This window comes from Dioscorea cayenensis, chromosome 8 (assembly GCF_009730915.1).
Source record: "Dioscorea cayenensis subsp. rotundata cultivar TDr96_F1 chromosome 8, TDr96_F1_v2_PseudoChromosome.rev07_lg8_w22 25.fasta, whole genome shotgun sequence".
NCBI classification, from domain to species: Eukaryota; Viridiplantae; Streptophyta; class Magnoliopsida; order Dioscoreales; family Dioscoreaceae; genus Dioscorea; species Dioscorea cayenensis.
The window spans coordinates 13,554,376-13,698,554 of NC_052478.1; the positions used below are offsets into that span (position 1 = coordinate 13,554,376).

Here is a 144,179-nt window from a genome sequence, read left to right on the forward strand (position 1 = left end):
TGTTTCTTTTATTCTTGCTTTCATTACATTTTATAAACAAAATCATTATTCCATCTTTTCTTAGTTAGATAGCAATCTTGGTAATTTTATTCCCTACTAAGACCCGTTAATGCCAGAGAGAGGAGACTTCGACCTTGCCCAGTGCTCCGTGTACGAAATATTTTTGTCGCCTTCTTTCTCTTGTCTTACGACCAACCACTCCACAATTTTTTAAACATTTCTCCGTCCTCGGTCTCACTTTTCTGCCTTTTCCTCCCACGATTGAAGGATTGGCTCAATCACAACTGCTTGCCCCGACTAATGCAACTCCCTGTGGATACGATACCCACTCACCTGGGATTTATTACTCTGACAAATCCGTGCACTTGCGGGTACACGCAAGGGGCGTTTTCAGTGACACACCATGAGTGTTAGACAAATCTAGGTTGGAGAGGGAGGAGAGGATGAGTCGAGAGGTAGCGGAACATCCACTTTTCAAGAGTTCTTTGTGGTCACAAGAGAGTGAAGTGCTAAGAGACGAGCTCCATTGGGGGTTAGTTGCGTGAGCAACAGAATGAAGTGTTGAAGTAATCCTTAGTGCTGAGGCTTAATTACGACTAGGGTTCTTTCGCCTGGACCAAAGGGTTAGATCTATATTAGGGAGTAGGGTTTATCACTTAGAGTCCCTAGATTTTCATGCAACCCCACACATTGTTAGTTGTTGAGAGTATCCCTTTCCGCTGGGGCATAGTGTGAGGGTTAGTCACGGTTGACCTTAGGTTTGGGACTATGTGTTTTAGGATTTCCACGACTCACTAAACATCAGTTAGGAGACATAGTGATTAGTCTTACACTTGAAACAATAGTCCTAGGGTGAGCAATGTCCGGGTGGCTTATTTTCTATCGATTACCTCTCATATCCCTATCGTGCTTTCCTTTCTTTTCTTTACTTTTATTTACATTGATATTGTTCACACCACACTTGAATCATCTTCACTATAGTTAAATAGTAATTCTTTTGTTTCTGAGCACTATTCCCTATGGATACGACTACCCACTTACCAGGGTACTTTATTACTTTGACAACCCGTGCATTTACAATACGTAGTCACAGGAGTGTGTGAAATTTTTGGTGCCGTTACCGGGGAATAGGCATTTTAGAAGCACTTTGCACTTTGCTATTTTGGCTATTCATCACTTATTCTATTTCACACTTTCTTATTCTCCCACCATTCTGATTTGTTTTTCTTTTGTTGGTAGCAGGACTAATGATCAACATAACTGAAATATTTGATACAATCACATAAATGGTTGGAGACATAGAACAGAAGATGCAACTGTTTGCACTACATTCCACTTCATGTTGTTGCATCCATGAGCAGCCTATAATCAACCATCCTTTATAAGAATCAGTTGTTGATCACATTGTTGAGATTCAGGATCAAAATTGTGAGCTAGCTTGTGTGCTTTATTAGTTTGAAAAATCTGCGCTGTCATCTCTGAACTATCACTTGGAAGAAATTTCGAAAAGGTTCATGCTCAGTTTGATTCTTCCCATCAATACCACTGATAAGCGCTTGTGTATTAGTAATATGATGTATTCTTTTCTTACTATAAGCATTACTTTTTTTAGATTATATCACTTATACATTGTATTTGTGTTCTTTTGTGCATGTAGGGTTGTGGGGACAAGTTTGAAAGAAAGAAGCAAAAGTAGATTGTGAATGCACTTTGTTGATGAAATCTTGAGGTGAACACAAGTGAAGACACAAGTTGTGCTCAAAGACATGTGTGTGTGTGTGCCGACCTCCATTGTGGTCAAGGGAATATGCAAATTGGAGGGGCACAAAGGCAGCCACACTCATGTGTTCGGATTTGTGCAATGATAGCAAGATTGTCATCAAATGTGCTTTAATTTGAAGATGCAACACGATCTACTCTACCATATGGAAGTATGCCCGTTCATGTTGCCTTGATGAAAAGTGTGGATTCGGGAGTATTTTTGTGGAGAACTGTAGCAAGTGTGGATGCCCGATTCCAGCCTATTTAAAGCCGCGACATCAGCCAGTTTGAGGATCCTTTTCCCTACCTTTTTCTCATCTTTTCTCCATCTTTGGAGGTGATCTTGGCTAGGGTTTGAAGAGGCTTTGGCAAGGTTTTTGGAGTAGTTCTACAGCCTTCAACACCACTTTCCCTCGCAAGATTTTTATTGGGGGAGCTTTTGTCGGCATCGATACAGCGAGGACCCTAGGCTTAACGAGGGAACTCTTGGAGAAAACGAGCCTGCTCCACAAGACCATCAATATGGACTACAAGGGGGTTTTACTTATGTATTGCATGCTTTTACTTTTGATTTCATTATTAATTGTATCTTACTCAATGGAGAGCTAAACCCCTACTGAGTACTTGGACTTGTAAACTCCAGGATGATATTGTTTATTTGACCTTTCTATTATGCTTCTTTAATTGATGTCTTTAATTGAGTTCTAATCTTGAATCCTTGTTGAATGGGTTTTCCCTTAGAGTCACACTAGTTTTGAGAGCCTACATTGGTAATCATTATGAATGCGTGACCCACCATGAGGGTTAGACAAAGCAAGATTGGAGAGGGGTGAGAGGGTGAGTCGAGAGGTAACAGAACGTCCCCTTTCCCCTCTTGTGTGATTTATCCTACCTCCACGTTCCAAGAGTTCTTTGCGGTCACAATAGAGTGAAGTGCTAAGAGACAAAATCCTCTTGGGCTTAGTTGCGCAAGCAACAGAGTGAAGCGTTGAAGTAATCCTTGCTATCTGGGGCTTAATTGTGACTAGGGGTCTTTCGTCTGGACCAAAGGGTTAGATCTATGTTAGGCAATTGGGTTTATCACTTGGAGTCCCTAGAGCTTTAAGCAACTTTGCACAGTGTCAAGTGTTGAGACTGAGCGATTTCTCCACCAGGGCATAGGTAGGTTAGTCACGGTTGACCTTAGGTTTGGGACCGTGTATTTTATGATTTCCATGATACGTTAAGCATCAGTTAGGAGACATAATAGTTGGTTGTGCACTTGAAGCAATAGTCCTAGGGGAGCAATCTCCGGGTGCCCCACTTTCTATCTATTGCCTTTCCTTTCATTTTTTATAGCGTCTCCCTTTCTTGTTCTTTTTATTTCTTTACATATTGATATTGTTCAAACCACTATCGATCCATCTTCACTTTCATTAAATAGCAATCCTTGTGTTTCTAATCTCTATTCCCTATGGATACCAATACCCACTCACTAGGGTATTATTACTTCGACAAACCCGTGCACTAGCGGTACACACGCATCGGCGTTTATCAAGTTTTTGGCACCGTTGCCAGGGAATAGGCGTTTTTGAAACACTTTGCACTTTGCTATTTTAGCTATTCACCATTTATTCTATTTCACATTTTCTTATTCTTCTTCCATCATTCTAATTTGTTTTTCTTTCTTTGGTTGCAGCTCCAGGTTATGACCAGAGGGAACCCTTCGATATTGGTTGAAGGAGATCCTGAACTTGAATAAACATTTCATAGAAGGGGAAAAGAACCTGTGCAAGAACAGTTAAATAAAGCTGAGGTAAAAGGTAAAAGGTTAGATAGTATGGCAGAATAGAATGAATAGCAGTGGACACTCTCAGATTATACCAGACCCGTAGTTTTGGGCACATAGTCTAGTATTGTGTGGCCACCGATTACGACTCAGAATTTTGAGCTAAAGCCAAGCCAATCTTCATCCAGATGTTAGCAGTCGGCACAGTTTAATGGTTTGGTCGATGAGGATCCAAACAATCACATTGAGAACTTCTTGGAAGTGTGCGACATACTCAAGATTAATGATGTTACGGATGATGCTATCAAGTTGAGAGCCTTCCCCTTTTCCTTGAAAGGAAGAGCAAATTAATGGCTACATTCATTAATTACAGCATCGATCACTATATGGGATTAGATGGTAGAGGCTTTTCTTGCCCTATATTTCCCTCCTGGAAAATCCGCAAAGCTTAGGAATGAAATATCATCTTTTGTGCAAATGGAATTGGAGTCTCTATTTGAGACATGTGATAGGTTCAAGGAAATCCTGCAGAAATGTCCTCAACATGAGTTTCCCGAGTGGATGATCATTCAGACTTTCTATAATAGTTTGAACCCAAGCACAAAGCAGTTACTTGATGCTGCAATAGGAGATACCTTAGGAAGGAAGACCCCCGATGAGGCCCGACATCTCGTTTAAGAAATGGCTATGAATAGTTATCAGTGGAACATAAGGGACAGAAAGAAAGTAGCCGGACTTCATGAGATTGATGCAGTTACCTCATTGGCGGCCCAGGTTGAATCATTGAGCGAGAAGTTAGATACTTCCTGTTGTCCTTTTTTATTGGATTTTTTAGCTAGAGCAATGATTTTTCGTATTTAGTGTTGATAATTTCTTTACTTGTAGAATGCTTCCCTTGTATGCTTTTGGTGAACCTAATTCCAAGCACATTCAATATTTCCTTCTTCTATGCTTCAATGTTTTATTTTTGCTTGAGGACAAGCAAAAGGTTAAGTGTGGGGGAGTTTGATAAGCGCTTGTGTATCAGTAATATGAAGTATTCTTTTCTTACTATGAGCATTAGTTTTCTTAGATTTTATTGTTTAAAGATGTGTATTTTGTTCTTTTGTGCATGTAGAGTTGTGGAGACAAGTTTGAAAGAAAAAAGCTAAAGTAGATTGTGAATGCACTTTGTTGATGAAATCTTGAAGTGAACACACGTGAAGATACAAGTTGTGCTCACAGACATGTGAGTGTGTGTGGACCTCCATTTTTTTCTAGGGAATATGTATATTGGAAGGGCATAAAGCCAGTCACACTCATATGTTCTGACTTGTGTAACGCTAGAAAGATTGTCGTCAAATGTGCTATTATTTTAAGATGCAACTCGATCTACCGCATATATGTGTGCCCGTTCATATTACCTCGATAAAAAGTGTGGATTAGGGAGTATTTTGGTGGAGTACCGTAGCATGTGTGGATGCCTGATGTGGATGCCAGATTCCAGCCTATTTAAAGCCGCGACGACCTCAGCCCATTTGAGGATCCTTTTCCCTATCTTTTTCTCATCTTTTCTCCATCTTTGGAGGCACTTGCGACTAGAGTTTGGAGTGGCTTTGGCAAGGTTTTTGGAGTGGTTCTACTTCCTTCAACACCGTGTTCCTTCTTAAGATATTTATTGGAGGAGCTTTCGTTGGCATCGATTCGGTGGGGGTGTGCCCTAGGCATGACGAGGGAACCCTCGCAGAAGATGAGGCTGCTCCACACGACCATCTATATGGACTACGAGGGGGTTTTACTTATAGATTGCATGCTTTTACTTTGGATTTCATTATTGATTGTATCTTGCTCCATGGAGAGCTAAACCCCTGGTGGATACTTGGACTTATAAACTCTAGGATGATATTGTTTCTTTGACCTTTCTATTATGTTTCATTAATTGATGTCTTTAATTGGGTTCTAATGTTGAATGTTTGTTGAATGGGTTTTCCCTTAGAGTGACACTAGGGTTGAGAGCCTACATTGGTAATCTTGATGAGTGAGTGACACACCATGAGGGTTAGACAAAGCAAGATTAGAGAAGCTCGAGAGGGTAAGTCGAGAGATAGCAGAACATCACCTTTCCTCTTCAGTGTGATTTATCCTATCTCCACATTCCAAGAGTTCTTTGATGTCACAACAGAGTGAAGTGCCAAGAGACGAACTCCGCTGGGGCTTAGTTACGCAAGCAACAGAGTGAAGTGTTGAAGTAATCCTTGGTATCTGGGGCTTAATTGTGACTAGGGGTCTTTCACCTTAACCAAAGGGTTAGATCTATGTTAGGGAATAGGGTTTATCACTTGGAGTCTCTAGAGCTTTAAGCAACTTTGCATAGTGCGAGATGTTTTGACTGGGCGATTTCTCCACAAGGGTATAGTGTAAGGTTAGTAACGGTTGACCTTATGTTTGGGACCGTGTATTTTAGGATTTCCACGACTTATTAAGCACCAGTTAGGTGACATAATAGTTAGTTTTGCACTTGAACCAATAGTCCTAGGGGGAGCAATGTCTGGGTGCCCCACTTTCTATCGATTGCCTTTCTTTTCATTTTTTATGGCATCTCCCTTTCTTGTTCATATTGATATTATTCACACCACTATCTCATGGAGGGATCAAAACACCCTGTTATTATAGCTTCGAACCTCTCCGCAGATCAAAAGGACAAGCTTGAAAGCATGCTGAAGAAGTATGAATCTACTATTGCTTGTAAGATTTTCGATATAAAAGGCAAAATAATTACAAGTCAGTAATTCAACCCAGAGAAGATTGACCCAAACATGAAGAAAGTTGTGAAGGCAGAGGAGGTGAAGCTGTTGGACACATGAATTATATGTCCCATCTCTGATAGTTGGGTGAGTCTCACTCAAGTAGTTTCGAAGAAAGGAGGAATGACAGTGGTTAGAAATGAAAGGAATGAGTTAATCCCAACCATAACGGTCAAAGGTTGGCTTGTATGCATTGATTACAGGAGGTTAAATGATGCAACTCGAAAGGATAATTTCCCGTTGCTATTTATTGATCAGACGTTAGAGTGATTGGCATGGCATCAATTTTATTATTTCCATGACGCTATGTCAAGATACTTTCAGATTCCTATTGCACCAGAAGACCAAGAGAACACAACATTTACTTGCCCTTATGGGACCTTTGCTTATATAAGAATGCCTTTCAGGTTGTGCAATGCCACGACCACATTCCTACGTTGTATGACCGCTATTTTTGATGATCTCTTAGAAGATATTATGGAGGCGTTCATGGATGATTTGTCAGTATTTGGAGATTCCTTCGACATTTGTTTAAGAAACTTGGAGAGAGTATTGGTGAGATGTAAGGAGACAAATCTTGTTCTTAATTGGGAAAGTGTCACTTTATGGTCCAGGAGGACATTGTCCTTGGTCACAAGATCTCCCAATTGGGGATGGAAGTGGATAAGGTAGAGATTGAAGTCATAGACAAACTTCCTCCACTAACAAATGTGAAAGGTGTTCGGAGTTTTTTGGGGCATATGCTGTTTTCTATAGGAGGTTCATGAAGGATTTTTTGAAAATCACTCAACCACTAACAAAACTCCTTGAAAAAGATGCGCTCTTTGATTCGGAGATGATTACTTGGTTGCTTTCAATTTGTTGAAAGAGAAATTAGTGCAAGCACCGATTTCAATCACACCAGTTGGAATGAACCATTTGAGCTCATGTGCAATGTGAGTGATTATACTATTAGAGCAGTTCTGGGGCAGAGGAAAGGTAAACAGTTCCAACCAATCTATTACACTAGCAAGACTCTCACGGGTCCTCAAGAGCACTACACTACTACAGAAAAAGAGTTGTTAGCAGTGGTGTTTGCCTTTTACAAGTTCAGACATACCTCATCTTATCTAGGGGTCATGGTATTTACAAATCAGTCGGCACTTAGTTATCTTATGAATAAGGCTGATGCTAAACCGAGGTAGACCCGATGGATTTTACTGCTGCAAGAGTTTGATATATAGATAAGAGAGGGGCTGAAAATGTGGTTGCAGACCATTTATCTCAATTAGAGGGTTGTGAAGGGCAAGAACCATCAAACAAGGAAATTAATGATTTCTTTCCCGAGGAGCGTCTGTGTTCAGTCCGGAGTTCGCCATCAAGTGACACTCCATGGTTTGTGGATTTTTTAAATTACTTATCGGAGAAAGTTCTTAAGCAGGGCCTCATCTTCCAACAAAAGAAGAAGTTTTCAGTGATTTAAAGAATTATTTCTGGGGTGATCCATTCTTGTTTCGCATTTGTACAAATCCTGTGGTCCAGAGATGTGTATCAACAAAAGAAGGTTAGGACATACTTGCACAATGTCACTCAAGACCGGTTGGGGTCATTATGCTTCAAGTAGAACGGCTGAAAAAGCCTTAGACGCTAGATTCTATTGGCTGACTTTGTTTTAAGACGCACATCAATTTGTTCTTCGATGCCATAGTTGTCAAAGAGCCAGAAATCTATCGTGATGGGATGAAATGCCTCAGAATCCAATGCAATTTTGTGAGGTGTTTGATGTGTGGGGTATTGATTTTATGGGACCTTTTCCAAAATCCAATTGTAATAAATATATTCTGGTGGTTGTTGATTATGTTTCCAAATGGTTAAGTGGAGGCTTAAGCTTTGCCTACTAATGATGCTGGAACAGTGGTTAATTTCTTCAAGAGGTTGTTCACTCGATTTGGGACCCCACGAATTATCATCAGTGATCGATTGACTCATTTTGGCAACACTTAACTTGAAAAAGTGTTGAAACGCTATGGAGTGCATCACTACCTTGCCACCCCTTACCACCCACAGACGAGTGGTCAAGTGGAAGTCACGAATAGAGAGCTTAAGAGAATCTTAACAAAGTTAGTGGAACAAGGAAAACGGGATTGGTCAAAATGCTTGGATGACACACTTTAGGCTCATGGAATGGCGGATAAAACTCTGATAGGGACTACACCCTATAACTTGGTGTATGGTAAGTCATGTCATTTGCCTGTGGAGCTTTAGCATAAAGCCTATTGGACTATCAAAGCAATGAACTTTGACTTGACCAAGGCGGAGAAACAAAAAATGCTTCATCTCGACGAGTTGGATGAATGGAGGTTAAAATCATATGAGAATGCAAGGATTTACGAGGAAAGAGTTCGAAAGTGGCATGACAAGCATATCAAGAATCCGAAAGAGTTCAAAGTAGGTTATAGTTTTATTATTCAACTCTCACTTATGGCTATTTGCGGGGAAGCTCAAGTCTAGATGGTTTGGGACATATACTGTAACTAAAGTATCACCCCATTGTACTGTTGAAATCACTTATCTAAAAAAGAGTACGTTGAAAGTGAACAGACACCAGCTAAAACCATACTTTGGTGGAGAGGTTAGTAATGATGACAAGGAACTGTTCTTTCTCCATGAGCTCAAGTGAGGTAAGAAGAGGTACATCAAGCTTATTGATGTTAAACAAGCATTTCTTGGGAGTCAACTCAAGTTTTTACTCTTTTTTAAGTTCTTAGATTTAGTTTTGCATGAATAAGAGCTTTAGTATTGGTGTCTTGATTTGTACATGCTATCGCTATGTTTTTCTCCTGGATTGTTGGTGTTTTAGTATGCTTATTTGTGATTGGCAAAATTCGAGTATGTTTTCCATGATTCTCTGGTCAGTCCTTCATAATATACGTAGGCTCTGTGTGTATCAACGTGTAGAAATTTTTTTTGTAGGGTCGATAATAATTTTCTAAGTCATTCAAAGAAGACACACGACCGTGTGGAATTTCCACACGGGAGTGTGTTTCTGTTCATAGCTCATCCCAAGAGGACACAGGGGCGTGTGAACGGCCTTGCGACGGTCACACACCCGTGGATAATTTCCACATGGGCGTGTGGATCTCTGCAAGGTTGTAAGACTCTATTCTTAAAAGACACAGGGGCATGTGAATGCCCTCGTGGATGACCCTTTGAACTACTCACGAGCATTGGTAATTTCCACACGCCCGTGTGAAACTCTACAGAGAGTTTTTCTCCATCCCGAGAGCACACAGGGAAGTGTGAGTGCCCCTATGAGCATCCACATGCCCGTGTGGAATTTCCACAAGGGCGTGTGGAATACTGAGTTGATTTCTCTGGTGGACAGAGAGCACACAAGGGCCTGTGGGCACCCGTGTGGGTCGGGCACACTTGCGTGGGGAATTTCGACACACCCGTGTGGATACATTCAGAGATAGTCAGAGGCTATCCCAAGAGCACATAGGGGCATGTATCTGCCACTGTGAGCCCTCCTGTAGGGTCACATGATCGTGGGTAATTTCCACATGCTCGTGTGGATGCACTGAACATAAAGAGATGTGATTTTTCTTTAAAAACCTACTCACATCTTTTCACTCTATAACTCCCAAACAGTCAAACATTATCTTTCTTCACTCTCCCCACCCCTCACCATCTATTTACAGAGGTTTTAGTGTACTTTTTGGCTGTATTCAAGGTTTATATTCTCATTTCGTGGGAAAGCCCTCTTTCCCTTTTTCTTCGCCAATCTTGATTTGTTCTGTTTAAACTGGTGAAAGTTGTTTTGATTTCATATTTAAATGGTGGGTACTTGCTTTGAGAGTGATTTTAAAATAAACTAATGATGTATTTGGGTAATTTTGCATTGTGCCCGTGCGGTTTTCACGCCCCATGAATCCAAATGGGCATGTGGAATTTCCACACGACTGTGTAGATTTCTGTAGTATCGATTTGTCAGTTTGTTTGATCGATTTCTTTTTCAATTCTTGCAGATATAGCCCCCAGATCAAAGAAAGTGGCCAGCAAGCACCCAAGAGATCCTTCCCATGAGCCAAAACACATGGAGTTTAACATACCCGAGCACTAGGCTCGGTTCGAAGCTCAAGTTCGGTCAGACACGATTCCCGGACTTGAGCGCACTTAGGGAGATTCATTTGGGGGATGATATGGCTGATGAGATGGAGTTACTTGCTATGGATAATTGCCGCAGATTACTTTCCATCCGAGAGCCGACCATTCGTATGTTGACATTAGAGGTGTTAGCATTGCTCGTGTTTAACCGATCATACAACAGTTTCAACAGTATAGACACTATTCAGTTTCGTTCATTCGGTCTGTACCATAGCATGAGCTTCACATAGTTTTTGATCCGGCTGGGATTATATAATGAGGCCTACACCGTTACTGAAGAGTATGACCAATTACCAACTGATTATCCTGGTAGTTTGACTCCTAAGAGAGCATGCAAAGCACTGTGTAGGCGGGGCCAGTACAAGCCGGCAGTGTCCAAGGCCACGTGCCTATCCCGGCCAGCTTACAGATACTTTCATGTCATTCTGAGCAGATCTGTGAATGGCCGTGGTGACAACACTGGAGTTCTGAGCAGACATGAGTTGTTATATTTGTACTCCATGGTGCCGAGAAAGCCGATTCACTTGGGACAGATTCTGGCCGAGTATTTGCAACATTCAGGCCCGTATATTATAGTGCCCTCCCCCCTCGACTTGGAGACGATGAGGTTTATGGGAATAATTCGATGATACAGAGAGGGAGTTTATGTGATGATCACGCCCCTCACTTGAGACAGCCGAGGGAGGGAATGACGCAGTAGAGAGATCTTAGCCTACGCAAGAGCCATAGCCCGAGTAGATGGAGACCGACGCACCCCCTGCAGCACAGGAGACACCACAAGTTCGGATATTTTCTCTGACTTGATCCCATGATCATCTTGAGAAGCTTGAGAGTGCTGTGGAGGTGCTACAAAGCGACTTAGATGAGGTTCGCGTGACACAGGCTGCAAACCATACAAAGGTGATGGCACGTCTCGACATCTTATAGCAGATTCTCAAGCGAGACATGACCTCTCCCTTTGTGATGAGACCCCGCATCCTTTGGCATCCCAGAACCACCAGTTGCATCAGCACCTCCACCTGCATTAGTTGATCCACCAGCAGCACCACCTACTTCACCACTAGCGGCAGCAGAGACAACAGATCCCGACATCGACGCTTGAGGCATCTTTTACTTTGCTTGTATTTTTTTATGTTTTCATATTTTATTTCTGCATCTTATTTTGGACTTGTATTACTCAGAAAGGATTTTCCTTCTGAGTTTATCCTTTATTTTTAGTTTTTCGAGTTGTATTTCATTTCTATAACTCTATAGACTCGAGTTTATTTTGTTTTTGTTGAGCTTCACTGAACCCCCTTGTGTATATGTGCAGATGGTCTTCTGAGTCTGGAATTTGAGGAATAGTCATGGGGACGGTTAATGTAGCATTCACATAGCCATGTGTGCTCCACAACCCATTGTAACTCAACTCTCAATGAAATTAGCTCCATCAAATGTATCATTAGGAGTTCAGAGGAGTATTGTTTCAATTGCCCCTCTCTACACATGTGTTGATTGCTTTATATTTTATTGTGATTACATGCGTACATTGAGGGCAATGTACATCTTAAGCGTGAGAGGGAGTTCAAATTACACATGTTTTACACTTATGCTTTCATTGTGCATGCTCATATAGCCAATGGCGGTTCACCTTAGTTGCAATAAATGTATTCTTATGTTTAGGAGAATTTTTAACATTGAATGTTCTCACGCTCTAGTTTTTACTTGAAGTTTTAGTAATTTTTGCCCGATTGACACTTGTTGCACTACTCTCTCATTAAACATTGTGGAAACTCAAGTTTGACATTTAAATGATTGTTTTAGTTTGTTTCTTGCTTTAATTATCTGAAAAAAATAAATAAATAAATAAATAAATAGTATGTTTGTTTTGTTTGTGCATTGGGAGTAGAAAGAGCTACCACTTATGAAGTATGAAGCTATTCTCATAAGTCGGATACTAGTTATGCCCTAATGAGAGAAATAGCTATCTCATGAGATGAGTGAAAGCTACTATCCCGGTAGAAAGAGCTACCACCTCGAAAGTTTGAAAGCCACTTAGGAAAGGCTACCTTAGAGGATGTGTGAAGCTACTACCTTCTCTTTCCTTTTTATACATTAATAAGTACCTCTCACTTAGAACTTTGAGAAATATACATTGGGTTGAGTTGAGTGAGTTAACACACACTACACAATATCGGGTTTGTTGTCCTTTTTTATTCGAGTTTTTAGCTACAACATTGATTTTTCATATTCGGTGTTGAAATTTTTCCTTACTAGTAGAATTCTTAGTTTGCATGCTCTTGGTGAACCTAAGGCCAAGCACTTCCAATTTTCTTTCTTGTATGGTGTAATGCTTTATTTTTGCTTGAGGACATACAGAAGTTTAAGTGTGGGGGTGTTTGATAAGTGCTTTTGTATTAGTAATACGAAGTATTCTTTTCTTATATTGAGCATTACTTTTCTCATATTTTACCACTTATTCTTCTGTATATGTGTTCTTTTGTGCATTTAGGTTTGTTTAGATAATTGTGGAAGAAAGGAACAAAAATTAGATCATGGATATAATTTTTGATGATGTTCTCGGATTGAATAAAAGTGAAAACACAAGTTGTTCTGAAAGACATTGTGTTCAAGATAATATACAAATTGGAGGGGCACAAAGGCAGTCACACTCATGTGTTCCGACTTATGCAATACTAACAAGATCTTCGTCAATGTGATTTCATTGAAGACCCAACATGATCTACTGCATTGATGTCTGCCCATTCATGTGGCCTTAATGAAAAGTGTGGATTCGGGAGTATTTTGGTGAAATACTATAGCAGTTACTGTAGGAAATCATTGTAGCAAAACACTGTAGTAGTTACTGTTCACAGCTCGTAGAAAGTCAACTTCGGGAAATTCACACGGCGTGTGAATATTCCACACACCCGTGTGGATGCCCGATTCCAGAACTTATAAAAGCCGCAATTTCAAACATTTTGGGGGATTCCTTTCCTATTCCCTTCCTAACTTTTCCCCATCTTTGGAGGCGCTCGCGACTAGCGTTTGGAGAGGCTTTGGCTAGTCATTGGAGTGGTTCTACGGCCTTCGACATCGAGTTCCTTCAGAAGATAGTTATTAGGGGAGCTTTCGTAGACTTCGATTCGGTGAGGTGTGCCCTAGACTTGACGAGGGAACCCTTGGAGAAGACGAGGCAACTCCACAAGGCCATCGATATGGATTACAAGAGGCTTTTATCTATGGATATCATGCTTTTTACTTTCGATTTCATTGTTGATTGTATCTTGCTCCATGTAGAGCTAAACTCATAATGGGTGCTTGGACTTGTAAACCTTAGGATGATTCTATTTCATTGACCTTTTATTATGTTACTTTAATTGATGTTTTAATTGAGTTCCAACGTTGAATTCTTGTTGCATTGATTTTCCCTTAGAGTAACACTAGGGTTGAGAATCTATTATGGTAATCTTTGTGGATGAGTGGCACACCATAAGGGTTAGACAAAGCTAGGTTTGAGAGGGTCGATAGGGTGAGTCGAGAGGTAGCGGAACTTCCCTTTCCCTTCCAATGTGATTTATCCTACCTCCACGTTCCAAGAGTTATTTTCGGTCACAATAGAGTGAAGTGCTAAGAGACGAACTCCACTGGGGCTTAGATGCACGAGCAACTGAGTGAAGTGTTGAAGTAATACTTAGTGCTGGGGCTTAATTGCGACTAGGGTCTTTCGCCATGACCAAAAGGTTAGATCTATATTATGGTATAGGGTTTATCACTTGTAGTCCCCATATCTTCATGCAACCCCACAAAGTGTGAGGCGTCAAGAGTATCCCTTTCCGCCGGGGCATAGTTTGGTGGTTAGTCATGGTTGACGTTAGGTTTGGGACCATGTGTTTTAGGAATTCCATGACTCATTAAACATCAGTTATTAGACATAGTGATTAGTATTACACTTGAAACAATAGTCTTAGGGTGAGCAATGTTTGGTTACCCTATTTTCTATCGATTGCCTCTCCTTATATCCCTATTGCGTTTTCCTTTCTTCTATTTACTTTTTTTACATTGATATTGTTCACACCACTCTTGAATCATCATCACTATAGTTAAATAGTAATTCTCGTGTTTCTGAGCAATATTCCCTGTGGATACGACTACCCACTCACAAGGGTACTTTATTACTTCGGCAACCCGTGTACTTGTGGTACGCACTCGCAAAGGGTGTGTCATCAAGCAATCAGATGGGGCATGTCCTCACCCACTCCCATTGCAACTCATTAGTGCCGCCACTCTATTTGAATCAACCTAATGCGCCAATGATGTGACTGCATCGATCTCATGAAGTGCGGTTACCATCTTTCTGTCTCATGTGTTCCACTAATAGCTGTTCATAGGCATTTCTTTAATGAGATGTCAGGCTTTTCCAGGGGTCTTACTTCCTATGGTACCTCCTACTGCAGCATCAAGTAACTACTTTGTGCTTGGGTTCAAACCATTGTAGGAAGTTTGAATGATCATCCACTCGGGGAACCCATGTTGAGGACATTTCCGCCGGAGATCCTTGAACCTTTCCCATGTCTAAAAATGAGACTCTAATTCTGTTTGCACAAAAGAAGATATCTCATCCCTTGGATTTAAAGATTTTTTGAGAGGGAAATATCTGGCAAGAAAAGCTTCTACCATCTTCTCCCATGTAGTGATCGATGCTATAGGTAATAAATATAGCCATTGCTTTGCACTCCCCTTTAAGTAAAATGGGAAGGCCCTGAACTTGATAGCATCATCCTTAACACAATTAATCGCACACTTCCAAGAAGTTCTCAATGTGATTTTCTGGATCCTTATCAAAAAACCATTAAACTGTACTAACTGCGGTAACATCTGGATGAAGCCTCGCTTGAGCTCAAAACTTTGAGCTATAATCGGTGGCCTCACAATGCTAGACTACGTGCTAAGAACTACAGGTCTTGTATAATCTGAGAGTGTCCTTTGCTGCTCATGTTGTTCTGCCAAATTATCAGACCCTTCACCTTCTATCTCAGCTTGATTTGACTGTTCTTGCACATGTTCTTTTCCCTTTCTAGAATTCTTCTTCCAATATCCGGATGGCCTTCAACCAATGTCGAAGGATTTCCTCGGGTCATAACCTGGAGCTGCAACCAAAGAAAAAAAACAAATCAGAACAATGGAAGAATAAGAAAGTGTGAAATAGAACAAGTGATGAATAGCTAAATAGCAAAGTGCAAAATGCTTCCAAAATGCCTATTCCCCGGTAACATACCCCTTGTGTGTGTGTCGCAAGTGCACGGATTGTCAAAGTAATAAAGTACCCCGGTGAGTGGGTAGTCGTATCCACAGGGAATAGTGCTCAGAAACACAAGAATTGCTATCTAACTATGGTGAAAATGATTTAAGAGTGGTGTGAACAATATCAATGCAAATAGAAATATAGAAAAAAAGAAAGAGACACAAGGGAATAGTGCTCAGAAACACAAGAATTGGTATCTAACTATGTCCTGCAAGTGCACGGGTTTGTTAAGCAATAAAATCCCAGGTGAATGGGTATCATATCCAAAGGGAGTAGGGAGTAAAAATACTTAAATTGTTTTTTTACCAAGTGAAGGTGAATAATGATTGTGTTGAGAAGATGTAATGTAAACAAGAATAAAAGGAGCAAAAAAGGAAAGCACAAGTAAGTGAGAGATAAGGCAATTGATATAAATGGGGTACTCGGATATTGATCCGCCTAGGACAATCGTTTCAAGTGCAAAACCGACTATTATTCCTCCCAACTAATGCATTAATGAGTCGTGGAAATCCTTCAATACACGATCCCAAATCTAAGGTCAACCGTGTGAATTTCTACACGCCCGTGTGAATTTCTAGAAGTTGATTTCCTGCGAGCTGTAAATAGTAACTGATATAGTGATTTTGCTACAATGATTTGCTGCACTAATCTGCTACAGTACTTCATTAAAATACTCCCGAATCCACACTTTTCATCAAAGCCACATTGATGGGCACACATCCATAAGGTAGATTCTGTCGTGTCTTCAACTAAACCACATTGACGAAGATCTTTCTAGCATTGCACAAGTCGAAATGCATGAGTGTGACTGCCTTTGTGCCCCTCCAATTTGCGTATTCGCTTGAGTACAATGGAGGTTTGCGTATTCAATCCAAGAACTTCATCATCAAATGCATCCATAATCTACTTTTTGTTCCTTTCTTCCATAATTGTTTCCACAAGCCTAAATTCACAAAAGAACACAAATACACATGCATAAGCGATAAAATCTGAGAAAAGTAATGCTCAATGTAAGAAAAGAATTCTTCTTATTACTTATACACAAGCACTTGTCACCCGGCAATGCCGCCAAAAACTTGACACATCCCTTGCGTGTGTGTACTGCAAGTGCACGGGTTGTCGAATTAATAAAGTACCCTTGTGAGTGAGTAGTCGTATTCACAGGGAGTAGTACTCAGAAGCACAAGTATTGCTATCTAACTATTGTGAAAATAATTGATGAGTTGTGTGAACAATATCAATGAAAATAAAAATAAAGAAAAGAAAAAAAGTGAATAGGAATAAGGAGAGGCAATCGATAGAAAATGGGGCATCCGGACATTGCTCACCCTAGGACTATTGTTTCAAGTGCAAGACTAATCATTATGCCTCCTAACTGATATTTAATGAGTCATGGAAATCGAAAAGGAATACTCGCGAAGCCTCACACTATGCAAGGTTGATTAAAACTCTAGGGACTCCAAGTAATAAACCCTATTCCCTAATATAGGTCTAACCCTTTGTTCTAGTTGAAAGACCCCTAGTCACAATTAAGCAACAACACTAAGGATTACTTCAACACTTCACTCTATTGCTTGCGCAACTAAACCGTAGTGGAGTTTGTCTCTTAGTACTTCACTCTATCATGACCGCAAAGAAATCTTGGAACGTGGAGGTAGGATAAATAACAACGGAAGAGAAAGGGGACGTTCTGCAATCTCTTGACTCACCCTCTTGACCCTCTCCAACCTTGCTTTGTCTAATTCTAATGTAGTGTCACTCATCCACAAGGATTACTAAGATCGATTTCAACCCTAGTGTCACTCTAAGGGAAAATCAATACAACAAGCATTCAAGGATGGAACTCAATTAAAACATAAATTAAAGAAGCATAATCAAGGTCAATGAAACAAAATCATCCTAGAGTTTACAAGTCCAAGCACCCACTAGGGGTTTAGCTCTTCATGGAGCAATACACAATCAACAATGAAATCAATAGTGAAAACGTGCAATCCATAAATAAAACCCCCTTATAGTCCGTATCGATGGTCTTGTGGAGCCGCCACATTTTCTCCAAAGGTTCCCTTGTAAAGCGTAGGGCACATCTCACCGAATCGATGACGACGAAAGCTCCCCCAATAACTCTCCTCCAAAGAAATGCGATGTTGAAGACCGTAGACCCGCTCCAAAAACCTCGGCAAAGCCTCTCCAAACCCTAACCATGAGAGCCTACAAAGATGAGAAAAAGATAGGGAAAAAGTGGGGAAAAGATTCTTCAAAACATCTCGAGTCGCGGTATTTATAGCGGCTGGAATCGAGCATCCACACAGGCGTGTGGAATTTCCACACGATTGTGTGGATTTGCAGACTTTGGTTTTTTCGCGTACTATAAACAGTAAACTGCTACAGTACTTCACCGGAATGCTCCCGAATCCACTCTTTTCATTGAGGCCACATAAATAGCCACACATTCATGCGATAGATCATGTCGCGTCTTTATTGAAACATATTGACGAAGATCTTTATAGCATTGCACAAGTCGGAACACATAAGTGTGACTGCTTTTGTGCCCCTCCACTTTGTGTATTCCGTTGAGCACAATGAAGGTCGGCACACACCCACATATCTTTGAGCATGACTCGTGTCTTCACATTTGTCTAATCTAAGAACTTCATCAACAATTGCCCGAAATCCAAAGAAACATGGTCCCAAACCTAAGGTCAACCATGACTAACTTTTACACTATGCCCTTATGTTGGATTGCATGAAGTTCTAGGGACTCCAAGTGATAAACCCTATTCTCTAATATAGATCTAACCCTTTGGTCCAGGCGAAAGATCCCTAGTCACATGGACTATAATAAAGCTTGCTCCAAAATGCCAAGATCGTATACAGCTGATCTTGGCAGAGAACATTCTTTTTGATACACTAGCAACACCAGAAGATGATACTAATGCTTCAAGTGTCGTACTCATGAGACTTTTGTATTCTTTACTTTTGTTTTCATTTCTAGTTTTCTTTATTTATCCTTTTGGACTTTAGTTATCTTTATATGTTGTTTTGATTATGCGAGTTGTACTTTACTTTGCTTCATTCATAAGAACTCGTGCATCTTTTCTAATTTTTGTTGAGCTTCACTGAAACCCTTGTATCCGTGTAGATGGCCTTGAGAGTGATGTTGATGATGTTGTTGTCATGGACCCGATCATGTGTCATTGTCACATGGTCGTATGAGCTTCACAACTCGATGAACACAACACCCATAAGTTAGACTTCACCAAACGATGAATGAGGAGTTTAGGGGGGGTATTATTTTAATTGCATCCACACGCTAATTGTTCTTCCATTGATTCTATTTTTATTGTGCTTTATATGCATACATTGAGGACTATGTACATCTTAAGTATTGGGGAGGGTTCACCTTATACATGACTTTTACTTGTGTTTTCATGAGCATGCTCTTGTTTCCAATGAAGGTTCACCTTAGGGTTAAGAGTTTAATTCTTAGTTTTTGGAGGTTGTAAACATTAGATTTTATCATGCTCTAATTTTCATCCAATTTTCTTGAATAATTTTTGTCCAATTTCTCTTTATGCACTTTTCTCATTCATTAGACCTATGAAGACTCTAGATCATTATTTTTGGGACGTTAGTGTGCTAGTTTCATTCTAAAAAAAATCAGAAAATAATAAAAAAAAACAATTGTGTGTTATTTGTACATAGGGGGTGGAAAGAGCGACCACCCATGATGTATGTAGCTACTCTCATAAGTCGGATATTTGTTATGCCCTAATGAGAGAAAGAGCTATCTCATGGGATGTGTGAAAACTACCATCCTTGGTAGAAAGCGCTACCACCTCAAAAGGGCGAAAGCCACTCAGGAAGCATCTTGGGAAAGGGCTACCTTAGAGGATTGTGTGAAGCTACTACCTATACTTGGTAGTGGATATAGTGTTGAAATGAGTTGAGTTTTTCACACACAAGCATTCGGACTCTATCACCTTCATTTTTGATTGGATAGTTTGCTTGAGCATTGATTGTTTTATCTAGTGTTTTATTTTCTTCATAACTTTAGAATTTTATTCTTGTACCGTCTTGGTGAACCTAAGGCCAAGCACTTCTTTTTTCTTTCCAAGAGTTTAATGTTTAATTTTGCTTGAGGACAAGCAAAGTCTTAAGTGTGGGGGAGTTTGATAAGTACTTGAGTAGACATATTTTTATATATGTTTTACATACATTGAGCATCATTTTTACAATGGTTTATGTCTGATATTGTATATTTGGTATTCTTTTGTGCAATTAGGTTGTGAATGCCTTGAAGAGTCAAAAGGAAGCAAAGATAGGCTATAAAGACACAATGTTGGGAGCTCTAGTTTAATTCAAAGACCAAAACGTGAGAGGAGTCATGAACGTGGAGATGTGTGCCAACTTCCAAGGAGATTCAAGCCAATTTACTAGTTGGAAAGGAACAAAGGCAGTCACATCTTCATGTTCCTTCTCTTTGTGAAGATTGCAAGACTTTTCTTCATTGACGCATCTTTAAAAAGACACAATCCTGAGCAAAAAGCAAAGAATTAAGAAGCCAAATAATGAAGAAGGCCCCAGGGCATACATTCCCCCATGAGAAGATTACGTACGGATGATGAAGAACAAAAAAACATAAGGTTGGCTTGGTTTTGGTTTGCTAAACTTGGATGTCGACTACCCCGGAACCTCTGTGGTGTAGCCCTAATCTAATACGGGTTCCTCCATCCAAAAGATACCCCTACAATGTCTTTGAGAACATGGAGTCTTGGTTAGGGTAATTCTAATACTTGCTTTCGGCTAAAATTACCATAACCTCACAAGGAGCTGTTAATACCCGGAAACTCCGGTGTATTGGAACAAAGAATCCCCCTTTAATCATCATAAGCCCTAATACAAACTAGCATCCCACCAAACAAGTATCATTCAAAATCAATTCTACCAAATCCATCCTTTGTATAACAAACAAAATAATGATAGATTAAACCAACCAACCACACATTCAATTAAAGCAAATGAACATCATCCATACAAAGTCTCCTCCCAAGGTTCACCAGGAGCCTAGTGGCCTTGGGAGTCTAGTTTGACATAGCAGAAGGAGAAAGCTCAAAATACATGTAAAGTATAGCAAGAATAATCCATGAACTCCCTCAAAATGTCAGCGAGAAGATGGTGATGAGAACTTGTCGGATCCATGCCATCGAGTTCCTTGATACTCTCTTTGACTCTCCCCTTCTTCTCTCCTTCAAATTCTCTCCAAAATGGCCACCTTTGATAAAGAATTCATCTAGGTTTGCTTGGGGGTGGATAGTGATGAAGCTCTCTCCAAAACCCTAAGAAAATGGTATAAATACATCGGGCAGATGTGCCAGCAACTATGTAGGCGAAAACGAGGCCGTACACACTTCATTAGTCTTCAAAATGGCAAAAACCCGAGTCTGTGTGGGCTATGTGAGGGTCGCACACAAGCGCGCACATGCTTCTGGCCATCTTGTGTTGCCTGGTGTGCGGGGTCGCACACCAAGCCGTACAAATCAATAGCTGGGCTGTGCGAGCACTGTGCGGCTTGCACAGTGGCCGCACAGTCAACTGGTTGGGCTGTGCACCCAGTGCACAGTCCGCACAGGGGCTGAACTAGCTTCTCTTGTGTGAGGCTTGTCTGGTTTGCGTCCGTAGCTCGTTTAAGTTTTGTTTCTTCATCATTCATCTCTAAAATGACTCAAATATGGTTCATCCTCGCAAATATGATCCTTTGATATCCTAAAATAAAATAAATACATCAAATGCGCAAAATGACATCGAAATAAAGCAATAGTTGCATGAGAGTGTACAAAGCTTGCAAGTAAAATACAGTATATTTAGGCACGTATCAAATACCCCCCACTTAAGCATTTGCTTGTCCCTAAGCAAATAGACATGAAGAACAAGATAGATTGATAAGTGACTAAATATGCCGCCTCAGGCTAGAAAGTTAGTGCATCATAGCAAAGGTAAAACTCAGAACACTAAGCAAGGACTACTCAAGATGTTTCATGCATTCAACGGCCATATTATGATGTATGTGTGAAACCTCCCTATTTCAAAACCCTAGTGGAGCCCGGCCTTGAAGTGGTAGAGATTTCCCTAGTAAACTCCAAAAAATCTCTCCTCTTTTGTTCAAACAACCACTAGTCATAATACTTTAATTTATTCTATATATATCTTTCTTTTTTGGACTAACATGAACTGCAAATCCACATTACTTGGAGCTTTGCACATTCACATATACACAATCATGCCTTTATAGCTTTTGGCTGGAGGCACACTCTGGGTACTAGCAAGAACCCCAAGTTACTTTGCTAGTAGAGCAGAGAAACACTGTCCCTCTTATTTGTCAAATTTACGACATTCCCCTTTTTTTTATAGTGTTGAGAAAAAAAAAACAAAAAAGAAAGTCCTTGAGAGTCTATTAGAAAAAATGTCTAACAGATCAAGGCACGAAACCACTCAAATGGGTTAGCAACTAAGAGGGTCATGAAATTTACTGCTTTTCCTCACCTAGGTGTCCAAGGTTCTACACAGGGGGTAAGTGCAAAGAATGCCAAGAATGATATGAAATTCTTAAGAGTGCAGGGTCATGAATAGCTTAGTGTCTATCATTGTTCGAAACTATAATACACTTACAATTAAACATGACATCCTTGGTTCAACAATCATGCAAAACATTTTAAATTTTCCCATTTAAGTTCATGAAAATTATAAACACTCATGAAAGCACACTCATCCCTCACTTAGAGTAGTACATTATCCCCAAGGTGGAGCAAAGGTCAGAGGAAGAAGACCAAGATATTGGCCAGGATTTTCGGAGGCATGGACACTGTTGTGTCCTGACCGTATCAAACTTGAAAATATCCTTCTACACAAAATTCTTGCTGGATCATCATTAGGCTGAAAACTTCGGGGGGTATAACACGAGCGTGTCCAAACCATGTCAAGCTTGATTACATAAACTCCTTTAGAATATCTTCTTGTTATCTTCCCGAATTCACTCCAAAATGTATTGAGCCCCCGATTTCTGCACATATAAAAAAATACCCATAATAGCACTGCTTATGTATAAAAGTAAACTTGAGAACAAGCAAAATGATGAATTTAGGGTGTGAAAACATGTATACAAAGTGCATTTATCAAATGCACTTGAATGAATGCATTTGATAAAATAGCCCAACACTTGAATTGTTTCTTTTTCTTGTCTTCAAGCAACCACTAAACACACAATAACAAAGGAGATGAATGCAAATTTTCCTATCTCAGGACAAAGGTGATGAAAGTTTTAAACAGAGGGGGAACACAGGTGTTAGTAAAGACATGAATGCACAAGAACTACTATACTCCCACTTCCAAAACCTAGTGTTTGTGTGTTTAAAAACCTACTCATGTTCCCCACAGTCAATTAGATTTACAAAAGACACTAAATTCTACGGGTAGTAGCTTCATACACCCTAGAGGTGCCTTTTCCCCTAATTGGTCGTCAAATGTACATTAGTGATGCCCGAAATTTGACTACTCAAGACTGGCTTTCACTCATCTAAGGTGATAGCTCTTTCTATCTTCTTTTTCACACAAGAAAACTTTAAAAGATCATTGGTAGGGCATTCCTAACCAGAATCCGACTTTCCAATATATATATATATATATATATTACACAAAATTACATGTTGAACCACAAGTAGGGTAAGGTGACAAGAGTTTTAGGTTAAGGGAGTAGAAGTGAGTCATCATTTCACTACAATGGTTACTAACACACACTTGACCCCTAAGTTTAAACATCACCCATTAACAATCATAGATCATCATGAACAATGCACTCATCACCCACACAAGCATGCAACCCTCCCCCACACTTGAAAATTACATTGTCCTCAATGTAAATAAACCATGCAATGAAATGATGAGAAAAGCAAGGAGAAGGGTGAAGCGACTACCCTGAATTGAGAAATGAATTGTGCCGCTATCAGATGGTGTTCCCCCAAAGCAATCACTAAGAGTGATGGTGCTACTCTCATTTGTTGCTAACTCCAAGCAACCACAAATTCCTTGAGATACAAATTGGAGATAGAGGAAGCAAAAATCAGTAATAACATAGATATGTAAAAACTGGAAAGGTAAACAAACCAAAATGTCAGTACCACAGGGGACGCCCCTGGCGGACTGAACTACAAGACAAATAAAAACAAGTTAAAATAACAACAAATACAAAAAGAAATAAAAGGATCGTTGAATCAGGAGGTGTTATCCGAAGTCTGATCATCAGCTAGTGGAGTGGAAGATGAGTCACAGTGGTTCGATACGTTACAGGCTCTATCCTAGCCACGAAAGACACGAAGGACCAGCCATAGTCAAAGAGGTAGAGGCCGAGACAGGAGCTGAGAAGAGAGGGCAGACAGCCGAGGGAATAACAACATCACTAGAAGGAGGGGGCATATAGAATCACATATACTGCAGGCTATGGAGGGAGATGGGTTTGTAGGCCCCAACAGTCTGCATGTGGTCGATGTCGCCCAAAAGTCTCATCCCTCAAAGAAGTCGGGTGATGAATGGTCCCGCAAAAATGTTGTGTCAGAGGCTTGATGATAGAAAGAATCGGCAACGACAAGACCCAAGTGATAGGGGGTGCGATCTACCATGCTTAGTAGGTACTTAAACTCAGCAGAGGAAATAAAATTTATGCCACGAATCCACCCCGTAATGGAGCCACCGAGCAAGGTATGAACAATCTGCAGGGCAAGTGACTTAAGCATGGTAGAATCGGTAAAGCTTGGTCGAAACAGGATCCCAAAATAGCTTAATCGTTTCCATCGAGTGCACTAACTCTCACCCAATGGTGATGAACAAATAAGGCTACGATATTCTTCCATCATCGTGTACTCTGGTGTATAAAGGCCCATGATTACTGCCATATATATGTAGCTCAACTGGTACTCACGTCCTCGGAGTTAGAACCAAATGGTCATAGGGTCATCCTAAACATCGTAACTAATGCCACGTTCGAAAGAGGCGAGGAACTCAAGCGTGAGATCACGATAAACGGGCTCCTCAATGGTCAACAATTTGTGCCAAGCGCCAACGTTCAACAACAGCTCGACCTTGGCTTGGAGTCTGGCAGTCTACAGTGCATCCCAATCAAGGGAACGTAGCGTGCCAAATGTGTGAGTCGAGAGACGAGTGTAGCGTTCTTGGTGGAGTGGAGAAGAAAATATAGGCCGGAAGATGATTTCGTTAGATGGATTGGCGATGGGCACCCTCGATGATGAACCAACACCTGCAGTCTTCCGCTTCTTTGGTATTGTATGCACAAAATTCATAAAACAAGTCAGTCCATCAAAAGACCAAGGAGGCTGGGCACAATCGTGTCCAGATGAGATGACACGATCGTGTCATACAAAGCAACGCTAGACCGAAAGGATGCCCGAGCCCACAAATGAGAAAGCAACCCTAGCAGGGATGGAACCCCACCATCATCTAGAACATGAGGAGAAGCCTTACTACCGTCGACGAGGAGATGATAAGAGTGCAGGGATTGAGAAAAGAATAGAAAAAAGAGCACATGAATGAAACCGGTGAAGATGTCTCATCCCCATCCCCCGCCTTGCTCCTTATAACGAGAAAGAAAAACTCGAACGACGCGCGGAATGGATAGGAATGGACGTGACATTTGAGGGGATGGGCGATAAAACATGACCGGAGACTTGACCGATCAAAGTAATTAAGGGGAAATGGGGCAAGATTGTGTTAGGAGTATGGTGAATGTGTCACACTTGGACACGATCGTGCCACTGAGTGTGCTGACCCCCCTAAAAATCACTGAAAATGAACAAAAATTCAACTCGGCACTGACACGCTCATGCAAGGAGCACAAAAAGCGTGTCACACCTGGACACGATCGTGTCAGCCTGTGTTTGCCCTGAAAAATTATTAAGACATGTGGCTAGTGAAATTCAGGGGCACAAGCACAAGCGTGTGCAGCTTGTGTCCATTTTGGAATTATACAGCATAGAGACTCTACCTCCCAAAATGCACAAGGTATACGGTCAGACAAAACCACATAGTAGCAAGAAAATCCAAACGAAGGGGTCTCAACAGAGATGAAAGTATGAGAGAAAGCGGATGACAAAATAATGAGAAACAACGATCCAAAAACAAAAGGAAAAATGAAAACAAACTAAAAACTGGAAACCACACAACTTGGGTTGCCTCCTAAGGAGCGCTTGTTTAACGTCACTAGCTTGACATACCTGCCATGTGTTTAAGGAGGTTTTAGAAATGAATATACCGTACCAAACCTAGATAGAATACCCTTATCATGAATAACATAATGCCTTAAACGATGCCCATTAACCTTGAAAGTCCCCTTCTCCGGGTGTGAGATCTCAACGGCACCATGGGGAAACGATTGTGTAACCATATAAGGCCCCGACCAGCAGGATTTAAGTTTTCACAGAAAGAGCTTCAATCTTGAGTTGAATAAAAGAACAGAATCTACTACATGAAATTGCTTATCTTCTCTGATCCGCTGATCATGAATTTATCTGATTTTCTCTTTATATAGCCTTGAGCTCTCATAGGCATTGAGTCAATGTTCATCAAGTTTAGATAGTTGATACTTCCTCTTATTCTGTGCATCGTCCATATTCAAATTAAAGAACTTAGTTGCCCAATATGGCCTATGCTCCAGTTCCACTAGTAGGTGGCATGCTTTTCCATAAACCAGCCGATACGGTGTGTGTCTCGTGGAGGTTTTATATGCCATTCAGTAGGCCCAAAGTGCATCATCTAACTGTTTGGACCAGTCACATCTATTGCAATGTGTAATCTTCTCCAGGATTCTCTTTAATTCACGATTGGTGACTTCAACCTGACCACTTGTTTGAGGGTAGTATGTGGTAGCAATCCAATGATGTACCCCAAATTTCTTCATTACCTTATCGAACTAGGCATTACAGAAATGGGTTCCTCTGTCACTTATGATAGCTCTGGGTGCACTGAATCAGGAAAAATATTTCTTCAAAAATTTCACAACCACCCAAGCATCGTTTGACGGGAGCGCCTGTGCTTCTACCCACTTGGAAACATAATCGACTGCTACCAATATAAAGTGGTTGCCAGTTGAGTTAGGGAAGGGTCCCATAAAATCGATTCCCCAAACATCAAATACCTCACACTGCTGAATAGGAGAGTGCCTCATTTCATCAAATTTAGACAAGTTCCTGCTTTGTTGACATCGATCACAGGTTCTGACGAAATTTTGGGCATCATCAAAAAGAGTTGGCCAAAAAAAATGGCTTCCAAGACCTTTCTAGCCGTGAGACTTGCACTGAAGTGGCCACCTACAGGTCTATCATGCCTCAGAATCTCCCATCCCTCAGCATGTGAAACACAACGTCGCATCACTTGATCAGCACATAACTTGTACAAGAAGGGTCCTCCCATAAATAATATTTAGCATCAGATAATAATTTTTTCTTATGCTGATAAGAAAATTGGAGGGGATGAATCTTCCTTCTAAGTAATTTGCAAGATCAGCATACCATGGGTTATCAGAATCTTGAGTAACATCTGAGTGGATCAAAAGCAGATGTTCATCTGGGAAGACATCTCTAATGCATTTGCGCTAACCATCATTATCCTCAGTATAAGAAAGATGCAAAAGGTGATCCTCCACCACATTCTCAGACCCTTTCTTGTCCCTAATTTCTATGTCAAACTCTTGCAGCAGGAGGATCCATCTGATCAGTCTGGGTTTCGCATTAGTCTTGGTGAGAAGGTATCTGATTGCAGAAAGATCGGTATACATAGTGACTTTAGACAAGACCAGGTATGATCTGAATTTGTTAAAGGCATAGACGATAGCGAGTAATTCCTTCTCTGTGGTGGTATAATTTCCTTGAGCTAATCACAGTGTCTTACTTGCATAATAAACTGGGTGGAATTGTTTACCATATCACTGTCCTAGCATAGCTCCTACTGCCTAGTCACTAGCATCACACATGAGTTCAAACTGGTGATCCCAATCATTAGATTTTACAACTAGGGTATTGAGTAATTTTTCCTTCAGAGTTTGATAGGCAATCAAGCAATCTTGATCAAAATTAAATAGTGTGTCCTTTTCCAAAAGCTTTAGCAAAGGATTTGATATTTTTGAGAAATCCTGAATGAACCTCTGATAAAACCCCACATGACAGAGGAAGATCCTTAGTAGATTTAGGAGAAGGAAGTTTTCCAATAACGTCGAGTTTGGCCTTGTCTACCTCAATCCCTTCGTGAGAGATCTTGTGCCCCAAGACAATTCCTTCTCTCACCATAAAGTGGCATTTCTCCTAGTTCAATACCAAATTTGTCTCCTCACACCTTGTAAGGACAAGCCTCAGGTTCTCCAAACACTCATCAAAAGAGTGCCCATAAACTGAGAAGTCATCCATAAATACTTCCATAAAGTCTTCAATAAATTCATTGAAAATTGACATAATACACCTCTAGAATGTTGCGGGAGCATTGCATAAACCAAACGGCATCCTTCTGTAGACAAAAGTACCAAAAGGATAATTGAATGTAGTTTTCTCTTGATCTTCGGGGGGACAAGAATCTTAAGGAAACCAGACATTCCATCAAGAAAATAATAATATTGGTGTCCAGCCAACCATTCCAACATCTGATCAATAAAAGATAAAGGGAAATGATCCTTGTGGGTGGCGTCATTCAACTTCTGATAATTAATGCAAACACGCCATCCCGTGACTGTATGGGTGGGGATCAACTCATTGTGGTTATTTGTAATTACTATTATCCCACCTTTCTTCAGAACAACTTGAGTAGGGCTCACCCAAGGACTATCCGAAATTGGGTAAATTATTATTGCATCCAAGAGTTTCTTCACCTCCTTTTTTACCACCTCCATCATATTCGGATTCAACCTCTGTTGAGGTTGAATCTTGGACTTGATATTATCTTCCATCAAGATCTTGTGTGTACAGAAAGAAGGGTTAATCCCCTTTATATCCGAAATACTCCAAGCAATGGCCCCCCTGTGCTCTTGTAACATTTCAACCAGTTTATCTTTTTGAGATGCATCAAGTGCAGAAGAGATGATAACAGGTGAAAATGGGTCCCCGTTCAAGAATGCATATTCCAGGTGAGCGGGGGAGTTCCTTAAGCTCCACCCCCACACTTGGTTTCTCTACTTGTTCAATGACTGTGCCATCTGATTCAATCCCTAATGAGGCTGTACTAATAGCAAACACATTCTAGTTGCAAGAATTTGTCAAAGAGCTATTTCCCCAACTAGCCTTGCCATCCGTGAACTCTACAAACAGTGGGTAGACTTCATATCGACTGGTGCGGGCAAATGCAAAACAACATCCCTCGCACTACTGATCTTGGCATGAACGAATTTGCCCCATTGTGCTGTCTGCTCACAAAAATTTGAAACCATTTTAGACAACTTATGGCGCGCACTAGAAGGATTATGGTAGTCAACTATATCACTAACATTTTGATATTCTCTAAGGGCATTTAAAAGATCCTCCATCCCGGATGACTGTAGAAATCAAAATATATAAAAAAAGATTAGTCTGAGCGGGAGAAAATTTAAAGCGCAAACCGGGAGAAAATTTAAAGCGCAAACCAACTAGAAGGGTTATAACTGTTACTACAAAATTGGAATGGTGAGAAAGATAAATACAAAAGTGGACACAATAAACAAACTAGAACACCAGATTATAAGCTTTCTTAATAGTTGCTAGTCCTCGGAAACAACGCCAAAAACTTGATGTGTTCTCCACAAGTGCACGGGTCGCACACAAGGAATATAGTGGTACCCCGTGAGGGGTACTCTATCCTCAAGGACTGGACTAAAAATACTCACTTAACACTGATCTCTAGTGATAAATGAATAGGTGATGAGATTAAGATAAATGAAAGAACAATTAAAAGATAAAAGGAAAAAAAGAATAGATGGGGATAAAAGGCAATTGGATTAAGTGTCAACAGAAGAGAACAATGCCCAGGATGTTCCCTCTGTACTCAGTAATGCTCACTCACTTTCAATGTTTACCAGGTACATTCTTGGGTTCTAGTGTGTGCTCAAAAGCAATGAAGCATCTATGATTCTCAAATACACCAAGTTTTACTTAGGTAACTATGGTTTCATGCACATCAAGTTTTGCAATCACACAATGCAATCACAACTATGGCAATCCACACACCAAGTTTTACCTAAGTAACTGTGCAAATCAAGCACATGAAGTTATGAAAACACAAGATTAAACACAAGAACCAAAAGAACTCCGTAAATCATGAAGAGTAAAATTGTTTAAGTATACAAAATACAAAGTTCCCACCCGGGGCACCATAGGCGGTTAGCCCCTCATGGGTCAGTACAACATGGAGGAGATAAGACTAGATCTAAAGAAAGAAGACATGACTCCCTTCTCCTTGAGATTTGCCTCCAATGTCAAGCTCCGTGTGCTAACACCACATCTCCTGTGCCTCCAACTTGCTCCTTTATGCCTTAGAAGGTGTGGATAAGCTTGATCTTCACTCTCATCGAAGTCCTCCAGGTGGAGAAGAAGATCCCCAAATAAAGATGAAGAGGAAACCCTAAAAACTAGAGTTATAAAGAGGGATTTCTGGCTCGACACAGTCTGCGCATGATCGCGTCCAGACCATGTAATGTCAGGATTAAGTTGAGTAAAAAGGAGTGTCTCTGCCTGGAAAGTTGCGTGAAAGGGACACAATCGTGTCCAGACCATGCAATGCTTTGACACGATCATGTCAGGGGCACCCAGCGCGTGTCAACAATTCTTCACTAAAATCACCCTTGGCATGGAATATTCAGAGGCATGGACACGGTCATGTCCTGACCGTGTCAAACTTGAAAATATCCTTCTACACAGAATTCTTGCTGGATCAACATTAGGCTGAGAACTTCGGAGGGTATGACACGAGCGTGTTTAGACCTTGTCAAGCTTGACTAAAAATAGGTCGTTTGCCCTATTCTTTGGAGACTTTTTGCGAGAACTTAGAGGGTAAAGTGGCTAGGGTTTTAGAGGAGGTCTTAAGCGATATTTGGGTCCGTTCTTCACCAACTTTGATCGATCTTCTCACTGTCATAGCATCGAGGAGCTTTCGGCAACCTAGCTTCGAAGGAGGATTCTTCAAGATGTTTAGCGACCCATCAAGACCATCATCATGAATTCAAGGGTGTTTTCTCTATGGTTTTTATTGCTATTCATTGTATTAATCATTGTTTTATAACTTGCCCCATGGAGGGCTAAACCTTAGTATGTATTTGCTTTAAGTTTGTATTAAATTCGAGTTGATTTGAGTTTTAATCTTCTGTTCCCATTGCTTGAATGTTTTATTGATCCTTGTGGTTGATTCTCCATGCATGATTTGTTACTTTGATGAGTGAGGTCTTCATTAGAGTTAAAACTCCAAGGTTAAAGAGGGTTGAGAGGGTGAGCCAGGAGATAGTAGAGTGCCCCCTTTTCCCCTCCGATGAGTGTTTCCTATCTCCGTATTCCCTAGACTCTATGCAACCATATTTGGTGTGAGGCATGAGATTGAGAGATTTCTCCGGCGGCACCTTGTAGGGGATTAGGGATCCTTCGGCGGGAAAATGTGTTGGATCCATCTTTAGGGATCAGTTTCACTCTTAGGTATCCCTAGAGCTTGTTGTTGTCATATGGGGTGTGAGGTGTTGAGATTGAGAGATTTCTCCACCAGGACCTTGTAGGGGACTAGTACCAATGGCTTGGAGGCAAGGGCCGATTGTTCTTGGATTATCTCAACTTATTAGAGTCCGTTTAGAAGCATTTAGCGAATCTTGAGCTTCATTTTAGATCCTAGTGGAGCATCGCTCAAGTACCACATCTTTATTGATTGAGATCTCATTTACTTTCTAACTTGCCCGTTTGCATGCCTATTAATATTCTTGCAATTAGTTCATCTCATCACATCTATTGATTTTGACTAGATAACTAAAATTGATTACTACTAATACTACTAATACTTCACAGGGGTAATTATTGCTTCGACACCCGTGTACTTGCGGTTCACATGCAATTCAGATACGTCTTAAAGGGCATTTAGCGATAAACAAAGGTCCATAAGGATAGTTGAAAGTTGTCTTCTCTTGGTCTTCTGGAGCTATGGGAATTTGGAAGTATCCAGAAAAACTGTCTAATAAATAATAGTACTCATGTCCAGCCAGTCTTTCAAGCATCTGATCAATGAATATTAGAGGGAAATGATCTTCACGAGTAGCATCATGAGCTTCTTGTAGTCAATGCAAACTCACCAACCTGTGACCTTTCTAATAGGGATAAGCTCATTCTTTTCATTGGTTACTACTGTCATGCCTCATTTTTTTTGGAACCACCTGGGTTGGACTAACCCACACACTGTAAATGATTGGGTATATTATGCCAGCATCTAGCAATTTGATGACTTTGGCCTTTACAACCTCTTTCATATTTGGATTTAACCTTCTTTGAGGTAGGCTGAGGGTTTGTGGTCATCTTCCATTAAGATCTTGTAAGTGTAGAATGATGGATTTATTCCTTTGATGTCTGAGATTTTCCATGCTATAGCCCTTTTGTGCTTCACCAATACTTTTAAAATTTCACTCTTCTGTTCTGCAGAAAGGTCAGAAGATATGATTATAGGTAGCCTTGAATTCATCTCCAGAAATGCATGTTCAAGGTGTGAGGGTAATTCTTTCAACTCTAATTCTGGTGGCTCTTTGATGGATGGCTTCAATTTGTTCATATTGTTATGGTGTATTCTTTTCAAATTCTTCCACTTCATCGATAGAGCTCTTGGGTTAAGATTCCCTTTGAATTTCATAAATAAATTCCTCAGATTCTAAAGGATTCCCGCTCAAACCAACTTGGTTAAGTTGTTCGTCATGGGTCTCAATTTGTGACAAATCGATGTCATTGACTTCTTTCATGAACGGAGAGAAAATTTCATTGTTACTGAGTTTTCTTTTTTTTCTGATCCACATTGCTTAACTCAAAGATTTCTTCATGATAAAAATACTACTTTTCCTATCAGTCTAAATAATGAGGAGCAGATTCTTCTGGGTAGTATTCCATTAATAAAATGATTTACAACAAAGTACCTGGCAAGAATTATGAAGATAAATCAACTAATATGCACAGTGCAAAAAGAATAAAAATTATAGAGAATAGATATTCACAAACAAAAATAACATGACTCAATCATTAAGCCAAAAGTTTTCCTAGTATTATCGGATGTTCCCCAGTAACGGCACCAAAAACTTGATGAGCTAGTGCACGACACGCTAAAAACCGAGCACGCGCCTCCCTTGCCACAAGTGCATAGGTCGTCTAGTAATAACCTCTCACGTAGGCACGAGAGAGTCGTATTCCCAAGGTTCCTCCATTTGGAAGATACCCCTATAATGTCTTTGGGAATAGGGAGTCTTGGTTAGGGTAATTCTAATGCTCGCTTTTGCCTAAAATTACCTTAACCTCATCGGCAGCTACCAACACCCGGAACCTCCGGTGTATTGGTACAATGAATCCCCCTTTAATCATCACAAGACCTAATACAAGCTAGCATCCTGCCAAACAAGTATCAATCAAAATTAATTCTACGGAATCCATCCTTTATAGACGACCAAGATAATGATAGATTAAAACCAACAACACAAGCCACACATCAATTAAAGCACTTCAATAAGAAATCAACACCAAAATGGCGTTTTAGCCCCAGTACTATAGCGGAATTGTAGCAGCCTGGAGCACGAAGATTTGAAGAAAAAGCTAAGTTTGGAATACCTCACGAGCAACCTCAAGGCCATAAAGATGACCGCATACTGTATACTGTATACGACCGTGAATAAAAAACTATGTACTATAGTAGGTTTACTGTAATTATTACTGTAGCAGTTTACTATAGCAGTCACCATAGCAACTTACTTGAAATTCTTCTGAGGATCCTCACGGCCCGTATACTGACCATGAACCAGCCTGCAAGCCATCCCGAGATCATCTTTAAAAGGGGACTTTAGGGCATCTTTAAGGAAAAAAGGAAGATTCTTGAAGCTCATCATCACCACCTTAGATTCTAAGAAGAAGAAGGTTTTAGAGGGCAAATCCGAGGGGGAGATCAATGAGGAGAGTGTGCTTTGGCGAGATACTCCTAGGGAATACTTGAAAGAGGTTGAAGATGACGAAGAAGCTTCTCCACGGGGTTCTCAAGCATCATTCAGCTTCTCATTCTTGAGGGAGTTGATGTTATTGTTTTTGGTTGTTTTTAAGGATTCTACTTTATTTATATTATTAGTATGCGCAACTAAACCACAAGGACACTGGATGTAGTTGAACCTTGGGGGTGAACTTGTATAGATTGGATGCTTTAGCTTGCTTTATTGCATTTGGTTTGTTTGTGATCCATGCTTGGTGCACTTTAATGCTTTAATATGCATGAGAAATGACAACACCCTTTTGCATGTGTACCGCAAGTGCACGGGTTTGTCAAAATAATAATACTCTGCTGAGTGGGTAGTCGTATCCATAGGGAATAGTGATAAAAAACACAAGGATTACTATTTAACTAAAGTGAAGATGGATCGATAGTGGTGTGAACAATATCAATGGAAATATAAATAAGAAAAGAAGAAGGAGGCGTAAGTAAAAGATAGGAGAGGCAATCGATAGAAAGTGGGGCACCCGGACATTGCTCCCCTAGGACTATTGGTTCAAGTTCAAAACCAATTATTATGTCTCCTAACTGATGCTTAATGAGTCGTGAAAATCTTAAAACACACAGTCCCAAACCTAATGTCAACCGTGACTAACCCTACACTATGCCCCGGTGGAGAAATCGCTCAGTCTCAATGCCTCACACTGTGTTAGGTTGCTTAAAGTTTTAGGGACTCCAAGTGATAAACCTTATTCCCTAATATAGATTTAACCCATTGGTGCAGGCGAAAGACCCCTAGCACTAACGAAACTTTAGCGCTTCACTCTATTACTTGCGGAACTAAGCCCCAGGGGAGTTACTCTCTTAGCATTTCACTCTATTGTGACCGCAAAAAACTCTTCGAACATGGAGGTAGGATAAATCACATCGGAGGGGAAGAGGACGTTCCGCTACCTCTCGATCCTCTCCAATCTCGCTTTGTCTAACCCTCATGGTGTGTCACTCACTCACAAGAATTACCAATGTAGGCTCTCAACCCAAGTGTCACTCTAAGAGAAAACCATTCAACAAGCATTCAAGATTGAAACTCAATTAAAAACATCAATTAGAGAAACATAATAGAAAGGTCAAAGAAATAATAACATCCTAGGGTTTATAACTGCAAATAGTCACTAGGGGTTTAACTCTCCATGGAGCAAGATACAATTAGCAATGAAATCAAAAGTAAAAACATGCAATCCATAAGTAAAACCCCCTTGGTATTCATGTCGATGGTTTTGTGGAGTAGCCTCGTATTCTTCAAAGGTTCCCTCATAATGCCTAGGGCACACCTCGCTGAATCGATGCCGACGAAAGCTCCCCCAATAACTATCTTCTGAAGGAACACGGTGTTGAAGCACGTAGAACCACTCCAAAAGCCTTCCCAAAGCCGCTCTTAACCCTAGCCGCGAGCGCCTCCAAAGATGAGGAGAAGATGAAAAGAAGGATCCCCAAATCGGCTGAAAAACTCAACTTTAAATAGCTGGAATCAGCCACCTACACGGGCGTGTGGAATTTCCACACGCTTGTGTGAATCTCGAGGAAATCGATTTTTCTACGGCCTGTGAACAGTAACTACTATAGTACACATCCATGAATAGTAAAGCCCAAGTCAGATCGAGAACTGAGTCAAAATACTCTTCATCGATTTTCCGCCAAAATGCTCAAGAATACTCATTCTTCATCGAGGCCACATGACCAGGCGCATATCCATGCGGTAGATTGTGTTGCTTCTTCAACAAAATCATATTTGACGACAATCTCGCTAAATTTGGATAAGTCAGAACACATGAGTGTGACTACCTTTGTGCCCGTCCAATTTGCATATTCACTCGAGCACAATGGAGGTTGGCACACACTCACATGTCTTTGAGCACAACTTGTGTCTTGACGTTTGTTCACTCCAAGATTTCATCAACAAAGTGCCTCCACAATCTACTTTGGCTACTTTCTTTCATTATTGTCTCCACAACCTTATATGAGCAAAAGTAACACAAATACACATGTATGAACGATAAAATATGAGAAAAGTAATGCTCAATGTAAGAAAAGAATACTTCATATTACTACTACACAAGCTATTATCAAACACCTCCACACTTAAGCTTTTGCTTGTCCTCAAGCAAAAATAAAACATTGAAGCATAAAAGAAGGAAATCTTGAAAGTGCTTGGCCTTAGATTCATCAAAAGTATGCAAAAAAAAGCATTCTACAAGTAAGGAAAATTTCAACACTAAATATGAAAAATCATTGCTCTAGCTAAAAACTCAAAAAAAAAAAGGATAACAAACCCGATATCGTGTAAGTGTGTGTAAACTTGATAAATGCTTGAGTAAACATGTTTTTATTTGTGTTTTACATACACTGAGCATCATTTAATATATGGTTTATTTCTTATTTCATGTATTGGGTGTTCTTTTGTGCAATTAGGTAAAAGGGAGCAAAGATAGGCTAGAAAGGCATTATGTTGAGAGCTCTTGTGTAATTCGATGACTAAGACACAAGAGGAGTTCATGGACGTGGGAATGTGTGCCAACTTCGAAGAAAATTCAAGTTAATTCACTAATGGAAGGGCACGAAGGCAGTCACATCCTCATGTTCCTCCTTTTTGTGAAGAATGCAAGACTTCTCAAAGACTTGTTGATGAAGAAAAGTCTTCTAGCCTACCACATGATCGTGTGTCCAATTATGTGGCCTCAAGAGGAAGAATATTTCAACCGCAATGGAGGAAAACACTGTGGCAAAATAATGTAACAGTAATGTACCGAAAATACTGTTCATGCATCGCATGGAAATTCCTATAGTCTATGCGGGCATGTGGAAAATCCACATGGGCGCATGGGGGCACGTGATAGTCGCGGGCTTGAGCTATAAATAGGCCATTTGCCCTATTTTTCGTGGACTTTTGGCGGAGCTTTGAGCGAGTACTTGGAGGAAATTCGGCTAGGGTTTGAGGAGGAGATCTTTGCCAATTTGGGGGGGAGTTCTTCACCAACTTTGATAGGTTCCTTCGCCGTAATAGCACTTGGGGAGCCATTGGTGACCTAGCTTTGGAGAGGAACCCTTCAAGATATGGAACTACCCATCAAGGCCAATCCGCACGAATTCGAGGGGGGTTTATCTATGGGTTGTATTTCTTTTCATTGTATTCATCATTGATTTGTAACTAGGCCCATGGAGGGCTAAACCCTAATAGGTATTTGGGCATGTGAACCCTAGGATCTATGATTTTGTATTGATTGACTCTATGTTCCTAGTCAATCCGAGTTGATTTGAGTTTTAACCTTGTGATTTCATTGTTTGCATGTGTTATTGATCTTTGTGATTGATTTACATTGCTTGCTCCAATACTTTGATGTGGCTCCATTAGAGTTAGAACTTCAAGGTTAAAGAGAGTTGAGAGGGTGAGCCATGAGGTAGTGGAGTGTTCCTTTTCCCCTCCGATTGAGTGTTTCCTATCTCCGTATTCCCTATTCTCTTTGCAACCATATTTGGAGTGAGGCATGAGATTGCTCGATTTCTCCACCGGAGCCTTGTAGGGGGTTAGGAATCCTTCACCGGGAAAAACGGTTGGATATACATTTAGGAATTGGTCTCACTCTTAGGTATCCCTAGAGTTTAGTGTGGTCATATGGGGTGTGAGGTGTTGAGATTGTTTGATTTCTCCCACGGAACCTTTTAGGGGACTAGTACCGGTTATTCTTGGATTACCTCTACTCAATAGACTTGGTTTAGGAGCATTTAGTGAACTTTGAGCCTTATGAGAGATCCTAGGGGAAGCATCGCCCGAATACCTCATCTTTAGTGATGGAGAACTCCTCTACTCCTTTTCTTGTCTATTCACTTATTTGTTAATTAATTCTTTCAATCAGTTCATTCCACCATATTCATTGAATCTGACTAGATAACTGAGAAGTGGTTAATACTAATACTTCTATTCCCTATGGATTCAACTACCCACTCACTGGGGTAATTATTACTTCGACACCCGTGCACTTGCGGTTTACATGCATATTCGGACGTATCAAGTTTTTGGCGCCGTTGCTGGGGAACGGGATATTCGGAACACTAGGACTTGGTTACTTTAGTCATTCACATTTTCATTTACTTTTCTACTTCATATTTCTCTCTTTTGCCATTCTTTTCATTCCATCTTTCTTTTCTTTTTCCTATCTCTATTGGGTGAACAGTAATTTTCTGGTTTCTTTTCCATTTCAGGATCATGTTCAACGAAGCATCAATTATGGGGCATTGAAGGATAGGATGGCATTCAATGAGAAGAAAATGGAACATTTTGTGGAAAAATTTTATTCGGGTAGGCAACATGATGAGACGCTGAGTTTAAGGATAGTTGAGCCACACATGATGAATGAGGAGTGTGGAATGCAATATCAAGGGGCTGCATTGTCAACATTGTTGGAATACTTTGAAAAATCTGCTTTTATGTCTTTTAGGAATGGGGCTGAAATTTAATCGAAGAAATTTCCCTCATCTTTTTCAATGGCATTCGCAACGGAATGTGTTGGGTGTGAATCAGAGTCAGATGAAGAAGATGAGGCCATAATTTGTGTTGAATCAATCTCGTCAATTGAAGTGTGTGGTTTTTTTAATCAAGTAGAAGATGAAGATAGTTTGGATATCCTTGGGGTAAACAAACTGGAACAAGAGATACTCGAGGAAGAGTTAGAAGATACTTCCAAGGAGTTTGAAGAAATTGAGAGGAAACAAGCCAATCGACTACGACCTTCAGTGGAGGAACCTCCCAAGTTAGAGCTAAAAGCACTACCGGAACACTTGGAGTATGCTTTTTTGGCTGAAGGATCAAAGTTGCCGGTAATCATTGCCTCAAATCTCTCTCCAGAAAAAAAAAAAGAGCAGTTGGTCGCTATGTTAAAGTTACACAAACAGCCATTGCTTGGAAAATTTCAGATATCAAGGGAGTTAACCCCTCTTTTTGCATCCACAAGATTTTAATGGAGGACAACTACAAAACTATGACTCAACCTCAACGAAGATTGAACCCAAACATGAAAGAGGTGGTCAAAGCAGAGGTGGTGAAGCTTCTTGATCTAGGGATTATTTACCCCATTTCGGATAGTGTTTGAGTGAGTCCAACGCAAGTAGTACCTAAAAAGGACGGCATTACAGTGGTGAAGAATGAGCAGAATGAGTTGATTCCGATGAGAACGATCACGGGATGGTGTGTTTGCATTGACTATCGGAGATTGAATGATGCCACAAGGAAGGATCATTTTCCATTGCCATTCATTGATCAAATGTTGGAGCGATTAGCTGGTCACAAATTCTATTGTCTTCAAGATGGAATGTCAGGGTATTTTCAAATCCCAATTGCCTCTGAAGATCAAGAGGAAACAACCTTTACTTGCCCATTCGGGACTTTTTTACATAGAAGAATGCCGTTTGGACTTTGCAATGCACCGGTTAAATTCCAAAGATGTATGACGGCCATTTTTTATGATTTATTAGAAGATATTATGGACCTAGGTTTTCATGGATGACGTTTCGATATTCTGGAATTCTTTTGAAGCATGCTTGAAGAATCTTGAGAATGTACTTACGCGGTGTGAAGAAACAAACTTGGTTCTAAATTGGGAGAAGTGTCACTTCATGGTCCAAGAGGGGATTGTCCTTGGTGATAAAATTTCTAGCCAAGGAATTGAGGTTGATCGGGCAAAAATCGAAACCATTGAAAAACTACCTCCTCCAACCAATGTCAAGGCAATTAGAAGCTTCTTGGGGCATGTAGGTTTCTATCGCCGATTTATTAAAGATTTCTATAAGATAGCTCAACCAATGACCAAGTTGTTGGAGAAAGACCCCAAGTTTGAGTTTGATAAAGAATGTTTGCTTGCTTTCAACTTGTTAAAAGAAAAACTAATACAAGCACCTATCGTCATCTCAGTGGATTGGAATCTTCCTTTTGAACTTATGTGTGATGCCAGTGATCATGCCGTGGGGGCTATTTTAGGGCAGAGAAAAGATAAACATTTTCAACCAATTTATTATGCAAGTAAGAGTTTGACAAGTGCCCAAGAGAATTACACTACTACTAAAAAGGAATTGTTGACCGTGGTGTTTGCATTTGACAAATTCAGATCGTACCTCATTCTTTCACAAGTGGTTGTCTTCACTGACCATTCGGCTTTACGCTACCTAATGAACAAGTCGGATGCAAGACCAAGGTTGATTCGTTGGGTGTTGCTACTGCAGGAATTTGATGTTCAAATTAGGGGAAAAAAGGGGGTAGAAAATGTGGCTGGAGATCATCTTTATCGCCTTGAGGGTTTAGAGGAAGAAGGGCCATGGACAACTGAAATTAATGATGCACTCTCTGAAGAACACTTGTATAGTATGTAGGAAATTTCAAAAGCTGACACTCCATGGTTCGCCGACTTTGCCAATTATCTTTCGGGAAGAGTTCTGCCTAGAGGGCTTTCTCTTCAACAAAAAAAGAAGTTCTTTGCTGACTTGAAGCATTTTTATTGGGAGGACCCCTATCTTTTCAGGATGTGTGCTGATCATATACTGCGAAGATGTGTCTCGGTGAGGAAGGATGGGATATTTTAGCTCATTGTCATTCTGGCCCGGTTGGGGGTCATTATGCTTCAGGTAGGACAGCTGAAAAATTTTTAGCAACGGGTTTTACTGGCTAACATTATTTCAAGACATGAGACAATTTGTGCAGAGTTGTGATAGTTGCCAACGAGTAGGAAATCTGTCTAGATGAGATAAAATGCCGCAAAACCCAATGCAATTCTGCGAGGTTTTTGATGTGTGGGGCATCAATTTCATGGGACCATTCCCTAGTTCTAATGGGAATCGATATATATTAGTCGCAGTGGACTAAGTATCTAAGTGGGTTGAGGCTCATGCTCTTTCTACAAATGATGCAAGAACAGTGGTCAAGTTCCTCAAAAGATTGTTGACTCGATTTGGGACTCCTAGGATTATCATAAGTGATCGAGGGACTCATTTTTGTAATGCCTAACTAGAGAAAATTCTAAAAAGATATGGTGTGAACCATCGCCTTGCTACTCCGTATCATCCACAAACAAGTGGGCAAGTAGAGGTGACGAATCGTGAATTGAAAAGAATTCTATTAAAATCGGTGGAACATAATCGAAAGGATTTGTCGGAACAGCTAGATGATACATTGTGGGCATATTGGACAGCATACAAAACTCCGGTTGGAACCATGCCATACAATTTGGTCTATGGAAAAGTGTGCCATCTACCAGTGGAACTTGAACACAAGGCATTTTGGGCAATTAAGACAATGAACTTCAGTCTTGCGCAGGCTGGCGACCAAAGAAAGCTTCAGTTGAATGAGTTAGATGAGTGGAGATTGAGAGCCTATGAAAATGCAAGAATCTACAAAGAAAGAATGCCTTTATGGCATGACAAACACATTAAATTGCACAGAGAATTCAAAGTAGGCGATCAAGTACTACTTTTTAACTCCTGTTTGAAGTTATTTCCAGGAAAATTAAGGTCAAGATGGTCATGGCCATACAAGATCACTCAAGTATTTCCACACGGCGCTGTCGAGATCACTTACTCGGAGAAAGGAACATTCAAGGTAAATGGGCACAGATTGAAACTCTACTTTGACGGGGTTGTGCAAACTGAACAGAAAGAGGTTTTTCATCTTATTGAGCCACCATGAGGTAAGCACAGGTACATCAAGCTAAGTGATGTTAAACAAGCGCTTTTTGGGAGGAAACCCAAGCTTTTAGTTAGTTTGTAGTCTTAGTTTTTCAGTTCTGTAGTAATAAATTCATGAATGTGGGTCTTGGTTAATATTTGTTAATTGTTGGTGTTCTCTTGGAATTTTTTTCGGTGATTTGAATCATTTTCTATGTTTGTGACATGGTTTGCGGTGAAATTAATGTTTAAAGTTGAAAAATTGGTGTTAATTTGGAGTTTTGGGCCCTTAGTGGACTGTCTGCAGAAATTTTGCAGTCCACGCGGTCATGTACAGTACCCACGTGGGGGTGTGAAAAATCCACACCCCCAATGTGCCTATATGAATATGAAGGGACAGTATTCATCATCTTCTATTTCAAAGAGCCCTTTCATCTTCCACCCCTTCACTCTTATAAAACCCAAGTTTTGATCTCTCACACCAATTGTTTTCAACTCCTTGGAAGATTCGACATGATTTTCCAGAGTTTTCAACGAGTTTTCTTCTCCGATTTGTTCCGGTAAGCCTTCACTCCCCTCCACCATTTCCATGTTCTTCAAGACCATTTTCATGGAGCTTTCATGGTATTTTAATGCTATTTCTCCTAAGGAATCATGCTAGACACTTCTTGAATGTTTGAAATGGATTTATACGGGGTAGGAGGCCGACTCTGGCCAAGTCGTTGGAGTCGGGCGACAACGCGGGCGCGTGGCCCCCTTGGTTGAGAGCCGCCCCAGCCACGCGACCGCGTGGCTGGGGTGCGCAGGCGCGTGGCCTGGAAGACCGCACGCTCGGGCCAACCCTCGCCCGCGCGGGCGTGTGGCAGCGTTAGCACGCAGCCCATGCGCCTGTGCTGCTTGCCCACGCGCGTGGTGCCCTGTTTACACTGTATTCATGCTGAACTGATATTTTTAAATGTTTTCTTCGCAGATATGGCACCGCGGACCAAGAGAATAGCTCGGAAATGTCCTCACCATGATAGGGAGCCAACCCCACCACCAGAAGTCGAATTTCCATGACAGGGACTTATTTATGTACAAAGAGAAAGAAAAAGAAATGGTAGTAGCTTCACACATCCTTTAAAGTAGCCCTTTCCGAAGCTGCCACTAAGGTGGCTTTCACACTTTCAACGTGGTAGCTCTTTCTACCGTGGTAGTAGCTTTCACTCATCCCATTAGATAGCTCTTTCTCCCATTACGGCATAACTAGTATCCAACTTATGAGAGTAGTTTCATACTTCATAGGTGGTAGCTTTTTCCACCGCCAATGCACAACCAAACCAAGCATATTTTTTTTTTTGTTCTTTTTTTTAGCAAAATTAACACAACAAAGTACAACTAAACTATTCCTCTAAGCATCGAACTTGAGGTTCCAAAAAGGTTTAATGACCGAGTAGTGCAAAAAGTGTCAATCGTACAAAAATTCATAAAAATTCATGTAAAAACTAGAGCATGAGAACATTGAATGGTTAAACTTCTCCCAAACTATGGTGAATAGCCATTGGCTACGTGAGCATGTATGTTCAGTCAAAACTTATGTAAAGAACATGTGTAATGTGAACTCCACCCCCTTAAAAAAAGTATAACACTCAAAACCATATGTGGAAGTGGGCAATTGAAACAATACTCCTCTGAACTTCTAATGGTACATTTGATGGAGCTACATTCTTTGAGAATTGAGTTCCAATGGGTTATGGAGCACACACGGCCATGTACAAAACACATTGACCGTGTCCATGACTAGTCCTCAATTTCCATATTCCCAAGACCATTTGCACGTATACCCAAGGTGTTCAGTGAAGCTTAACAAATATGAAAACAACTCGAGTATATAAAGATGAAGCAATGAAATACAACTCGAGACAATGAAGATAAAAGATGAACTTAGAAGGAGGATCCTTCTGAGAAGTATAAATCCAAAACAAAATGCAGAAATAAAATACGAAAAATAAGAAACTAAAATAGGGACGCATCAAGTGTCAGTGTTTAGTTCGGACCCTACTAGTACTGGCGGTCTTGGTGAAACAGATAGATTAACTGGTGCTGGAACTGGTGATGGTGGTGCTGGAGATGCCTGAGTATGGTTCGTTGCCTGTATCGTGCAAACCTCAGCCAGGTCACTCTGTAACACCCCCACAGCAGTCTCGGGCCTCTCAAAGTGATCATGGACTCTAGGTGGAGAGAAGATGCGCACTAGAGGTGGCTCCTGTGCTGCGGGGGTGCCTCTATATCCATCTGCTCCTCGTTTGGCTCAGGAACGGGTTGAGACCCCTCTACAGCATCACCCTCAGCCTTGACTTACTCTGGTGGGGGCATGTTTAGCACATATACCCTATCTCTGTATCTGCGCACCATCCCCACCAATCTCATCATCTCTATGCCCAGGGGAGCAGGAATGATCGTCTTTTCTGCCCCACGAATAACGTCTAATAAACCCATCCTAATGATGAGTCTAGTAATGTAGGGTCCAGAGAAGATAACACCAATCCTGGCATACTATCCCTAATGCCGTAAGTACTCTACCAGGATGTGTCCCAAGTGAAGTGGCACACTCTGAACAATCGAACAGAGGTATAATAGCTCCTACCTACTCATGATGGCGGTACTGTCACCATGGCCATTCACCGACCTGCCCAGAATAGCATGAATGTAACGATATGCAAGTCAGGAAATACACGTTGCCTTGGACACCCTCGGCTCATACTGTCCCTGTCCGCATAGCACTCTGTATGAGCGCTGCGGCATCAAACTGCTAGGGCAGTCTGAAGGTAGCTGCTCATAATCCTCTACGTCAGTGAATGTGTTAATCATAGAGCACAAGTCAGATCAAGAACTGAGTCACGCTCATGCTATAGTGATGCCCAAACACTCTGAACTGTATGGCGTCAACATTATCAAAACTGGAATATGATCTAGCAAACTTAAAGGACGCAAGTACTTCCAGTGTCAACATATGAATTGCCGGCTCCCGAATCAGCAACAAATGGTGCCAACTCCCAACGGAAAGCAACTGCTCGACCTCATCTGCCATATCATCAGCCAACTGTATCTCTTGCACAACACTCAGATCTAGGAATCGCGTCTGACCGAACTTAAGATTCAACAAACGCTTAAAACGAGCCTGTGGTGCTTGGGAATCATAAACTCTATGCGTTCCGGCTCTGGGGAGTGCTCTCGGGGACATTTGTCTGATGCTTTCTTTGTCCTAGGAGCCAAATCTGCAAAAATTGAAATGAGAATCGATTAAATAACTCCCAGGACAATACTGCCAAAATCCACACGGTCGTGTGGAAATTCCACACCCTTGTGTGGATCCACAGGGCGTGAAAGCTGCACGGCTACTATGCTAAAAATAAAAAAATACAACCCAAAATCGTTTCCAAACTCATTGTAAGCAAGCCCCTACCTTTTTAATCATAGAAACGAAGCAACATTCACCAGTTTAAACAAAATAAATCCAGATTTGTGAAGAAAAGAGAGAATGAGGGTTTACCGTCAAGATAAAGTTGAAAAGCTTGAAAAAGCCCAGAAAACTCGAGTAAAATCCCTCTAAAACGATGGTGAGAGGTCTTGAGAGTGCAAAGATGTGTTCTCTGGGCATTTGGAAGTGTGAAAATGAAAAAGCACGATAGAATTATAAAGAAAACTCGCGGCCTTTTGAGTTCTGTACATTCACATGGGCTTGTGGAAATTACCCACGCCCGTGTGACTCCACAGAAGAGCTTCACAGGGGCACTCACACGCCCCTTGTGTTCTCGGGATAACACACTTTGCTTCTGATCACATCCACATGGGCGTGTGGAAATTCCCCCACGCCCGTGTGCCTGACCCACACGGGAACCCACATGCCCCTGTGGCTTCTTTGTCCACACGCCCTTGGGATAGAGCTCCGAACTCTGCAGAGAAACACACGCCCATGTGGAAATTCCCCATGGGCGTATGACCATCACAAAGTCATTTATAGGGGTATTCACACTCCCCTGTGTCTTCTCGGGATAGAGAAGTTGAGCTTTGAACAGAAACACACGCCCGTGTGGAAATTTCACACGGTTGTGTCTTCTCTGGATGACTTAGAAAAAATTAGAGACTCTGCAGAAAACTTTTGAACACTTATACACATACAGAGCCTGCATTTACTGTGCAAAATTGACCAGAGAATCATGAAAGACATGCTCAAATGACCAAGAAACTTCATCAATCACAATTAAGCATATGAAAACACCAATGATCCACAAGAAAAACACAGCAATTGCATATAAAAATCAAGACACCAACACTCAAAGCCTTATTCATGCAAGTACTAAGCTAACACCTACAAAACAGTAAAGACTTGGGTTGCCTCCCAATAAGCGCTTGTTTAACGTCACTTAGCTTGAAGTACCTGACCTTACCTTACCTCATGGGGGCTCATAGATGAAGGTTTCCCTCTTACCTATAACCTGATAGCATGATAAACATAGTCATTTGATGATAGAGGGGGAGTTATCGAGTTTGTTACCGCACAAGGGTTCATCACCCTTACTCCGTTCTTGCACATCCCCATTAGCCTCGGGCATTTCTTGTGATGTCTCCTTGCACACGTCATCCTTCGGATCATCTTCTTCGTGATCCTCGGGGTTGGTTGCACCTTGCCCTCTAGACCAAGCATTAAGACTTCTTCATTCTCCACTCCTTGATCTAGCACCCCTTCATATGCATCGAGATTCATCATTTCCTGCACATATTCCTCTATTAGTTCATCGGTAGTATCAAGAAAGTAAAGAGTATCATCAAAGTCAAGAGAATGTCTCATGGCTTCGACGAGGTGATATGTAAGCTTGTCATCCCCAACTCGTAAAGTCAACTCCCCGCCATCCATATCGATAAGAGCTTTGAAAGTGCGCAAGAAGAGTCTTCCAAGTATCAATGGGACATCGACATCCTCATCAACATCCAACACTACAAAGTCTACAGGAAATATGTACTTATCAACCTTCTCAAGTATGTCTTCAATGATGCCCCTCGGATAGCTCACCGTTCGGTCCGCCAATTGAATTGTCATCCGAGTGGGCCTAGGTTCCCCCAAGCCTAGGTTTTGGAAGAATGTGTAAATCATGACGTTGATGCTAGTCCCTGAGTCTGCCAATGTCTTCTCTTCACCCAAATTTCTGATGTTGCACGGGATGATGAAGTTTTCGGGGTCCTTCTTCTTGTTTGGTATATTCTTTTACAACACCGCCAAACATGAAGCATCTAAGATCACAGATGCACTTTCCTCGAACTTCGTCTTATTGGTCAAGAGGTCTTTTGGAAACTTTGCATACCGAGGCATTTGAGACAACGCCTCCACAAATGGGATATTGATGTGCAACTACTTGAATAACGCAAAGAAATTATTGTATTGCTCATCATTTTGGTCATTTTTCAACCTTGAAGGATAAGGGATTCTTGGCTTGTAGGGTGGGGGTACCACCTCCTTTCCTTTAGTCCTCTCCTCAACCTCCACGACCTCGGGTGCATGAACATCAGTCATCTCACCTGGAAGCCTACCCTCAACCTCACGACCACTTCTCAAAGTGATCGCCTTCACATATTCTCTCGGATTGGTTTCAGTGTTACTAGGCAAGCTTCCTTGAGGTTTCTCCGATAACGACTTCGTAATTTGCCCCACTTGATTCTCTAAATTATGCAATGATGTGGTGTGGTTGCGAAATGTGGCTTCAACTGATTGAAATCATATGTTCGAAGATTGAATGAACTTGGTTAAAGACTTCTCTAGATCAGTCATCTTGTTTTCCAACCTTGAAACACGGTTCTCCATGTTCAGGTCTTGTTGTTGTTGTTGGAAACCCGGTGGTGCCATGGCCTTTTGTTGTCCTTTACTATTCTATGAAAGATTCGAGTGGCTCCTCCAACCCAGATTGTAGGTGTTTCTATATGGATTGCCTTGGCTTCTCATTTCATTACCCACAAAATCCACTTGTTCTACTGAGGATGTACCACCTATAGAAATCAGACAAACCGACGAAGCATGTCCTCCCACACACCTAGTGCAACTAGTTAAGGCTGCCACTCTAAGAGAAGTTAGAGTATCTAACTTCTTGCTCAATGACTCAACCTGGGCCGCCAATGAAGTAACTGCATCGATCTCATGAAGTCTGGCTATCTTTTTTCTGTCTCTTGTGTTCCACAGATAATTGTTCATAGCTATTTCTTCAATGAGATGTTGGGCTTCTTCAAGGGTCTTGCTTCCTAAGGTACCTCCTACTGCAGCATCATGTAGCTTTGTGCTCGGGTTTAACCCATTATAGAAAGTCTGAATGATCATCCACTCGGGGAACCCATGTTGAGGACATTTCCATAGAATCTCCTTAAACCTATCTCATGTCTCAAAAAGAGACTCCAATTCCATTTGCACAAAGAAGGAAAGTTCATTCCTAAGCTTCACAGATTTTCAAGGAGGGAAATATCGGGCAAGAAAAGCTTCGACCATCTCCTCCTAAGTAGTAATCGATCCTCTAGGTAATGAATGTAGCCACTGCTTTGCTGTCTCCTTCAAGGAAAATGGGAAGGCCCTCAATCTGATAGCATCATCCATAACTCCATTAATCTTAAGCATGTCGAACACTTCCAAGAAGTTCTCAATGTGGTTGTTTGGATCCTCATCGGCCAAACCATTAAATTGTACCGATTGCTATATCATTTAGATGAATGCTGGCTTTACCTCAAAGTTTTGAGCTGTAATCGGTGGCTACACAATACTAGACTGTGTTGCCTAGAATTGTGGGTCTGGCATAATCTGATAGTGTCCTTTGCTATTCATTTTGTTCTGCCATATTATCTGACCCTTCATCTTCTACCTCAGCTTGATTTAACTGTTCTTGCAAAGGTTCTTTTCCCCTTCTATGAAGTGTTCATTCAAGTTCAAGATCTCCTTCAACTAATGTAGAAGGTTTCCCTGGGGTCATAACCTAGAGTTGCAACCAAAGAAAAAAACAAACAAATTAAAATGATGGAAGAATAAGAAAGTGTTAAATAGAATAAATGGTAAATAGCTAAAATAGCAAAGTGCAAAGTGTTTCTAAAATGCCTATTCCCCGGCAACAGCGCCAAAAACTTAACAATGCCCTTTTGCGTGTGTACAAAAAGTGTGCAAATTTGTTGAAGTAATAATACTCTGCTAAGTGGGTCGTCGTATCCATAGGGAATAGTTTTCAGAAACACAAGGATTGCTATTTAACTAAAGCGAAGATGGATCGATAGTGGTGCGAACAATAACGTTGAAAATAGAAATAAGAAAAGAAGAAGGAGGCGTAAATAAAAGATAGGAGAGGCAATCGACAGAAGGTGGGGTACCCGGACATTACTCTAACTAGGACAATTGCTTCAAGTGCAAAACCAACTATTATGTTCCTAACTGATGCTTAATGAGTCATGGAAATCCTAAAACACACGGTCCCAAACCTAAGGTCAACCATAGCTAACCCTACACTATACCCTGTGGAGAAACCGCCCAGTCTCGACGCCTCATACTGCGTAAGGTTGCTTAAAGGTCTAGGGACTCCAAGTGATAAACCCTATTCCCTAATATAGATCTAACCCTTTGGTCAAGGCGAAAGACCCCTAGACACAATTAAGCCGCAGCACTAAGGATTACTTCAACGCTTCACTCTATTTCTTGCGCAAGGCTCTTAGCATTTCACTCTATTGTGATCGCAAAGAACTCTTGGGACACGGAGGTAGGATAAATCACATCAGAGGGAAAGAGGACGTTTGGCTACCTCTAGACTCACCCTCTCCAATCTTGTTGTGTCTAACCCTTATTGTGTGTCACTCACTCACAAGGATTACTAATGTAGGCTCTCAACCCTAGTGTTACTCTAAAGGAAAACCATTCAACAAGCATTCAAGGTTGGAACTCAATTAAAGACATTAGTTAGAGAAACATAATAGAAAGGTTAAAGAAACAATAACATCCTAGGGTTTACAAGTGCAAATACCCACTAGGGGTTTAGCTCTCCATGAAGCAAGATACAATCAATAATAAATTCGAAAGTAAAGCATGCAATCCATAAGTAAAACCCCCATGGTATTCGTTTTGATGGTATTTTGGAGTAGCCTCGTCTTCTTCATAGGTTCCCTCGTCAAGCCTAGGGCACATCTCGCCGAATCGATGCCGACAAAAGCTTTCCCAATAACTATAATCCGAATGAATACGGTATTGAAGGCTTTAGAATCACTCCCATGTGGTAATCGACGCTCTAGGTAATGAGTGTAGCTACTGCTTCACTCTCCCCTTTGAGGAAAATGGGAAGACTCTCAACTTGATGGCATCATCCGTCACCCCGTTTATCTTAAGCATATCACACAACTCGAGAAAGTTCTCTATATGACTGTTTGGATCCTCATCGGCCAAACCATTGAACTGTGCAGATTGCTGCAACATGTGGATGAATGCTGGCTTTAGCTTGAAGTTCTGAGCTGTAATCGGGGGACACACAATACTCGATTGTGTCCCCAATATTGAAGGTCTGGCATAATCGGATAATGTCCGTTGTTTCTCATTCTGTTCTGCTATGTTTTCAGATTCTTCTACTTCCAAATCAGATAGATTAGACGGTTCTTGCACAGGTTCTTTCCCTTTTCTTCTAAGTGTACGTTCAAGCTCGGGATCTCCTTCAATCAATATTGAGGGGTTCCCTCGGGTCATAACCTGGAGCTGCACCGAAAAGAAAGAAAAAGAAATCGGAACGATGATAGAATAAGAAGAAATGAACTAGAATGAATGAATGAATAGCTAAGAAAACAAAGTGCAAAGTATCTCTAAACGCCTACTCCCCGGCAACGACGCCAAAAACTTGACAATGCCCCTTGCGTATGTCCCGCAAGTGCACGGGTACATCGAAGTAATAAAATCCCAGATGAGTGGGGTATCGTATCCACAGGGAGTAGGGAATAAAAACACTTAAATATTTTTTTAACTAAGTGAAAGATAAATAGTGATATGTGTGACAAGATGTGAAATAACAAAAGTAAAATAACAAGAAAGAGAGAACAAGTAAAGGAGAAGGTAAGGCAGTCAATATAAATGGGGTACCCGGATATTGTTCTGCCTAGGACAATCATTTCAAGTGCAAGAACCCACTATCATACTTTCTAACTGATGCAATAATGAGTCATGGAGATCCTTAAATACGTGGTCCTAAATCTAAGGTCAACCATGCCTAACTCTATACATGTCCCGGAGGAGAAATTGAATAACCTCTCAACCTTGTACTCGTATAGAATTGCAATGAGTTGTAGGGATTCTAAGTGATAAATCCTCTTCCTAGATGTAGACCTAACCCTTTGGTCAAGGTGGAAGGTCCCTAGCCACAATTAAGCCCTAGGTGCTAAAATCACTTCAACGCTTCACTCTGTTGCACCCACAACTAAGCCCCAGCGGAAAGTCATCCTTCCATTCACTCTACTATAACCGCAAAGAACTTGAGGAAATGGAGGTAGAATAAATCACACCAGAGGGGAAAGTTGACACTCCGCTACCTCTTGACTCACTCACTCAACCTTCTCCAATCTATGTTTGTTTAACTCTCGCGGTGTGTCACTCACTCACAACGGTTACCAACAGGAACTTTCAACCCTAGTGTCACTCTAAGGGAGTATTCATACAATCAAGCATTCAAGATTAGAACTCAAATAAAACATCAATTAATTGAAAGCATAATAAAGAGGTTCAATGAAACTAATATATCCTAGGGTTCACAAATACCCACGTACCCACTAGGGGGTTTAGCTCTCCATGGATCTAATTACAATCAATGAAATCAAATGTAAAAGCAAAGAATCTATAGAAAACCAACTCGATAGTCATGGTGATGGCCTTGTGGAGAGTCCTCTACTCGTCCAAGGGTCCCTTTGTCCGGCCTAGGATATATCTCGTCGGATTGGTGCCGACGAAAGCTCTCCCACTAACCTTTTTGAAACAGAGTGCGATGTTGGAGCCATAGAACCTCTCCAAAACCATAACCAATACCTCTCAAAACCCTAGCCGAAGCCCTCTCTCAAGTTGGGGAAAAGATGGAGAAAAGAATGCTGAAATCGGGGCTGAAATAGGCTTTTAAGGGACTGGAATCCGGAATCCACAAAATGGATTTTTCACACGGGCATGTGGAATTAACGCATGCCCGTGTGGATTCTCTGTTTTCATCCTTCTTCGGCCGACTGTAAATAGTGCTTGCTACAATGTTCTGCTACAATATCAGCCCGAAACACTCCCGAATCCATGCTTTCATCGATGTAACGTAAACGGGCACACGTTTACATCATAGATCACTTTGTTTCTTCAATTATGGACATATTGGTGAGGATCTTGCTATACATTCACAAGCCAGAATGCTTGAATGTAACTGCCATTGTGGCCTCCAAATCGTTGTACTAACTTGAATACGAGGAGGTTGGCACACATTCCCGCATTTCGAACCCGACTTATGTTTTCACGTTTGAACCTTCTCAAGATTTCCTCCAAATGGTGCATTTACGATCCACATTAGCTTCTTTCTCTAATATTCGGCCTCACAACCCTATCGGCATGAAAGTAACATAAATACACACATATTAGCGTTAAAACCCAATAAAAGTAATGCTCATCATAAGGAAAGAACACTTCGCATTCTTATCGCAGAACCACTTATCAATCTCTCCAATACTTAATCTTCTGCTTGTCCTCAAGCAAAAATTAAAACATTATGTGCATAGATGACGGAAATATTGGAAGTTCTTGGCCTTAGGTTCACCAAAGCCTACGAAGAGAGCATTCTACTAGTAAGGGAAATTTCAACACTATATACGAAAAATCAATGATCTAGCTAAAAACTTGAATAAAAAAGGACAACAAACCCGAAATCGTGTAAGTGTGTGAACTCACTCAAAACAACCCAAAGTATACTCCTCAAAGTTCTAAGTACAAGGGACTTATTTATCTACAAACAGTAAGAAAATTTCAAAGATGGTAGTAGCTTCACACATTCTCTAAGGTAGCCCTTTCCAAAGCGGCCGCTAAGGTGTCTTTCACACTTTCGAGGTGTAGCTCTTTCTACCGGAGTGGTAGCTTTCACTCATCCTATGAGATAGCTCTTTCTCTCATTAGGGAATAACTAGTATCCGACTTATGAGAGTAGGTTCACACTTCATAGGTGGTAGCTCTTTCCATCCAACAAGCACAAATAAATAATAAAACTATTTTGGTTTTTCTTTTTATTTCACCATTTCTTTTTCATAAATAACAAAAGAAACAACAATAACTAATCCCTTTAACATCGAACATGAGTTTCCAAAAGAGTTTAAAGAGTGAGTAGTGCAAGAAGTGTCAATCGGGCAAAAATTCCTACAAATTCAAGCAAAAACTAGAGCATGAAGACATTCAATGTTAAAAATTCTCCTAAACTCAAGAATACAATTATTGCAACTAAGGTGAACCGCCATTGGCTATGTGAGCATGTATATCAATCAAAATTAATATAAAAGAGATGTGTGCACTATAACCCCCCCACCCCCACACTTAAGTTGTACATTGTCCCCAATGTACACATGCAAGCTCACTCATAATGTATATCAATCAAGAGCAAATGTGGGAGAAGCAATCAAAATAATACTCCCCTGACTCCTAGTGCTGCATTTGATGGAGGTAAATTATTGGGAGTGATGTTTCAACGGGATGTGAAGCACACAAGGCCAAGTACCGAAGCAACATTGGTCGTGCCCATGATAAAGTCTCAATTCCCATGATGACAAGACCATCTGCACGCATACACGAGCGGGTTCAGTGAAGCTCAATAAAACAAAAACAACTCGAGTATATAAAAGATAAGGCAATGAATACAACTCGAGAACACAAAATGAAAATAAACTCAGAAAGAAAGTCCATTCTGAGTATACAAGTCCGGAATAAAAATGCAGAAGTAATAAGACGAAAGAAAATAAATCAAGTGTCAGTGTCGCGCTCTGACTCCTCTACTACTGTGGGTGGTAGATCGAAAGGTGCTAGTGGAGGTGGTAATGGTGATGCTGGAGGGGCCTGAGGAGTCCTCGGCCGCAAGACAAATGAGTAGGCGACGTCTCGCTCTAAAATCTGTTGTAACGTGTCGAAATGTGCCATGAACTCTGTAAACTGTGCAGCCTGCGCAGCCTGATTCTCAGCAATCTCTGCTCAGACCTCAGCGACCTCTGTCCGTATCACCCCCACAGCACTCTCGAGCCTCTCAAACCAATCATGGGCTTGAGATGGTGAAAACTTGTGTACTGGGGATGGGTCCTCTGCCACTGGAGGTGCCTCGGTCTCCATCGGTGCTGGCTGAGGCTCGGGAGCAGGATGAGAAGCCTCGGCATCATCACCCTCTTCCTTAGCTATCTCTAGAGCTGATAGAACCAAAGCATAAACTAATCAGAATGGCGTGTAAATATCGATACGTAGGTCGAGAAAGGCACATGGCCTTGGACACCCCCGGCTCATACTGGCCCTAACCACACAACGCTCGGTAAGCTCTCTGTGGGGTCAACGCTCCAGGGTAATCTATCGGTAACTGGGAATACTCCTCAATGTCTATAAATGCCTCCTCATACAAGCCAAGCCAAACTGAAAACTGAGTGATGCTCATGCTATGGTAATGTCCAAATGCACTGAACTGAACGTCGTCAAGGCTGTCCAAATGACGCTAAGACCTCAAGTGTAAGCTCACGAATGGCTGGCTCCCTAGTCAACAATAACTGCCTCCATCCACCCACCGAAACGAGATCCTCGACCCCATCTCCGAACTCATCTCCCTGCTGTAAATCTCTCAATATGCTTGTGTCCAGGAATCGAGTCTGTCCGAACTGAAGACTCGACAGATGCTCAAAACTAGCCTGATGCTCGGGGATAGTGATCTCATACTCTCGGACTCTGGGGACAACTCACGCGGCTGTTTCTCGGCTTGCTTCTTTGACTCAAGTGCCATAATCTGCAAAATTTGAAAGAAAATCTATCAAACCAGTTAATTTCTGCACACTCGTGTGGATCCACGGGGCGTGAAAAATGCACGGCCGCGCCTCAAAAATCCAAAAATACACCGTTAAATCGCTTCTAACTTTGATCTAAACATGCATAATCATTCTAACTGTAGAAACGAAGCATTATTAACTAGTTTCATCAATTAACATCAAGAATTAGCGAAGAAAACAAAATAAAAGATAGGGCTTACCAACGAGTTGAGATTGAAAACCTTGAATCGGTCAGAAAACCAAGTAAAAATCCTTCCAAATCGGCAATGCGAGGTCGGGAAACGATGTGAGAGTACTCTCAGATGAATGGGGAATGTTCGGATGAAGAGGAATGATGATCCTTTAAAAGGAACTCGCGCCTCTTGGTGTTCTGTACATCCGCACGGGCGTGCGGAAATTACCCACGCCCGTGCGCCTCCACAGGGGAGAGCCATAGGGCAGACGCACACCCCTGTGCACTCTCGGGATAACACTCAATCTCTCTGAATGCAACCACAGGGGCGTGCGGAAAATACCCATGCCCGTGTGCCCGACCCACAGGGGCAGCCGCACGCCCCTGTGTCTTCTATGTCTAAGCGAGAAATATCGCTAAGTATTCAGTACGGGCATGTAGAAATTCAGCGCGGGCGTGGACATTCATAGGCCCAACTCACAGGGGCAAGCGCACGCCCTTGTGCCTTCTCGGGATTGAGAGATATCTTTTGCAGAGTTTTGCACGGCGTGCGAAAATTACCCACGCCCGTGCATTTTTCACAAGTTCACCCACAGGGGCGAGTCCACGCCATGTGTGCTCTTGGGATAAGTTCCCAAGTCTCTTCAGTAAAACACACGCTCGTGCAAAAATTACCCATGGGCGTGCGAAAGTCACGAGGTCGCTCAAAGGGGCGGACTCGCCCCTGTGCCTTCTCTGGATGAGCTTGCAATACAAATCCATGGGCGTGTGGAAATTCCACACGCCCGTGCATGTTCCTTGGATGCCTTAAAAACTCTACAGGCTCTGCAGAAAATTTCTGAACACTCAGAGCCTACCCTATTATGCAAACTATACCAGCGAAAAACATGAGAGATAGCTCAAATGACCAAAACTTCACTAAATCCACATAAAAACGTACGATGAAATTAAAACCCACAATAAAATCACAGCAAAAGCATCTAAAAATCAAGACACCAACACTCAACACTTTATTCATGCAAACACTAAACTACTAACGAAGAAAACAGTAAACACTTGGGTTACCTCTCAAGAAGCACTTGTTTTACGTCACTAAGCTTGACGTGTACCTCGTCTTACCTCAACGGGGTTCATAGATGAAGGTTGCCCTCTTACACATTGCTTGAAAGCATGATGAACAAAGACTCTTGAAGGTAGAGGGGGAGTTATCGGGCTTGGGACCACCTAGCAATGGTGCACCCAATTTGTTCGGTTCACGCGTATCTCTAACAGCCTTAGAGCGTTTCAGGTTTCATCTCCTCGCCCTCTTCATCTTCCGGAGCACTTTCTTCAGGATCCCTTGAGTAGATGGTATTTCTTCAATTGAACCAAGCATCATAACTTCTTTTTTGTCCACCTCTTAGTCAAACAAACCCTCGTAAAGGTCCGGATTGAACATTTCCTGCATGTATTCATCAACAATCTCATCAATAGTGTCTAGAAAATACAAAGTATCATCGAAATGAAGAGAATGCCGCATGGTTTTAGCAAGGCGGTATGTGAGCTTATCATCTCCAACTCTCAATGTTAGCTCCCCGCTGTCCATATCAATCAATACCTTGGAAGTCTGCAAGAACGGTCTCCCAAGTATCAAAGGTACATCCGCATCCTCATCGACGTCGATTACCACAAAATCTATAGGAAAAATGTACTTGTCCACCTTGATAAGCACATCTTTGATGATACCCCTCGGATGTATCACCGTTTGATCCACCAATTGCAAAGTCATCCGAGTGGGTCTAGGCTCACCCAAGCCTAGCTTCTGAAAGAAGGTGTATGGCATGACGTTGATACTGGCCCCTGAGTCCGCCAATGCCATTTCTTCACCCAAATTGCCAATATTACACAGAATGATGAAGCTTCGCTGGTCTTTCTTCTTGTTCGGCATGTTCTTTTACCACACCGCCAAGCAAGACACATCTAAGATCACTGAAGCACTCTCTTCCAACTTCCTCTTGTTAGTCAACAAGTTCTTCAAGAATTTTGCATACTTAGGCAATTGGGCCAATGCCTCAACAAAGGAATATTGATGTGGAGTTGCTAGAACAAACTCAGGAACTTCTTGTACTGTTTATCCCCTTGGTCATTCTTCAACTCGGAAGCCTACCTTCAACCTCACGACCACTTTTCAATGTGATCGCCTTCACATGCTCTCTAGGATTGGTCTCGGTATTACTCGGCAAGCTTCCTTGTGGCCTTTTCGATCGAGACTTTGCAATCTGCCCCACTTGATTTTCAAGATTGTGCAAAGAGGCGGTGTGGTTGCGAAGTGTAGCCTCGACTGATTGAAACCCTGTATTTGACGATTGCACAAACCTAGTCAAGGCTTTCTCCAAATAGGTCATTCGAGTCTCTAAACCTGAAACTCAGTTTTCCATGTTTGGGACTTGTTGTTGTTGGAAACCCAGTGGCCCCATGGCTTTTTGTGGACCTTGGTTGCTCCACGAAAAATTGGGATGATTCTTCCAACCCGGATTATAGGTGTTGCTATATGGATTCCCTTGGTTCCTCATTGCAATACCCACAAAATTGACATTCTCAACCGAAGATGCATCACAAATAGAGAATGGGCAATCGGAGGAAGCATGTCCTCCACCACACCCGGTGCAAGTAGTCATGGTCGCCACTCTATATGAAGTTAGAAGATCTAACTTCTTACTCAATGATTCCACTTGAGCCGCCAATGAAGTTATTGCATCTATCTCATGGAGCCCAGTCACCTTTTTCTTCTCCCTAGCATTCCATTGGTAGCTATTTAACCCCATTTCTTTAATTAGTTGACGGACCTCACCGGGTGTCTTGCTACCTAAGGTACCTCCTGCTACCGCATCCAAGAGTTGCCTTCTACTTGGATTCAACCCATTGTAAAAGTGATAAGTGCTTGTGTGATAAGAATACTAAGTGTTCTTTCCTTATGATGAGCATATAGGGTTGTGAGGCCGAGTATTAGAGAAAGAAGCCAATGTGGATCGTAAATGCACCATTTGGAGGAAATCTTGAGAAGATTCAAACGCGAAGACATTAGTCGGGCTCGAAATGCGGGAATGTGTGCCAACCTTCTCGTATTTAAGTTAGCACAATAATTTGGAGGGACACAAGGCAGTCACATTCAAGCATTCCGGCTTGTGCATGTATATCAAGATCTCCACCAACATGTCCGTTTTTGAAGAAGCAAAGCGATCTACGACATAAACGTGTGCCTGTTTAGGTTACCTCGATGAAAGCATTCGGGAGTGTTTCGGGGCAGTAGTGTAGCAGAGCACTGTAACAAACACTGTAGCAAAATATTGCAGCAGGTACTGTTCACAGCCGGCTGACGAAGGATGAAAACAGAGAATCTACATGGGCATGTAGAATCCTGATTCCAGCCCTATTTAAGGCTGATTTCATCCACGATTTCAAAATTCATTTCTCCATCTTTTTCCCCAACTTGAGAGAGGAAGGTGGGTAGGGTTTTAAGAGGTATTGGCTAGGGATTGGGAGAGGTTCTACGGCTCCGACATCGCACTCCATTTGAAAGAAGGTTAGTGGGAGAGCTTTTGTCGGCACCGATCCGGTGAGGTGTATCCTAGGCCGGACAGAGGGACCTTTGGATGAGTAGAGGACTCTCCACAAGACCATCGTCACGGCTATCGAGGGGGTTTTCTATGGATTTATTGCTTTTACATTCAATTTCATTGATTGTAATTAGCTCCATGGAGAGCTAAACCCCCTAGTGGGTACTTTGATTGTGGATCCTAGGATGTATTCGTTTCATTGCACCTAGTTATTATGCTTCCATTAATTGATGTCTTTATTAAGTTCCAATCTTGAATGCATTGATTGTATGAATACTCTCTTAGAGTGGCACTCGGGTTGAGAGTTCTTGTTGGTAACCCTTGTGAGTGAGGGACACACCACGAGAGTTAGACAAAGCTAGATTGGAGAGGGTTGAGAGGGTGAGTTGAGAGGTAGCGAAGCGTCCCCTTTCCCCTCCAGCGTGATTTATTCTACCTCAAATTTCTCGAGTTCTTTGTGGTCATAGTAGAGTGAATGGGCTAAGGAATGACCTTTCGCTGGGGCTTAGTTGCGAGTGCAATGGAGTGAAGCGTTGAAGTAATTTTAGCATCTAGGGCTTAATTGTGGCTAGGGACCTTTCGGCTAGACCAAAGGGTTAGGTCTACATATAGGAAGAGGATTTATCACTCGGAATCCCTAGAACTCATAGCAATTCTATACGAGTGCAAGGTTGAGAGATTGTTCAATTTCTCCTCCGGGACATGTATAGAGTTAGGCATGGTTGACCTTAGATTTGGGACCATGTATTGAAGGATCTCCATGACTCATTAATGCATTAGTTAGAAACATAACAGATGGTTTTTGCACTTGAAACGATTATCATAGGCGGATCAGTATCCGAGTACCCTATTTATATCGATTGCCTTACCTCTCCTTTACTTGTGCTCTCTCTTGTCTCTTTTACTTTTATTTACATTACATCTTGTCACACAAATCACTATTCATATTTTGTTTAGTTAAGAAACAATTTAAGTATTTTTACTCCCTACTCCCTGTGGATACGATACCCACTCACCTGGGATTTTATTAGTTCGACAAACCCATACACTTGCGGGACATACGCAAGGGGCGTTGTCAAAAAGGTCTGAACAATCATCCACTATGGGAATCTGTGTTGCGGGCACTTTCTCAGGAGCACCTTGAACCTTTCCCACGTCTTGAATAGTGACTCCAATTCTGACTGTACAAAGGACGAGATCTCATTCCTAAGCTTTGCAGATTTTCCGGGAGGGAAATAAAGGGACAGAAAAGCTTCTACCATCTCCTCTCATGTGGTAATCGATGCTCTAGGTTATTGCTACTACAGCTATCCCAGAGACCGCCAGGAGCGGAGGAGATACTGTGGAGGGTTCCCGACAGATTCCCGAACCCCTCACAGCACAGGGTCCTCGAGCTTATGACTGTATTGAGAGGCTCGAGAGCGATGTGGGTGAGATTCGGACCGAGATAGCGGAGCTCCAAGCTACCCAGGCAGTGCAGTACGTTGAGATATTAGACCGTTTCGACATGATACAACGGCTACTGATGGGCAGGCCACTGGTCCCCCCACCACCTCCTCCGGCATCTCCCTCACCACTTCCGCCAGCACCCTTCGATTTAGCACCACCAGCAGCAACAACAATTGAGCCAGAGGACGACGCCGACACCTGACTTTTATTTCTTTTACTTTTATGCATTTCATTTTAGACTTGTTCACTCATAAAGGATTCTCCTTCTGAGTTTATTTTCATTTTGCATCTCGGGTTGTATTCATTGTCTATCTTTTATATATACTTGAGATATTTTGTTTTTATTGAGCTTCACTTAACCCCCTAGTGTATGCGTGCAGATGGTCTTGTCATCATGGGAATTGAGACTTAGTCATGGGCACGGCCAAGGTGCTTCGGCACTTGGCCATGTGAGCTTCACAACCCATCGGAACATTACTCCCAAGGACTTAGCTCCATCAAACGCGACACTCAGAGTCAGGGGAGTATTGTTTTGATTGCTTCTCCCACATCTATTTTTGAATGAAATACATTTTGAGTGAGCTTGCATGTGTACATTGTGTACAATGTACAACTTAAGTGTGGGGGAGAGTTCCATAGTGCACACATCTTTTCTATTGTTCTTGATTGATATATGCTCACATAGCCAATAGCGGTTCACCCTAGTTACATTGATTGTATTCTTGAGTTTAGGAGAATTTTTAACATTGAATATTTTCATGCTCTAGTTTTGTTTGAATGTCTAGGAATTTTTGCCCGATTTATACTTATTACACTACTCACTTATTAGACTCTTTTGGAAACTCAAGTTTGATGTTAAAGGGACTAGTTATAGTTGTTTCTTTTGTTAAAATCTAAAAAAAAAAAATGAAAAGAAGGAACAAAATAGTTTTATTGTTTATTTGTGCTTGTTGGGTGGAAAGAGCTACCACCTATGAAGTATGAAGCTACTCGCATAAGTCGGATACTAGCTATGCCCTAATGAGAGAAAGAACTATCTCATAGGATGAGGGAAAGCTACCACTCCGGTATAAAGAGCTACCACCTCGAAAGTGTGAAAGCCACCTTAGCGGCCGCTTTGGAAAGGGCTACCTTAGAGGATGTGTGAAGCTACTACCATCTTTGAATTTGTTGTCACTTTTGTAGATAAATAAGTCCCTTGTACTTAGAACTTTGAGGAGTATACTTTGGGTTGTTTTGAGTGAGTTCACACACGTACAAGATTTCGGGTTTGTTGTCCTTTTTTATTCAAGTTTTTAGCTAGAGCTTTGATTTTTTTTTTTTTTTGTATTTAATGTTGAAATTTCCCTTACTTGTAGAATGCTCTCTCTGTACACTTTGGTGAACCTAAGGCCAAGCACTTCCAATATTTCCTTCATCTATGCACAGAATGTCTAACTTTTGCTTGAGGACAAGCAAAAGCTTATTAAGTGTGGGGGAGTTTGATAAGTGCTTGTGCGATATAAATGCGAAGCGTTCATTCCTTATGTTGAGCATTACTTTTCTTGGGTTTTTACACTAATATGTGTGTTTTTATGTTACTTTCGTGCAGGTAGGGTTGTGAGGCCGAGTATGAAGGAAAGAAGCCAATGTGGATCGTAATGCACCGATTTTGGAGGAAATCTTGCTAAGGTTCAAACGCGAAGACATAGGCCGGGTGTGAGATGCAAGAGTGTGTGCCAACCTCCTCGTATTCTAGCTGGCACTTCCATTTGGAGGGCCACAAGGGCAGTCACACTCGAGCATTCCGACTTATGCACATAGAACAAGAGCGCCACCAACTTGTCTATCATTGAAGAAGCAAGTGATCCACGACATGAACGTGTGCCCGTTTGCGTTACCCCGATGAGAATATGGATTCGGGAAGCTATTCAGGCCGGATACCGTAGCAGATCACTGTAGCAGCACTGTTCACAGCCGGCCGAGAAAACATGAATTCAGAGAATCCACACGGGCGTGTGGAAATTATCCACGCCTGTGTGGAAATTCCACATGGGCGTGTGAAAAATCCACAGCGCCGTGTAGTCGCCCGACTCCAACCCTATTTAAAGCCGATTCAGCTCCAATTTCAGCATTCTTTTCTCCATCTTTTCCCCAACTTGAGAGAGGGCTTCGGCTAGGGTTTTGAGGGGTATTGGCTAGGGTTTTGGAGAGGTTCTACGGCTCCGACATCGCGCGTCGTTTGGAACAAGGTTATTGGGAGAGCTTTCGTCGGCACCGATCCGGCGAGGTGTATTCTAGGCCGGACAAAGGATCCCTTGCGACGAGTAGAGGACTCTCCACAAGACCATTGACACGACCATCGAGGGGGTTTTTCTATGGATTCATTGCTTTTACATTATATTTCTTTGATTGTATTTAGCTCCATGGAGAGCTAAACCCCTAGTGGGTACTTGGGTATTTGTGAAACGTAGGATGTATTCATTTCATTGAATCTCTTTATTATGCTTTCAATTAATTGATGTTTATTGTGAGTTCCAACCTTGAATGCTTGATTGTATGAACATTTCCCCTAGAGTGACACTAGGGTTGAGAGTTCTTGTTGGTAACCTTGTGAGTGAGTGACACACCACGAGTGTTAGACAATGCTAGGTTGGAGAGGGTTGAGAGGGTGAGTCGAGAGGTACAGGAGCGTCCCCTTTCCCCTAAGACGTGATAGATTCTACCTCCGTTCCTCGAGTTCTTTGTGGCCATAATAGAGTGAATGGTCTTAGGGATGACCCTCCGCAGGGGCTTAGTTGCGAGTGCAACGGAGTGAAGCGTTGAGGTGATCTTAGTATCTAGGGCTTAATCGTGGTTAGGGACCTTCCACCTGGACTAAAGGGTTAGGTCTATAATTAGGAAGAGATTTATCACTTGGAATCCCTAGAGCTCATTGCAACTCTATGCGAGTGCGAAGTGTTGAGATTGTTCGATTTCTCCTCCGGGACCTTAGATTTGGGACTATGTAATGAAGGATTTCCATGACTCACTATTGCATTGATTAGGAAGCATAATAGAGGGTTCTTGCACTTGAAGCGATTGTCCTAGGTGGAGCATTATCCGAGTACCCCATCTTTATCGATTGCCTTACCTTCTCCTTTACTCGTGCTCTCTTACTTGTTGATTTTAGTTTTGAGAATTGAATCATTGTCACACTTATCACTATTGATTTTTCACATAGCTAAGAAGCAGATTAAGTGTTTTTATTCCCTACTCCCTGTGGATTCGATACCCGCTCATCCGGGATTATTACTTCGACAAACCCGTGCACTTGCGGGATATACGCAAGGGGATCTTGTCATAGCACTTCACTCTATCATGACCGCAAAGAACTCTTGGAACATGGAGGTAAGATAAACCACATTAGAAGGGAAAGGGGACGTTCCGCTACCTCTCGACTCACCCTCTCGACCCTCTCTAACCTTGCTTTGTCTAATCCTAATGGAGTGTTACTCATCCACAAGGATTACCGAGATATATTCTTAACCCTAGTGTCACTCTAAGGGAAAATCAATACAACAAGCATTCAATGATGGAACTCAATTTAAACATCAATTAAAGAAGCATAATAAAGGTCAATGAAACAAAATCATTCTAGGGTTTACAAGTCCAAGAACACACGAGAGGTTAGCTCTCCATGGAGCAATACATAATCAACAATGAAATCAATAGTGAAAACATGCAATCCATAAATAAAACCCTCTTATAGTCCATATCAATGGTCTTATGGAGTCTCCCCATCTTCTCCAAAGGTTCCCTTGTCAAGCCTAGGACACACCTCGCCGAATCGGTGCCAACAAAAGCTCCCCCAATAACTCTCCTCCAAAAGAACGTGATGTTGAAGGCCGTAGAACCACTCCAAAAACATAGGTAAAGACTCTCCAAACCCTAGCCGTGAGCGCCTCTAAAGATGGGCAAAAGATGGGAAAAAGATCCTTCAAAACGTCTTCAAGTCATGGTATTTATAGGGGCTGGAATCGGGCATCCACACGGGCGTGTGGAATTTCCACAAGGTCGTGTGGATTTCCAAAATTTGGTTTCCTGCGAGCTGTGAATAGAAATTGCTATAGTAATTTTACTACAGTGATTTGCTACAGAAAACTACTATAGTACTTCGCCAAAATGCTTCTGAATCCACTCTTTTCATCGAGACCACATGATTGGGCACACATCCATACAACAGATCACGTTGCATCTTCAATGTAATCACATTGACGAAGATCTTGCTATTATTGCATAAGTGGGAACACGTGAGTGTGACTGTCTTTGTGCCCCTCCACTTTGCATATTCGCTTGAGCACAATGGAGGTTGGCACACACCCACATGTATTTGAGCACAACTTGTGTCTTCACGTTTGTTCAATCCAAGACTTCATCAACAAATGCATCCACGATCTATTTTTGGTTACTTTATTCCACAATTGTCTGCACAACCCTAGATGCACAAAAGAACACATATACACACGAATAAGCGATAAAATCTGAGAAAAGTAATGGTCAATGTAAGAAAAGAATACTTCGTATTACTTATACACAAGCACTTATCAATCTACTATTGCTCCTTCATCACCTATTATCTTGCCTAACATCTTAAGCGTGGAAAATTAAAGAACAAAGAAAGAGATTTTAAGAGCTACAGTAAAATGCAAAGGCCTATGGATGTGGATCCCTTTTGAGGGGTCATCATAATACATTGATGAATAACAAAAAATGGCAAGGGTGATTTTGACCAAGGGATCTTTAGATTAGATCAACCCCAATTTCTTGGTGATTGAACCCGAATCCCATACTAATGTTGATTGGAATTTCTCCCTAACCAACATTCCTACAAACCTAAGTTTACCTTTATAGATCGGAGGGCTACCGACATCCAATTTCTCAGCATATCGATACATGCAAACCTCTTTTAGTTTATTATTCATTTAGTACACACGAGTAGGTCACATCTGTGTATATAACTCAAGAAAGAACTACGGATCTCTCCATTGGGTAGTTCTTGGCATGAAAAACAATGAAAAAAATCATAAATCAACCCAAGCATTGTAATTAAGTAAAAATCATCCAAAAATACATGATGAACCCCCCTCCCCTTTTTCACAAGGTTCAACAACACCCAGTGCCCTTCGGGGTCTAGTGTGCCATGACACAAGTAATATCAACAAAATAAAGAAAAACATAAATAGAGTTCATAGAATGACGTTTCCCCCATCCAAGAAGTGCCGAATGACACTTCCAATAGCCAAAGGGCGCTTCCTGGTCCTTGATCCTTCCTTCCTTAGTGATAGATCTCTCCCTTTGATGAAGATGCACTTGCCTCCTTCTCTAGCACTATAATGTCACCTCCAAGAGATTTCTTCATTCTTCTTCTTCTCCTCTCTAAGTGGTGGCTAAGGACCCCTTTTTATTTCCCTAAAAGTGTGCTTTTATACCACAGGGTATACGAGTGGTATGGAGACTGTATAGGGCACGAATTGGGCTCAAAACTTGGATGAATCATGGTTTGACAGGGCCTATATGGCCTTGATGCGGCCTGTAGGCCGCATGAAGCTAGGCTAAACTTTTTGTCCCGAAAATCCTTTAGTTTCTGTAGTAGCTACTACGGTGAAATTGCTACATTAACTTGCTACAGTATTTCAACTAAAGTAATCTTCTATTGTACTCAACCTACAATAAAGACGCTATAGTACTGTGACCTAGTTTTCTTCTCTTTTTTGCCCTAATCGTATACTCGTGTTCTCCATGGCTTCTCCATGCCCTACAAATCAAATAATACCCAATTAAGCACAAAATGGGCATAAATTCCTAACAAAAATACATGCTAGATGTATAAAATATATATAATAAAATACATACATTTATACACTTATCAGCAGGCGAAAATGAGGCCGCACACACTTTATTAGTCTTCAAAATGGCAAAAACATGAGTCTATGTGGGCTGTGTGCAAGCCGTACACAAGCACACACATGCTTCTGGCCACCCTGTGCGGCCTGGTGTGCGGGCCACACACCAGGCCGCATGGCTCACTGGTTGGGTTATGCGAGCATTGTACGGCCCGCACAATGGGCACTGTGCGGCTAGTGCACAACCCACATTGGGGCTGTAATCGGCCTTAAATAGGGCTAGAATCGGGAATCTACACGCCCTTGTCGATTCACCACACGTCCCGTGTAATTTCCACACGGGCGTGGATAATTGCCACACACCTATGTGGATTCTTCGGAATTAACTTTTCTCAGCCGGCTTTGAATAGTACCTGCTACAATGAATTGCTACAATGCTTGCTACAGTGCCCCTGCTACAGTACCGGCCCAAAACACTCCTGAATCTATGTTTTCATCGAGGTAATGTAAACGTGCACACATTTATGTCGTAGGTCACTTTGCTTCTTCAACAACGGCTTCATCAGTGAAGATCTTGCTATTAATGCACAAGCCGGGATACTCGAATGTGACTGCCTTTGTGGCCCTCCAAATCATTATCTTAACTTGAATACACGGAGGTTGGCACACATTCTCGCATCTTGAGCCCGACTTATGTCTTCGCGTTTGATCCTTCTCAAGATTTCTTCCAAATGGTGCATTCACAATCTACATTGGCTTCTTTCTCTAATATTCGGCTTCACAACCCTATATGCATGAAAGTAACATAAATTCACAAATATTAGCGCTAGAACCTGATAAAAGTAATGCTTATCATAAGGAAAGAACACTTCACATTTTTATCACACAAGCACTTATTAGTACGTATCGTAACAAGTAATAAAGTGGTATCCCGTGAGGGGTAGGGTTATTAAACCATAGGGACTCGACTTCTAATACTAATTGATCTTCTAATCTCTAGTAAATCAAGAGATGGTTGGTAGAAAGATTAACTAAACAAAATAAAAGGATAAAGGGTGGAACTAACAGCCATACTAGGATTGAGCTTTCAACAACAAGAGACCAATGCCCAGGATAATCCCCATGCACATTAGTGTATTGACTTGTTTCTAATGTCTACCAGGTGCATCCTTAGGTTTTTGTGGGTGCTCAAAAGCAATTTTGCATCCACGACTCTCAATTACACCAAATTTTACAAGTATAATTGATAAGTGCTTGAGTAGACATATTTCTCTATATGTTTTGCTTGCGTTGAGCATCATTTTTACTATGGTTTATGCCTCATAAAGTGTATTTGGTGTTCTTTTGTACAATTAGGTTGTGAATGCGTTGAAGGAAGAAAAAGAAGCAAAGATAGGTTATGAAGACACATTTTGGGAGTTTTTGTGCAACCTAAGGATCAAGACACAAGAGGAGCTCACGTACATGGAGGTGTGTGCCAACTTCCAAGAGAATTGATAATTGCTTGTGTATAAGTATTACGAAGTATATTTTTTTTACATTGATCGTCTCTTTTATCATATTTTATGGCTCATTTGTGTGTATTTATGTTCTTTTGTGCATTTAGGGTTATGGAGACAAGTTTATAAGAAAAAGAGCAAAAATAGATCATGGACGCAATTGTTGGGGGAATTCATGAACCAAACAAGGATTAAGGCACAAGATGTGTTCATAGACATGTGGGTGTGTGCCAACCTCCAAAATGCTCAAGTGAATATACAAACTGGAGGGGCACAAATGTAGCCACACTCACATGTTCAGACTTGTTCAACATTGTCAAGAGCTTTATCAATGTACTTGAAAGCAAGACGCGACATGATCTACCGCATGGTTGTGTGCCCAACTTGGTTGCCTCGATGAAGAAAATGATGTCGGGAGCATTGTAGCGAAAGTATTGTAGTAGTATTGTAGCAAATCAATATAGCAAAATCACTGTAATAGTTACTATTTACAGTGCGCAAGAAAACGAAACCTAGAAATCCACACACCCATGTTGATGCCCGATTTCAGCCCTACAAATACCGCTTGAAAAGTTTTATTTGGGGATCTTCTTCCTATCTTTTGTCTATCTTTTGGGGAGAGCACGACTAGGGTCTATAGAGATTTTTGCTAGGGTTTTAGAGTGGTGCTACCGCATTCGACATCAAATTCCTTTGGAGGAGAGCTATTGGGGAAGTTTTTGTCGGCATCAATTCGGCGAGGTGTGCCCTAGGCTTGACAAAGAAGTCCTTGGAGAAGACGAGGTGGTGCTCAAGTGAATATACAAACTGGAGGGGCACAAATGTAACCACTCACATGTTCAGACTTGTTCAACATTGTCAAGAGCTTTATCAATGTACTTGACAGCAAGACGCGACATGATCTACCGTATGGTTCTGTGCCCAATTTGGTTGCCTCGATGAAGAAAATGATGTCGGGAACATTGTAGCGAAAGTATTGTAGTAGTATTGTAGCAAATCAATATAGTAAAATCACTGTAATAGTTACTATTTACAGTGCGCAGGAAAACGAAACCTGGAAATCCACACACCCATGTGGATACCCGATTTCAGCCTACAAATACCGCTTGAAGAGTTTTATTTGGGGATCTTCTTTCTATCTTTTGTCTATCTTTTGGGGAGAGCACGACTAGGGTTTATAGAGATTTTTGCTAGGGTTTTAGAGTGGTGCTACCGCATTCGACATCAAATTCCTTTGGAGGAGAGCTATTGGGGAAGTTTTTGTCGGCATCAATTCGGCGAGGTGTGCCCTATGCTTGACAAAGAAGTCCTTGGAGAAGACGAGGCGGCTCCTCAAGACCATCAACATAGACGACGGGGGGGTTATCTCTATGGATTGCTTGCACTTACTTTTGACTTCATTGTTGATTTTGTATTGGGCCATGGAAAGCTAAACCCCTAATGGGCGCTAGGACTTGTAAACCCTAGGATGATTTTGTTTCATTAACTTCTTTTATATTTCGTTTAATTGATGTTTTAATTGAGTTTCAATCTTGTGAGCTTGTTGATTTTATTTATCCTTAGAGTGACACTAGGGTTGAGAATCTATCTAGGTAATCCATTGAAAGGGTGACAACTTCATTAGGGTTAGACTTAGCGAGATTGAAGAGGGTTGAGAGTGTGAGTCGAGAGGTAGTGGAACGTTCCCTTTTTCCCTTTCAACGTGATTTATCCTACCTCCACGTTACAAGAGGTCAAAGAGATCTGATATAGTGAAGTACTAAGAGACAAACACCACGGGGGCTTAGTTATGCAAGCAACAGAGTGAAGTGTTGATTAATCCTTAGTGCTGGGGCTTAATCGTGATTGGGGGTCTTTCGCTTGGACCAAAGGGTTAGATCTATACTAGGGAATAGGGTTTATCATTTGGAGTCCCTAGAACCTCAAGTAGTCCCACATAGTGTGAGGTGTTGAGAGTATCCCTTTCCACTAGGGTACAGTGTAGAGAGCTACTCACCGTTGACCTTAGGTTTGTGACCATGTGTCTTTGGATTTTCACGACTCATTAAATTTCAATTAGGAGGCATAATATTAGTACTGCACTTGAAACAATAGTCTTAGAGTGAGCATTGTCTGGGTACCCCATTTTACCATTGATTACCTCTCTTTACTCCTCTTGCTTGTTTTCATTCTCGTTTACTTTTCTTTGCATTAATACCTTGAATCAAATCACAAATTGGTTTTTTACTCTAACTAAATAGCAATACTTTGTTCTTCGAAACAACTATTCCCTGTGGATTGGACTATCCACTCACCGGGGTATTTTATTACTTTGACGACCTGTGCACTTGTGTTACACACACACACATGCAAAGGGTGTGTAAAAAATTTAAGCCAATTTGTGAGTTGGAAGGGCACAAAGGCAGTCACACCCCCATGTTCCTACTAGTGTAAAGAATGTAAGAGCTTCCCAATAATAATTCGATGAGGAAAAGTCTTTTAACTTACCACGTGGACGTGTGCCCCACCATGTGGCCTCAAGAAAAAATGTGTAAGTCACGTTTATAAAGATACTGTAGCAAAAATACTATTCGTACACCGTGTGAAAATTCCACACCGTCTACGTAAAAACTCACATGGTCACGTGGAGACATGTGACAGACACAGTTTATGACTATAAATAGCCCTTTTGCCCTACTCTTTGGAGAATTTTGCCTAATGTTTAAAGGGGCAAAGCGGCTAGGGTTTGAAGAGAAGGTCTTTGGCAAATTTGGGGGTGTTCTTTACCAACCTTGATAGATCTTTTCTCCGTCATAGCATTGAGGGAGCCTTCAACAACCTAGCTCCGGAGAGGGATCCTTCAAGACATTGAGCGACCCATCAAGGTCATCATCACGAATTCAAGGGTGTTTTATTACATAGTTTGATTGCTTTTCATTGTATTATTCTTTGCTTTGTACTTTGCTTCATGGTGGGTTAAACCCTGATAGGTATTTGGGCATGAGAACCCTAGGATCATATCTTTGTATTGATTTACTTTATGTTTTCTATTAAATCCTAGTTAATTTGAGTTTTAATCTTGTTTTCTCATTGCTTGCATGTCATATTGATCCTTGTGACTGATTGGTATTGCTTGATTTATTGCTTTGGTGAGAGAGATGTCTCCATTAGGGTTAAATTTCCAGGATTAAAGAGGGTTGAGAGGGTGAATCATGAGATAGTGGAGTGTCCCTTTTCCCTTCCGATGAGTGCTTCCTATCTCCGTATTCTCTAGACTTTATGCGACCATATTTGGTGTGAGCATGAGATTGAGAGAATTCTCCACCAGGACCTTATAGGGGGTTAGGGATCTTTTACCTAGAAGTAGGGTTAGATCTATCTTTAGGAATCAGTTGTACTCTTAAGTATCCCTAGAGTTTATTGCGGTCATATGTGGTGTGAGGTGGTGAGATTGAACGATTTCCCCACTGAAACCTTGTAGGGGACTAGTATTAGTGGCCTAGAGGCAAGGACCGATTGTTCTTAGATTACCTCGAATCATCTAACTCAGTTTAGAAACAGTTAGTAGATCTTGCACTTCATGTTAGATCCTAGGGGAGCATTGCCCGGATACCTCATCTGTATTGATTGAGACTTTCCTTACTTAACTTTCTCTTTGCTTTCTTGCAATATTCATATTCTTGCAATTGAGTTTATTTTATTAAAATCGTGATTTTGACTTGATAACTGAGAATTGGTTACTACTAATATTTCTGTTCCCTGTGGATTCCACTACCTAACTCACCGGGTATTTTATTACTTCACGGCCCGTGCACTTGCGGAAGACACAGGAAAATTGGTGTGTCAATAACTACGGGCTTCATATACGCCAGGTTTTGCAACTACACAAGGCAATCACAACTACTGTAATCCACGCACATCAAGTTTTACTCAAACAACTGCACAAATTAAGTTCACCATGTTCTGCAACACATCAATTAACACACGAACATAATAAAACTCCATAGACATTAAAGCAAGTAATTCAAAGTACACTAAGCAACATACTTCAGCATCTCGAGGCACCATGGAACAGTTATCACCTCATAAATTGATAGAACTGAGAAAAAGAAATGAATGCACTAAGGTGAGAAATTATGACTCCCCCTTTTACAAAATCTCCTTAGTTGTGTTCCAAGAGCTTCACGGATGAGCTAACTCCACTTCTCTAGTGCCTCAAACTCAACCTTGATCCCCTTAGATGGTGTGGTGAAGACTGATCATCCTCCTAATTGATTGATTGCCCACAAGTGTACGGGATCGCCAACTAATACCCTATGAGTGACACAGGGGTCGTAGTATTCCACGGGGCCAAGGAAGTATTATTACTCACTCCTCATCTATTATCTAGCCTATAATCCTTAGTAAGAATTAAATAAAATAAAATAAACTAACCTAAACTAATCCTATGGCCGAGTAACTAGCACACGGATGTAAACAAACAAGGGAGTATCAAGCATGAGAAGGGAGTGTTTGGACAAGGAATCCACCTAGGGTTGTCAATAAGTCCCAGACTAGGATGGTTTAAAGATGCATTGACGATAGTTGAGACCTAGAGACCTCGTGAGTAGATTAGCACCAATCTCTCGGTGACTAACCCATGATCCCATACGAATGTCAATCAGAATCTCTTCCGGATCAACACACCTATGATGTGCACTCATTTCCCACAAGGAACGTCGCCGGAAGATGGCAGGAAGATGGCCGGAAGGATGTGTGGGGACGGCGGCCCAAGAAGCCAAGAAGAAGTCCCCCAAAAAAGTTCTCAAAGATCCCATTATATACCTCCACAATCCACCTCAAATTGACCTCAATCCTGGGTGGTATCCCCGGCTCAATGAGGACCTCATTGAGCCCCTCATTGACACTGTTTGGGGTAGGCAAACTCCACAAATGCTCTCAGTTTTTATGGCTACAGTGATCATCCCGGGCTAGATCCCGGGCAGCGTTGAGGCCGTATGCCATGATTCAATTCCTGTCTTGAAAACTCTCTAGGTACTACAGTGTCGGCTACAGTGTTTATGTCACAGTACCACTACTACAGTACTCCATCTACAGTATTTGTTACAATGAATGCGCTACAATTCCACGACCTGGTTTTCTTCTATTTTTCACCCAAATTATAATTTTGTGTCCTCCGTGGCGTTTTCGTGCCCTGCAAAGCAAATAAGATACGATTAAGCACAAAACGAGCATCAATTCTTATGAAAATACATGCTAGAGGCAACAAATACATATACAAAAATACATACATTTAGACACTTATCAAATATCCCCACACCTAAGCATTTGCTTGTCCTCAAGCAAACACATCATGAAAAACAAAGATAATGATAAGTGGGTAAATGTATTACCTCCGGCTCAAATAAATACAAGACTTTACAAGCATTGGGAAATGATAACCAGATAATGAGTTACAAACATTAAGCACAAAAGAAAGATCTTGTCTCACCTCTTATATGTCTGTGCCATGTGTGTGAACCTTGTATGTCATTTGCCCTGACCTGGTATAGCCTACTGACTTCAATAAGCACAGCTGTAGATGCTAATCACTCCACAGGTAAGAGTACTAAGTCTTAAAATGCTAAGTGCTACTTCAATAAACAAGTAAGATCCTTCTAAGCCCTAAACTTGAACTAGCTCCCTTTTCTTTCTCAGAACCTCCAGTAGGTAGTCAACAAGATCACTAGGGTTTTTATTTTCAGTTCATTATATTTATTTTTTTTTCGAGTCCGACTAACATAAACTGAACCAAAAATCTTTCTAGAGGGTGCACATGCTGGTTAGGCACAAGAGCCACCCAACTACTCGATTACAGTCTACATAGACGCATTCATGCTTCATTAGCAGAGGAATACTGACATAGACTCATTTTTTTTCACAATCATCCTAGATCATGTCTTCAGACTACTCTACATGCTACAAAACTAGGGCTAGCTTAACAAGACTTAGAAGTTCTTAGGAGTTCATTGAATGAAGGAACTTAGTACTCTAAGACCAAATACTCAAAGATGTGTGTTAAGCATTCAAGAGACATAGAGTAGTCAAGTTGGCTATTCCCAGGGCATCAACACAAGATTCGGTGCACAAGACAATACTAGAGGTGAAACAAGATTCAATAAAGCACACAAAGCATGTGACTCACATCAATAATTAAACCATGCTAGTTGAGTCTTACAAGAATGAATAAGCCATCATGCGTACACTAGCACGTAAATAATAACCCTAATACATACAATACACCCATCCCCACACCTAGAGTTGTACATTGTCCCCAATGTACACTAATCATGAAAAGCATGGTAATATATGCAATGAAAACAATAGAGGAGGGTGAAAACGAACTTCCCAGTTTATTCTTGTGCAAATGACAAGGAGTGACCCGAACACAAAGTATGGCGAGCTATACATATCGGGTCGGGCTTCCACCAAATGGAATGAGGGCTCACCAAGCTCCCTTAATACCCTGCAAGGCATAAAAAGGGACATCATCATTCCACAAAAATTTACAAAAATGAGATGGGGAGTAATCATGCAAACACTAACACAAAAACTAGAAAATAAAAGCTAAACAATAAAACAAAGTGTCCATGCTAGTCCTTGTCTTTACAATTAGGTTTCTCATTACAAAATGACATCTTGTTCTATGGTATTCTTGTCCAAAAATGTGGTCATTCATTTGGTGAAAACATATCTCCATGGTTGTTGCCAATTTCTTTATCCTCATTATTCCTACAAACCATGAAAAACCCAATCAAGCATAGAGGAATCCATTATAATTCAAAATGTGGTGTAAGAGATGAAGAAACAATGAAAAACATGATGTATAGTATCCATACAGCCATATGGGTACCGTTCACTTTGAAAGAACCTCCCCAAAAACATGAAAATCGAAAACTTTTTACATAAATTCAAGGGAGACATCATCCACAACAATCACACCACAAAAACCAAGCCAAATATTTGATAAAATCCATGAATAAACTCCAAGAATGCAAGAAAAATGAAGGAGATAAAACTAAGGCATCCAAGAGCTTACCGACAAAAACCTTGAAAAAACTCGAGTTAAACTTTGGTGAACAATTAGATCGAAGTCTTAAAAAGGTTAGGAGATGATCTAGAACAAGAAATGATGAGATCCGGCCATGGTTTGATGGATAATGAAGATTAAAGCTCGTTTGGAGAAGAAGGAGAAAGAAGAGAAAGAAAAAGTTGGCAATGTTTTCATGAGAAACAAGGCTCAAAACAGCATCAATGAGTAGCTCATTGAGGCCGTATAAGCTAGTGTAAACTTTTTGGAATTTCTTGACGGCCTCAATGAGCAACTCATTGAGGCCGTATAAGCTAGTTAAAAGTTTCTGGATTTTCTTGATGGCCTCAATGAGCAGCTAATTGAGGCCGTCAAGGCTTTAAAAACATGTTTAAATGCTTTGGTTTCTCCTCCAAACATATGGGCATGGCTACAAAATGTTCCACAAACATTTCCAACATGAAATAATGGTTCAAAATTTCGATCTAATGCATGAAATGATAGCTAAAACAAGTGTTTCTCAAGAGGATAAATGATTAAACCACAAGAAGGACGATGAGAAAAATGCACAAGACATGCAAGCATGGACTTATTCACACAACAAAACCATAAAAGAAACACACAAACACTTAACAAAAACACAATCTACACTTAATTAAAAATATGAAAAGAAGAAAATAAAGAAATTGAAGCTTGGGTTGCCTCCCAAGAAGCGCTTGTTTAGTGTCATTAGCTCGACATACCTCTTGCTTACCTTAAGGAGGCTTGAAGAGGGTATGTTCATCCAGACAACATGTAGCATCGCTACTTCCATGAAAGAAAAGAATTACCTTCTGAGATGATGAGCTTGTCGAGACCAAGAACTTGGTACCTTTACGCCTTCATGGGAAAAGTCTAGGCCGAGAGTTGTGCAATTTAAACTTGGGCAGATCCTTAGATGGTTTGAGCATCCTCCCCGCTCCCATTCTATTCCCGGCTGAATTTCCTTGGAGCTTCCTCAAAAATCTTTTCGGCCTCCAAGGGAATAAGTATGGTTGAAAATTTTTCAAACTCGGCATCGGTGGGTCCTTGGGCGGTGTAAACCTCCTACCCACATCTCCTTCTTCAACCATTGTCACTCTTCCATTAATTACCCACAAAAATTGTTTGGGCCTCCAAGGAAAAAGTTTTAGTTGGGACGTATCCAACATTAGCATCGGTGGGTCATTGGATGGCTTCAACCTCCTACCCATATCTTCAATTGTCCCGAATAATTCTCTTTTGTGCTTGGTGATTTGAGTTACTTCCATGCTAAGGGCTAGCTCAAGTGATATTTGTGCCACTTCTTCTACCTTTTTCACCTCCAATACACCAAAGTTCTCATCCACCTCCCTTCCATCATATCTCTCTTCAATTTCATTGTTGTTTGTGGTTGGGAGTTCCATTGCCCGCTCTTGAATTAATTGTTCAACATGACTCTCTAATTTGTGAAGAGAAGCTTGCACCAACAAAAGTGTGGCATTGATGGCCTCAAATCGGGCATTACATTTGGTGTCAAGGGCATGAAGTTCGGTGGTGAGGATGTCAAATTTGGTGTTGATGTCTCGAAATCTCTGTTCAGTATGTATCATGAATTTTTCCAACACATCCTTGGTAGTAAACCTCTTTTCGTACAGTGATTGTTGCATTTGGGGACCCTGAGGAGGTGCAACCTTCTGATTTTGCTCTTGATTCAATGAAAATTTTGGGTAGCATTTCCACCCCGGATTGTAAGTTGAGCTATATATAAGGGTTTCCTTGTGGTCTTTGGTCTTCAATATAATCAACATAGGCATCAACTTTAGTGTCTGAAATTGAGTTAGAATCCTTCAAATTGCAAGCCCCTTACATTTGCTAAGAAAAGTGTACCTTGCACAAAAGAGGATAAAAAGAACCAAGTTAAACAAAATAAGAAAAGTATGTACAAAGAGTAATATGTACAAATAAGAGAAAAATTGCTAGAGCAATAAATTACAAACTTTCCTAATATTCCTTGAGTGTCCCCGGCAACGGCACCAAAAACTTGATTGATTGCCGCAAGTGTACGGGATCACCGAGTAATACCCTGTGAGTGACACTGGGGTCGTAGTATTCCACGGGAAGTATTATTACTCACTCTTCATCTATTATCTAGCCTACAATCCATATTAAGAAGAACAAATAAAACAAAATAAACTAACCTAAGCTAATCCTATGGCCGGGTAACTAGCACACGAATGTAAACAAACAAGGGAGTATCAAGGATGAGAAGGGAGTGTTTGGACAAGGAATCCACCTAGGGTTGTCAGTAAGTCCCAAACTAGGATGGTTTAAAGATGCATTGACGATAGTTGAGACCTAGAGACCTCGTGAGTAGATTAGCACCAATCTCTCGGTGACTAACCGCTGATCCCATACGAATGTCAATCGGAATCTCTTCCGGATCAACACACCTATGATCGCATTAAGTTCTAGGAGTTCTCTAATAGGAGTAAACCTACTATCCTTCGGCTTAAACCTAGCAATGGAGGGGTACCAACACCCGATCTCTCGTCGTATAGGCACAAGTATCCCCTTTCAATCTCTCCTAGATCTAGTACATGTGAGTAGGTCACATCTACGCATACAACTCATAATAGAATTACGGATTTCTCCATACATGTAATTCTAAGCATCAAAGCATCAAAGATTGAATCTCAAACAACCATCAAATTAAATGAAGAACAACATCCCAAGTTCATACACAAGATTAACCCTAGGGTTCATCCAAATCCAAACACATGATCGTGCTTAGCCCATGCTCTCCTTGGGACTTCTGAGCGAATCAGCTAATTTTCATCTAGAGAAAATCATGGTGAGAGCACGGTCATGCTCTGCCAGTACTCATCTTGAGCAAGCCAGTGCAAGGAGCACACAGACCATGCTTCCCCTGTGAGTAGATGGGACTCTAATTTAGTGATAATCACGGGGAGGGAGCACTCCCATGCTTCACCCGTGTTCTTCTTGAGAGCACCTCCATGCTTGGTCAGTTACTCAGGCTTCTTTAGATAGCAATAATTACACCTGCAGAGCACACCCGTTATCTGGCCGTGCTTGGCTTGGACACTTAAGGAAAATATACATTCATTGGTTGATTTTTCTCCCGATATCACTCCAATTAGCTCTGAACCCTAAAATCATGTACTATAAACAAATATACCCAGAATAGCATCGTATAAATTGGGAGTAAGTAAACATGATATAAATTACACTCATATGCTATAGTAATTTAACTATAATGTTTTCCTTAAAATGTTTTGCTTCTTTCTTCTGATAAATCTCTTGAATAACCACAAAAAGCACACCTATGGTTAGGCCATGCTTGCCAAGGAAACTCAGAAAAAATGCGTTTCTTTGCCAATTTTCACTCCAAATCTTCTTCTAATGTTCCCAGCTAGCACATTTCAGGACAAATACCCAAAGTAGTATTAAATCACATCAAATAAATGCTAAAAGACAAGCTAAATAGATGAAAGAGGTATAAAAATATCTATATAAAATGCACTAATCACTAGATTTCTGGATTAGGGTTTTATTTAGCCCTTTTAGAGGAGTTCTTGATCTTAATTCGAACATAGGAGGCTGGGGTGGAAGAAATTCCATCTTAAGTTCCTAGTATTTTAGACCTGATTGCCAAGAGATTGGGACCAATAGGCCTTTGAATTCCCTCGTTCCAACACTAGAACACTATTATCATGACTCAAGTCTTTTTATAAGTAATTGCTATGAAATTCTCATACATCCACCCACTTATTCCAATTGTACTTAATGATCCTCAATAGTATTTTATTAATTAATTTGTAGAAGTAAAACTAAGAAACACCATAAACATTCAGGCTATTGATTAGGTGAAAATGAAGTAATAGGAGTTTCTCACCGTTCTTTGAGGAATATAACCCTCGTGCTCACCCACGAGGTATTACTTGACGACCCATGTACTTGTAGTATATACACACATAAAGCGTGTGTCAGCTGCACACAAAACCAAAACACTACTTGTGAGCGTTGTACATCTAAGAGGATAATGGAATAATCTTCATTAGGCCAACAACACAAAACAATGATAGATGAGGGCCTACTAAGTATCTATAGGAAAAAGAAGTTTGGCAATGAAAAAGGAAAAACATAAATTTACCTTATAAACAATAGTATTGATAAGTGCATTTTGTATCATATTTTACACCTCCAATGCACTCTTTTGCTCATCTTTTAGCACTTTTATGAATGATGTTATTCTGAGTATGTTTGTCTTTGGTGCAGGATTTTAGGGCTCATAATATACAATGAGTGAAATTAGGGTCAAAATTAACCAAAAAAGATAATTTCTCTAAGTGTCCAATGCAAGCACAGGCAGAGCACGGGCATGCAATCTCCCCATGGTTTTCTGTCTGAGATTTCTCTGTTTTTCAGCAAGAGCATGAGAGAAGCACGGGGGTGGTTGCTCCCCATTATATTCTCTAGATGGGAGTTGCTTGTGTTTTCAGCAGAAGAATGGTCTGCGTTCTCCTTTTATGGGCGTGCTCAAGCTCAGCACAAGGGGAGCATGACCATGCTCTCCCCATGATTATCTTTGGATAACACTTAGTCCTTTTCACTTAGAAGTTCCAAGAGGAGCACGGTCTTAGTAGGACCATGTTGAGACTATGTCAAGCCTGAAAGTTTCTTTTTAAGTCCAAGATTTAGGGTTTCTTGGTATCTTTTGTTCGGGACTTTTCTTCTCCAACGGGGGAGCTCTCAAGAGAATGATGATAAGCCATCACCGCACGAGCTAAGAAGATCATTGGTGAGTTAGAGACGCCGGAGAAGTGGAGTTACCCATTCCATGGAGTTCTTGAAGTACATTTGAAGAGACCTTGTGAAATGAGGAAGTCTAGATGTCTCTTGATAAGTGCTTGAGTAGATATATTTTGTTATATGTTTTACATGCATTGAGCATCATTTTTACCATGGTTTATGCCTCATATAGTGTACTTGTGTTCTTTTATGCAATTATGTTGTGAATGTCTTGAAGGGAGAAAAGGAAGCAAAGATATGCTATAAAGACACATTTTGGGAGTTCTTGTTCAATTCAAGGATCAAGACACAAGAGAACTTCATGAACGTGGAGGTGTGTGCCAACTTCCAAGAAGATTCAAGGCAATTTGTTAGTTGGAAGGACACAAAAGCAGTCATATCTCCATGTTCCTTCTCTTTGTGAAGAATGCAAGACCTTTCAAATGATGAGTCGATGAAGAAAAGTCTTACAGCCTACCACATGGACTTGTGCCCAACCATGTGGCCTCAAGAGAAGAGTATTTGGGTCATGTTTGTAAAGAAGACTGTAGCTAAGTAATGTAGCATTTCACTGTAGTAGTATTGTAGCAGAAAATCCACACAGGTGCATGCAGGCACATGACAGCCGTGATTTGTAGCTATAAATAGGCCATTTGCCCTATTCTTTAGGGACTTTTTGCGGGCTTTTTAGGAGCACTGATAAGTGCTTGTATATAAGTAATACAAAGTATACTTTTCTTACATTGAGCATCAGTTTTATCAGATTTATAGCTCATTCGTGTGCATTTAGTATTGTGGAGACAAGTTTGGAAAAATTGAAGCAAAAGTAGATCATGGATGCGATTGTTGATGGAATTCTTGTATCGAACAAGGGTGAAGGTACAATTTGTGATCATAGACATATGTGTGTGTGCCAACCTCCAAAATGCTCAAGTGAATATACAAAGTGGAGGCACAAAGGTAGTCGCACTCATGTGTTGCAACTTGTGTAACATTTCTAAAAGCTTCAACAACGTGGTTTAATTGAAGATGCGACATGATCTACCTCATAGATGTCTGCCCAATCATATGGCCTCAATGAAGAAAATGAATTCGGGAGTATTTTGGCAAAGTACTGTAGTAATTACCATAGCAAAACATTTTAGCAAAATCATTATAGATGTTACTATTCACAGCGTGTAGGAAAATGAAGCCCGGAAATCCACACGCCCATGTGGAGCCCGATTTCAGCCCTATAAATACCGTTTTGAGAGTTTTATTTGGGGATCTTCTTAATATTATTTTCCTATCTTTTGGGGAGAATGTGGCTAGGATTTGGAAAGCCTTTTGCTAGGATTTAGGAGCGGTTCTACGGCATTCGACATCTACTTCCTTTGAAGGAGAGCTATTGTGGGAGCTTTTGTCGGCATTGATTCGGCGAGATATGCCCTAGGCTTAATAAGGGAGTCATTGGAGAAACGAGGCGGCTTCTCAAGACCATCAATACAGACGAAAAGGGGGTTATCTCTATGAATTGCTTGCACTTACTTTTGATTTTATTGTTAATTTTTTATTGCCCCATGGAGAGCTAAACCCCTAGTGTGTGCTTGGACTTGTAAACCCTAGGATGATTGTGTTTCATTGACTCTTATTATGTTTTCTTTAATTGATGTTTTAATTGAGTTTCAATCTTGTGTGCTTATTGATTTGATTTTCCCTTAGAGTGACACTAGGGTTGAGAATCTATCTAGGTAATCCTATGAAGGGGTGACAACTTTATTAGGGTTTGACTTAGCGAGATTGAAAAGGGTTGAGAGGGTGAGTCGAGAGGTAGCGGAACGTCTCCTTTCCCTTCCGATGTGATTTGTCCTACCTCCACATTCCAAGAGATCTTTGTGGTCATAATAGAGTGAAATGCTAAGAGACAAACTCTACTAGGATTTAGTTGCATGAGCAACAAAGTGAAATGTTGAAGTAATCCTTAGGCTTAATCATGATTGTGGGTCTTTCGCCTGGACCAAAGGGTTAGATCTATATTAGCGAATAGGGTTTATCACTTGGAATCCCTAAAGCTTCAAGAAGTCCTACAAAGTGTGAGGTGTCAAGAGTATCCCTTTCCACCGGGGCATTGTATAAAGGACTAGTCATGGTTGACATTAGGTTTTGGACCGTGTATCTTTGGATCTCCATGACTCTTTAAACTTTAATTAGGAAGCATAATATTAGTCTTGCACTTGAAACAATAGTCCTAGGGTGAGCATTGTCCGAGTACCCCATTTTACAATCGATTACCTCTCTTCATTCCTCGTGCTTTCTCTTCTCTCTCTTTTACTTTCATTTGCATTGATAGTTTGAAGCAACATCACAAATTGGTTTTCACTTTAGCTAAATAGTAATACTTTGTGCTTCTGAATAACTATTCCCTGTGGATTCGACTACCCACTCACCAGAATATTTTATTACTTTCACGACCAGTGCACTTGCGGTACACACACACAAGAGGTGTGTCAAGCACTCTAATTGCAAGGCGGCTAGGGTTCTAGAGGAGTTATTTGGTGATATTGGGGTCCGTTCTTTACCAACTTTGATCTATCTTTCCCCTGTCATAGCATCGAGGGGGCCTTCAGCAACCTAGCTTCGGAGAAGGATTCTTCAAGACATTAAGCCATCCATCAAGGCCATTATCATGAATTCAAGGGGGTTTTTCTCTATAGTTTACATTCCTATTCATTGTATTAATCTTTGTTTTGTAACTTGCTCCATGGAGGGCTAAACCCTAGTAGGTATTTGGGCATGTGAACCCTAGGATCTTATCTTTTGGATTGATTTACTTTATGTTTTCTATTAAATCCGAGTTAATTTGAGTTTTAATCTTTTTTTTCCCATAGCTTTCATGTTTTATTAATCCTTGTGGTTGATTATATATGCATGATTTGTTACTTTGATGAGAGAGAGGTCTCCATTAGAGTTAGAACTCTAAGGTTAAAGACGGTTGAGAGGGTGAGTCATGAGATAGTGGAGTATCCCCTTTCCCTTCCGATGAGTGTTTCCTATCTTTGTATTCTCTAGACTATATGCAACCATATTTGGTGTGAGGAGTGAGATTGAGAGATTTCTCTGCCTGGACCTTATAGAGGATTAGCGATCTTTCACCTAGAAGTAGGGTTAGATCTAACTTTAGGAATCTGTTTCACTCTTAGGTATCCTAGAGCTTTTTACAGTCATATGGGATGTGAGGTGTTGAGATTGAGCGATTTCTCCACCGAGACCTTATAGGGGACTAATATCGTTGGCTTGGAGGCAATGGCTGGTTGTTCTTGGATTACCTCGACTCATTAAACTCGGTTTAGAAGCATTTAGCAAGTCTCGAGCTTCATTTTAGATCCTAGGGGGAGCATTGCCCGGGTACCTCATCTTTATTGATTGAGATCTTTCTTGCTTGTTATCCTTCCTTGATTGCTTATTGACATTCTTGTAATTAGTTCACTTCATCACAAACAATTGATTTCGACTAGATAACTAAGAATTGGCAACTACTAATACTTCCATTCCCTGTTGATTCGACTACCCACTCACCGGGGTAATTTATTACTTCGACGCCTGTGCACTTGTTGTACACACATGCAATTCGGTCGTGTTAAGTTTTTGGCGCCGTTGCCGGAGAACAGGATATTAGGAACACTAGGACTTGGTTACTTTAGTCATTTATATTTTCATTTGTCTTTCTACTTCATATTTCTCTTTTTTTCCATTCTTATTGTTTCTTTGCATTTATTTCAGCTACAAGTTATGATATGAGGAAACCCTTCGACATTGGTTGAAGAAGATCCTGAAATTGAGCATAGATTTCGTAGAAGGGGCAAGGAACCTACAAAAGAACAGAATTTTCTAGTTGAAATAGAGGTTGAAGAATCCGATAATATGGCAGAACAAGAAGGGCAACAAAGAACACTTTCAGATTTTGCTAGGCCTACAATTCGTGGGGCACAATCGAGCATTGTTAGGCCACCGGTAGCAGCCCATAATTTTTAGTTAAAGCTGGGTTTCATTCAAATGGTTCAACAGTCTGTACAGTTTAATGGTTTAGTTGATGGAGGCCTGAACAATCATATTGAGAATTTTCTTGAAGTGTGTGACATGTTGAAGATCAATGGGGTTTCAGATGATGCAATTTGCTTGAGTGCTTTCCCATTCTCATTGAAGGGAAGAGCCAAACAATGGCTCAATTCATTGCCAAGAGCTTCCATCACAACATGGAACGAAATGGTCGAAGCTTTCCTTGCAAGGTATATCCCCCCGGGAAAGTCGGTGTAGCTTCATAATGAGATAACTTTATTTGTTCAAATGGAGCTTGAATCATTATTTGAGACTTGGGAATGATTCAAGGATCTCTTGCGGAAGTGTTCACAACATGGGTTCCATGAATGGATGGTTATTCACACATTCTACAATGGGTTAAACTCAAGCACCAAACAACTTCTTGATGCCGCTGCAGGAGGAACATTGGGGAACAAGACCCCCGAAGAGGCTCGACAATTGATCGAAGAAATGGGTTTGAATAGTTATTAATGGAATGTAAGAGAAAAGAAGAAAATGGGCGGACTTCATGAGATTGGTGCAGTTGAATCCTTGGCCGCCCAAGTAGAGCTATTGAGCAAGAAATTGGACACTTTGACTTCACCAAGAGTAGCCACAATCACAAGTTATGATGGTTGTGGGGGTTCGCATATGCCATCTGATTGTCCTATCTCAATTGCTACTTCAGCCCCAATTGAACAAGTCGATTTTGTGGGTAATTCGGGAAGAGGACAAGGTAATCCTTATAGCAACACCTACAACGAAGGGTGGAGGAACCACCCAAATCTCTCATGGGCAATCAAGGGCAAGAAAAGGCCGCTGCCCCACTAGGATTTCAGAAAACACCTACAATTATAGAGAGAGTTTCACAGTTAGAAAGGGTTTTGTCAATGTTTATTCAATCAGCCGACACAAGGTTCCAAAACATAGAGGCAACACTCTACAATCACACCACTTCCATCCACAATTTGGAGAATCAAGTTAGATAAATAAAGAAGTCACTAGCAAAAAGGCCTCTAGGAAGCTTGCCAAGTAATATCGAGACTAACCCAAGAGAGCAAGTGAAGACGATCACTTTGAGGAGTGGTTGAGAGCTCCAAGAAAAGCTCACTGCTAAGGAAAATTATGAAATTCTTTAAGCTAAAACTCCCACTGGGAAGATTGCTAAAATTCATCAAGAAATCCTAAAAGATAATGTATAAGACAAGGAGAAGGGGCCAGCTGTGTCACCCCTTCATATACTCCAAGAATTCCTTATCTGGCCTTTTTGAAAAAAGACCAAAATAATGAGCAAAACAGGAAATTTCTGGATTTATTCAAGCAGTTACAAATTAACATTCCGTTTGTAGAGGCGTTGTCACAAATGCCTCGTTATGCGAAGTTCTTGAAAGACCTCTTGACCAATAAGAGGAAGATGGAAGAGAGTGTGGCTATGGTTTTGGGAAAGTAATTGTTCATCATACTATGTATAATCAGAGGTTTGGGGGAAGAAAAAGCCTTGGCCAATTCAGGGGCTAGTATTAATGTCATTCCATACACATTGTTCCAAAAGTTAGGGTTAGGAGAGCCAAGACCAACCCACATGACCTTACAGCTGGCCGATCGCTCCGTTCGTCAACCTAGAGATATAATTGAAGATGTTTTAGTGAAGGCTGACAAGTATATTTTTCCTGGAGATTTTGTAGTGCTAGGTGTTGATGAAGACGTGGAGGTTCCATTAATTCTAGGAAGACCATTCTTAAAAACCTCCAAGGCGCTTATTGACATGGATAGAGGCGAGATGACATTACACATCAGAGAAGGAAAGATCACATACCGCCTCACCAAAGCAATGAAGCACTCTCTTGACTTTGATGACTTTTGTTATTTTTTAGATGTCAATGATGAGATTACTAATGAATATTTATAGGAATTTTGGCATCTGGACCCATATGAGGAGTAGCCGGACATGGAGGAGGAGAAAATGAACAATCATGTTGAACAAGTCCTCGAAGAGCAACCAAAGGGAGGATTTCTGAAACAAACCTTTCGCCATGTCAAGAGGTCGAGATATAGCCACCAAAAGCACTCCAATGCACCTAGAGACAAGCACACAAAAGAAGAACGCGACATTCCCTCATTCGGTAACATGTTTAATAAATTCTCCTTCAGTATGCAGAATTTTTGTCCATCATGTGTGCAGGTTGCAAAGAAAGAGATTTTTCATCTTCATGAGCCACCATGAGGTAAGGATAGGTACGTCAAGCTAAGTGACGTTAAACAAGCATTTCTTGGGAGGCAAGCCAAGTTTTAGTTAGTTTTTAAAATTAGAATTTAATTTCTGCAGTAATAAATCCATGAGTGTGTGCCTTGATGAATTTTTGTTTATTTCTAGTGTTTTCATGGAATTTTTCTATGATTTCAAATGGTTGTCATGTGTATGGCATGGTTTAGAATGAAATTAATGTTTAAAGTTGAAAAATTGGTGTTGGTGGAGTTTCGAGAATTGTGTGGACTATCTGCAAAAATTTTGCAGCTCACGCAGCCGCGTGGATTTTCCACACGGTCGTGTTCAGTGTCCACTTGGGGGTGTGGAATTTCCACACTCCCATGTGCCCATAGGAAGTTGAAGAGGTACTATTTATTGTCATCTTCCCTAAAGCACCTCTTCATCTCCCATCTCTTCACCTCTATAAATCCCATTTCTTAGACCCCAAAACCAATTTTCTTCAACTCCTTGAAGATTTTGAAGTGTTTTGCCGGTATTTTCACCTAGTTTTCTTCATCGATTCGCTTCGGTAAGCCCTCAATTCTCTCCATCCCTTCCATGTCTTCATTATCACATCAATGGAGCTTTCTTGGTGTGTACGAAGCCCATAGTTACACTTGCAAAACTTTCTGTATTAGATAGCCGCAGTCGCAACAAAGCTTTTAAGCACCCACAAGGATCTTAAAATGTACCTTGGTAGGCATTAGACTCAAGTTAGTATTTTGAGCTTATAGGAATCATCCCGGGGCATTGCTCTCTTGTTATCGAAACTCAACCCTAGTCTAATTGGTTCGTCCACCCCTTCGTTCCTTAGTCTTGTGTAGTAATTAACTCCTTTATCAAATTTCGGGTTTGACTAAACATTAGAGGATCAACTAGTACTAGAAGCCCAGTCCTTGTGGTTTGATAGCCCTGCCTCCTTGTGGAGTACCACTTATTACTGGTAGCGATCCATGCACTTGCGAAGAGTTTATCAGGTATTTACTTCTAACAAGGCAAACAACTAACCATGACACTTAGTCACACATCAAATGTCTTATTGACATTTACTTGATATATTTTTTATCACATCTTTTATGAACTTTGAGCATTATTATATTCATATATTTTCATTAATGGCATGTGTTTTGTGTTCTTTTATGCAATTAGGGCATGTAAAGGGAATTGATGAGAAATAAGCAAAGAAAGGGTTGTGGAGAAATTTTCTAAGATGGTTTCACAAGCTTCAAAGATGAACATTGACACACCCCTTGCATGTGCCCACAAGTGCATGGGTTGCTCAAGTAATAAAGTGTACCCACTGGGTCGGGTAGTCAAATCCACAAAGAACGGGAGTATTATTAATAGCTACTTATGTGTTAAATAGTTGAATGATCAAGAGTATGATGTGATGAACAAATTTATGAAAAGATGAATGTCATGAACAAGTAAGCAAGAGTAAAATAAGGGAAAGTCTCAATCAATGAAAATGAGGTATTCAGCTAATGCCCCCCTAGGATTTAACCATTAAGCACAAGATTGATAAAGTGTTCCTAAACCGAGTTAATTAAGTCATGGGAATCTAAAGATAATCGATTCCTACCTCCAAGTCACCGATACTAGTCCCCTACGAGATCCCGGTGGAGAAATCTCTCAGTCTCAATACCTCACACCATATATGACAGCATAGCACTGATAAGAGTCTAAATGTATATATTTATATATACAATTTATACATTATAGTATGTTTTTTTTATTGAATCAATGCCCGTTGTATGTTTAAATTGGTTATATTTGTGTAACTTGTCTCAAGGAAGACGAGTGGAGCTCAAGAACATAATTGGAAAAAAAATTAGCATAAAAAACTACGTCTTTGAGCTCTAAAACCAAAGCAGGCACTATAGCAAAAGAGTAGCGTGATGCAGGAACTCGGCTGAAAACCTCGCGGGCTTCATGCGCCCACATGAAGCCCGAGAGACCCAGAAATTTTTTTGTCTTAGTACTGTAACAAAAACACTTTCCTAAAAGTACTACATATGCACTATAGCAAAGGTACTGTGTCACCCAAATCAAATTTTGCCCACAGTCAGCTGTAATCCTCACGGGCTCTATACGCACGCATGGAGCTCGTAAGGCTCAGGCAGATCTGATTAAAAGGGGATCTAAGGCATCAATCAAAGGGTCTTTGGCCATCTTTTCTCCACCATCAATCAAAGGCTTCAAGGGGTTGGGGAACGTGGATTTGAGGAGAAAGATCAAGGGGGAGAAGAAGGTTGCTACCAAGGAGATCATCAAGGATTTTGCCTGCATGGATCGACAAGCTCTCATCACTAACTTCTAGTCAACATTTCAAGGGAGTTGCTTTAGTTTTGTTCATGTTTCATATGCATCTTGAGATTTCTTTGTTATTCATGTTGAACTAGACCCAAGGTCACCAAGCATCCGGTGAACCTTGGGATGAATTTGCTTGTATGGATGTTGTGATTTACTTCTAATGTTTTTGGTTTAGTTTATGGTTCAATATGTTTGTTCTTTGATGTGTTGTTTTGCATGAGAACTCTACGATTCAACTTCTAGGTTGTACTTGGTTGCGTGACCATCGCCCTTGTACTAGACTCACTTTGCTTAGAAGGGATTCATGCATGAATACACCATGACCATCGAGTGTTTCATACCCCTCCGACCATTAGAGCTTGACCAAGGTATTGAGTATCGGCCCTAATTAGAGATTTCCCTATGTGTAGTTCAATCATTGGAGGATTTGGTCGGAAGAGATTCTGAGTCAATACTTGTATGGGATTAGGGGTTATCGCTGTGACCATCGGGGTAACCTACTTTTGAATGTCTCTTGGAGCAAAACTACCATTGCCTTTGTAATTCTAGCATCCTTCTAGCTTTAGTAGTCCCTTGGGGATCCTCGCCAGGGGGCCTTGCTCTATTATTGTTATTTTCTTCCTTAATGTGCTTACGTGGTGTGCCTTAGTCCAACTTGTCTATAGTTATCTCTCTTGTTGGTTTTCTTATTTTGTTTTAAACTTACCTTTGTTAGACTAGACAGTGCCGTCAAGGGGGAAGTAATAGAATCTTTTGAGACCCCAGGGAATACGACCCTCTCGTGCTTGCGTGAGAGGTATTACTTGATGATCCATACACTTGCGGATCTCATCAAGCACTCTAGGGATTCCAAAGGATGTATCCAATTCCTAAGAATAAACTTAGCCCTACTTCTAGATGAAAGACCCCTAACCCCCTGAGCTCTGGGTGGAGAACTCTCTCAACACCTCACACAACATATGGTTGCTTAAAGTATAGGGAATATGGAGATAGAATACACTAATTGAAGGGAAAAGGGGATTCTCCACTATTTCATGACTCATCCTCATAACCCTCTCTAATATTGAGATTCTAACCCTAATGGAGGCCTCTCTCACACCAAGTTGAATGAATTAATGCAAACCAATCAATCAATAGATCAATAAAGCATGTAAGCATTAAGAACACAAGATTAAAACTCAACTAAACTCGGATTAAAATAAAATCATAATATAAATCAACACAAAAAATAGAATCATAGGGTTCACATGCCCAAATACCCTCTAGGTTTTAACTCTCCATTGAGCAAGTTACAAAACAAATATTAGAGTGAAAATCTGTAAAAGTTATAGAAATAAACCCCCTTGAATTCGTGATGATGGCCTTGATGGGTAGTTTCAACGTCTTGATAGATTACTCTCCGAAGCTAGGGTCATCGTTGGCTTCCTTGATACTAAGATGGAGGAGAAATCGATCAAAGTTGGTAAAGAAATGTCCCCAAAATCGCAAAGACCTCCTTTCCAAACCCTAGCTGCCTTGCCTTTCAAGCACTTATCAAATATTAATGTTGGATCACCTACAAGCACACATGTGCCAACTCCTAAATATTTTAGAAACCAATTGACATGTCAGGAGGGCAGAAAGGTAATCATGTGTGCATATACTGGCTTGGGGATAGTTTTCAGGAGTTATCTCATCAATTTGGATCAATAGAAGCTCACACACCCTTCCACACAGCCATGTGGCTTCCCAAAGAAAATTGCTGAGTATTGTTATAAAACATTGTAGGAAATTACTGTAGCACAATACTATAGTAGCTGACAGAACTTTACATACCCTTCACACGGTCGTGGCAAGGCCGTGTGGACCCCTAGGTTTGAGATTATAAATAGGCTGCTCAAAGGGTTTTTGGCATTTTTTCCCACAAGTTTTGGGGTAAAGTCGGCTAGGGTTTTGAAGAGGAGGTCTTTGTACTTAAGGGAGTGCTTCTTCGTGAGCTTTCATGGATTCCTTCATTGTTATAGCCATTGGGGGAGCCACTAACGACATCGATTCACAGGGGTGTGTCCTAGCTTCATTGGAGGAACTCTTGTAAAATATGAAGCACACCTTAATGACCCTCAGCACAGATCTAAAGGGGCTTTTCTTTATAGTTTTCATGTGTTTTCATTGATTAATTGAATGCATATTATATTATTCTCTGGAGAGCTAAACCCTAGTGGGTACTTGGCCATGTAATCCCTAGGATTTGTTGTTTTATTGACTTTTATTTTGTTTCCTTTAATTGAGTATTCATTTGAGTTTCAATCTTGTGTGCTTTTTGATTGCTTTCCCTTAGATTGACACTAGGATCGAGAGCAACACCTAATCTGTTAGTAACGAGTGACCATCACCACTAGGATTAGATTTATAAAGGTTGAAGAGGGTTGAGAGATAGCGAAGCATCCCCTTTCCCCTCCGATTTGATTTACCTACGTTTGTGTTTCAAGAGCTTTTAGCAATCATATATGGTGTGAAGCATCGAGAGCATCCTCTCTGCCAAGATCTTGTATGGGATTAGGGACCATTCACCTGGACCAAAAGGTTTGATATATTTTTAGGAATAGGGTTTATTATTTGGAATCCTTAGAAGAATAAGCAGTCATATGTGGTGTGAGGCGTCGAGAGCCTTCTATTCGCCAGGACCTCATTGGGAACTAGTCACTGATTGACCTTAGGTGTAGGACTGGTGTGCTTTTGGATTTCCATGACTCAATTAATCTGAATTAGGGAAGCATAATTTTATTCTTGCACTTAACTTAAGAATCCTAGGGGAGATTGTCTGGGTACCCCATCTATCTTGATTAATTCCTTTATATTTTATTTTTCCTTGTTTACTTGTATGTGAAATTGATGTCTTTATATCATTGATTAGGCTAGATAGCGAGGTTACAGTTATTACTAGTGACACAACTGAATATGGTGTAAACCGCAAGTGCACGGGTGTCGAAGTAATAATACCCCGGTGAGAGGGTAGTCGAATCCACAGGGAATAGTGCTTAGAACCACCAAGATTGCTATTTAACTAGAATGAAAATATGTTGAAAGTGATGTGAAAACAAACTCAATTCAAATGAAAATAAGAAAAGATAAAGGAGGCGCAAGTAAAAGATAGGGGAGGTAATCGACGATAAATGGGGTACCAGGATATTGTTCCGCCTAGGACAATCATTTCAAGTGGAAAACCCCCTATTATGCTTTCTAACTAATTCATTAATGAGTCATGGAGATCCTTTAATACATGGTCCCAAATCTAAGGTCAACCATGCCTAACTCTATACATGTCCCGGAGGAGAAATTGAATAACCTCTCAACCTCGCACTCGTATAGAATTGCAATGAGTTCTAGGGATTCCAAGTGATAAACCCTATTCCTATGTATAGACCTAACCCTTTGGTCCAGGTGGAAGATCCCTAACCACAATTAAGCCCTAGGTACTAAAATCACTTCAATGCTTCACTCCGTTGCACTCGCAACTAAGCCCCAGCAGAAGGTCATCCCTTAGCCCATTCACTCTACTATGGCCGCAAAGAACTCTTGGAACGTGGAGGTAGGATAGATCACACCAGAGGGGAAAGGGGACGCTCCGCTACCTCTCGACTCACCCTCTCAACCCTATCCAATCAAGCTTTGTCTAACTATTGTGGTGTGTCACTCACTCACAAGGGTTACCACATGAACTCTCAACCCTAATGTCACTCTAAGGGAGTATTCAAACAATCAAACATTCAAGATTGGAACTCGCAATAACATCAATTAATTGAAAGCATAATAAAAAGATTCAATGAAACTAATACATCCTAGGGTTCAAAATACCCAAGTACCCACTAGGGGTTTAGCTCTCCATGGAGCATAATACAAACGATAATGAAATCAAATGTAAAAGAAAACAATCCATAGGAAAACCCCCTTGATAGCCATGGCGATGGTCTTGTGGAGAGTCCTCTACTCGTCGCAAGATCCCCTTGTCCGGTATAAGATACACCTCGCCGAATCAATCCGACGGAGGCTTCCTTACAAACCTTCTTCCAAAGAGATGATGATGTCAGAGCCGCAGAACCTCTCCAAATCCCTAGCCAATACCTCTCAAAACCCTAGCCGCAGCCCTCTCTCAAGTTGGGGAAAAGATGGAGAAAAGAATGTTGAAATCGGGGCTGAAATCAGCCTTAAATAGGGGGTTGGAATCGGGATTCCACATGCCCCCGCGGATATTCCACACGGTCCTGTGGAATTAACGCACGGGCGTGTGGCTCCTCTGTTTTGCTCCTTCTTCAGCCGATTGTGAATAGTACCTGCTACAGTGATTTACTGTAGTGATTGTTCCAGTACCTTGCTACAGTAGCGGTCTGAAATACTCCCGAATCCATGCTTTCATCGAGGTAACGTAAACGAGCAGATGTTCACGTTGTAGATCGTCTTGGTTCTTCAATAAACGGTCACGTTGGTGGAGACCTTGCTAAATATGCACATGTCGGAATACTAGGATGTAACTGCCTTCGTGCCCTTTCAAATCATTGCCTTAGCTCGAATACAAGGAGGTTGGCACATATTCTAGCATTCGAAACCTGACACATGTCTCCGCGTTTGAGCCTTCTCAAGATCTCCTCCAAATAATGCGTAAAACGATCTACAATGGCTTCTTTCACAAATAATCGGCCTCACAACCCAGCTTGCATAAAAGTACATAAATACACACGTATTAGCGCTAAAACCTGACAAAAGTAATAATGCTCATCATAAGGAAAGAACGCTTCACATTCTTATCGCACAAGCACTTTTCAGGAGTATTCAAACAATCAAGCCTACAAGATTGGAACTCATAATAAACATCAATTAATTGAAAGCATAATAAAGAGATTCAATGAAACGAATACATCCTAAGGTTCACAAATACCCAAGTACCCACTAGGGGTTTAGCTCTCCATGGAGCAAAATACAATAGATAATGAAATCAAAAGTAAAGAGATGCAATCCATGAATGAAAACCCCCTTGTGTTCGTGTCGAAGGTCTTGTAGATCGGCCGCGTCTTCTTCAAAGGTCCCCTCGTCAAACCTAGGGCACACCTCGCCGGATCGGTGCCAACGAAAGCTCCCCCAATAGCTCTCTTCCGAAGGAAATGCGGTGTTGAAGGCCGTCAAACCTCTCCAAAGCCTTGCCAAAGCCTCTCCAAACCCTAGCCACCAGCGCCTCCAAAGATGGGGAAAGGTGGAAGAAAAGATAGGGGAAAAGATCCCGAAATCGGGGCTGAATCGCGGCTTTTAAAGGGCTGGAATCGGGCATCCACACGGCCCTGTGGATTTTCCACACGCCTATGTGGATTCTCTGAATTTTTGATTTGCTGCTGCCTGTGAACAGCAATTGCTACAGTACTCCGCAAAAACACTCCCGAATCCACTTTTCATCGAGGCAACATAAACGGGCACACGTTTATGCAGTAGATCGCGTCACTTTTTCAATAAACGGGTTCATTAGTGAAGATCTTGCTATCAATGCATAAGTCGGGATACACAAATGTGACTGTCCTTGTGCCCCTCCAAATCATTGTAATTGCTTGAATACTTGGAGGTTGGCACACATTCACGTATCTTTGAGCCCAACTTGTATCTTTGCGTTTGTTCCTTCCAAGATTTCATCAAATAGTGCATTCACTATATACTTTTGGCTTCTTTTCTTAAAACATAGCTTCACAACCCTACCTGCGCAAAAGAACATAAATACACATGTATTAGCGCTTAAACCTGATAAAAGTAATGTTCATTGTAAGAAAAGAACACTTCGCATTTTTAACACAAGCACTTATCAACTAGTACTCCTGTTCCCTGTGGATTTGACTACCCGACCTATTAGGTGCGCTTTATTACTTAAACGACCCGTGCACTTTTGGATACACACAAGGGGTGTGTCAAGTTTTTACTACAGTACTCAGCAATTTCCTTTGGGAGGCCACACAGCCTGGCATACGGGCGTGTGGAAGGGTGTGTAAGATTTTGTCGATCCAAATGGCTGAGATAACTCCTAAAAACTGCCCCCAAGCTGGTACACGCACACATGACTGCCTCCGTTGTGGTACCTTATCCTGATTTTTTACCTCAGGGCTTTTTAGATTCTTGTGCATGCATTAGGGGTAAAATAGTCATTTAGCACTAGTGCATCCTTGCATGTTTGCATAGTAGCTTTTGTGTGAAAACCAGAAAACTGCAGGTAATTCTGTCATTTGGATTTATTTATTTTTTATTATTTTATTAGAAGGGCATTTTGGAAGCAATGTGGCTGCCTCTCTTTCTCTCATCTTTCTTTTCTTCTTTTTGTTTTCATTCTTCTTTCATTCGGGCGAGCACCGATTTTGAAAAAAATTCTCCGTTGAGCTTTTCCGCCAAATCAAATCTTTTACTCTCTTCTTCTCATCCTCTTGAGCTTGGTAAGGCTTCGATCCAAGGTTTTCTTTTGTATTTTTCTAGTATTTAATCATTTTGAAATCTTTGAAACCCTACAAATATTCCATGGATTGGATTGTTTTTAGGCTCAAATTAAAGCCAATGTCGTTGTTATTCATTTTGTGTGAATGTTTGTGAGAAAATTTCTTGATTTGATGTTGTAAATTGGCAGAAAATCATTGTATAGGGGTCGTTTTATTGTAACAATTTCTTGGTTACTGTAGTAATCCCGATGTTACTATAGCATTAAAAAAACTTTGACCTTTTCTTGTATTTTTTTTCGTCCAAATTAAAGCCCTTCTTACTTGGAAATCATTGGAACTAGGTTTAATCCAATTTGAGGTCGTTCGGGTCCAAAATGACGTCGTTTACCCCTAAAACCCCTAATGATACATGTTCAACATATAACATTGCATTCGATGCATTTTAGTTTCCATTCTTGCGTTCATTGATTATCGGATTCCCTGCTTGATTATAGGCGAGATGACTGGTTGAGTAAGTGGTTTAATTCATAATTGCATAGATTTAATAAGAGTATTATAATATTTCTTTATGTGTTTTATAAGATAAATTTGATGATCAATCAGATTTCATCTTAAAAGAAGGATATTTACATGTATATGTATTTACATGCAAATGAAATATGGTTTGATGTATATTTCCGTATTTAAACATCGTATGGTTGATTCCTCAAGTTGGAATTGGAAAGAATTTCATTGTGGCATTTGGTTTTAATGGTGACTACGGACTTTAGTCCGACACTACAGTGTGGGTTCTACTATACGACCCGATGGTAGGTGACGTGGTCAACCTTGAGTTTATCCTAGTCAAGGGTGCGTGGAGCCATTGACAGGGGGTTCTTATATGTGAGAATCCGGGGTCACCACACAGGGATCTCAGTGCCCGACGTCAAGGTTATGAATACCTTGATGGCTCTCAACCTAGTCGCGATGGCGGCTAAGTCAAGGAGTGTTTTTAGGCCAAGGACTTGAGATTGGTTTTACTATTTAGCTGTGCAAACACATGGTATTTTGGATTGTGATGAGGGGCGAAGCCCAACTGTCACTCTTAAGAGGGCAGTCTCTCACAAAAAATTATATTTCATAAGAAAATGTTACTTACCTGTACTATGTATAAATCATTGTGTTAACTGTTAATCTGTTGAATACTTGGAGCTACCTTGTTATATTATTATTGTGGTAACTACAATATTAAATGCTTTACTACTCTATTATATATATGTTGTCACCACTCACTGGCTAACAGCTGTTACTCATCATTCTCCTTTCTTCTTTCTCAGACTGTGACGTTGGACTGGGTTGTGCTGCCTAGGCAATAGACTGACTTATCTATTCCCCTTATCTAGGTTAGTTGCAGTGCGCATGTAAACTCTATGAATCCACCAGACTTGATCTTTTGTGTATTGTTCTTGTATTTGTACTTTCTGGTCATATTTGGAGCCTTGGCTGGTTCTATTGTTGTTATTGTCTCCTTCTTTAGTGAGCTGTGTTAGAAGGATTGTTTTGAGCCTTACGGTAACTAGGAGGTGGGACGCTGTAAGGTCCACTCCTTATTGTCATGGCGATTGCTATGTGCCCGGCTAGGGTCGGGGCGTAACATCCGTGCCCTCTTGACATGTCAATTGGCTTCTAAAATCTTCAGGAGTTGGCACACGTGTGCTTGTAGATGATCCAACTTTAATGTTCATCCTTGAAGCTTGAGAGATCATCTTAGAAAAATTCTCCACAACCCTTTCTTTGCTTCTTTCTCATCAATTCCTGTCACATGCCCTAATTGCACAAAAGAACACAAAACACATGCCATTAATGAAAATATCTGAATATAATCATGTTCAAAGTGCATAAAAGATGTGATCAAATATATATCAAACAAGCACTTATCATTACCAAATGGCTAGACAGTTAAACAAATAAATAATATGATGGATAGATAATACAAAGTACACAAAGACAAGGATAACAAATGCACAGACAAAAGATGTTTTACTTAGAAGGAGCTCTCTCAGTTGCTTGCTCTAGCTCCTATGCCTCTATGTCCACCACATGCTTTATATACAATGGTAGATAAGCAACATCATCTTGAAGTCCCCATGACTTCCAAGCAAATATGAAATCTTTCACTCATTAGTGATAATATACTTCATCCTTATGGAGCCCAACTCCAACTGATGTGTTCTCCGCAAGTATACTGGTTGCGCACAAGTAATATAGTGGTACCCCGTGAGGGGTAGAGTTGTCGAACCTCTGGGACTGGACTAAAAATACTAACTTAACACTGATCTCTAGTGACAATTAAATAGATGATGAAGTTGAGTAAAATAAAAGAACAATTAAAAGGAAGATAAGGAAGAGAAAGGATGGAAATAAAGATGATTGGATCAAGTGTCAACAGAAGAGAACAATGCCTGGGGTGTTCCCCTTGCACTCGGGAATGCTCACTCACTCTCAAGTTCTACATGTACATTTTAGGGTTCTAGTGTGTGCTCAGAAGCAATGTGGCAGCTATGGTTCTCATATACACCAAGTTTTGCTAAAGTAACTATGGCTACTTGCAAATCAAGTTTTACAATCACGCAAGGTAATGACAACTACGGCAATCCACACATCAAGTTGTACCCAAGCAACTGTGCAAATCAAACACATCAAGTTATATTAACAAAAGATTAACACAAGAACCAAAAAAACTCCATAGATCAAAAGAGTGTAAGTGTTTTTAGCATCAAAAGTATAAAGTTCCCACCCCGGGACACCGTGGCCGGTTAGCCCCTTATGGGTGGGTACAACATGGAGGAGAAAAGACTAGATCTAGAAAAAGAAGACATGACTTCCTTCACTCTAAGATTTGCCTCCGATGTCGAGTTCTTTGTGCTAACACCACTTCTCTTGTGCCTCCAACTTGCTCCTTTACGCCGTAGAAGGTGTGGATAAGCTCGATCTTCGTCCTCATCAAAGTCCTCCCGGTGGAGAAGAAGATCCCTGAACGAAACCTTGAAATCTAGGGTTAAAAAGGGACTTTTCGGGCTTGACACGGTCTGCGCATGATCGTGCCTCAGACTGTATCATGCTGGGAGTGAAATAAGTGACAAGGAGTGTCTTAGTCTGAAAAGTTCGGTGGCAAGGACACGATCGTGTTGTGACTGTGCAACTCTATGACACGATCGTGTCATGGGCACCCAGCTCGTGTCAATAATTTTCCAATGAATTCGCCGATGGTCTGGGATTTTCGGGGGCATTCACACGACCGTGTCCTGACCGTGTCGATCTTGCAAATATCCTTAAGCACCGAAATCTCACTGAATCAACAATTGACTGAGAACTTCAGGGGTATGACATGAGCGTGTCCTGCCCGTGTCAGGCTTGAACACTTGAACTCCTATGGGATAATTTCATCCCGAATTTGTTCCAAATCGTATTGAGCCCCTAATTTCTGCACATATGACAGAAATACCCATAATAGCACTGGTCATGTATAAAAATACACTTTGAGAACAAGTAAAATAATGAAATTATTAGGGTATGAAAACATGCATGCAAAGTGCACTCATCACCAACCACCATTTGTTGCGAATGCTATCCAAAATTGATTACCGTGGCAAAAGTATGGTGAAGATCATGGTATGGAATTATCCTTGACTCTTGACTATGCCAAAGAAAGAATCCATTAGGTTGTTCAACAACCAAAGAAGAAACACGATTTTCGACTAAAGATGAAGACTAGGTTGAAGAATGAACATATTAAAGGTAACCGTTTTTATTTTGTGGGCTTCCCTATGTGTAGGGATAGCAATTGACGATTTGAGAGAGAGGGGGTTCCTTTAAATCACTTGAAAAATCACAAGGTTTTTCGAGTATGTATGAAAATGTCAAAGGATAGTTTGGTAATTTTATCTAAAAATAATAGCCATTGGTTTTTCTTTTTTTTATGCACAAGATCATATCCTAAAACGCAAGGTTGTTAGATGCATTATGACTACTAAATTTCGTTGGAAATTCTGATTTATAGAAGCAGCATTATTGTATAGACGTATATCAAGGGTAATTTCTTGTTATTGCAACGGTAAATATACAAAATACCCTAAATAAAACAAAACAAGTGCCTTGCAATACTGGGCTTTTTATACCATCTCTGTCGGAGCTTAACCGAGACTCTCTCTGCTTACCGTTTGTGCAGGAGGGATAGGCCTTCTTCTTCAATCCCTCGGAGAAGCGGGAGAAGGCCATAGCTTGAAGTTGGAACTCCTCCCCCTTTGCTGCTTCCTGACTCCAATGATGGACTTCGATCCGAAGCTCTACGAGAATGTTGTACGGCTCTCCTATTTCTATTTTGGTTCTCTTATTTCATCGATTTTGTTTTGCAATCGTTGGAACGATCAAAGCTGCGCTGGATTTTGCTCTCTTTGGAGAAAAAAAAAAGGGATTTTCTTTTCTTTATGTTATTTATGTTTGTGAGTGTCGCGAATTGGAACTCCTTTCGATTGTGAAGTTGTTGATGGCTTATGATTAAATTTCTTCGTAAGTGCATGTTGTTGATCCTTGATTGCTTGCAATATTTTTGATGATCTTGTGTTTGTGATCGTCTTTCATTGTGATATTGCAAAAAAAAAAAAAAAAGGGCAATCTTTGATTTACTTATTAATCTGTTTATTTTCTATGATATAGACATGATGTATATATTGATGGAGTGATGAAATTAACGCAAAATTGGAATTTTTTTTTTCTTTCTTGGAATGCTTAAGTCTAGCATTGTTTTCTATATGTATCTTATGTCGTTCTATGACCTCCTCTGTCATCTAGGGCTGACTCCCCAGATTAGGTTCCATCATTGAGCGCATTCCATATATGTGAACTGAAAAGAGAGTGGACTAATATTTGGATAGCTATGGAAGGACAATCCCGAATTTGCTCTGTCAGAATATTTTTATTTGTGGTCGTTTGCTGATTTGGCAATTGAAAATATCACTATAGTTTCTTTTAGAAAGTAAATTATTTCAATTCAAACATTTTCTATAGAAACAAATCAGTTCTAGAGAGTTGATATGCAATTAGCAGCTAACCATTGGTGGGAAGGTTTTTTGTCTAAGAGCTTCTTGAAAGTCTTACTTTTGTCCAATAAAATTCTTTGTTTTAACAATACCAACTGAAATATTTTTCATTTTTTTTAATCGTTGTATTAATTTGTTTAAGCAGCTATGGCTTGGATTGCCTATATATAGATACCATGCACACATTCGCTTTCTTCAAGTATTATGGTTTGTTGTTTGAAATTATCTGCCATATGTGTTGCACTGCCTGTTTATGATCTAAAAAGCTATATCAAGTTCTAATTGAGCAGATGATTTAGTAATTCCTTTTTGGGGAGCTTAATTGATATGTATGCATTATGCAACTCTTAACACATGAGGTAGACACAAATACTAGCTTTGAAGAATCCTTCAATGTAGGCTTCATTTGGAAAAGTCATTGAAAATGATTATGGTATCTATTTTAAGGTTTATTTTTCTGTTCTCACATTCTTCTTATATTGGTTTGAAGATACTTTTTGGATTTTGGGTAAACCAGATTAGAGATGAAGATGGCATTTTACACTTGGTGACATCAACTCATTGTTAAGGAGACTCAAGGAAATGACTTTTGACAGGTTACTGTTGCATTAAAAACAATGTGATGGCTGAAGTCTTTATTTTCTTAAGCATACTCCCTGATTCACCAATTGCCAATCACAATTGACTTGTAGATATAACTCCATGCGTCATGGCATGATATCATGTGTCCATCATATGCGGCTGGTTACTTCTCTTGTATGAAGAGTTGATAAGGATGGAAACTAAGTTTTAAATCAAATTATTTATTTAGACTCTTTCTAATGTTAGTGTAATGGGTTTATATATAGGTATAGGGGTTGAGCCACTAAGTCTTAAGACTTTTTGGTGTAAGAATCCTAAGCTTATGTAGCACCTATGTAGGGCCCACTAGTACAAAATATAAAATCTAACATATTATTAGAGAAATATAATGGAACCCAATATATATATTATAAAAAAAAAAAGAGATGTAAGACCTCTGCGACATAAGTGGTGTACAAGTCCATATGAGTAGGACCTCTGAGACACAAAGTTGTGTACAAATCCATGTGAGTAGGATCTCTAAGACACAAGTAGTGTACAAGCCCATGTGTGTAGGACCTCTGAGACACAAAGTAGTATACAAATTCTGGTAAAAAACAGACCTCTGGTGTACAAGTCTAAGCAAGTTCAAAGTGACAGAAATGACCCTGTTGAACTTAAGGGAGGGTGATGGAAATATAGTCCCACATCGGTTGTGTGATAGAAGTGTAATGAGTTTATATATAAGTATAGTGGTTGAGCCACTAAGTCTTGAGACTTTTTGGTGTAAGATACCTAAACTTATGTTGCATCTATATAGGGCCCACTAGTACAAAATATAAAATTTAACAGTTAGCTTGAAGTATGTTCTTACTTTGTTAACGTTTTCAATGTGGAAACAGGCACATAGTATCCTTGTCTTGTAGTCTGCCTCATTTTCCTGGGAAGTCTTCGTCTAATCAAAAAATTGATTTGGCCAGGAAACTGCCATTGATCTTGCTGTTTAAATCATGAAATTGTTCTTTTATTTATTTTTGTGTTTTTATCTTGTGCTTTGGGAGCCTGCTGGACTTTGCATTGTGTTCCATAACCAACTTGATATTGTTAAGTGAACATTTCTTCAATTATAAGCCTAAGTTAAAAGGTCCTGCTTAGATCTGCATTTGAGAGGGGTCAACCTTAAAGACTTCTTTAGGCTATGCTACTTAAAAAAAGCTTCTAAAGTGTAAAAAGGCTTTTGGGATCAGAATTTGAATTGGAGATTACTTTCAAAAGCTCTTTCGCAAAAGTGCTTGCTCAAATCTTCACCAAACGTACTCTCTAAATAAGTTAAATTGGAAAGTCCTTTATTGTCGTATTCTAAAACCTTGTCTTATTTGGTTTGCTTATGACATTAAAAAATTATTGGTGGATTAATATTATAGTTCGTCCCATTCAACTTGGAAATCAGATTAGAAAACATTTATTGGCTTGCATAGAGTAATTAACAATGTAAAGATTTCCCCTGTGATTCATGTAAGCGCATTTATTTTGTTATGGGGTCCTTTGTTTGTGCTAATGATTGAAAGTTCATAATGAAGAAATTTATGATTTATGTTTATGTTGTGATTTAGAAAGATAAATGACGCAAATGACATGCTAGGAAGATTTGGAAGATATTACAAGAGAAGGCATGGACCAAAATAAGGAGTGATTACGAGGATATAGCTATTAGTGTTGTAAGGATTTAGTAATTTCTAGCTCTTTGCCAAAAGAATCTGGCAAGTTTGACTGGATTGTTTTGAATTCTAGTTTTAATTGAGCTGATCCTTAAATTTAAGGAGTTAAGATAAGTTTTAGCTTAAATAAGTTTTTCTTTCCTATTTGAAATCAAACCTTTCTCCTATTTGAAGTTAAACTTTACTTAGATAAGTTCTCAAATCTCTAATAAAATAGAGATGAACTTCTTAGGGGAATCAATGAATTATTCTTGGTTTTCTTAGCTTAATGCTACATTTTGAGGTGTGGTTGCACTTTTTTTTATCTGTGATTGCTTAACTGTTTTCGGTGTGATTACCTAGAAATTTTAGGTGTGATTGTCTAACCTATCCTGCATCAATAAGTTTTAAAGTACTTGGGTTTTCATGTGTTTCTTTTTTGGTTACCAAAGTAAAATTTTCTGTTAGTTCATAATATTATCAAAAGTGTATTGTATTTGCTCCTTTGTGGTTTAACTGCGCAACAAGATTTTTCGAGGAATTGGGACTTAATGGAGCACGAGGGGAGTTCGTGAAAGTTACTCAGCCGTTTTTGACACTTCTTGTAGGGACAATTATGTTGGAACTGTAAGTATGACCAAGTGGTGATATTTCTTGCTATATGCTTTCTGCTATGTGAATGTACAACATTGCTTGTGCCAAATGCCTCTTTCTTGTCAACTTTTGTGCTGCTTTGGTTAGGGTGGCCATTAGCTGTTTCTTAGGGAAGCTAATTAAATGTTACCACAATGTTTTTATTTCTGTGAGATACAGTTTACTGGATGAAATTTTAACTTAAAATGAGTTCATGAAATTATTTTTGGACCATGTAACTGGTGAGTGATCATTTCACCGTAAGTAGTATTAGTGTACCAAAATATTTATTGCTTTATCTTCTGCATTCTTCAGCATCTGATGTTGTGATGGCCTTTGTTGTAAATTCATAATATCTGATTTCATTTATTTCATAGACCGTCTAATGCCCATTACCTGTTTATTTCAGTTCTGGTTTAATATGTTTATTGCTAATTATATCAGGCAATCAATGATGCAGACGTTCGTAACATTGTCCTATCATACCTTGTGCATAATTGTTTCAAAGAGACAGCGGAGGCCTTCATTTCTTGTACTGGAATGAACCAGCCTGCTAATTATCTTGTGGACATGGATTTACGAAAATGTAAGTGTTTTTCTTGAAGACTAAGTTGGAGCAATCTTAATGCATAAATAGAACCATGATTTAGTTTGTAGAAAAACAAAATTCTTATTCCACTCAAAAACTCTTTAGACTTGCAAGACATATATATAAGCATAAAGCCTATATAAGATAAACACTAGCAAAATATTAAACTGACCGAATAAGGATAATGTGAAATCAACTAAAACTAAGCTCAACCATAGATGAGTACATGCTAACATTCTTGCTGCTTTGGATTTGATGAGAGTTTTCTTTTTATGTCATAATTAGCATTAAATTCATATATCAATGTAAATAGTCCATGTGTGAGGATAGCTTCGAAAACCATCTAGCTTAACTGATTAAATGTGTTATGATTATCTTGGGAACTTACATAATAAGTTGAGTGTTGATTAAGCTAACTTTTATGACATGCATTAAGTTCATTCAGCTAGAACATATTTGTAGCCATCAATTATGAAGATGCTAAGCATTGTATTGATAAACTATTATTCAGACGACAAAATAATCAAGTTTTGACAGCGTTTACTGCTGTACTGCTGTATCTAGCTTTGAAAAGAAGATATGCTTTTTGTCTTGGATAAATATTGTTGAAACCCCATGTCTAGATCAACCCAAAGATCCCTAATTGCTTAGGACCCAAAATTTAAACTCTAGGAATGGTTATAACATGAAACAAGATTATAATTACTATATCACTTTCGAGAAATATAAATCTACAACGGCAATAAAACCATTTGCGAGACTAAATAACAAACAACATATGGCTTGCTTTCTTTTATAGCAAAAGACTCGCCACATATCCCCTATAATTAGGCGGCAATAAGGAATCCAATTCTTGTTTAATCAGACTGCAATAAGGGAGAAGATCAGCTTGCAAATCACTTGATATCCTTCTACAATTAGAAGATTCAACTATCCTCTCGTACATAAACTTCACCTAATTTCGCCATGTTCATCAGTGATAGATGAAGCATATTTATTTTCTACTGCTCTGGTGGAAACATTTACTTATTTTCATAGTTGTGGGTACATGATAGTTTTGCAATGCATGGTATTATTAAGTCTGACATTCTGAATTTAAATGCTATTTGCATATTTTATTTTTCAGCAATTTTCATTTTCGCAATGGAGGGGAATGCTCTCAAGGCCATGGAACTGACAGAACATCTAACTCCTAACCTCTTGGAAGAAGAAAATGATTTGCGTTTTGATTTATTGAGTCTTCACTTTGTTGATTTGCTCAGCTCAAGAAAGTTGTGAGTTTCAATAAGTGGTATTTATTTAGGTATATCTCTACATTCTCTGTTTTAATCAAATTCATTGAAATGGCAGCACAGAAGCTTTGGAGTTTGCTCAGACCAAGCTTGCACCATTTGGGAAATCACCGAAGTATATGCAAAAGCTGGAAGTATGTTTTCTTACTAGTATTACTCTCTGCATGTGTGGACATTATCACTGTTTAGAGAAGTTTAAAAGTTAGCTGTTTTCTATCAATCAATTAATATGTTCTATTACATTCTTTTAGGATTTTATGGCTTTGCTAGCTTATGATGAGCCTGACTGTTCACCAATGTTTCATCTAATGAGATCTGATTATCGTCAGACTATTGCTGATAATTTGAATCAAGCTATTCTTGGTATGCCAACCAATATTCCTTAATAAATTCCATTTCTTGTACTTAACCTTTTATCAGATTCCTTCCTTGATGTTTAATTGATATCAGCGCGTGTGAACCTGCCTAGTTATTCCTCAATGGAAACACTCATACAGCAAACGACTGTTGTGACACAATGCCTACATCAAGAACTTGGCAAGGTGCAGTATTTTTTACATAATTCCTCTACTTCCCAAATTAATTAACATTTTCTTTCTTTGTTGTCCTTACTCTCTTAACTTCTTGAGATTTTCTGCGACATAGGAACTAAAATGTATCAAATTTGAGTTAATCATCTATACACAGAAAAAAGTTTGTTAATGTATTGCCTTTTGCATCACTGTCATTCATTGATTGCTTGGGAGTAGGTTAGTTTTGAGTCAGTTGCATGTCATATTTTGCACCCAAAATTATGCACTTATTCTTTAAGTGGCAGGATGGGCCTCCCCCTTTTTCTTTAAATAGGTTCTTGAAGAGGTAGATGAAAGATGTTGTGCATAGAAGCGTTCTCTTTGCTTGCCACCTGGATCTTTGTTCTTAAGATAATTTGCAGAAACTTGCAATTTGAGTGGTGCGGCGAACATGGAAAACAAGTGCTATAAGAAGATTTGTGGATTTTTAGCTTGATGTTTATTTGTTCAGGTTTTTCTTGTTAGTTTAAGATTCATGTATGTAGAACTCGATCTTGATGTTTATTTGTTCAGGTTTTTCTTGTTAGTTTAAGATTCATGTATGTAGAACTGGATCTTGGCATATATATATATATATTTGAATTCCATGTATTGAAAAATTCTTAATTATCTTTTTATTCACTTGATTATCTTTTAATGTTAGACATGCTTATGGTTTTATTTTATTTTATTTTATTTTATTTTTGACAACGGTGGAAATGAGAATTGGTTTCATTCTTGGTAGTGGCGGAACCAAAGGGTGGTAGGACGGGGAAACACAGGTAGAGCACTAGTCAGCGACCATTATCAGTCATTAGTGGCGGAGAACTAGCTGCAAAAACACGCACGGAGATAAATTGGTAATAGAGCAACCTACCAAATCAAAGCCGTTTAACATTAATATTTGACATTTGATTGAAATCGACGGTCAATACCAATGCTCAATCTGGAACATTGATCTATGTCTAGTTGTTAATAATGCATTCTCAACAGTTCATTCAATAGCCAGAACTTTTCTCTGCCAAGACCACTACTGCTTCAACTGAGAAGCTTCCACGAAACTTCTAACAGTTATAGTACTCACAATTCATTAATGGCTCTCTCTCTCTCTCTCTCTCTCTCTCACTATCACCGGCAACTTCACCGACCTCGGAAAAGCTTAGGGGTCGTTTGGCATCCTTTCTGTTTTTTAGTTTTTTGTTTTTGTTTCACTTTTGTTTTCGTTTTATTTTTTATTTTTTGAAAGCAAAAATATGTTTGGATATATAAACTGTTGTGTATTTTAAAAAGCTGTAAACAAAAACATATATCAGCACAAAATTATTATAACGTATTTTTCTCATTTTTTTTTCAAATCCATATTTTGAAATTTTTTTTATAAAACTTTATTTTTCAGATTAGTTTACTTGATTATATTATTAAATAAAATTAATCACATAGACTGGTATTGTATGGGTAAAAAATATCTCAAAAAAATTGCACCATTTGAAACTAAAAAATATTTTGACGTTTGCCTTAAAACAGAGATATAGTCATAATTTTTTTGAGATCAAGTAAAAAGTTAATAGCTAAAATAATAGATTTTTATAAATATTTTTTTCAATATATATATTATATGTTATATCATAGTTTATAAAAATCAAGGGTCAAATAATAGCTTTTTACAAATATATTTTCAATATATATATATTATATGTTATATCATAGTTTATAAAAATCAAGGCTCAAACAATGATTTTCACAAATAATTTCTAAAAATATAATTTTTTATACTATATAAACTAATTTGTAAAATATCAAGTCAAAATTATAAATTTTTATAAATAATTTTCTTAAAAATATTTTTTAAAAATTATTATTATTAATTTGTAAAAAAATTGATATTTTTTAAAAATTAAAAATTAAAAATTAAAAATTAAAAATTAAAAATTAAAAATTAAAAATTAAAAAGAATTAAAAATTTGAAGGAGAGAGAGAAATGGGTAGAAGAGGAAGGGTTTCATGGTGGGAGGAAGAGTTTTGAAACGTTTCCAAAACGGTTGAAAACATAAAATTCTTGTTTTTTGTTTTTTTGGAAACGTAAGGATTGTTGCCAAAAGTTTTGAAAACAAAAACAAACTGCCAAACATGTTTTCTCAGTTTTGTTTCTAAAACATGAAATTGAAAACAAAAATCAGGAATTGACAACAATGCCAAACGACCCCTTACTAATTGAAATTGGTTCTCTCTTCTCTCTTAGTGATTGCAATTTCGTGCATTAGAACAAGGGGCGTTGACTATTTTTGTGATTTCAAGATGTTTTGTTTCTTTGAAATTTGATTGGCATAGCATACTGGTAGTTGGGGATTGCTTCAATTTTGCGATGGCATTCCGGTTGAGAAAATTAAAACAATCAAGTATCTACTTCTGATGAAATAATTGGAGGTTTGTTTCTATTTATAATTTTTTTTAAAATCATTAGAAATCTGAATGTGTTTTGTTTTTGATCTAAGTATTCAAGCCTATGAGAACAATTTTTTTTTATATAATCTACAAATTGGGTTTGATTCATCTTAAAGCTAGGATAAGATTTTTTTGGCTTTCCATGGGGTTTGATTGTAGAATATAAATTCTACTTGGGTACCTCTTCAATGATAATTTAGAAATAGTTTGATTTATCCAATACCATATTGTTTGTTTTAATTAAACATATGGAGGAAAAGATTTATGGTTATTTTGGTGGAGATAAAATTGTAATATTTTTGTTAAAATTATTGAAATTAGCCCAGCCCGTTGACACACCCCTTGCGTGTGTGTATCGGAAGTGCACTGGTTGTCGAAGTAATAAAGTACCCTAGTGAGTGGGTAGTCGTATCCACATGGAATAGTGCTCGGAAACACAAGTATTGCTATCTAACTATAGTGAAAACCAAATTGTGATTTTTGAGTGAACAATATCAATGCAAATGAAAGTAAAGAAAAGATGAAAGAGACGCAATAGAAATAAGGAGAGGTAATCGATAGAATGATGGGGTACTCGGACATTGCTCACCTTACGACTATTGTTTCAAGTGCAAGACTAATCATTATGCCTCATAACTGATGTTTAATGAGTCGTGGAAATCCAAAAACACGGTCCCAAACCTAAGGTTAATCGTGACTAACCCTACACTATGCCCTAGTGGAAAGGGTTACTCTCGACACCTCACACTGTGTAAGGTTGCTTAAAGCTCTAGGGACTCCAAGTGATAAACCTTATTCCCTAATATAGATATAATCCTTTGGTCCAGGTGAAAGACCCGTAGTCACGATTAAGCCCCAGCATTAAGGATTAATTCAATACTTCACTCTGTTGCTTGTGCAACTAAGCCCTTGTGAAGTTTGTCTCTTAGCACTTCACTCTATCATGACCATAAAGAACTCTTGGAACGTGGAGGTAGAATAAATCACACCGGAAGGGAAAGAGGACATTCCGCTACCTCTCGACTCATCCTCTCGACTCATCCTCTCGACTCAGTCCAACCTAGCTTTGTCCACTCCTAATGAAATGTTACTCATTCACAAGGATTACCAATACACATTCTCAACCCTAGTGTCACTCTAAGGGAAAATCAATTGAACAAGCATTCAAGGTTGGAACTCAATTAAAACATCAATTAAAGAAACATAATAAGAGTCAATGGAACAAAATCATCCTAGTGTTTACAAGTCCAAGTACCCACTAGGGGTTTAGCTCTCCATGGAACAATATACAATCAACAATGACATCAAAATTAAAAGCATGCAATCCACAGATATAACCCCCTTGTAGTCATGTTGATGGTCTTGTGGAGCCGTCTCGTTTTCTCCAAAGGTCCCATTGTCAAGCCTAGGGCACACCTCACTGAATAGATGCCGATAAAAGCTCCTTCAATAACTCTCCTCCAAAGGAACGCTATGTCAAAGGCCGTAGGACCACTCCAAAGACCTAGCCAAAGCCTCTCCAAACCCTAGCCACGTGCGCCTCCAAAGATGGGTAAAAGATTGGAAAAAGATCCTCCAAGACTCCTCAAAACACAGTATTTATAGGGGCTGGAATCGAGCATCCACACGGGCATATGGGATTTCTACATGACCGTGTGGATTTCCAGAACTCAGTTTTCTGTGAGCTATGAATAGTAACTACTACAGTAATTTTGCTACATTGACTACTACAACACTTCGCTAAAATGCTCCTGAATTCCACTCTTTTCATTAAGACCACATGAATGGACACACACCATGCAGTAGATCGTGTTGCGTTTTCAATGAAACCACATTGATGAAGCTCTTGCTAATGTTGCACAAGGCATAACATATGAGTGTGACTGCCTTTGTGCCCCTCCACTTTGTGTATTCTCTTGAGCACAATGGAGGTTGGCACACGCCCACATGTCTTTGATCACAACTTGTGTCTTTATCTTTGTCCAATTCAAGAAACTTTATCAAGAATCATGTCCACGATCTACTTTTGATTCCTTTCTTCCGAAATTGTCTCTACAACCCTACAAGCACAAAAGAACACAAATACACACGAATAAGCGATAGAATATGATTAAAGTGATGCTCAACGTAAGAAAATAATACTTCATATTACTTATACATGATAAGAAGTATTTTTTTCTTACTATGAGCATTACTTTTCTCAGATTTTATTACTAATACATGTATATTTGTGTTCTTTTGTGCATGTAGGGTTGTGGAGACAAATATAGAAGAAAGAAGCCAAAGTAGATTGCGATTACACTTACTTGATGAAATCTTGGAGTGAACAAACGTGAAGAGACAAGTTGTGCTCAAAGACATGTGAGTGTGTGCCAACCTCCGTTATGTTCAAGGAAATATGCAAATTGGAGGGGCAAAAAGGCAAACACACTCATGTGTTCCGACTTGTGCAAAGCTAGCAAGATTGTCGTCAAGTGTACTTTTATTTGAAGATGCGATGCGATCTACGGCATAGACGTGTGCCCGTTTATGTTGCCTAGATGAAAAGTGTGGATTCGGGAGTATTTTGGCGGAGTAATGTAGCATACACTATATCAAATCAATGTAATAATTTACTGTAGCAGTTAGTGTTCATAGGCCGTTGAAAAATGAATTTCTATAGATTTACATGGGCTTGTGGAAATTCCATACGCCCGTGTGAGTGCCCAATTCCAGCCCTATTTAAGTAGCGATTTTAGCCCGATTTCAGAATCCTTTTTTCCATCTTTTGGCTATCTTTTCTCCACCCTTGAAGGCGCCCGCGGCTAGGGTTGGGAGCTTTTGTCGGCACTGATCCAGCGAGGTGTGCCCTAGGCTTTACAAGGGGACCTTTGGAGAAGACGCGACCACTGCATAAGACCATCGACACGAACACCAAGGGGGTTTTATTCATGGATTACATATTTTTACTTTTGATTTCATTATTGATTGTATTTTGTTCCATGGAGAGCTAAACCCTTAGTGGGTACTTGGACTTGTAAACCCTAGGATGATATTGTTTCTTTGACCTTTTATTATACTTTCTTTAATTGATGTTTTAATTGAGTTCCAATCTTGAATACTTGTTGAGTTGATTTTCCCTTTGAGTGACACTAGGGTTGAGAATCCATTTTGGTAATCCTTGTGGATGAGTGACACACCATGAGGGTTAGATAATACTAGATTGGAGAGGGTTGAGAGGATGAGTCAAGAGGTAGCGGAACGTCCCGTTTCCCCTCTGGTGTGATTTATCCTACCTCCACATTCCAAGAGTTCTTTGAGTTCACAATAGAGTGAAGTGCTAAGAGACGAACTCTGCTGGGGCTTAGTTGCGCAAGCGATAGAGTGAAGTATTGAAGTAATCCTTAATATCTGGGGTTTAATTGTGACTAGGGGTCTTTCGCCTCGACCAAAAGGGTTAGATCTATTTTAGGGAATAGGGTTTATCACTTGGAATCCCTAGAGCCTAAAGCAACCTAGCACAGTGTGAGGTGTCAAGACTGAGAGATTTCTCCACCGGGTCATAGTGTAGGGCTAGTCACGGTTGACCTTAAGTTTTCGGACCGTGTGTTTAAGGATCTCCACGACTCATTAGACATTAATTAGGAGACATAATGATTAGTCTTGCACTTGAAACAATAGTCCTAGGGTGAGCAATGTCCGGGTGCCGCATTTATTGTTGATTGCCTCTCATATCTTTTATTTGCGCCTCCTTCTTCTTTTCTTAATTTTATTTGCATTGATTCTTATTCACATCGCTATTAATTCATTTTCATTCTAGTTAAATAGCCATGTTTGTGTTTCTAATCGCTATTCCCTGTAGATTCAACTACGCACTCACCGGGGTATTATTACTTCGACAAACCCGTGCACTTGCGGTACACATGCAAAAGTGCGTTGTCAATACACAAGCACTTATCGAGCATAATACCACACAAGGGTTTGCCACTATTAATCTCTGCATGTACATCCCCACTAGCATTGGAGCACTTCTTGTGACGTCTCCTTGCTCATTTCATCTTTTGGATCATCCTCTTCATGATCCCCGGTGTAGGCTGTAACTTGTCCTCTTGACTAAGTGATAAGACTTCTTTATTCTCCACATCTTGATCTAGAAACCCCTCAAATGGGTCTGGACACATCATTTCCTGAACATACTCATCAATTAACTCATCAGTGGTGAAAAGAAAAAATAAAGTATCATCAAAATCAAGAGAATGTCGCATGGTTTAGGCGAGGTGATATGTCAACTTATCATCACCAACGCGCAATGTTAACTCCCCACCATCCATGTCAATAAGAGCCTTGGAAGTGCCCAAGAATGACCTCCTAAGTATCAATGGAACCTCGGCATCCTCATCAGCATCCAACACTATGAAGTCTACAGGAAATATGTACTTGTCAACTTTCACAAGTACGTCTTTAAGGATGCCACTCAGATGTCTAACTGATCGATCGGCCAATTGGAGTGTCATCCGAGTGGGCCTAGGCTTTCCCAAGCCTAGCTTCAGAAAGAATATATAAGGCATAACGTTGATGCTAGGCCTCGAATCCGCCAATGTCTTCTCTTCACCCAAGTTACCAATATTACATGGAATGATGAAGCTAGCAGGGTCTTTCTTCTTATTCGACATATTCTTTTGTAACACCGCCGAACATGAAACATCTAGAATCATAGATGCACTCTCTTCCAACTTCCTCTTATTGGTCAAGAGGTCCTTGAGAAACTTTGCGGAGCAAGGCATTTGAGTTAACACCTTCACAAAAGGGATGTTAATGTGCAACTGCTTGAATAGACCCAAGAACTTCTTATATTCCTCATCATTTTGGTCATTTGTCAATCTTGAAGGATAAGGGATTCTTGGCTTGGAAGGTGGGGGTGCCACCTTCTTCTCTTTGGCATTCTCTTCAGCCTCCACGACATCGGGTGACTCAACACTTGTCTTCTCATTAGGGAGCCTATTCTCAACTTCACGACCACTTCTCAAAGTGATCGCCTTCACATGCTCTCTTGGATTGGTCTCCGTGTTGCTAGGCAAACTCCTTTGAGGTTTTTCGGAAAGTGACTTCGCAATTTGACCCACTTGGTTAAAGCCTTCTCTAAATTGGTCATCCGGTTCTCCAACCCTGAAACTCGATTCTCCATGTTCGGGGCTTGTTGTTGTTGTTGAAAACCAGGTGGTGCCATGGCCTTCTATTACCCTTGATTACTACAAGGAAGGTTTGGATGGCTCATCCACCCTGGATTGTAGGTATTACTATATGGATTTCCTTGACCTCTCATTGCATTGCCGACAAAATCCACTTGTTAAAATAAGGATGTACCACCAATAGAAATCGGGCAATCAGATGGAGCGTGTCCTCCCCCATACCCGGTGCAACTCATTACTGCCGCCAATCTAGGAGAAGTTAGAGTGTCTAACTTCTTGCTCAATGACTCAACCTGGGCCACCAATGATGTGACTGCATCTATGTCACGCCCCGAACCCGTCTCGCCGGACCCGGTGCGCAGACAAACGGCCGCAGATCCACAAGGCGTGAACCAAGTAGACTTGCAAGGCCTCAGAACCTGATTTAGGACAAACAAAACTATAACAAGCCAACTGGGTTACAGGATTACAGACTCTACAAAGTACACAATGCAAGATACAAGAAGTCCATAAATACAAAATACAGGAACATAGTGATAGACAATGACAAGGACTACAATTTTACAACAGGACAAGCAACATCTACAGGCAGTCTTTCAAGATCCACCACGGTCTACCACACTTGATTTGAAAAGGATTTGAAACAAATCCATGAGCTCACTAGCCCAGTAAGTAATCAGATATTGTTTTAAAACAACAGGGTTTATAAATCTCGAATTCAGATATAAAGAATAATTCAAAGTTTAAACATAGTTCAAACTAATACAAAATAGATAATTCAACAGAGGTATAGTTCTCAAGTAATACCGCTATTTAAGAATACTAGATTCAAAGTTTTAAATCAAAATATAGGAAATTGTCTAAATATGAGCATAAGTTTCCAAACTATAGTTAGACTAAATCAGAAATCACAAAAGTAACTTTTCAAGTATACCGGATTTTCAGAATAACACAAGTCTCTGAAATCACAATTTAACAAAATACAGAGTATAATATTCTAATAAAAGAATATTTCCAAGTAAGTCGTTCACCAAAATTTTGAAAACCAGGAATGCGAATATGAAATTTGTACAAAAGTCAATAGCACCAAATAGTATTATCAAAACCAAAGGATAAAGCATAGATAACAAAATCGAGAGTATGTCTCCAAATTCACTGTAAGTGCCAAAGGTCATTTGTTTATCCTCGGTGACAGACCCGAGCCCAAAATAACAGAAATCATTTATTTACCCTCGGTGACCCGAGACTGAATACCAGGTGGCCGTTGATTATTTCACCGAACGGACACGGTGCGAAACTGCAGTCTCATTTTCCCAAAATTACTTGTCGACAAGGTCAGGGTTTAACCCCCCACTGACAAGGTTGCATATCGCTCATTTGGAGACCAAAACATTCAGATACAAAATATTTACAGAGTACAAGTTCAGAAATTTCTAAAATTCCTCAAGTTCATATATATTCAAAAATACTAATAAATATCAAAAACTCACTCTAAGGGAAATAAATCGATAACCATAAATGAAATATAAAAATTTAAGTACATAAAATATTTAAAATTATTCAAAACACCAGCTCCTTCAAAACTAAATTAAATGATTAAATAAATAAATAATGGAATTAACTAAGTCAATCCAAATGATAGCAGAATCATTAACCCATGCCTACAAACAAACAAATTTTATAAATGTTGAAGTAATCATTTGACTGTAATCGCACACTTAGTATAAATAATAAATTAATAACTAAATTAAAATGAATAGCAATCATTTAATTAGCATTACACCAATGTGGATTTGCCCAGTCAACAACTAAAAAAAAAAAATTAATTAAAGAAAATGCCTCAAAATACATATTCCAATTAAATAATATCAATATTAACAAAAATACTAGATATTCAAAATAAAATAACAAAATACTAGATAATTATTTTACCGAATAAAATAATTTCTCAAATATTGAAAATACGGAGTTATCAGTGGATTACTTACAACACTCAAAATATTCAATTCAAATACCCAGAATTACTGACATACTAAGGTAAAGTTTCTAAAACATGCCAAACTTTATAATCCAAATATGATCAAATATTCCTTTAAACAAAAAGTTGCAAGCTCCCACTTCTATGAAATTTTAAATATAGAATCAATTAATATTAAAACTTTTGAAATTAAAACTTGTCAAAAATATTAGGTGCGGGTTACTTACCTCGAAAATACTATAGTCCAAGACACAATGCGAAGACCCAAAGTCACTTCTCAAGTGGTCCTATAACCCAAGGATTGCCAACCATTACAACTCAAGAAAGAATGAACCATTCAAAACAAAAAATGAACAGCATAAACTAGGGTTGTTGGTCATCATCAAGGCAACTACCTAAGATCACACAAGGACTGCAAGGTCACTCTCAAATGCAAAAACACACATCCTAAGGCTGCAGAATTTCGAAGGTGAGTGTGTTTTTCTAAGCATGCACTAGTTGGCCCTTAAGCATGCTTGAAAGAAACAAGAATACATGCAAAACAAATAATTTACAAGCATAAAGCTTGGGTTTCTAATGAGTTAAAAAAAAAATTAACAGGTTGCAGGTTTTCATGCAAGAATATGCCCATAAAAACACTCATATGGCTGCAGGTTTTCATGCAAGAATATGGCCATATAAACACTCAAATGGCTGCAGGTTTTCATGCAAGAATATGGCCATATACACACTCAAATGGCTGCAGGTTTTGGTGTAAAAATAAGCATAAATATACCTTCAAGAAGGCTGCAGTTTCATATATGCCTATATATATATTCCTTCAAAAGGGGTAAAAATCTTGAAGCAAACATAAGCATATACACAAACAAGTTTTTATCTTGGCATACAAACATGCTATGAATGGGAGGTTAAGCTTTTGATCGAGGTGGACAATCATCAATAACTATACCTCTAGGTTTGGTGACAAGTTGGCAATGACGATCTCCTCTCCGGCTTGATCACCGGTCGCTACGAGTGCTCGTAATGCTCCCTCACCTTTGAAGCTCTAAGTGGAGAAGTAATGGAAACCAAGGAGATGAAGAAAGCAAGGGAGGAAGGAAGGAGGCAAGGAGGTTGAAACTTGGTTTGATAGCAAAAACATGGATGTGATGGAACCCAAAAAATCCTCCCGGGAATTCCTCATTCTAACAAAAATTTTTAACGACAAGATGACAAGGAGAAGAAGGATTAAGGGAAAAAGAAAACAGATGATTAGCATCATAAGCAAGGTTTAATGCATGGGCGGGGTCCACATCATTATCACTAGATTTGAGAGAAACTTGACAAAAGGATAGGGAATAAGTGGGGGAAACGATGTTTTTTTTTTAAACTAATCAAGCTTTGGGCGGGGTCCACAATCTATCTCATGAAGTCCAGCTACCTTCTTCTTCTCTCATGTATTCCATTGATAATTGTTCATAGCCATCTCCTCAATGAGTTGTCAGGCTTTTTTAGGGGTCTTGCTTCCTAAGGTACCTCCTGTTGTAGCATCAAGTAACTGCTTTATGCTTGGGTTTAAACCAATGTAGAAAGTGTGGATAATCATCCACTCGGGGAACCCATGCTGAGGACATTTCCGAAGGAGATCCTTTAACCTATCCCATGTCTCAATAAGAGACTCCAATTCCATTTGCATGAAGGAGGATATTTTATTCCTGAGCTTTGCATATTTTTCGGGAGGGAAATATCGAGCGAGAAAAGCTTCTACCATCTCCTCTCAAGTAATGATCAATGCTCTAGGTAATGAATGTAACCATTACTTCGCTCTCAACTTCAAGGAAAATGGGAAGGCACTCAACTTGATAGAATCATCTGTAACACCATTAATCTTGAGCATGTGGCACACTTCCAAGAAATTCTCAATGTGGTTGTTCGGATCCTCATCGACCAAACCATTAAACTGTGCTGACTGCTATAACATTTCGATGAAGCCTAGCTTGAGCTCAAAACTCTGAACTATAATCGGTAGCCGCACAATACTAGACTACGTACCAAGAACTGCAAGTCTTGCATAATCTGAGAGTGTCCTCTACTGCTCATGTTGTTCTGCCATTTTATCAGACCCTTCAACTTTCTATCTCAGCTTGATTTGATTGTTCGTGCACATGTTTCTTTTCCCGTCTATGAATTATTATTCTTCTTCCAATATCTGGATCACTTTTAACCAATATCAAAGGGTTGCCTCGGGTCATAACCTGGAGCTACAATCAAAGAAAGAAAAATAAATCAGAATGATGGAAGAATAAGAAAGTGTGAAATAGAACAAGTGATGAATAAAGAAAATAGCAAAGTGCAAAATGCTTCCAAAACGCCTATTCCCCGGTAACAATACCAAAAACTTGACAAACCCCTTGCGTGTGTGTACCGCAAGTGCATTGGTTGTCGAAGTAATAATGTACCTTGGTGAATGGGTAGTCGTATCACAGGAAATAGTGCTTAGAAACACAAGTATTGCAATCAACTATAGTTAAAACCAAATTGTGATTTTTGAGTGAACAATATAAATGTAAATGAAAGTAAAGAAAAGAAGAAAGAGACACAATAGAAATAAGGAGAGGTAATCGATAGAATGATGGGGTACTCGGACATTGCTCACCCTACGACTATTGTTTCAAGTGCAAGACTAATCATTATGCCTCATAACTGATGTTTAATGAGTCGTGGAAATCCAAAAACACATGATCCCAAACCTAAGGTCAGTGGAAAGGGATACTCTCGACACCTCACACTTTGTAAGGTTGCTTAAAGCTCTGGGGACTCCAAGTGATAAACCCTATTCCCTAATATAGATCTAATCCTTTGGTTTAGGCGAAAGACCCCTAGTCAAGATAAAGCCCCAACACTAAGGATTACTTCAACACTTGACTCTATTGCTCGCGCAAATAAGCCCCAGTGGAGTTTGTCTCTTAACACTTCACTCTATCATGAAAACAAAGAACTCTTGAAACATGGAGGTGGGATAAATCACACTGGAAGGGGAATGAGGTGTTTCACTACCTCTTGTCTCACCCTCTTGACTCTCTCCAACCTAGCTTTATCCAATCCTAATGAAGTGTCACTCATTCACAAGGATTACCAATATAGATTCTCAACCCTAGCGTTAATGGAACAATATGAAGTGTCACTCTAAGGGAAAATCAATTCAAAAAGCATTTAAGGCTAGAACTCAATTAACACATCAATTAAAGAAACATAATAAAAGTCAATGGAACAAAATCATCCTAGGGTTTACAAGTCCAAGCACCCACTAGAGGTTTAGTTCTCCATGGAGTAATATACAATCAACAATGAAATCAAAAGTAAAAGCATGCAATCCATAGATAAAACCCCTTGTAGTCCGTGTCGATGGCCTTGTGGAGATGCCTCGTCTTCTCCAAAGGTTCCCTTGTGATTAGTACTTGTGTGATAAGAATGCGAAGTAATCTTTCCTTATGGTGAACATTACTTTTATCAGGTTTTAGCGATAATATGTGTGCATTTATGTTACTTTCATCTGTATAGGGTTGTGAAGCCGAACGTTAAAGAAACAAGCCAATGTAGGTCGTGAACGCACTATATGGAGGAAATCTTGAGAAGGTTCAAACGCGAAGTCATAAGTCGGGTTCAAGACGCAAGAATGTGTGCCAACCTCCTTGTATTCAAGTTAGCACAATAAGTTGGAGGGGCACAAAGGCAGTCACATTCGAGTATACCGGCTTGTGCATTGATAGCTAGATCTTTACCAATGAAGCTGATTATTGAAGAAGCAATGCGATCTATGACGTAAACGTGTGCCCGTTTACGTTACCTTGATGAAAACATGGATTCGGGAGTGTTTCGGATTGCTACTGTAGCAGGTTCTGTTGGCAGCAGGCCAAAAAAGTGAAGTTCAGAGAATCCACACGGGAGTGTGAATTTTCCACAGGTCCGTGTGGAGAATTCACAGGGGTGTGTGGATGCCCGATTCTAGCCCTATTTAAGGCCAATTTCAGCCCCGATTTCAGTCCTATTTAAAGTATTATTCATCTTTCACTTGGTTGATAAACAATTTAAGTATTTTTATTCCTTACTCCCTGTGGATACGATACCCACTCACCTGGGATTTATTACTTAGACACCCATGCACTTGCGGTTTACACGCATATTCGGTCGTGTCACCTTGTCAAGCCTAGGGCACATCTCACCGAATTGATGCAGATGAAAGCTCCCCCAATAACTCTCCGCCAAAGGAACACGATGTCAAAGGTTGTAGGACCACTCCAAAGACCTAGCTAAAGCCTCTCCAAACCCTAGCCGCGAGCACCTCCAAAGATGGGTAAAAGATGGTAAAAAGATCCCCTAAGACTCCTTAAAATGCGGTACTTATAGGGGCTGGAATCGGGCATCCAGACAAGCATGTGGAATTTCCACACGACCGTGTGGATTTTCAGAACTCAGTTTTCTGTGAGCTGTGAACAGTAAATGCTACAGTAATTTTACTATAGTGAGTTGCTACAATACTTGGCTAAAATGCTCCTGAATTCCACTCTTTTCATCAAGGCCACATGAATGGGCACACACCCATATGGTAGATCTGTCGCATCTTTAATGAAACCAAATTGACGATGCTCTTGCTAATGTTGCATAAGTCGGAACATATGAGTGTGACTGCCGTTGTGCCCTTCCACTTTGTGTATTCTCTTGAGCACAATGGAGGTTGGCACACACCCACATGTCTTTGAGCACAACTTGTGTCTTTACCTTTGTTCAATTTAAGAAACTTCATCAAGAATCATGTCCATGATCTACTTTTACTTCATTTCTTCCGGAATTGTCTCCACAACCCTATATGCACAAAAGAATACTTCATATTACTTATACACAAGCACTTTTCATCCGTTAATGAATATAGAATATTTATTATTTATTTCTAAATGTGACCATCTTGTTTATTTATTATATTTATTTATTAATTTTGAATATTTATGGAATTAGGTAATTTAGTAATAAGTGTTATATTATAGAAGTTATATTGATAATATTTAGCAATTAAGTAGTCCTCAAGTGTGTGTTTTTATGTCTATATGGTACTTAGTTGTTTTATTATTTCTCAGAGGACAAAAGGAGCACAACAAAAACTAAAGGAAGGAAATCAGGAGCAAAACATTGCCAAAAAGCAACAAATAGAGAAATACACAGGCAACGTACATGGTCGTGTACTTGCCCATGTAAACTTTGGTAGATGAGTAGCCAGAGAAACACACAGATACCATGCACATATCTGTTTACTCCCTGAGTGCCCTCCTACCAAGAAGAACATGGCCATGTAGATGAAGAACACGCCCGTGTACATTCAGAAAGTTGTAGAGCATGTTCTAGATGAGAATATGAGCAGAAGTAAAGTACATTGCTGTGCAACTAAAGAGCTGAAGCGAAGATTTATTCAAAGAGTTACACGGCTAGACAAAGAGATATGCGGCCGTGTACCTTGGGGATGTGGGTTTTTTACCCATCCTGAGATTTACACATGCAAGATACACGCTCGTGTACTTGCCCGTATACCGGTCAGATTCCTAGAGATATAAAAAAAAGAATGAATAGGGTATAGGGATCCGATTTTTGACCTACTTTCGGGGGAATAGAGCTGAGGACTATTGGCTAGGGTTTGAAAGAGCTTCCAAGGTATCAAGGAAGAGATCGAAAGAGTCATCAGAGTCACAATCCATTAGTGATGATATTGGCTCACATCTACTCCAACATTGATGACATTGAGAGGGGGTTTTCTTTCCAAAGTAGGGTTTTAGGGATTGATTTCCATATTGTAGAGATGAACATTGGCCCCATGGAAGGCTAACTTCCTTGGGTGTTCGAATTGATGTAGCTTGGGAATAATTTTACTTTAACATTGCTTTTTAATATAGATTACCTTCAGTTTTTTCGAATTCATCTTTGTTTTTCATGGTTGGTTTTTGATGAGTGCATTTCATATGTACATTTCCATACCCTTTTCATGTATTTATCTTGTCTTTAAGTGTTTATTTATTGTGATTCGGTGCTATTATCGGTATTATTGTCTATTTGTTCAAGAGAATAGCTTCATGTGCAAAAGAACATAATTCGGCGCAATTACAGTGCGAAAAGATGAGAAATTATAGTGCTCTCAGGCCAGACATGGTCTCTACAGGACTGTGCGATTCCCCTTGATTATTCTAGGCGATTTTTGTAGATGAGTACTGCAGCAAAATCATTGCAGCTGAGGTACTATAGCATTCACTGTAGCAAATCACTGTAGTATGGGTCTGGAGAAAGGACATGGTTTGTGTGCTTTTAGCACAATCGTGTCAGGAGCTGATGCAGGGGCGTGTCGATGCTGGAATTATGAGATTCAATTGTTTAGACAATCCAGTAATTTTCAGCGGGAGTGACACCCCGTGTCGCAGGGTGTGTCGAGCCTGAAATCAACTTTTTAAGCCAGATCTAGGGCATTCTTTGGGATATCTCTTCACCCTTCATCTTTCTTCTTGGGGGCAGCTGTTAAGCTCTTCCCCTTCACATTTCTAGGGCCGAACTAAACTTATGGTGCAGGAGCGCAAGTAGAATCAAAGGAACAAGAGAAGTGGGGCTAGAGTATGGAGCTCAACATTGGAGGCAATATTGAAGAGAAAGGAGTCATGTCTTCTTTCTTTAGATCTATTGTTGTTTTCTCCATGTTGTACCCATCCCTTAGGGGCTAACCATCCATGGTGCCCTGGGATGTTGAACTTTGATGCTTTGTATGTTTTGAATACTTTCTCCTAATAATCAATGGAGTTCTTTTGGTTTCTTGTGTTTAACCTTGTGTTTTCATAACTTGATGTGTTTGATTTGCACAGTTGCTTAGGTAAAACTTGGTATGTGGATTACCATAGTTGTAGTTGCCTTACGTGATTTCAAAACTCGATGTGTATGAAATCATAGTTACCTTAGCAAAACTTGGTGTATTTGATGACCATAGATGTAACATTAGTTTTAAGCACACGCAAGAACCATAGAATGTACCTGGTAGGCATTAGAGGTCAGTTAGAATACGATAGGTCATAGGAATCGTCCTGGGGTATCGCTCTCTTATTGTTGAAAATTGCAATCCTAATCTACCTGATAATTCCACCAGCTTTATCTCTGCGTTCCTTACCTAGTTCGGTTTCAGCCCTTACCTGTCATCCTTCACTCCTTTAAGATTTTTAGTTATCACCTTTACCTTGAATTTATGATCCAGTTAGGCATTAGAACATCAATTAGTACTTTGAGTCAAATCCCTATGGTTTGATAACCTACCCCTCACGGAGTACCACTTTACTACTTATGTGCGACCCATGCACTTGTGAAGAATACATTAGTTTTGCATATTAAGAGAGGCTCTACCATTATGTTTTCAAATTACGTATCGAGAGATCCATGTGAGGAGATTGCACATCGATGAATAGGTGTCAATGATGCATGCTAGAGATAGTTACGTTAGAGTGTCATGTACCTTTTGATTGGAATCGTTGCAGTTTATTTTTGATTCTTGACATGGAATTCCTAGAATTCTATGCAATCTTGTGAGGGTAGGTTTAGGAGAGATCCATTTCTACTGTAACATGGAATTAGGCACTAAGGAGTCTTGAGAGAGTATTTAGTGTATTTTTGAATTCCTTCAATCCGATTAAGCTAGGAGTTGTTCTTTATTAAATTGTAATTGCTTTATTTACCAAATTCCAAAGTAAAATCATATCTGGGCATCATTTCAAAGCATTGCTTCTAGTTCTTATCACCTTTGAGTTGGTCTTTTACTTCTTTTATTTCTTTTGTCATTGGATTGATTTTGATCATTGATTTTTAGTTAACTAGTGAAGATAGAGATAGTACTAGTACTATTTAGTCCCTGTGGATTTGATCTAGCTTCTATTGCATGTTATTATTTCGATTGACAGGCACACTTGTGTGCGTTTCATACTCAATTATTTAGGTTGATGAATTTGAGTTTTCTTTATGAAATTGTTGATATTTTATAAATTGTTTTTTGTAAAATTGAAAGAATTGAATGCTTATTTATGAATTTGTGACTGTGTATTGCATGATATGGATGAATTTTTTTATTAAACAACCATGGAGTGGAGAGTTGTCCAATGCTCCTAAACCACCATCAAGCTCTGAATCAAGTGAAAAAAATACGATGTGGATTTTAATTCTGATGACATTATTAGTGACATAGGACTACAAAAGGCAATCAAAGGATTTAATGTTGGGATTAAAGAACAAGTTATAAGTCAATATTTGACTAGAGGCCCCTGTCAAGTAATTGCCCTCAAGTTTTTGTAAAAATAGTATGGCATATGAAGGAGGAAAGTTTGATATGCTTGATTTAAATAACATCTATAGTTGGAGTATAGCATGACTAAAAATGTTTGTCTTTTGTTTCTGGTGTTATATTTTTATACTAATAGAGGAAGTCAAATAGGAGAATATGCATTCACCAAAATAGGGTTCAATAATTGGAAAAAAGCATTGAAAAAATTCATAGAACATATTGCTGCCGTCAATAATGCACATAATAATGTCAGAGTACAATTTTAGAGCTTCCAATTGGTTGGACATTAACTAGAAATGAATGTTTCATACCTCATTCATTTAACTATGGTTTAAGATGTCATGTATTTTCTTTTGAAGTAAGATCTGGCTTATTGTAGAAATGATGATTTATGGATCCCATTGAACACAGGCAATTTTCTTGAGTTACTCATATGGTATACAATATGAAGAGGTTTGGAGGGTAGTTAATCAAAACACACTAAGAAACAATTAAATAACTTCCCCAAATGTTTAGAAAGAATTAGCAAATGCTTGTGTAACTGAGATTACAAGTGCCATTGTGATGATATTAGGGATAACTATTTTTACCTTATGATTGATGAAGCCTGAGATGTCTCAATGAAGGAGCAAAAAGAAGTTGTTCTGCAATATGTGAATAAAGATGGATATGTAATAGAGCAGTTGCTTAATATGTTTCATGTATCTAACAACTTCATCATTTCTTTGAAGAATGTCATTAATTTCCTATTTACCAAATATGAGATGTTTCTTTCAAGTTTAAGAAGGCAAGGATATTGTGGTGCCTCAAATATGCTAGATGAATTGAATGGTTTGAAGACGTTTATTTTTTTTAAAAAAAAATCTATATGTAAGGCATGCCCATTGTTTTGGTCATTAACAACAATTAGTGATTATTGTTGTTGCTAAAGACAATTGGATTGTGAATGATTTTTTTTCCAATATGTTACTATGATTGTTAATATGATTGTAGCATCATGCAAAAGGAAAGATCAACTTCAGCAACATCACCATGATAGGTTAGTTAAACAATTGGAGATGATAGAGATAGTTAATGGTAGAGAGAAAAATTAAGAATTTAGATTAGCATGGCCAGGAGATACTCATTAGGGATCGCATTATAATACCATTCTTCAGCTAATCTCTATGTGGACTTTAGTGTTATAGATACTTTAAAATATGCATGATGATAGTATTTCCAATGATAATAGAGGTATAGTAGCAATTTTGATTGAAAAATAGAGAATTACCAGTTTGTACGTATGATGTACTTGATGAAGTGTTTGTTGGGATAATAAATGAGTTGTCACTTACATTACAACAAAAGGATCAAAATATTATTCCAGGTAAGTGTTTGATTAAAGTTAAGAGCTCGGCTTCAAGACTCTAGAAATGAGGTGGAATGAATTTGGAAGTATGCTAGCTCTTTTTTGTGAAAGAAACTCGATTCCGATTCATAATATAGACGACAATATGAGAACCCATGGACTTTTTAAGTAGGGGGGAAAAAGTCATTATGTATTTTCAACATTATTACATCAAATTTTCTACAAGGTTATTATTTTATGTATTTCTTATGTTTTTATAAATCCCATTGATTTATTCTTTAAGTAATACTTGTTATTGATTTTATTATTATTGTGATGTCAAGTTATTGATTTGAGTGCACAAGAAATGCCATGCCATTTCTTAAAAGCTAGCACGGAATTACTTTTTTTTTGTGTCATACTTTAGATCCAAGGGATTCGTTTTTCAAATTCAACATCTACAAGCTACTCCATCTTGCAAATCTATATCCTGAAGACTACTTGGTGAATGAGTGCATGATGCTTGAGAATCAACTTACTACTTTCATTTACAATCTATAGTGTTATGAAGATTTTACAAATAATGGGGACTTTGAGAGGTTTTGCTAGTATGATGGTTAAAAATGGTACGCGTGCTATTTTTTAAAACTCATTTATTGCTTTATTAAATTTACATTCATTTTGCCAATTGTGATAGCTAATGTTGAGAGAATGTTTTTGCAATGAATATTGTGAAAATTGACTAACACAACAAAATGGAAAACGAGTGGATAAACGATAGCTTGGTTGTCCATATCATGAGAAAGGTTTTGTAACAATTGACCACACAGTGAATCTATAGCGTTTTCAAAAACTACAAATTCGTCGGATGTAATTATCTTCTCTTAGTTGCATAGCTTGCACATCTAGCATCAATACTAGCGGCAATTTTAATTCAAGTGTGCATAGATAGTAATTTTATGCCTTTTCCACTATGTGTACTCAAATTATGATTGTTTTAATGAAAAGTTACTTGATCACACTGTTTTACAATAGAAATAATTATTTTATTGAATGAATTTTTTTGTGTGCATGGCTCCAACACTGATTCTTGATGCCTATTATTTTTTTATCATCAAACATACTAAGGAAAAAAATGATAAATTTCTCTTTGTTTTTCTTATCAACTTAATAATGTTAATTTTCTTGTTCGGTATGGAGGAAAATAAACTATTTTGGGGAGTTTTACTTTAATTTGGAAAATTGAATAGCATGTTAAAAAAATAAAAATGGAGAATTTAAGACAATATAGAATTTTGAAGAAAAATAGGTTCAGTTTTGGGCACTTACTAATTTTCAAAGATATGATTTTTTATTTATTAATTAAAGCATATATTTTTATTAAGAAATAATTATAAATAGATTATTAGTGAAATTCTGTAAATATAAGATTTCATGAATTTTGTTTTAATTGCAAAAACTAAAAAGATTTAGAATATATCTTTTCAAATTATTTTTTTGAATTTTAATTTTTTTTTATTTCAGTTTTGCCTATTGATCGAATGGGTTGACCGTTGAGCACCCTACTGGATTACTGACAAAACATAACGAACTTTTACTAATTTTTTTACAAAAATCTCTTCTGTTATATCAAATAGTTATTTTATAAAAATTACATGCAATGATTGTAATATATTCATTAAATCAGTCAAAATATTTTTGGCGAAATCGGACGTGAACTGTAGCAGCACAGTTATAGTATTGTAGCATTGACGGGTTTTCTGATGGCCGTGAAGACGCCCGTAAACCGGCTGAAGAATGTACAGTTACTGTAGCATTTACTGTATCACTTTAAGGAATTTTTGGCGATATCCCGAGGCTCTTACGGGTTTCTTCACACCCTTGAACAAGGTCGTGAAGCTAACCCGAGAAGGTCATTAAAGGGGTGTTTTTAGGGCTTTTTGAGAGACCATCTTCTCCTACCTCCCACCACTTACTCCCATCTCCAAATCCGAGGTAAAGAAGGCTCAAGAGGACATCCTTAGGAGTGGAAATCGAAGGAAGAAGCAAGATTCAATAAGATATCCCCTCATCTCCTATTATAGAAACTTGTAGTGGGCAAGGAATTTATTGGCGCCGTTGGAAGCTCTCCACGGCTTGTTTCTTTGCATTCATCACTTGAGGGAGTTCTTTGTTGCTTTTTTGGTTGTTTTTATGGATTTGATCATGTATTTTGTTAGTAAGAACAACTAAAACCCAAGGTCACCGGATGTTGGTGAACCTTAGCGTGAACTTGTGTAGTTGGATGCTTTGATCTATTTTATTGCAATTGGTGTGTTTGAGATTCAAGTTTGGTGTACTTTGATGTGTTGGTATACATGAGAACTCTGATTGTCGATTTCTAGGTTGTACTTGATGGTGTGACCAACACCCTTGTACTAGACACACTTAGCTTGGAAGAGATTCATGTACAAATACGTCGTGACCATCGGGTATTTTGTGCCCCTCAAACATTAGTGTTGGACCTATTTAAGTATCGGGCCTAATTAGAGATTTCCCTACTTTTAATGCAATCGTAGGAGGAATTAGTCAGAAGGAATTCCGTATCGATACTCGTATTGGATTAGGGGTTAATTGTCGTGACCATCGGGTAGACCTATCTTAAGGATCTCTTGGTCCAAATCACCAGTTGTATAGTAGTTCTAGCATTCTTCTCACTTTAGTAGCCTCGGGGGAATCCACATCTATGACCAGCTTCATCCCTTGATTTTTACCCCCGCTTTATGTCGACTGTAGACATCCATTTTAGAGTAGTTTCTACTTCTTTTGTAGTTTAGAGCACTCACTCGATTCTGTAGACTAGACAACATGTGAAGAGGAAGTAAAGGTAGCTCCTTATTACTATTGTATATAATATTATTATGTTAGATTGATGATGTATATAATATTATTATGTTAGATTGATGATGTAGTATATAACTAGCACTTGTTTATGAATATGTTATTTTATTAGTTTGATAATTTATGAATTAGTATTTGTTATATCATGATGTATTATTATAAAGTAGATAATGATAGAATGCCTAAGAGAAAATGTTTTATAGGATGCCAACAAAGTGTTTAGGATAGAGTGATATAAAGAAATTGTATGATAGAGTGCTATCAAAGTGTTTGATAAAATGGCTGACAACGCCCCTTGCATGTGAACCGCAAGTGCACGTGTTTGTCGAAGTAATAAATCCCAAGTGTGTAGGGTATCGTATCCAAAGGGAGTCGGGAATGCAAATACTAAAATTGCTACTTAACCAAGCGAAGATGAATAATGATTGCGTTGATCAAGTGTAATGTAAGCAGAAACAAAAGAAACAAGAATGGGAGACTCAATTAAATGAGAGGAAAAGCAATCTATAGAAGTGGGGACTCAGTCTCAACACCTCACACTGTGCAAAGTTGCATGGAGTTCTAGGGATTCTAAGTGATAAACCCTATTCCTATGTGTAGATCTAACCCTTTGGTCTATGCGAAAGACCCCTAGTCATAATTAAGCCCCAGATACTAAAGTCACTTCAACGCTTCACTCTGTTGCTCGCACAACTAAGCCCCAACGGAGTTCATCCTTTAGTTCTTCACTCTATTGTAACCGCAAAGAACTCTAGGAATTGGAGGTAGGATAAATCACACTAGAGGGGAAAAGGGATGCTCCGCTACCTCTCGACTCACCCTCTTAACCCTCTCCAATCTAGCTTTGTCTAACCCTCATAGCGTGTCACCCATCCACAAAGGTTACCAAGATGAACTCTCAACCCTAGTGTCACTCTAAGGAAGAAATCGTTCAATAAGAATTCAAGATTAGAACTCAATTAGAGACATCAATTAAGGAAAGCATAACAAAAGGTCAAAGAAACATTAACATCCTAGGGTTTACAAAATCCAAGTACCCACTAGGGGTTTTAGCTCTCCATAGAGCAAGATACAATTAATAATGAAATCGAAAGTAAAAACAAGTAATCCACAGGAAAACCCCCTCAGTATTCGTGTCGATGGTCTTGTGGAGTAGCCTCTTCTCCTCTAAAGGTCCCTTGTCTGGCCTAGGGCACACCTCGCCGGATCGATGCGGACGAAAGCTCCCCCAATAACCTTCTTCCAAGAGAAGCGTGGTGTGGAATCCGTAGGACCACTCTAAAGACTTGCCAAAAGCCTCTCAAAACCCTAGCCGACAGCATCTCAAAAGATGGAGAAAAGTTGGAGAGAAGGGTGAAAGTTTTTTTTAAAATCGAGCTGAATCGCTGCTTAAATAGGGCTGGAATCGAGCATCCACATGTCCCTGTAGATTCTCCACACGGGCATGTGGAATTTTCACACGGGCATGGGGAATTTCCACACGCCCGTGTGGATCTCTAGAAACCTGATTTTCAGCCGGCTGTGAACAGTGACTGCTACAGTGTATTGCTACATTACCCTGCTACAGTACTCCGCCAAAACACTCCCAATTCCACACTTTTCATCTAGGCAACATAAACGGGCACACGTTTATGCTATAGATCACAACTCTTCTTCAATCAAAGGCCTCATTGGTAAAGATCTTGCTATCAATGCATAAGTCAGGATACGCAAATGTGACTGCGTTTATGCCCCTCAAACTCATTGTAATGACATGAATATATGGAGGTTGGCACACATTCATGTATCTTAGAGCCCCACTTGTGTCTTCACGTTTGTTCCTTCCAAGATTCCACCAAGTAGTGCGTTCGCAATTTACTTTTGGCTTCTTTTCTTAATACTTAGCTTCACAACCCTATATGCACAAAAGAACACAAATACACATGTATTAGTGCTTAAACCTGATAAAAGTAATGGTCATCGTAAGGAAAGAACACTTCACATTCTTAACACACAAGCACTTATCAAACTCCCCCACACTTAAGCTTTTGCTTGTCCTCAAGCCAAAATAAAACATTGAAGCATAGAAGAAGGAAAAATTGAAAGTGCTTGGCCTTAGGTTCACCAAAGCATGCAAGGAGAGCATTCTTGAAGAAAGGGAACTTTCAACACTAAATACGAAAAATCAATGCTCTAGCTAAAAACTTGAATAAAAAAGGACAACAAACCTAACATCGTGTAAGTATGTGTAAACTCACTCAAGTAAACCCAAAGTATACTCCTCAAAGTTCTAAGTACAAGGGATTTATTTATCTACAAGCATAACAAAACAAAAGGATGGTAGTAGCTTCACATATCCTCTAAGGTAACCCTTTCCGAAGCGGCCGCTAAGGTGGCTTTCACACTTTCAAGGTGGTAGCTCTTTCTACAGGGATGGTAGCTTTCTCTCATCCCATGAGATAGCTCTTTCTCTTATTAGGGCATAACCAGTATCCGACTTATGAGAGTAGCTTCATACTTTATAGGCGGTAGCAATTTCCACCCCCAATGTACAACTAAACAATTTTTTTTTCTTTCTTTTCGTTTTCCATTTTTTTAAGCAACATAGAACAAGAAGCAAAACTAATTAATCCCTTAAACATCGCACTTGAGTTTCCAAAAGAGTTTCATGAGTGAGTGGTGCACAAAAATTAATCAGTAAAAAATTCCTAGAAATTCAAGTAAAAACTAGAGCATGAGAACATTCAATGTTAAAACTTCTCCTAAACTCAAGAATACAAACATTGCAACTAAGGTGAACCGCCATTGGCTATGTGAGCATGTATGTCAATCAAAACTTGTGTAAAAGACATGTGCAAAGTGAACTCCCCTTATTGTACACATGCAAGCACAATAGAAAGTATAGCAATCAAGCAAATATGTGGGAGTGGACAATTGAAACAATACTCCCTGACTCCTAATGTTGCGTTTGATGGAGCTAAATCCTTGGATGTAAAGTTCAAACATGTTATGAAGCACACACGGCCCACATTGGTCGTGTCCATGACTAGTTCTCAATTCCCATACTGACAAGACCATCTTCACGCATACACAAGGGGGTTCAGTGAAGCTCAATAAACAAAAATAACTCGAGTATATAAAAGATAGAACAATTAAATACAACTCAAGACAAAAATAAAAGATAAACTCAGAAGGAAGATCCTTTCTGAGTATACAAGTCCAAAAGATAGTACTGAACTTGAAAGATGAAAAATATAAACACAAAGTAAAACAAAGACGCATCAAGCGGCAGTGTCCTCTATGATTGGCTCTGCTACTGTAGCTAAATCAATTGGTGCCGGTGGATCAACTGGTGTTGAAGATGGTGGTGCTGAAGATGCCGAAGGGGTCCGAGGTCTCAAAACAAACCGTGATCCCACGTCTCGCTCTAGCAGCTGTTGTATAATGTCAAAACACGCCATGAACTCTATATACTGCGTCCTCTGTGTCACACGAACCTCGGCCATATCCGCCTGCAATACCCCTATCGCGCTTTCAAGCCTCTCAAATCGATCATTGGCTCAAGTCGGGGAAAATATCCGCACTGGTGGGGGCTCATGCGCTGTAGGGGGTGCCTCTGTCTGATCCTGCTCGGGCTATGCCATAGCACCGGGTAAGAACCCTCTACTGTAACTCCATTGGTCACAAACGACTCTGGTGGGGATACTTTCAGTACATAAACCCCGTCCGGATACTTCCTGACCATGCCCATAGGCCTTATCATCTCTAACCCAAGGGGTGCTGGCACTATCGTCTTCTCGGCCCCTCTGATCATGTCTCGTAATCCCATCCCCAAGATGAGTCTAGTGATGTATAGGCCGGAGAAAATGACACCAATCCTGGAATAATGTCCCTGATGCCTCAGGTACTATGCTATGATGTGTCCTAAGTGAATCGGCTCGCTTCGCACCATGGAGTATAAGTATAGAAGTTTCTGTTTACTCAAGACTCTAGTACTGTCGCCATGGCCGTTCACTGATCTATTCAGGATGGCATGAAGATATCTGTAGCTAGGTCCGGAGAGGCATGTAGTTTTGGACACTCCCGGCTCATACCGACCCTGACCACACAGTATCCTATAAGCTTTATGGGGGGTCAAGCTACCCAAAAAGTCAGTCGGTAGCTGATCGTACTCCTCTGTTTCGGTGAACACCTCATCATATAACCTGAGTCTGACGGAGAACTACGTGATGCTCATACTATGATGCTGTCTAAAAGCTCTGAACTGAATAACGTCGACGCTATCGAAACTGGGATAAGAGCTGTCAAACTCAAATAAGGCGAGCACCTCCAATGTGAGCAGGCATATAGTAGGATAGTGGATAAGTAACAGCCTGCGCCAACTATCCATTGACAATAACTCTTCAACCTCATCTGTCATGTCATCTGCTAACTACACCTCCTTGAGTGAACTCAAATCCCGGACTCAAGTCTGACCGAACTTGAGCTTCGATATTTGCTCAAACCGAGCTTGATGCTCAGGAATGGCAAATTCCATGTTTAAGGTTCGGGTGTAGGCTCTTGAGAACGTTTGCTAGCTATTTTCTTTGTTCTGGGGGCCATACTTGCAGTACTGAAAAGAAATCGATCACAATCATTCACAAAACAATGCTGCAGGAATCCACATAGGCCTATGAAAATTCCACACACCCGTATGGGTCCACGGGGCGTGGAAACCGCACGGTCCTTGTGCTCAAAATCCATAAATACATCTCCCAATCGCTTTAAAACCCATCCCAAACAAATGTCAACCATTTTTAGCACAAAAATGAGTTAAATTTACCTATTTAAACAAAGAAATCAAAGAAAACAAAGAAATGGTGAAGAGAAAAGAGAAAAATAGGTTTATCGACAAGATAAAGTTGAAAATATGTAAATCGGCCGGAAAACTCGAGTGGAACTTCTCTAAACTAATGGTGGAGGGTCAGGAGAGTGTGAGAGAGTGTTCTCCGAGTGTTTAGATGTGTGAAAATGAAAAGGGCTCGATAGATTTATAAAGGAAATTCGCGGCCTTATAATTTCTGCACATCCACACGGGCGTATAGAAATTACCCATGCCCGTGTGACACCACAAGAGAAACACAAAAAAACTCGCTCAAACGACCAACAACTTTAACAAAAACATTTAAGCACACGATAACACCAAAATGTCCATAAGAAAATCACAGCAATATCATCTAAAAATCAAGGCACCAACACTTAAAGCCTTATTTATACAAATACTAAACTAAAAACTAGGAAAAACAGTTAAAACTTGGGCCGCCTCCCAAGAAGCACTTGTTTACCGTCACTTAGCTTGACGTACCTTATCTTACCTCACGGGCGTTTACGGAGAAAGAACAGTTCCTTGTCATCGTTACTAACTTCGCCTGCAAAGTATGTTTTTATCCGGTGTCCATTCACCTTAAATGTATCCTTCTCCGGATGGGTAATTTCAACCGCACCATGAGGTGAAACTTCGGTTACTGTGTAAGGCCGAAACCATATGGACTTGAGCTTCCCCGGAAATAGCCACAGGCGAGAATTGAATAATAGCACTTGATCGCCGACTTTAAACTCTTTAGGATTCTTGATATGCTTGTAATGCCACTTCTGAATTCTTTACTTATATATACTTGCATTCTCATAGGCTTTTATCCTCCACTCATCTAACTCATGAGATGAAGTATTCTTTGTTCTCCTGCCTTGCTCAAGTCAAAATTCATAACCTTGATGGCCCAATAGGCTTTATGCTCAAGCTCCACAGGCAAATGACAAGATTTTTCATATACCAAGTTAGAGGGAGTGGCCCTAATTGGAGTCTTGTATGCCATCCTATGAGCCCAGAGTGTGTCATCCAAACGTTCCGACCAATCCCGCTTGCCTTGTTCCACAGACTTTGTCAAGATTCTCTTTAGATCTCTATTTGTGACTTCTACTTGTCCACTCGTTTGTGGGTGGTAAGGAGTGGCAAGGCGATGATGCACTCCATAGCGTTTCAATACTTTTGCAAGTTGTGTGTTGCAAAAATGGGTCCCTCGATCACTAATGATAATTCTTGGGGTCCAAATCGAGTAAACAACCTTTTCAGGAATTTTACCATGGTTCGAGCATCATTAGTTGGAAGAGCTTGAGCTTCCACCCATTTGGAGATTAGTCAACTGCCACCGAGATGTATTGGTTACCATTGGACTTCGGAAATGGTCCCATGAAGTCAATGCCCCACATATCAAACACCTTACAGAATTGCATCGGATTCTGAGGCATCTCATCCCTTTGTAATAGATTTCCGGCCCTCTAACAACTGTCACATTGAAGAACAAATTGATAAGCATCTTGGAACAGAGTCGGCCAATAAAAACCAGCAGCCAAAACTTTCTCAGCAGTTCTACTTGAAGCGTAGTGTCCCCAACTGGCCCAGAGTGGCAGTGTGCAAGAATATTCCAACCTTCTTCCCTCGACACACATCTTCGAACCACATGGTCGGCACAAATACGAAACAAGTATGGATCATCCCAAAAGTAATTCTTCAAATCACTAAAAACTTTTTCTTCAGTTGAAAAGTGAGGCCCTGTTTCAGTACTTTCCCCGACAAATAATTTGCAAAATCTGTGAACCACGGCGTGTCTTCTGACTCATAATCTTGCACTGCATATAAATGCTCTTTGGGAAAGAAGTCATTAGTTTCCTTAGTAGCAGGATCTTGTCCTTCACAACCCTCTAACCTTGAAAGGTGATCCGCAACTACATTTTCGGTTCCTCTCTTATCTTTTATTTCCATATCAAACTCTTGCAACAATAAGATCAACGAATTAATCTCGATTTTACGTCAGCCTTATTCATGAGGTAACAGAGTGCCGAGTGATCGGTAAATACTGTGACCCTAGATAAGATGAGGTATGGCCTGATGACAAGTGCTTGTGTGATACGAATGTGAAGTGTTCTTTCCTTATAATGAGCAATACTTTTATCAGGTTTTAGAGCTAATATGTGTGTATTTATATTACTTTCATGCATATAGGGTTGTAAAGCCGAATGTTAGAGAAAGAAGCCAATGTAGATCGTGAATTTACCAATTGGAGGAAATCTTGAGAAGGATTAAACATGAAGACATAAGTCAGGTTCAAGATGCTAGAATGTGTGCCAACCTCCTCGAATTCAAGTTAGTACAATGATTTGGAGGGGCACAAAGGCAGTCACATTCAAGTATTCTGGCTTGTGCATATATAGCAAGATCTCCACTAATGTAGCCGTTTATTGAAAGAGCAAAGTGATCTACGACGTAAACGTGTGCCCATTTACGTTACCTCAATGAGAACATGGATTCGGGAGTATTTCGGGTCGGTACTGTAGTAGGGTATTGTAGCAATTCATTGTAGCAGGTACTGTTCACAGTCGGTCGAGAAAAGTGATTTCCAGAGAATCCACGTTAATTCCTCAAGCCAGTGTGGTGAATCTACAAGGGCGTGTGGATTCTTGATTCCAACCCTATTTAAGGACGATTTCAGACCCAATTTCAGCATTCTTTTCTCCATCTTTTCCCCAACTTGACAGGGGGTGGTAGCTAGGGTTTTAAGAGGTATTGGCTAGCGATTGGGAGAGGTTCTATGGCTCCGACATCGGGCTCCATTTGGAAGAAGGTTAGTGGGAGAGCTTTCGTCAGCACCGATCCGGCGAGGTGTATCCTAGATCGAACAAAGGGACCCTTGGACGAGTAGAGGCTTCTCCACAAGACCATAGTCACGACTATCGAGGGGGTTTTCTATGGATTATTTTTTTACATTCAATTTCATTGATTGTAACTAGCTCCACGGAGACCTAAAATCCCTAGTGGGTACTTGGATTTGTGAACCCTAGTATGTATTTGTTTCATTAAACCTTTTTATTATGTTTTCATTAATTGATGTTTTATTTGAGTTTCAATCTTGAATGCTTGATTGATTGAATGCTCCCTTAGAGTGACACTAGGGTTGAGAGTTCACCTTGGTAACCCTTGTGAGTGAGTGACACACCACGAGAGTTAGACAAAGCTAAATTGGAGAGGGTTGAGAGGGTGAGTCGAGAGGTAACAGAGTGTCCCCTTTCCCCTCCGGTGTGATTTATCCTACCTCTATTTCCTCGAGTTCTTTGTGGTCATAACAGAGTAAATGGGCTATTGGATGACCTTCCGTTGGGCTTAGTTATAGAGGCAACGAAGTGAAGTGTTGATGTGATTTTAGCACCTAGGGCTTAATTATGACTAGGGACCTTCCACCTGGACCAAAAGGTTAGGTCTACATCTAGGAAGAGGGTTTATCACTTGGAATCCCTACAACTCATTGCGATTCTATACGAGTGCGAGGTTGAGAGATTGTTCAATTTCTCCTCCGGGGCATGTATAGAGTTAGGCATGGTTGGCCATAGATTTGGGAGCATGTATTGAAGGATCTACATGACTCGTTAAAGCATTAGTTAGAAAGCATAATAGAGAGTTTTGCACTTGAAATGATTGTCCTAGGCAGAACAATATCCGGGTACCCCATTTATATCGATTGCCTTACCTTCCCTTTACTTGTGCTCTTTTTCTTGTCTCTTTTACTTTTGTTACATTACATCTTGTCACATAACTATTATTCACTTTTCGCTTAGTTAAGAAACAATTTAAGTGTTTTTATTTCCTACTCCCAGTGGATATGATACCCACTCATCTGAAATTATTACTTCGACAAACCCGTGCATTTGCGGGATATACGCAAGGGACGTTGTCAAGTTTTTGGCACCGTTGTCGGGGAGTAGTCATTTAGAGATACTTTACACTTTGTTTTCTTAGCTATTCATTCATTCATTCTATTTCACATCCTCTTTTCCTATCATCGTTCTAATTTGTTTTCTTTCTTTGGGTACAGCTCCAGGTTATGACCCGAGGGAACCCTTCAATATTGATTGAAGGAGATCTTGAACTTGAATATACACTCAGAAGAATGGGAAAAGAACCTGTACAAGAACCGTCCAATCAAGCTAAAATAGAAGTTGAAGGGTTAGATAATATAGCAGAACAGAACGAGCAACAGAGGACACTTTCTTATTATGCTAGACCCTCAGTTTTGGGCACACGATCGAGTATTGTGTGATCCCCGATTACAGCTCTGAACTTCGAGCTGACACCGTCATTCATCCAAATGATTCAGCAATCAGCGTAGTTCAATAGTTTGGCCGATGAAGATCCGAACAACCATATAGAGAACTTCTTGGAAGTTTGTGATATGCTGAAGATTAACGGTGTATCAGATGATGCCATTAGATTGACGGCTTTCCCATTCTCTCTCAAGGGAAGAGCCAAGCAGTGGCTACATTCTTTGCCCAAGGCCTCCATCACGACTTGGAACGAGATGGTCGAAGCATTTCTTGCTAGATATTTTCCTCCAAGTAATTCAGCTAAGCTTTGCAATGAGATATCATCATTTGTGCAGATGAAGTTAGAGTCATTGTTTGAGACATGGAAGCACTTCAAGGATCTTTTCCGGAGGTGCCCACAGCATGGATTTCCCGAATGGATGATTATTCAAACTTTCTACAATGGGTTGAATCTGAGTACAAGAAAGTTGTTAGATGCTACCACAGGAGGTACAATGGGGAGTAAAACCCCGGAAGAAGCCCGACAGTTAATAGAAAACATGGCCATGAACAGTTATTAGTGGAATGTGCAAGAAAGGAAAAAAATGGCCGGGCTCCATGAAATAGATGCAGTAACTTCATTGGCGGCTTAAGTGGAATCATTGAGTAAGAAGTTAGACCTTATAACTTCTAATAGAGTGACGGTCGTGACTATATGAACCAGGTGTGGTGGAGGACATGCTCCCTCCAATTGCCCGATCTCTATTGGTGATGCATCTTTAGTGGAGAAAGTCGATTTTGTGGGTAATGCAATGAGGAACCAAGTGAATCCATATAGCAACACTTACAATCCGGGTTGGAAAAATCATCCCAATTTTTCGTGGAGCAACTAAGGACCACAAAAGGCCATGGCACCAATGGATTTCCAACAACAACAAGCCCCAAACATGGAGAACCGAGTTTCAGGCTTGGAAACCCGAATGACCGATTTAGAGATGGCCTTGACTAGGTTTGTGCAATCGTCAGATACAAGGTTTCAATCAGTTGAGGCTACACTTCACAACCACACCGCTTCTTTGCACAATCTTGAGAATCAAGTGGGCCAAATTGCGAAGTCTCTATCAGAAAAACCACATGGAAGCTTACCAAGTAATACCGAAACTAATCCTAGAGAGCATGTGAAGGGGATCACTTTAAGTAGTGGTCGTGAGGTTATGGGTAGGCTTCTGAGTGAGAAGCCCAATTTAGACGCACCCAAGATCATAGAGGTTGAGGAGGGAGCAAGCAAAGAGAAGGAGATGGCACCCCCACCGTTCAAGCCAAGAATCCCTTATCCCTATAGATTGAAGAATGACCAAGGGGATGAACAGTACAAGAAGTTCTTGAGTTTGTTTAAGCAACTCCATATCAACATTCCCTTTGTTGAGGCATTGTCCCAAACACCTAAGTATGTAAAATTCTTGAAGGAATTATTGACCAACAAGTGAAAGTTTGAGGAGAGTGCTTTAGTGATCTTAGATGCCTCTTGTATGCTAGTTTTGTTAAAAAATATGCTGAACAAGAAGAAAGACCCGGGAAGCTTTATCATACCGTGCAACATTGGTAATTTGGGTGAAGAAATAGCATTGGCAGACTCAGGGGCCAGTATCAACGTCATGCCATATTCTTTCTTTCAAAAGCTAGGCTTGGGAGAGACTAGACCCACTCGGATGACATTACAATTGGCGGACAGAATGGTGAGACATCCGAGGGGCATCATTGAAGACGTGCTTATTAAGGTGGACAAGTACATTTTTCCTGTTGACTTTGTAGTGTTGGATGTCGATGAGGATGCGGATGTTCCTTTGATACTTGGGAGGCCATTCTTGTGCACTTCTAAGGCATTAATTGACATGGACGGCGGGGAGCTGACACTGAGGATTGGAGATGATAAACTCACATACCACCTCGCCGAAGCCATGCGGCATTCTCTCGACTTTGATGATACTTTATATTTTCTAGACACTACTGATGAGATTGTTGATGAACACACGCAGAAAATGTTCAACCTAGACCCATATGAAGGTTTGTTTAACCAAGAGGTGCATAATGAAGAAGTGATGATGCTTGGTCCAACGGAAGAAGTGCCCTCTACTCAAGGGATCATGAAGAAGGTGCTCCGAAAGATGAAGAGGGCAAGGAGACGCCACCGGAAACGCCTCAAGACTATTGGGGAGATGTGTGAACCGAACAAGCTGGATGAACCTCTGCTAGGTGGTACCAAGCCCGATAATTCCCCCTCTATCTTCAAGAGACTTTGCTCATCATGCTTTCAAGCTATGGGTAAGGTAAGGTACGTCAAGCTTAGTGACGTTAAACAAACGTTTCTTGGGAGGCAACCCAAGTGTTTACTGTTTTCTTAGTTGTTAGTATAGTGTTTGCATGAATAAAGTGTTGAGTGTTGGTGTCTTGATCTTTAGTTGCTTTTGCTGTAATTTTATTGTGGACTCTTAATGTCATCATGTATTTTCATGTAGTGAAGTTTTGGTCGCTCGAGCTAGTTTCTCATGTTTTCGCTGGCATATTTTGCATAATAGGGCAGGCTCTGAGTGTGTATATATGTTGAAAAATTTTCTGCAAAGCCTGCAGAGTTTTCTAAGGTATCCAAGGAAAACGCACAAGCGTGTAAATTCTGCACGCCCATGGATTTGCATTGTGAGCTTGTCCTGAGAAGACACAGGGCGTAGATGTGCCCCTGTGAGAGACCTTGTAACTTCCGCACGCCCATGGGTAATTTCCGCATGGGCGTGTGCTTTCCTACAGAGACTTAGCAATTTATTCTGAGAGCACACAGGGGCGTGGACTCGCCCTGTAACAAACGCACCGGGGTGGGTACTTCCCGCACGCCCTTGTAGAACTCTGCAGAGAGCTCTCCTCCATCCCGAGAAGACACAGGGGCGTGCGCTTGCCCCTGTGAGTTGGACCTGTGAATGTCCACGCCCGTGCGAAATTTCAGCACAGGCGTGCGAAACACTTAGTGACTTTTCTCGGTTGTATAGAGAAGCCACAGGGGCGTGCGGCTGCTCCTGTGGGTCAGGCGCACGGGCATAGATATTTTTCGCATGCCCGTGCAGATGCTTCTAGAGACATAGAGTGGCATCAACAGAGCGCACAGGGGCGTGCGTTTGCCCTTGTGAGTCTATTTGGTGGAGGCGCACGGGTGTGGGTAATTTCTGCATGCCCGTGTGGATGCGTAGAATTCCAAGAGGCATGAGTTTTTCTTTAAAATCTTCTTGAATTCTCTTCTCCTTCAATTCCAATCACTAAAAAAAACCACTCTTGATCAATTTTCCGACCTCTCACCACTGTTTTAGAGGGATTTGCAGTCAATTTCTACGCCGAATTCGAGGTTTTCATACCTATTTCATCGGTAAATCTTTTAATCTCTCTCATTCGCCAATCCTTGTTTTTAGTGGATTAAAAGTCTTGAGTTGCAACAACTTTCACTTTATAATGGTTTATGCATGTTTAGAAAGCGTTTAACTGTGGTTTAAAGTTGTATTTTAGGAGTATTGACATGCAGCCGTGCGATTTTCACGCCACGCAAATCCATATGGGCGTGGACAATTTCTACAGGCCCGTGTGGAATTCTGCAATACTGTTTCTAGAGCTTCGTTCATCATTTTCTCCTCAATTCTTGCAGATATGGCACCTCGTTTGGAGAAACATGAAGTTAAGCATCCCAGAGAGACCCCACCTGAGCCAGTACACATGGAGTTCTCGAATCCTAAGCATCAGGCTCGATTTGAGAGGTTATCAGCACTCAGTTTTGGTCAGTCTCGCTTTGTGGATTTGAGTGTGCTGAGAGAGATTCGGCGGGGTGACGAGCTAGCCGATGAGATTGATGAGATGCTAGCAGTGGGAAGCTAGAGAAGATTATTGACTATCCAAGAGCCAGCTTTCCATGCAATGACGCTAGATGTGTTGGCGTCTTTCGAGTTTGATCAGCCATATAAGAGATTTGACACCGTGAATGTTATACAGTTCTGAGTATTCAGACATCCATTTTGCATCACTGAATTCTCCATTCATATGGGTTTGTATGACGAAACCTACACAGGTACAGAGGAGTATGGATGCTTGTCGGCGGATTTCCCGAGCACAGTATCTCCGCAGCAAGCGTACCGAGTTTTGTGTGGACATGGGCAGTACAAACCAGGAGTGTCCAAGGCCCCCAGCCTATCCCAGCTGAGTACTTACACTCAGTCCTCAACAGATCTGTGTCCGGTCGAGGTGACAACACAGTTGTTTTGAGCAGGCAGGACCTACTCTATTTATACTCCATGGTTTGCAATGTGCCGATTCACCAGGGGCACGTAGTGGCGGACGTCTTGAGGCACCGGGGCCAATTTACGAGGGTGGGAGTATTATTCGCTGGTCCCTATGTCACTAGACTCATCTTGGGGATGGGTTTTCTGGACGCCATCCGAGGTGCCGAGAAGACGGTCGTGCCTTCTCCTCTTGGGTTTGATATGATTAGGATCATGGGGTTGGTGCGTAGATGTGGGGTTGGAGCATACATTCTAGCTACGGTTACCCCAGAGATCGCTTAGGGCGGAAGAGATGCAGCGAAGGGTTCAAGACAGGTTCCTGAGCCTCAGTTTGCACCGATAGCGACCGGAGCATCCCTTGCAGCGCAGGAGACACTCTGGCGTTCGGTACCCATTTTTACTCCCTCTAGATCTCATGATCGTTTTGGACTTTAAAGGTTGCGCAGTACGCAGGGATGATGACGCGTCTTTACAGCTTACTGCAGCTATTAGTGTGAGATGCATCCTCACCCCTTATCAGAGACCGAGGCTCTCTTTCGCACCACCTCCACTGTTTCTACCGGCTCCATTTGATTCAGCACCCACAACACCAGCAGAGCCGACAGCGGACCACACCAACATTTGACTTTATTCTTCATCGTTTTTATTACTTCTGCATTTTATTTTGGACTTGTATACTCAGAAAAGACTTTCCTTCTGAGTTTATTTTTTTTTTGATGTCTCGAGTTATATTCATTGCTTTATCTTTTATATACTCGGGTTGTTTTAGTTTTATTGAGCTTTGCTGAACCGCTTCGTGTATACGTGCAGATGGTCTTGTCAGTATGGGAACAGAGAACTAGTCATGGACACAGCCAAAGTGGGCCATGTGTGCTTCACAACCTGTTGGAACTTTACTCCCAATGATTTATCTCCATCAAACGCAACACTCGGAGTCAGGGGAGTATTGTTTCAATTGCCACTCTCACATCTATACTTGATTGATTTATTTTCTATTGTGCTTGCATGGTACATTGGGGACAATGTACAACTTAAGTGTGGGGGTGAGTTTCATAGTGCACATATCTTTTATATTAGTTTGATTGTTATACATGCTCACATAGCCAATGGCGGTTCACCTTAGTTACAATGATTGTATTATTGAGTTTAGGAGAATTTTTAACATTGAATGTTCTCATGCTTTAGTTTTTATTTGAATTTCTAGGAATTTTTGCCCGATTCACACTTGTTGCACAACTCACTCTTTAAACTCATTTAGAAACTCAAGTTTGATGTTAAAGAAACTAGTTATAGTTGTGTCTTATGTTATTTTTGGAAAAAAAAATGGAAAAAATGGAAAAAGGAAAAGAAAGAACAAAATAGTTTCATTGTTTAGTTGTGTTTGTTGGGTGGAAAGAGCTACCATCTATGGAGTATGAAGCTACTCTCATAAGTCGGATACTAGTTACACCCTAATGAGAGAAAGAGTTATCTCATGGGATGAGTGAAAGCTACCACCCCGGTAGAAAGAGCTACCAACTCGAAAGTGTGAAAGCTACTTTAGCAGCCGCTTTGGAAAGGGCTACCTTAGAGGATGTCTGAAGCTACTACCATCTTTTCAAATTTTCAAATTTTCGTTACTTTTTTGTAGATAAATAAGTCCTTTTTACTTAGAACTTTGAGGAGTATATCTTGGGTTGACTTAAGTGAGTTTACACACACTTACACGATTTCGGGTTTGTTGTCCTTTTTTATTTAAGTTTTTAGCTATAGCATTGATTTTTTTTCGTATTTAATGCTGAAGCTTCCCTTACTTGCTGAATGCCATCTTTGTATGCCTTGGTGAACCTAAGGCCAAGCACTTCCAATATTTCCTTCATCTATGCCTTAATGTTTTAATTTTTGCTTGAGGACAAGCAAAAGTTTAAGCGTGGGGGAGTTTGATAAGTACTTGTGTGATAAGAATGCGAAGTGTATCCTAGACCGGACAAAGGGACCCTTGGACGAGTAGTGGCTTCTCCACAAGACCATCGTCACGACTATCGATGGGGTTTTCTATGGATTACTTATTTTTACATTTGATTTTATTTATTGTAACTAGTTCCATGGAGAGCTAAACCCCCTAGTGGGTACTTGTATTTGTTTCATTAAACCTTGTTATTATGCTTTCATTAATTGATGTTTTATTTGAGTTTCAATCTTGAATGCTTGATTGATTGAATGCTCCATTAGAGTGACACTAGGGTTGAGAGGTCACCTTAGTAACCCTTGTGAGTGAGTGACACACCACGAGAGTTAGACAAAGCTATATTGGAGAGGGTTGAGAGGGTGAATCGAGAGGTAGCAGAGCGTCCCCTTTCCCCTCCGGTGTGATTTATCCTACCTCCATTTCCTCAAGTTCTTTGTGGTCATAGCAGAGTGAATGGGCTATGGGATGACCTTCCGTGGGGCTTAGTTGTAGAGGCAACGGAGTGAAGCGTTGAAGTGATTTTAGCACCTAGGGCTTAATTGTGACTAGAGACCGTCCACTTGGACCAAAGGGTTAGGTCTACATCTAGGAAGAGGATTTATCACTTGGAATCCCTAGAACTCATTGTGATTCTATACGAGAGTGAGGTTGAGAGATTGTTCAATTTCTCCTCCGGGGCATGTATAGAGTTATTCATGGTTGGCCTTAGATTTGGGACCATGTATTGAAGGATCTCCACGACTTATTAATGCATTAGTTAGAAAGCATAATAGAGGGTTTTGCACTTGAAAAGATTGTTCTATGTGGAACAATATCCGGGTACTCCATTTATATCGATTGCCTTACCTCCCCTTTGCTTGTGCTCTTTTTCTTGCCTCTTTTACTTTTGTTACATTACATCTTTTCACACAACTATTATTCACTTTTCACTTAGTTAAGAAACAATTTAAGTGTTTTTATACCTTACTCCCTGTGGATACGATACCCACTCATCTGGGATTTACTACTTCGATAAACCCGTGTACTTGCGGGATATACGCAAGGGGCGTTGTCACCTGAATTTGTCAAAAGTGAAACCACTGCTAACTACTCTTTTTCAATGGTTGTATAATTCTCTTGAGCACTCATGAGAGGCTTGCTAGCATAGTAAATTGGTTGGAACTGCTTATCTTTCCTCTGACCAAAAACTACCCCTACAGCATAATCACTCACGTCGCACATGAGCTCAAAAGGTTCATTCCAATCCGGTATGGTTAAGATCGGTGCTTGCACTAGTTGCTCTTTCAACAAATTGAACGCGATCAGACAGTCATCCCCAAAATAAAAAAAAGCGTCCTTTTCAAGGAGTTTGGTCAACGGTTGCGTGATCTTCAAAAAATCCTTGATGAACCTTCTGTAAAAACCAGCATGCCCCAAGAAACTATGAACCCCTTTTAACTCTTTCTTGTTTCTTTTATTCTTGCTTTCATTACATTTTATCTACAAAATCATTATTCCATTTTCGCTTAGTTAGATAGCAATCTTGTATTATTAGTCCCTACTCCTTGTGGATATGATACCCACTCACCTGGGCTTTATTACTTCGACAAACCCATGCATTTGTGGGTCACCCGCAAGGGGCGTTATCAAGTTTTTGGCATTGTTTCTGGGGAGTAGGCATTTAGAGATACTTTGCACTTTGCTATTTTAGTTATTCATCATTCATTCTATTTCACATTTTCTTATTCTATCATCATTCTGATTTTTCTTTTCATTTTTGTTGCAGCTCCAGGTTATGACCCGAGGGAACCTTTCATAAATTGTTGAAGGAGATCCTGAGCTTGAGCGTACACTTAGAAAAAGAGGAAAAGAACCTGTACAAGAACCGTCAATCCGAGCTAAAGTCAAAGGTCAAGGATCGGATAATATGGCAGAACAGAATGAGCAACAGAGAACACTTTCCGACTATGCCAGACCTTCAGTTTTGGGCACACAATCGAGTATTGTATGACCCTTGATCACAGCTCCAAACTTTGAATTGAAACCAGCATTCATTTAAATGATTCAATAGTCAGCGCAGTTCAATAGTTTGGTCAATGAGGATCCGAACAATCATATTGAGAACTT

General features: G+C 40.1%; 1 protein-coding gene and 7 non-coding genes across 15 annotated transcripts; 5 read left to right on the forward strand and 3 right to left on the reverse strand.

Annotated features, from left to right (window-relative positions):
• Window positions 1–3,973: 3,973 nt before the first annotated feature.
• LOC120267981 lies at window positions 3,974–4,080 on the reverse strand. Its single transcript, XR_005538652.1, has one exon. It is a non-coding gene; the product is annotated as a small nucleolar RNA R71 (small nucleolar RNA).
• A 10,882-nt stretch (window positions 4,081–14,962) lies between these two features.
• LOC120268015 lies at window positions 14,963–15,069 on the forward strand. Its single transcript, XR_005538686.1, has one exon. It is a non-coding gene; the product is annotated as a small nucleolar RNA R71 (small nucleolar RNA).
• A 32,946-nt stretch (window positions 15,070–48,015) lies between these two features.
• LOC120267995 lies at window positions 48,016–48,122 on the forward strand. The gene has a single exon (XR_005538666.1). It is a non-coding gene; the product is annotated as a small nucleolar RNA R71 (small nucleolar RNA).
• An 11,465-nt stretch (window positions 48,123–59,587) lies between these two features.
• On the forward strand, window positions 59,588–59,694 carry LOC120268089. Its single transcript, XR_005538758.1, has one exon. It is a non-coding gene; the product is annotated as a small nucleolar RNA R71 (small nucleolar RNA).
• Window positions 59,695–83,440: 23,746 nt separating this feature from the next.
• Window positions 83,441–83,546, reverse strand: LOC120268111. The gene has a single exon (XR_005538780.1). It is a non-coding gene; the product is annotated as a small nucleolar RNA R71 (small nucleolar RNA).
• A 14,820-nt stretch (window positions 83,547–98,366) lies between these two features.
• On the forward strand, window positions 98,367–105,713 carry LOC120267888 (glucose-induced degradation protein 8-B homolog). 8 transcript variants are annotated; one of them, XM_039275567.1, is made up of 7 exons: window positions 98,367–98,541; window positions 102,617–102,758; window positions 103,888–104,035; window positions 104,112–104,187; window positions 104,305–104,416; window positions 104,523–104,595; window positions 105,350–105,713. In XM_039275567.1, the coding sequence occupies exons 1-6, from the start codon at window positions 98,506–98,508 to the stop codon at window positions 104,564–104,566; spliced, it is 558 nt and encodes a 185-aa protein (XP_039131501.1). In that variant the 5' UTR covers window positions 98,367–98,505; the 3' UTR covers window positions 104,567–104,595; window positions 105,350–105,713. The 8 variants fall into 8 exon arrangements, with proteins under 8 accessions (XP_039131501.1, XP_039131495.1, XP_039131494.1 ...); XM_039275561.1 differs by having other exon boundaries at window positions 98,367–98,538; window positions 104,504–104,595; window positions 105,350–105,708; XM_039275560.1 differs by having other exon boundaries at window positions 104,504–104,595; window positions 105,350–105,692.
• A 10,074-nt stretch (window positions 105,714–115,787) lies between these two features.
• LOC120268179 lies at window positions 115,788–115,894 on the forward strand. The gene has a single exon (XR_005538846.1). It is a non-coding gene; the product is annotated as a small nucleolar RNA R71 (small nucleolar RNA).
• A 20,244-nt stretch (window positions 115,895–136,138) lies between these two features.
• Window positions 136,139–136,245, reverse strand: LOC120268122. Its single transcript, XR_005538791.1, has one exon. It is a non-coding gene; the product is annotated as a small nucleolar RNA R71 (small nucleolar RNA).
• Between the last annotated feature and the right edge of the window lie 7,934 nt (window positions 136,246–144,179).

Excerpts from the sequence above, each read along its gene's own strand:
- LOC120267888 (XM_039275560.1), top strand. The coding sequence starts at position 98,506 with ATGATGGACTTCGATCCGAAGCTCTACGAGAATGTT. Across the intron at positions 102,759-103,887 it reads GGACATGGATTTACGAAAAT|CAATTTTCATTTTCGCAATG; the intron begins GTAAGTGTTTTT and ends TTTATTTTTCAG. Across the intron at positions 104,417-104,503 it reads TTTGAATCAAGCTATTCTTG|CGCGTGTGAACCTGCCTAGT; the intron begins GTATGCCAACCA and ends AATTGATATCAG.